The sequence below is a fragment of the Neofelis nebulosa genome, chromosome 4, assembly GCF_028018385.1.
Source record: "Neofelis nebulosa isolate mNeoNeb1 chromosome 4, mNeoNeb1.pri, whole genome shotgun sequence".
NCBI lineage: Eukaryota > Metazoa > Chordata > Mammalia > Carnivora > Felidae > Neofelis > Neofelis nebulosa.
In genome coordinates, this window is record NC_080785.1 from 107,474,739 (window position 1) to 107,618,917 (window position 144,179).

The following is a 144,179-nucleotide window of genomic DNA, read 5'->3' on the forward strand; positions in this document are numbered from 1 at the left end:
TCAAACACCTGGAGACGAAAATGCCCATGTCCAGGATGAAGAATGTGCCCGTGGGGTCACAGACGACACACTCTGAAGAGAAAGACAGACGAGGCTGAGCCTCCCGGAAAGGAACCCCAAGTCCAAACACAAAGAGAAGACAGAAACAGTCAAGCTTCTAAACCATCCTTTTTACCCAATTGCACAGCTATGTTCTAAAAATATCAGTGTGACACATACAAGTCCCTCTTATATGGCTTTCCCACCATTTCTGTCCCAGGGAGAAAACGAGCCACAGATTCCACGATCCAGGATTTCCAGGTCAAATTTATGTTTCTGTGATGGGTTATCGGAACCTAGGATGTCGCGTGTTTCCTTTGTTTTGGGAGATTTCTACACAGACGGCCTGGTGATGACAGAGCTAGGATGAATGCATTAACTCTCATCAAATAACTTGATTTCTTAAATAAACAGCTTGAGCCAGAGGAAGAGAGCCGGGGAGGGATTCTCACCCCCTGGGGCTCCAGCTCCATGCAACTTCCCGTGTCTGCCAGGAGGAGGGCGCACGAGGGAATGCCTCTTCTCTCGACACCTCCCCTCCGGGGCACAGACCTGTGGACAAACACTTCTGGGCAGGGGCTGCGGGTATGAGGTGCCAGGGGCGCCCCTTGTCAGCAGGCGGGGCTCACCCAGCAGAGCCTTAACGGCTAGGGAGGTAAAGCACCCTCCCGTTAGGACCGGGGACCCACGGTGCACTGGCCACTGTAGCCGAGGGCTGGTGGGACCAACAGGCAAGAGACAGGTGGCCTCGAAGAGAAGCGAGTCGGTGGGGCCTGCGGTCCAAGACTGTGCCGGCTCCTGTTTCCACGGCAGGCCCACCGGTTGGCGCAGGGGACGAGGCAGGAACGAGCACTCGCTGGGCTTGGATGCCAGGTGCTCTGGGCGGGCCTTCTCATGTGGCCTCGCTCCACACACGAGACATGCCCGTGGCCTTCGCTTCCGGGATTCGCTTAGAGGTGATGGCCGCCCACGGACGCAGGGAGCATACGGTAGTTCCTGGATCCCACCCCACTCTGTCCAAGCATCGGGATGACTAGATGTTCCTAGAGAATGTCACAGGCAAGCCCCTGGCCTCAGATGAAAGTAGACAAGAGATCAAGAGACACAGGGGCTACGGTTTGGGGCAGGTGGAGACCAGATATCTCTCCCCCAGCATGTTCCTAATGGATCTGCCGGGGGCCTTGGGGTCTGTGGAGCTCACCTTGCCCGTGACGGGGTCCTGCCCTGTGCCGGGTGGACTCCAGCAGGTGGGGGCCTGCGCGGGGCTGTGTCTCCCTCTGGCCGCTGATTGGGTCCTGCCCTTTTCTCCAGGACAAACTCAAACTAACTGAATCCCTGCCAACCTGTTAATCTGGGGGGCTCCCTCTAGAGCACACTGCCGCATGGCCACTCTCTGTCCCCAACACTGCTCCCACAGACAGCTCTGTCCCTACGTCCCCGTCAGTCTGTCCTCCGCTGAAGTCTCTCAGCCACCAGGCAGGACGGCGTCAGCACACGTGTTTCCAGGTCTCACCCCTGGGACAGGCGCTGGTTACACGGTTCCTGCTGGCTCTCGTGTCCCTCGGGGAGGACGGACGTGCGGCAGAGGAGGAAACGGACCCCGCCCTGTAAGTTCACGTTTGGCGTCCTTGCTGCTCGGGGTGCGTGGAGAGGCGAGGGAGGTGCACACAGAGTCTGAATAAACCGGCCCCGTGGGAGCGACAGGACAGGCTGACAGCTGACCCGTCGGCCCCTCGAGGTGTGTTCCCGAGCCCATGTGTGTTCCGGGGGTGATGGCAAGTACCTGGCGAGCTCAGAGGGAGGTGGTGGCTGCCCAGTGCAGGGTGGGGTCAGCGTCACCTGCAGGGAGCAGCAGGGGTCCTCGTAATGAACTCCTGGGACGTGGGTCGGGCTTGCTGGCTCTGGTGGCACCCTCTGCCCTGCCCTGTGACCTGTCCAGGTACACCTGCAGGCTCATGTCCCCAACAAGGACACCGTGTCCCACCCCCCGCTGGTACCCTGCAGCTCCCCCTGTCCTGCGGGACCATTGGCAGCTCCCCACTGCACCCCCGCCCCTGCTTCCCAGAGCGTTGTGGCTCAGCACATCACCTCCAGGAGTCACGGGTTCAGTGGGGAGCTCAGTATCGCCTGAGGAAAATCTAGTCTGTCCCTCAGCAAAGGGACCCTAAAGGACCACACTTCCCAGGAGTCCAGGGCTGGGACCTGAGGGGCATGCTGCACAGGCAAGAACACCTCACAGGCACCCCCAGGCAGGCAAGTGGCGGGAAGGAAGCAGAGTCCTGCTGACCAACTGGCCCGGCCCGTCATGGGTGAGCCGTTCCAGGGGACCCACAGCTCAGCTGAGCCCCTACCTCTCCAACCCGCCGTCCAGCCGGGCCCCGGGGTCTCTCCCCGGGAGGACAGTGGTGGGGTCAGGGCTGTTCCTGCTTCACGATGTGGGAGAACCAGCCCCTCCCTCGAGTACACATGTCCCCGTTTCATGGGGGGACTGTGGACGGCAGCTCGTCCGTGTGACCTTCCACCGTGCTCTGTTGCTGCGGGTTGTGTGTTAGTTTTCACACATTTCCAAGGTTGGAGGACTCCGCCCATTGCCTATTTCCCTTTCCCCCAGAATTCCAGGGGGGATCCTTCTTGGGGACTTGTACCCCGCTTCGTGCAGCGCCCGCGGCCCCTCATCCGCTGTCCCATACTTGGGCTGACAGCGGCCGTCTCCAAGCAGGTGACTGTTCTGGAGAAAGTAAACGCATCGGTGTTTTCAATTCAGTAACGGTCACGTAGCAGGAGGTGTTCCGGGTGCTGGGGATGCACAGACGTGGTATTGTGTCCCGGAGCCCAGGGAAGCAGCCAGTTCTGTAACTGCATCTGACTCCTTCTGGGGAAAGGTCCACGCAGTCATCAAGAAGCAGGGTGTTGTAATCTAGAATCAAGACCGCAGGAGTTCACCAGGAAAATGCAACAGACAGCTTTATCTCTGGCAGTTGCGGGGTATAGAAGTAATGGCAGTTATAGCAGACGGATGTTGACACTCTGATAAGGGCTGCACAGCTGCTCCGTGGGCAGCGTCTTGAGTACCATCCGTTTCTAAGTCTGCGTTGTCCATTCAGGTTTCAGACGCATCCTGGGAGTTAAGGAGACTTTCCTAGACACGTGTTCTGGATGTAAATGCTCCCAGAGCAGCTCTGTTTCCTGAGCTCGCGTCACACGGCAGCAATCGCCAATGACAGGGATGGGGTGACAGTGGGCCAGGTTTCTCAGCCCAGCATGCTGGCCTCTCCCTTGGAATTATGGGCACAGCTGAGAGCGTGTGCACACCCTTCGCTTTCTTAGGAGAGGGTCCGAGGCCTCGTTAGCTACCAGAGGGATGTGTGGTCTCCCTGAAGCCCAGCATTGCTGCCCGTGAACTTGTTACAAATAATAGACGAGGAGCAGAGACACCTGCCGGAAGGGACGGAGCGGAGCCTGCTTGCCACAGCAGGACCCCTCTCCTTTGGGACGCGGATCCATGGATGCGATGCACAGAGAACTGAACGGCGCTGACTCAGTGCACGTGGTGGGACATCGCACTGGGGTTCGGTTCTAAATTTGATGCTAACACCCTGTGGTCACAGGGATGTCCTTCTCCCTGGAATGGGTTCCTTCGTCTACAAAGTGTGCGGCCAAGGCGCGCAGGCTGGAAACTGTCATTTAAAGAACAGCACACACTTTGGGCTTCACGTACTGTGCGCTGACCTTCTGTGTTTGCTTTTCACGCACAGGGAAGGCCACGCGTGCCACGTGCGTGTACCCGGAGGGGTTTTATGCGTCGGGCTCCACCTCTGCGCGTCCCAGGCTCCTGGCCACACAGCGGAGCCCACGCTGCTTCGCGTCCGACGGTGAGGAGAGCCTCGTTCGGGAACATTCAGCTTTCTCCTGCTGCACGAGTTCAGTTGTTAGCGGGCAGTTAACTTCCAGATGGGTGCTCTTCAAATCCTAATAATGGGCTAGATGAAAACGTGTCCCAGGATGGTAAAGTACGCCTACATCTGAGAACACGGGAGGTCACTGACCTCATAAGTCATCGGGGGGGGCGGGGAGGACTTGCCTAGAGAGGGAGATGAGGTGCTCACGGGAGGCGGGCCAGGTCATGTGGGCGGTGACCGCCATCTGTGCTCACGTGCCTGCTGCACCCCGCAAGATGTGTCCTGTCTTGACGAGGCCAATTAGGGCTGAGTATAAATCATTACATGCTGATAAGCAAGTGCTTTGGAACCAGGGAGACATATGCAACTGCCCCGGGGTCATGGTCTGCATTCCTGCCCCATTAGACACCCACAAACACCGGGGCTGGGCCAGCAGATGCTCAAGGGATCTGCACCCTCACTGTGCCAGCGTGATGTGTTCCAACTGCCGCTCCTGCGGCCAAGGCCCCCAGGCAGCCTCCTTGCCTTCCCCCCACTCACGGGACATTCCCCTCTGCGTCCTGGAGCCCCCGTCTGGGTGATGCACTGCACCTAAGACAGAAAAATAGAGTTATTCCTGCTCTCTTTAGATGGCTTCCAGATGGGTCTATCACTTATCTACCAATCTGTCTTCTATCTATCTATCTATCTATCCATCCATCCATCTGTCCATCCATCCATCCATCTGTCCATCCATCCATCCATCCATCCATCCGTCTGTCTGTCTATCCATCCATCTATCATCTGCCATCTACTATCTGTCTATCTATCTATCCATCCATCCATCCATCCATCTGTCTATCAATCCATCATCTGTCAACTATTATCTATCTATCTATCTATCTATCTATCTATCTATCTATCTATCTTTCCATCTATCCATCCATCTTTCCATCCATCCATCCATCCATCTATCTGTCTGTCTATCCATCCATCTATCATCTGTCATCTATTATCTATCTATCTATCTATCTATCTATCTATCTATCTATCTATCCATCTACCATAGATCAAAACCATCAGTTTGAGAGAGGAGCAGAGGCAATAGTGGCTTAGAAGAAAGAAAACATGAGTATAGGTGAGGGGCTAAGGAAGCGTGTTTTAATCATGGTTTCTCTCCAGCGGGATGGGGTTGTGGAGAGAGATGGAAGAAGACAATGACACATTCTGGGACAGTAAATATGCAGCCCTTCCCAAAGGAAGGGAATGATCCATGGGAATAAAAGAGGCAACATAGTTTGGGACAGGGTTATCAGAGCAATGAAGGAATGGGCTTTTTTTTTTTAAAAAAAGAATAAACTTTAATAGAAAAAATCTTTTTAAAAGAATAACCTTTCTTGATAGAATATTCTAGATGCATAGTGTCAGGTTGTGATGGCGAGGACAAGAGAGGAAGACGGCTGGTGAAGACAGACCACTGTCGGAGACCCTGGACATCTCGCAGAGGATGGGGAAGCCGCAGGAGTGCTTGATGGAGGGCCAAGTAACCCTTGCTCTCAGAGCCGTCTGTCTCTGATTCGGTGACACCTAGCAGCTCGCCCACATTTCCTTGCCAACCAGCTGCAGAGTCTGTTCCCAAATAAGGAAAAGAACCAGTAAGACCAGCAGTGATGACGCTGCCCCTTCCGCTCCCCTCCCACACCCCTGCCTTAGACTGGAGGAGGGGTGGCCTCGATGGTACCCCGCCCACCGGGTCTCGTATTTTAGAAAGTGCCATTTCACTGCTCTCCATTTGAGCTCCAGAAAGACAACCACCAACGGTGGCCAGGGGGCTATCGGGATCCTCGAGGGGCCAACAGTTCCCACACCTAATCTGTGAGCGCACAGTGTGCAGGGAGACCTGACCTGAAAATTTGCATGAATTACTCATAAGCCCTAAACAGAACACATGAAACCCTCGTGGCCAGAGTACCGTGGGTCTGCCCCCAAGCCGTGAGTCCTCACTGTGGTGCCTGCGGATTCCTGTGACTTCCGTGGGCTGACCTTTACCTCTCCTGCTCCAAACTCTTGTGGGAACTTTCTGGACTCGGAGCAGGACTGAGGTTCTCTCAGGCAAACCCACACACTGCAAATCCTCCCTGTGAAAGGCCCACCGAGGGCTGGCGTGCTCTAAACTGCTTCCTGACATGGGGCCGAGGAGATGATGGAGCTGGGCTCTCCATCCTGCAGGAACCTGTCCACGTCCATCAGGTGTGGCCCACGTGATGCTGTCCTCCCTCAAACACCATCAAAACCATCTTTCTCCTCAACAGCACATGGAGTCAGCATGTAGCCTGCTTCTGACCACACACACACGGACGTTTAGGGGCTTAGGTGGCCCCTGTCAAATCCGGCCCTCAAAACCTCAACAGGCTTCTCGGAAAGTACAATCCAGGGTGGTACCTGCCGTCACCCGGAGGAAACAGTGTCCGTTTCTCGCAGACACCTGCACACATCACGGGGCTCTCATGATCGCCTCGTGTGGCTTGGGGATGGCCATCGGGAGAGGGTGTGGCCCTGGTCCTCGCCCTGCCAGCCTGCAAAGTGGAGCCCCCCTCCCCCACGTCTCCACACCTCCCTGTCAGCAAAGTGTTGTTGGCGGGGCACCTGGCTTTGGGGACCAAGGTGTCGGGTTGGAATTCTGTGTCTCTCACTTATTTTGAGGGTGATCTTAGGCTTTAATCTCTCCGCATCTCAATTTCCTTTATTTTTTCTTTTGTAAAATGGGTGAATAAAAATCACCTAACTCACAAGGTTTCATGTGAGTCCAGTGAGTTAAAACATATATTCAGAACAAGGAGTCCTACATCATTGTGGGTCCCTGTCATTGCTAGGGCCCGCTGTTGAAGATAACCGGGGACCGGGGACTGGTGTGGAGGACGATGTCCAGTCTCCAGCAGACTCAGAGGATCAACTAGGAATCAGGTCTGAGGGCTCCAGCCTTTGCGTTGGACAAGACTGAGAGGCTCCAGCCTTTGCGTTGGACAAGACTGCAGCTTTTCTCCTCTCCACTGTGGCTTCTGCTCCGCCCTCTAAATCCATGGCTCCCAAGGTCCCTTTTCAAGTTCAGACTACCATCATGGTGTCCAGCCCCATAAGTCTGACTTCTCACTCATCTTTCCCTCTGGGTACCAGATGGAAACACCAGAATCTGGGCCAGAGCTTGGCTGCTCACCTTCTGTGTTTACAAAAGCACCACACAGATTCAGGGAAGTTTGGCCCTCCTGTCTAATGGGATGGCCTGTCCGTCTGCCCCCATCTCACATGCCAGGAACCTGGGTTAGGTCGTAGGACATCTCTGCTCATTTCCCACATGCAACCAGGCCTGTCATTTCCAGGCCCAAATGACCTCATTAACACTCCTCCCTCTTCCGACGCTTCCGTCCCTGGAAGAAACACAACCATGCCCTACATTGACTGCAGCCTCTGCTCACAGATCCATCCTGTACAAGTCAAGAATGTCCTCACTTTCCCGGCCAGCAGAGAGAACCAAGAGCAATCCTGGCTTGGTGGATCAGATGCACCTGCCTGGTCATCCCACCAAGACAACGATGTGAAGAGGCTGGGCCATGCATCAGTGTGCAAGAACACAGGGGAGAATACTGCCCTCACACACAGAAGGTGGCTCACCAGCTCATATGTGACAGTCCTGCAGGCACATTCAGGCGGTGCCCTGTGGTGTGACTGAGGCAGCTTGGGGCAGGGTGTGGTGGTACTACCCACAACGTGGCTGGAAGGGCAGTTGAGGCCACAACCAAGGGCCTGGATGCCACGCTGGGGTGTGTCAATCACCTTCAGGAAACTTACATCACAGGCAGCTGGCATCACCAAGATGTAGCACTTCATCCATAAACACTAGGAGATTTTTATACGTACAATTTTCAACCCCACGGTGTGTCAGGTGAAGCCTCATAAAATTAATAAAAACCAGCTGGAAGTAAAGGCTCAGCACCTCCGTGTTCACGGTTGGCTCAGAGATGCAGGGCAGCATAGGGGATAGAACACTCTGGCACGTTGACACCTGGCTCCAACCAGGACGGCGAAGCAGGGAGAAAAGAACCCAAACCTCCCCGAGTTCAGGCACAGTTCACTTAGAGTTTACAGTGAGGGCTTGGGACATTTATTACCTTATCTGGGCAAGTTTATCTGCTTCCTAAGAGTGATGAGCTCATTTTTATGATCTTGCTTTTGAGTTACAGGCTTCCCATGAGAATGTAATAAAGGGCCCATAAATAAGTGTTTATCTCTGTCTCTAACACAGTCCAACTTTTGTGGAGCTGGAAGTTACATTAGAAATTAATTTCTGTATGTCTGGGTAAATAAAAATATGCTGCCACTCATGTAAGTAAAAAGACATTAAGAGAGACACATCCTGTGCCTGGCTGATAAGTCTGGGATGCACACCCACTTTCAAGTAGACAACCCGCTTGCTGTTCTGTGAGCAGAGCAGTAGACTGTACAACTATAAATTAGACTCTCTTCCCTTAAAATATAAATTACCTTCTGACGGTGTTAGCAGATGTGAAGGACTTCATCTTGTGGTTCCTTGAATCTCTGGGCCCGTGACACTCTCTCTTAGAGATCGTTACACACGTAATTTCATAAACACAATACGGAGTGATAAAAATCATCATGACTTTGCTCTGACCCTGATGCTGACTTCTGAGTTTTAAGCCCCAATATTTATCAGAGACGATATAATAAAGGACTATCATAGGAGACGCTGAGCATTAACTGAAGATTTTCTTTCTTTTGTAACGTAGCCATTAAAGCAACACATTGATGTGTATTCCACGTTTTCTCTTTTTTAAAACTGTTCACTTATTTTGAGAGAGAAAGAGAGAGCACAAGTAGGGAAGGGTCATAGAGAGGGAGAAAGAGAGGATCCCAAGCCGGCTCTGTGCTGTCAACTCAGATTCCGTTGTGGGACTTGAACTCATGATACACGAGATCATGACCTGAGCTGAAATCAAGAGTCAGATGCTCAACCCACTGAGCCACCCAGATGCTTCTCATTTTTATTCACTTAATGAATATGTGCTAATTTCGACTGTGATTTCCTTCTTTGACTAACATTGCTTATTTAATTTCTAATTATTTGAGGATTTTCCAGATCTCTTTCTGTTACTTGTTTCTATTTAACAAATTATTTCTAATTCTACTGTGATCAACAATTATATTCTGTATGATTTAAATCCTTTTAAATTTATTGCAATTTGTTTTAAAGACCAGAATGCTGTCTGTTTTGAGAAATGCTCCACAGGAACTTGAAAGGAATGTGTCTCCTCCTGGTTTTGAGTGAAATGTTCTATAAACATCAGTCAGATCAAGTTCATTGATAGTGTGTTCAAGGCACGTGTATGTGTTCTGATCACTTCTCGGTGGTGAGGGAGGGATAGGTATCTGACCTTAACTAGCACGAGATGTCTGCTCTTGTGATGCCCAAGGTCAGACAGATTAGATGCGCTCTGGTTTATTAGCCACATATACTGATATCTGGGGAGGAGGTCACTGTGGACCACACAAGGCTGCACGGGGTGGAGGGCACTGGGAAGAGAGGAAACCATGAGGGGCTGAGGCTGTAGGCTTTGTAATGAGGAGAGGGTGGGTGGCCTAGCGGGAGAGTGTGATGGACTTGTGGGAATAGGCTTGCAGGCTGGCGGGATGTAGCCAGGACACCGAAGGCCAGGAGATGTGGGGCTGCCCCATCTTGTGCTTATGGGGTACATCTTTTCCCTCATCTTCTGTTTCTACCCTATCCGCATCACTAACGATTTTTACCCAGTCTTTGTATTTTACCTAGAGTGATTATACCATTTACGTTTAATGAATTGTATACTTGGGTTTTGTTTATGTTCTTATTGCTTTTCATTTGTCTTCTCCTCTTTTCTCCTCTTTTCCTGCTTTTTTAAAAATTCAGTGAGTATTTCTTAGTGTTCCATTTTATCTCCTCGGTTGGCTTGCTGGCTAAAATCTTTTATTTTGTTGTGTTGCTCTAGGGTTTCTAGTTTGTCATTTCTGCATATGAGAATCTATCTTCCTCAAAGAACCTGATCTCGGTATACTACCACTTCACTTGTGTGTCAGTTCTGCTGTTTGCCTGTCATACATTTTGCATCGACAGATGGCATAATTCTGCCACAAACCTATAAATCTATTGCTGTTATTTGTGTTTGAAATATTCTATTACATTTTCTCAGCTTCATATTTTTATTATGTTTAGTTAAACTTTTTATTTTGAGAAAATGATCGATTCACTTGCAGCTGTAATAAATAATACAGAGAGATTCCCTATGCACACTGTCAACTTCTCCCCAATGAGAACGTCTTGCTAAATTACAGTAAAACAGTCCAACCAGGATCTTGGCATCCATGGAAGCAAGATCAAGAACATTCCGTCCCCACAAGGGTCCCCTGTGCTGGTCTTTGCATGCCACATCCACCTGCCCTCCTCTGATGCCCACCTGGATTCCTGGAAAACCTACTCCATTTCTATATTTGTGTTATTTCAGTAATGTGATGTACATGGATTTACACAGTATGTGACCCTTGGGGCTTTCTTTTTTCACTCAGCTCATTCCCTCACAGTCTTCTGTATTATCTGCTGACGTATGAGAATGTCAGCCCTTTCTATTACAACATAATATCCCCAGTATGGATGTACCATGGCTTGTTGAAATACCTGCTTGTTGAAGGACCACTCAGTTGTCTCCATTGTGGGGCCTTACCAACACAACTGCAACAAGCATTCATGTAGAGGCTGTGTGTGAACACAGGTTTTCATTTCTCTGTGCTAAATGCCAAGAGTGCTGGTTTATCGCAATCATATGGTAGCTGCACGTACAGTTCTTTTTCAAAAGATACTTCCAGGTTGTTTTCCAGAGTTACTGTACTATTTCCTATTCTTACCAGCATTTGATGTGGTTGATTTTTTTTTAAGCTAGTCTGATCAGAATGCAATTGTATCTTACCGAGCTTTTAATTTACATTTCCCTAATGGTTAACGATGCTGAACATCTTTGAGTGAACTTATTTGCCATCTGTGTCTCTTCTTCGATGACATGTCTCTTCCTATTTTTCTCCCCATTTTCTAGTTGGATTATCTGCTGGTCTTCACTGTTGAGTTCTGAGTGCTCTTTATATATTCTGGATACAAGTCTCTTCTCAGATACGTGCTCTACAATACGTTTCCTTACGCTGTATTTGTTTTTTCATCCCCAACACAGGATCCTTCATGGAACAAATGATTTCAGTTTTGATGGGGTTCAATGTAATGAACTGTCCTTTCAATATATTATATTTTGTGTGTCAAACCTAAGAATTCTTCACACAGCCCCAGATCCTGAACACTTACTTCCTCCTCCATTTTTTTCCCAACAGACGTATAGTTTTACATTTTACCTTTATGATCAAGCTTGAATTAGTTTTGTCAGAAGTTATGAGGTTGATATTGAAATGCGGAAATATATTTGGCCCATGAATGAACTGTTGTTCCAGACCCATGTTTCTGCACCTCACTATTGTTTATGCATCATTGTCAAAAATCGACTGGGCACACGTGTGGCAGTCGTGGGAGCCCTGGGTCCTGCATTCAGTTCTGACAGTCTGTACACCTACCCTTCTGCCAATAGCATGGTCCAGTCGCCACCGACCTCTGTAATCAGCATGACTATAGAGCAAGACTTGGAATCTGGTCAAGCAACCCCTCTCATTTCATTCTTCTTTGTCAAGATCATGTTAGCTGTTCTAGTTTGTCTGCCTAAATAATTGTGTTGACAAAAAAGATTTTTTTGAGGATTTTGTTAGGAATGATGATAAACCTGTATACCAATTTAGGGATAGTTCACATGCTTCCTATTTTGAGTCTTCTACTTCATGAACACAGTTGTATTTATTATACCCAGGATAATTTTTTATTTTCTTTTGTGATTTAAATTTTTTTAATTTTATATGTATATAGAGAGATCTAGTGGGACAGAGGGACAGAGGGAGAGAGAGAATCTTAAGCAGGCTCCACACTGTTAGTGGAGCTCAGTGTGGGGCTCGACCTCAGGATCACGTGATCATGACCTGAGCCAAAGTCGGACGCTTAATCAAAGTTGGACGCTTAACTGACTGAGCCACCCGATGTCCCTAGATACATCCACTTTAAATGAGCACTTTATCATATTAAGGCTGTTTCCCTCTATTTCTAATTTTATAAGAGTCTTATAATGAATGAGCGTTGTGTTTTGTCAAAGGCATTTTCTGCATTAATTGATTTGATTTTTCTTATTTAGAATGTTAATCCGGCCTTGAAGATCTGTAATAAATCTGACTTGGTTGTGGCAGGTCTGGGGTATAATTGTTCCTATAAATTGCTACAATTAAGGTGCTAGTTTTTGAGGATTTTTGCATCTAACCTTATGGTAGATATTGGTGTTTTCGACTGTCTCTTGTTTTAGGATCAAGGTAACACCAGCCTCATGAAATGAGTTTTCTACTCTTTCATATACTGCAAAGAGATTGTATAAACTTGGGGTTAATTTTTCTTTAAATGTTTTGTAGAATTTTAAAGTGAAGTGATCTGCACCTGGAGATTTCTTCTTTTGTGTTTGTTTGAGGACTTTATGACCAAAATATTAATATCACATATGGTTCAGGGATTTCTCAGGCCGTCTATTTAATCTTGGTTGAGTTTTGGCACTTTACGTTTTGTGAATAATTGGTCCATTCTTTCTAAATGTTGAGTTTATGAGTATAAAATTATTTCTAGCAATTTTTATCCTCTTCATGGCGTCAGGAACTGCAGCACTAAATCTTTCTTCATTTCCCTGGTGTTGGTGATTTGTGCCTCTCTCTTTTATCTTTGTCTGTTTTGTTAGTTTTATCAAGTTTATGATATGTTTTGAAGAACTAAGTTTTTCTTTTATGGTTTTCTGCTGTTTCCTTGTTTTCAATTTCACTAATTTCTGTTTTTATCTCCATCGGTTTTATCTCCATTGTTTCCTTCCTTCCACTTGCTTTGAATTTATTTTGCCTTCAGTTTTGTGGTGTCTGGAAATAAGAACTGAGATTATGGATTTATGACCATTTCTTTGCTCTAATGTAAGGATTTATGGGCATACATTTCCTTCTCACCACACCACGCTTTAGCTGTGTTCCACAGATTGTGATTTTTTTTTAAATAAAAATTTTCCCTAATTCTACATGTTTTCTTCACTTCTTTTGAAATGTCATGTTTGATTCATGGGTTGTGCAGCAGCTTGTTATTTAATTTTTAATTGTTTGCCGTTTTTCTTATTGTCTTTCTGTCATTGATACTCAGTTTGGTTTCATTAGCATCAGGAAATATACTCTTCATGGTTTCGGTTCTTCTAAATTTTACAGAGGTTTGTTTTATGGGCCACGGAATGGTCTTAGTCAATGTCCCATCAGTGCTTGCAAAAATACACTAGTATTTTTCTGTCAATGGGTGGCGCATTCCGTAAACATCAGCTTCATGCCATTGAGCGATTGTGTTGGTCAGACGTCTGATATCCTTGCTGTTTTGTCTCGTCCAATACTTCTGTCCACTGCTGATTGTAGCGTCATCATTTTTGCATCAAGCGTTCGCTACGATTGAGGAAGCTCATGAGAAGTAGGATGGTCTGCGACATTTCCCCTCGTGTTGCACACGCTGATGTCCTTCTTCCCTTTCTAGGACCCTAAGCCTTCCGTGGTCCCTTTCTTTCTGCTCAGAGAACTTCCTGTGGGTCATCCCACGAGGATAGCGTGTTAGCAGGAAAGAGCCTCTGTTTTCCTGTCGGGAAGGTTTTCCTCCTCATTTCTGAGGAACAGTTGAAAGGGATTAGAATTCGCAGGGGAAGTTCATTTCTTTCAGTGTTTGAAAAATGTTGCGCCACATCCTTCTGGCTCCTACGGTTTCAGGTGGGAACCGCCCACCATTCTCTCCTCTCTGGCTGCCTTCTAGACCTTGTCTTCAGTCGTCAGATGTTTGGTGATCGATCCCAGTATAGAGTTCTCCGGTTTATTCTGTTAGTTTCACTCGGCTTCTTAGTGTATAACTTTTCATCTTTCATCAAACTTGGGAAGTTTTCAGCCATTCCATACTTGAATAGTTTTCCACTTTTCTCTGTCTGGAGCTCCAGTTTGAACGTTAGCTTTCTTCCTCTATTTTCTCTCTACAGTTAATACTGAGCACATTTATTCATCTGGCCACGGTTTCACTGACGCCGCTGTCTCAAACCCCCACTGAGCTCATTCAGAGTTTCTCTTATTTCAGTAAAACCTATTTCAAGAAGCTGATTTTACTTTTTTTCAGTTCCACCAGTGAAATTGGTTCTATTTGAGAATTTCCACGTCTTTTTGTTGAAGCTGTCTTTTTTTTTTCACTTGTTGTAAAGGAATTCGAAATTACTTGTTAGAGTGCTTTCGTTTTGACTGTTTTAAGGTTGCTGTCAGATAATTCCAACATTTGACTCATCTTTGTGTGGATGTCCCTTCTCATTTATATTGTGATTTTCCTGGTCCTTTACAGGACAAGTAACTTTCAATTACATCCAGGAAATTGGCTCTTTTTTTTTTTTCTTTAATTTCTGAAATGCTGAATCCTATTTAAACTTCCTGGCTTAGCAGGTAATGTCCCTGTTGACATGTAGCTTGAGGAGTGGGTAGGTGTGGATGTTCAGTTTCTGAGGGGACCCTGCCAATGCCCCAGCATGTGGGGCATGGAAAGCATTGCCTCACTGCAGATGCGGGCGCAAGTCCGGCTCTACCTGGCTCTGCCGACACCTGCCTGGTGAAGGTAAGCATGAGGTCACAGCATCTCGCTTCCTTTGGGTAGTGGTGTGAGCCCACCTCCTGCCGGACCCTGCCTGCACCAGGGAACAGGAGACGAGACATCAGACGTGGAGTGCCGTCTGGGTCCGCCTCCCATCCCCCTGTCTGCCTTGTTGACTCTGAGTGGAGGGTCAGGACTCATCTGGTTTCCGGGCCCTGCTCTTGCCAAGGAAAAGGGGAAGCAGAGTGTGGTCCACTCCTCCTTAAAACATCTTGTCTGGGGCCGCCTGGGGGACTCAGTTGGTTAAGCATCTGACTTCGGCTCAGGTCATGATCTTGCAGTCTGTGAGTTCGAGCCCCATGTCTGGCTCTGTGCTGACAGCTCGGAGCCTGGGGCCTGCTTCCGATTCCATGTCTCCCTCTCTCTCTCTGCCCCTCCCCTGCTCACACTCTATCTCTCTCTCTCACTCAAAAAATGAATAAACACTGAGAAACTTAACAGAAACCCATGGGGGAGGGGAAGGGAAAAAAAAAAAGAGGTTAGAGTGGGAGAGAGCCAAAGCATAAGAGACTCTTTAAAAACTGAGAACAGGGGCGCCTGGGTGGCGCAGTCGGTTAAGCGTCCGACTTCAGCCAGGTCACGATCTCGCGGTCCGTGAGTTCGAGCCCCGCGTCAGGCTCTGGGCTGATGGCTCGGAGCCTGGAGCCTGTTTCCGATTCTGTGTCTCCCTCTCTCTCTGCCCCTCCCCCGTTCATGCTCTGTCTCTCTCTGTCCCAAAAATAAATTAAAAATGTTGAAAAAAAAAAAAACTGAGAACAAACTGAGGGTTGATGGGGGGTGGGAGGGAAGGCAGGGTGGGTGATGGGTATTGAGGAGGGCACTTTTTGGGATGAGCTCTGGGTGTTGTATGGAAACCAATTTGAAATAAATTTCATATATTGAAGAAAAATGAATAAACAATTAAAAAAAACTGATTAAAAAAAATCTTGTCTGACTCATGGGTGAGGGGTGGGGGTCGAATCATTATAGCCAGATGACACAGGTCAAGAAAAATATGGTGGAGCCTCCTGGAGTTTTCATGAGTAACGCTTTCTGGGACTAAATTTGTCAATGCCCATCAGACGTCTCCTAAATACTTACATATTTTGCCCACTGTGTTTCTCAGAATAGGTCCTGATACACAATCCAAAATAGCAGCAATGCTGTATTCCCAAAGATGGCCAGTATAAAATAAACTCTAATTTAAATAAATAAATAAATAAATAAATAAATAAATAAAAAATGAAAAATAAAAAAAATAAAAAAAAATAAAAAAAATAAAAAAAAAATGGGACAAACACAGTATTACAAATAACACCATGTGATTAATTACATCTATAAGAAGAGATATGAAATCACTAAAATGTATGAAAATGCTCATAGCAACATGAGAAATATTCATGTCAGAATATTAATCAGAAGAAATTGTTGCAGGGGCACCTGGGGGGGCTCAATCGGTTGGGCGTCCGACTTGGGCTCAGGTCATGATCCCACAGACCATGAGCTCGAGCCCTGCGTCCGGCTCTATGCTGACAGCTCAGAGCCTGGAGCCTGTTCTAGATTCTGTGTCCCCCTCTGTCTCTGCCCCTCCCCCGCTCATGCTCTGTCATTAAGAAAAAAGAAGAAATTGATGCAAAGTGGTTGATAAATTTTGATCTGGGACACATAAAGATGTGTATGCTCCTCTTGGACTGTTTCTGACCTAAATGCTGCAGTTTTATAGGACTCAACCTATAAATTAAGGATAAATTAAGGAACTGAGAGTAAGAACCTTCAAGGCCCTGGCACACGTAAGTAGAAATGTCAGCCAGGTAGATGATGCTATGTACCAGAGTCTCTCCGTGGGCTACCAGAGAGGTGTGTTTCTTGCTCTTGCTAAATGGCCACGCGGTCAAGGTGAGGATTTGGGCTTTCCACTGGACACACGGGACTCGGGCCCAGAGAAGCTCTGCCTCTCCCTCCTACAACTTGCAGGGGAAAGGAAGGACACCAAATGAGGCAACAATTCTTAAAGCCTCAGCCTGCAGGTAGCAACAAGCATGGACCCAATTCTCCATCAGACCATAAAGAAGGTATTTTGAAAAAAAACCCCAAAAAACGCAAATGCTTTATCACTCTGGTTTCTATAAATATTTTCAGTTTGCAATGTCTAAACAGGCTAAGAAGCCCAGCTTTTAACTACAGATAATCCCTCTTTTCTGTATCGTAGATCCTGAAAGATCATGAGAAATGCGGTTCGAGTTTTACAAAGCATTTGTAAAAATCAGCAACTTGTCCGGACCCGTGGTCTGATCGCTAACGTGATAAGCAGGTAGGGTCTTACAAGTAGTAGCGACAATTCCACTGAAATTCTCCCGGGTTTTACAAGCTTTTAACACTCTTAAGAAAGAGTATGATGTATAAATAATGTCACTGCTCCCAGCAATCTGAATTTATTACACAAAGGTGAAAACGAGGTTGGTCCACTAAGGCGCTTTGTACCCCGTTTAAACTTGCACTGATTTTGTCTGATTATGATAATGAGAAAGCTGAGTGCATGCTGGTATTTTAGATCAGTGGGAAGGTTTGTTCTGAGCAAGAAAATACCAAGTCAGCTGCTGAGAAATGGCGTGTTCAAACACTGCCCGACGTGAGGAGTCCCAACTCGTCCAAACTCCCCTTTTATTACGTGTTTGGATGCCTTCTGGAACCCAAAGGAGGTGAATAATGAATGCTTTTGGCAGGGACACGGGCAGGAGGTGGGTGCAGTCCTGACCTCTGCTCCACGGAATGCAGTGTCCACAGCCTCAGCACGCGGCACGTTTTCTTGCATCAGCAGCACACTTTCAAGGGAAAGGGAACGCCAGCCAGCTTCCTGGGTCCTCTGCAGAATGCAGGAGATGTGCTCTCGTGCTCTCCGTGATCTGCAGTCCCAAAGGCTTGGGGGCACAGAAAGGACCTAGAAAGCGAGGAATCGGGAAGTATCCAGAGACTCACGGAACATGAGGTTGCCAAGTGGGGGGGCGGTCACCATGACATCAAAGGCAAGGAGACGCAACGTGTAGGGTTGTTGTGAGCCAGGGTCCTCGCTTCGCCTGACAAGTGAGAAAGGGACAGATGTGACGGGTGACTCATGGGTGGGCTATGCAATCCTGGGGAGTGAACACTGTGGGATGATTTTATTTTTAAGCTTATTTATTTTGAGGGAGGGGAGGGACAGAGAGAGGGGGAGAGAGAAAATCCCAAGCAGGCTCCACATGGTCAGCACAGAGCCCAATGTGGGGCTCAAACTCACGAACCGTGAGATCATGACCTGAGCCGAAACCAAGAGTGGGAGGCTGAACCGACCGAGCCCCCCAGGCGCGCAGAAATTATTTTTGTTGATTGCAGACCATGTGCCATACTGTGACGCAGATCATGCAGGTGTCATTTCACCTTCCAGAACACCACGTGAAGGAAACATTCCTCTATACAGTTCAGAAAACTAGGCTGGGAGCCTTAGATAACCAGTCCCAGCCATACATGTGAGATAACAGATTTGGAATCTGAGTCTGGGACTCTCTGACATCTCAAACCATGTATTTGTGGTTCTTGTTTTTAGATGTGTAATTCCCTGGTGACATATGGTTTACGGATAGTAAAGGGAGAGGATAAACTAAGAATGCATCTAACATGCTAGCTGTGTATATGGTGTGAGGTACGAAATGCAATGAAGGGGGCGCCCAGGGGGCTCAGTGGGTTAAGTGTCCAACTCTTGATTTCCACTCAGGTCATGATCTTGCAGTTGTGGGATGCAGCCTGCTTGGGTTTCTCTCTCCCTCTCTCTCTCTCTCTCTCTCACTCTCTGCCCCTTCCCTGTGCTCTCTCTCTCTCTCTCTCTTTAAATAAATAAATAACTATTAAAAAGATTTAGAGGAGCGTCTGGGTGACTCAGTCAGTTAAGCATTTAACTCTTGATTTCAGCTCAGGTCATGATCTCACAGTTCATGAGTTCGAACCCCATGTTGGGCTCTGCATTGGCAGGGCAGAGCCTGCTTGGGATTCTCTCCCCTTCTCTCTGCTCGTTCCCCCACCCTGTGTTCTCTCTCTCTCTCTTTCTCTCAAAAATAAATAAATATTGGGGTGCCTAGGTGGTTCAGTCGGTTAAGCATCTGAATTTGGCTCATGATCTCGCAATGTGGGTTCGAGCCCCGTGTCAGGCTCTGTGCTGACAGCTCGGAGCCTGGAGCCTGCTTGGGATTCTGTGTCTCCCTCTCTCTCTGCCCCTCTCCCACTCATGCTCTGTCTTTCTCCCTCAAAAATAAACATTAAAAAATGTTTTAAATAATAAAAAATAAATATTTTTTAAAAATTTAGAAATACAGCTTCGTTTTGATCTTGATTACTATACAGCTGAGTCCTACAATATTTTCAAAATTAAAATAACACTTTGCCATATACTTTCTTCTCATATGTATCTCACACTTATTTCTAGACATTCTGCACCTTTCTACTCTGTATGTCCATAAGCATGCCAACATCATACTTTCTGATCTCTGGGGATTTACAATAATTTGTAATAACTGGAAAGGGGAGGCCTTCCATGACTTTCATGCTGATGGATATTATTAAACATTTGTTCCTCCTTCTCTAGGTTAGAACCATTTTATTCACTTTTTAAAGATGGCAGTATGAGTACATTTGTGAATCTATTTTAATTCATATAGAATTATTTTAAATGTCACTTTTGAAATAACACTTAGTAAATCTTATTTTATGAGAAAATACTATGCCTCATGTAGGTTTCTCCTTTTCTTTATTCAGATAGATCATTCCCAATAAAATTTTTCCTAAGGATTGTATGGCTTGTTAAAGTTTTATTGGCTATCGAGGCAAGAAAAAGCAAGATCTATTTTTATCCCTGGATGTTGGACCAGATAATTCTAACAAAAAAGGTGAAATAATTAAAGCCATAGGACATTCAAATTCATAAAAGTATATGCTTATCCCATACAGTTTATCATATACCCATTATACTTTAACAAGCTATATAAATAGTTCAGTTAAATCACAATCATTCTACTCTGTCTACGAAAATACTTTAAATCACAATAAGAAACTCAAAACCATTATTTTAAAAATGTACACAGAATTTACTATACAGTGTTTTATTTTGTTTTATTTTTTCATGAAAAACATATTTTATTCTTTATTTATTTTTGAGAGAGACAGAGAGACAGAGTGCAAGCGGGGAGGAACAGAGAGAGGGAGACACAGATGGGAAGCAGGCTCCAGGCTCTTAGCTGTCAGCACAGAGCCCGACGCGGGGCTCGAACTTGTGAACCACGAGATCATGACCTGAGCCAAAGTTGGGGACTTAACTGACTGAGCCACCCAGGCGCCCCTACAGAGTTTTAAATATTATGGGAAGTTAGGCCACAGCAAAGTAAATAAAAAATATAAAGTTTGGAAAAATAGAGATTTGTATTATATAGATTCATAAAAGTTTAATATACAACATGCACTAAGAACACACACAAACTGAGTCTTAAAAGTAGACAAATACTTAATAGAATATGGACACTAACATAATAACAGATTCCTATGCTCGATACATACAAAAGTATGTTCCTCTTAATGATTTTCAACTAAATGCAAATTAAGGTTTTAAAGGGATATTGCTTTACACCCTTCAAGATGGCAAAAATTTTTCTGAAAGTGGTCTCTTGTGGGTGGAGATCAAAAGCACACTCCCTCAGATTCCTACCGGAGGGTGGTAGGCAATGGCTTTTTGGAAACATAATCCAGCATATCGCTGACACTTTAAAAATAAAACACATATGCTGTATTTTTCTTGACAATCTAGTCTTCAGAATGAAAAGCCAGGTTGTGTAAATAGTGTGTTACACATATTGTATAAATGTGTACCATCTGTATGGCTATTTTCCATACATATGTGGCTGTATGTGTGCATATGTAACTATTATTCGCATATATACATAAATACATGTGTGTATGCATATGTAATACATATATATAAAATCATTGGTTGTGGTAGCAAGAGTCTCGGGCGGGCGTATGAATACACATTGGTAAGGAAGTGTTTACCTAAACTATGAAATATATGTGCACTTGAAGTTTGCATCACAGTTAGCAGAAGGAGTTACATCTATATCGAGTGGACTCTGCTGTGCTACTTTACTTCCAAAATGCTTTAAAATAGTCTGCTCACAGGATGCCTGGGTGGCTCAGTTGGTTACGTGTCCGACTTCGGCTCAGGTCATGATCTTGTGGTTTGTGGGTTCGAGCCCCGCGTCAGGCTCTGTGCTGACAGCTCAGAGCCTGGAGCCTGCTTCGGATTCTGTGCCTTCCTCTTTCTCTGCCCCTCTCCTGCTTGTGTTCTGTCTCTCTTTTTCTCTTTCTCTCAAAAATAAACGTTAAAGAATTGAAAATTAAAATAAAATAAGCTGCACATGATTAAGGGTACAACTGGATAACCTCTGAGATCTGCATACACCCACGAAGCAAGAGCAAAGTACATCCTTCACCCCTCCACCTGTCTTCTGCATCCTGTCAGTCTTCTGTGATGCATTCCCCACCCCTTTCCGGCCGCGGGCAACCCTGAGCCCATGTTCCCCTTCCTACACGTGACTTGAGAATGTCTGGAACTCCGTGTGAATGGACTATGGACACATACAACATTTACTCTTTTTGTGTTGCTTCTTTCTCTCACGTAATTATTTTGAGACTTGTGCATGCGGCTTGCATTAGCATTCCCTTCTTTTATTGCCAAGAAATATTCCATTGCACAGCCACAACCCAGTCTGCTTATCCGTTCCCTTGATGGGCGGTACCTTCCGATGTTTGTTATTACGCACAGGGCAGCTGAGGGCATTTGCAGACACATCTCTGTACGGATGTGAGCTTCCATTTCCTCGGTAGGTACCCACACGTGGGAAGCCTCAGTCACACAACAGGTGTATATTTGACTTTATAGGAAACTTCCAGACTGTTTTCCAAAGCGACTGCACCGGCTTATATTCCCGCCAGCAGGGCATTAGAGCTCCCGTCTTTTCTCGTGATCACCGACAGTTGCTGGAATCCCTCTTCAAATGTAACAATCCCGGTGGGTATATAATTGTGATTTTTCTTTGTATTTCCATAAAGACTCAAGATGTTAAGCGTCTTTTGTATGTGCTCATCTACCATCTGAATATCTTCGTTGGTGAGTGTTTGATGTAATCTGTTGCCCATTTCTTAATGGAGCATTTTCTCACCTTACCGAGTTTTTAGAAGTGTTTTTTTATTATGAAAAAAGCTGTGAATAGTTTGAATTCATCTGGTGAAGAATCTTATGGAAAGATACCCACTTTGCTCTTCACGTAACTCACCCCGGGATTTGGAGGTATTGATGGAGGAGACGAGAAGAGGGAGAGGGTCAAAGGGCCAGTGCCAAAAAAACATGTAAAATATGTCCAAGACTGAAAAGAAAAACCAAACAGTGAGGCCTTATGGGAAGACAGTCACGTAAACTTACAAAGCAGTGTGCGAATAAATGATCGCCAACATGTTTAAAGTAATTATCTCAAGGTGGTGTGATTTCAGGGGGTTTTTACACTTTTATTTACATTTTCACATGTTGTTTGATATTCTTAAATGTGTATGATTGCACCCAGATTCCATTGTCAACAACACAGAATATCAGTTCAGGTGAAGTTCTGGGTCCCGGGGAGGATGGTGGGGGCTAGTGGGAGACTGACGCGCGGGCTCGGAGGAGACTGGACCCTACCTGGCAGCCCAGCCCAGCACCACTGTTCAAGGATGACTCCGTCCACAGGCCTCTCCTCTGTCAGGGAGACCTGGGCCCCCTGGGGAAGCTGGGAGACAGCCTCGCTGTAGAATCACTTGGCTTTCCTGCTCATGTGTGTGGACCTCCACTTATAACTAAACTTCCAGAAAATTAGTGACTGTTTACCCGGCAGATTCAAAAAAGTGTTGCCTCGTCGAACGTTGGGCCTCGACTCCTGGATCAGATCTTTTCTTTCCATAACTAGTATAAGTGCTTGTGTCCAGGTGATTCACTCACCAAGATTTTTAGTGACTCATTTGTTTGATTAATAATTAATCAGGAGAGCTTTTACTTAGATGCCATGGTGATAGCTGGATTTACGAAGTTAAATAAACACCAGAATGTAACCCAGGTAGTTGGGTGTCTCCCTGTGTTCAACTGTGTAATAGGAAACTTTTGACACGAGACATCTAAAAACCCCAGAGGTCATAACTGAAGGTGACCTCAGAGGTCAGCGTTCCTGGCTCTAAGACTGAACATTCTATGAGCACTTATCACAGACCTACTGTGTGCCTGGCAGTATTACAGGAACTTGGCCAGAATACATGTGGCTATTTTATTTTATTTTATTTTACTTATTTCTTATTTTAAGAGACAAAGAGATAGACCGAGCACAGGGTAGGGACAGAGAGAGGCAGAGGGAGAGAATCCCCAGCAGGCCCCGCACTGTCAGCACAGAGCCCGATGTGGGGCTCAATCACACGACCCTGAGACCATGATTTGAGCCAAAATCAAGAGTGGACGCTCTACCGACTGAGCCACCCAGGCTCCCCTGTCTTTAATTTTCTTGATTGAGGATACTATGGGTACAAAGTTGGAAGAGAAAAGTGGAAAATAATGTCGTAAATGTAATAAACAGGTGCATCCTTATCATGGTAGAGACAAGCAGGTGCTCTGGGGAAAGACAGCCCAGGACAAGGGGATGGGGCACAAGCCTGTGTGCTGAGGGTCAGGAAGGGAGCGCTGTGACCGGGGTCACGACGCAGCAGGAGAAGGCGGGCAGGGCAGGAAGGGGACAGTGTCTCAGGAGCATAAGTGACCGAAGACCATTGAGTTTTGCTACAAGAGACTTAGTAGGACTTTGAACAAAAAGATGACATGTTTGGATTTCTGTTTAGAGAGGCTCATTCTGGCTCCCGCGCTGTGAATCCACGATGGGGGACAAGGGTGTAGAAGGTTCTTTGTGATGATGGCAGTTGAGACCAAAGATACAGCCGAGGAGATGCTAAGACAGGTTCAGAACCCAGACACATTTTATTTTATTTTATTTATGTATTTATTCACTAAAGTTTTATTAATTTATTTTGAGAGAGAAAGAGGCAGACAGAGAAGCCCAAGCAGGCTCCGTGCTGTCAGCACAGAGCCTGATGTGGGGCTCGATCCCACAGACCTTGAGATCGTGACTCAAACCAAAATCAAGAGTCAGACGCTTAACTGACCGAGCCCCGCCCCCGGCAGCCCCCAGACACATTTTAAGTGAAAGCTGGGCTTCTTTGCTGGGATTTGGAGGTGAGATGAGCAAGAAGACAGAATGGATGTCTTTGCCTGAACCTCTGCAAGCATGAAAGACTTGGGTCCTCGCAGAGAGAGGGAGGAAGCGTCCCCTGGGGAGCGCCCTCCCTGAGAAGTGCCACGTGTCCCCTCCACACACATTTCCTGGTCTATGGGCCATGCAGCAGGGCCGGTGCCTCGCGGTGTGGCAATGAGGCGCCTGCATTTTGCAGGGAAGAGAGGGGACCGGACAGGAACGGAGCCTGGAAGTCCTGCTGCGGGAACTTCACTCCGAACAACAAGTACCGCGAAGGGAAGCATGTGTCAGGAGAACAATAAAACCGACGAGATAGAAAGAAGCACCACTGCTGTGCTGAAGTGAACTAGAACATCATCGTGAGGCCAAGGTCCAGCGGAAAAGAGAAATCACCACGCTGATCCCCAAAGTGGTGTCTTAGGAGTGGGTGAGGATCCCCAGGTGTGGGAGAGGGAGGGCAGTGACTACCCCCAGCTCTGTCGTCAACCCTCAACTAGTGGAGGTGTGAACGCAAAGGGGGGGCTCGTGGACGGACCAGCCTCGAACGTGTTAGACAATCTCCAGGCCTGTCACTGACCTCGGATGACCTTGGACACACTGCAAGCACCTGAAAAAAGCAAATACTTCTAGGAGAATATTACAGATTTTTAAGCCTCACATTAAACATATATTTTGGGGGGCACCTGGGAGGCTCAGTCAGGTAAGTGTCTGACTTTGGCTCAGGTCACGATCTCACGGTCCATGGACTTGAGCCCCACATCGGGCTCTGTGCTGACAGCTCAAAGCCTGGAGCCTGCTTGGGATTCTGTGTCTCCGTCTCTCTCTGCCCCTCCCCTGCTTGTGCTCTGTCTTTCTCTCTGTCAAAAATAAATAAACATAAAAAAAAAAAAAGCAGGGGCACCTGGGATGCTGAGTCGGTTAAGTGTCTGACTTCGGCTCAGGTCACAATCTCACGGTCCATGGGCTCGAGTCCCATGTCCGGCTCTGTGCTGACAGCTCGCAGCCTGGAGCCTGCTTGGGATTCTGTGTCTCCCTCTCTCTCTGCCCCTCCCCTGCTCACACTCTGTCTCTCAAAAATAAACATTAAAAAAAATAAAAACATATACTTTTCAAATGAAACTTTCAAAGCAGAATAACAAAACTATCCAGCCCATACCTCTTTTCAAATTAGTGTTTCCATTTTCCTTGGATAAATACCCAGAAGTGAACTTACTGGGTCACATGCTATTTTTTTAAGGACCCTCCATTCTGTTTTTCCAAAGCGACTGCACCAGTGTGCCTTCCCACCCACAGTGCTTGTCAGCTGTGCTCTAATAAAAAGTCAAAAAAAAAAATTGCCCAACCTATAATGGGACTAGAATCTGAATGGCAATGAAGAGAAATAATACTGATAGGTACAGATGGACGAAACTCACAGAAACCAGAGAACCGGATATAATGTTACAGTATCTGTTTACTAGGTTCAAGGAAGGATGGGCAACATTCAGAGTTTCATAAGGTGGGGCCGGCGGAAATGGATGTGGCACATTCCGAAAAGAAACAAATCCAAAAGTAAAACTCCGCTGACCACACGTGGGAAACACTGGGAGATCAGAGAGCAGAACAGGCAGAGCCGACCAGAGAATTAGAGAGGTGACAGTGAGCCAAGACAGAACGCGGAGGAAATACTCCCAGGAACTTCACATCACCCACCAAGACATCCGCCGAGAACTGAAGCCCCCCTGTGATGGAGGAACAAACGCAAATTCACAGCTAGATGAAGCCAGAGCCAAGTGCAAATATCAAGGGCAAAGGGGTACAAATGACAAGATACTGGCATATGCGACGAAGAAGAATGAACTCTTCCACACCCTCCCAAATGAGGAAGCTGGTGTCTTTTTTTTTAATTTTTTAATGTTTATTTATTTTTGAGAAAGAGACACAGAGCGTGAGCGGGGGAGGGGCAGAGAGAGGGAGACACAGAAAGTGAAGCAGGCTCCAGGCCCTGAGCTGTCAGCACATGCCCCGATGCGAGGCTCGAACCCACAAACTGCGAGATCATGACCCGAGCTGAAGTTGGACGCTCAACCGACTGAGTCCCCCAGGTGCCCCAAGACCCTTATTCTTCAAATACCTGCAAAAGAGCTGCTGGTCAGAGGACATCATCCCCCTCCCCCCCATCACTCCACTCCCTTCTTGTGGAAAGTACTTCAGGAGTTACTTTCTTAATAGGTACAACTGAGGTCGTTTTATCCTAGGGACACACTTACCAAAGCTGCAGAAGGTTCAAAAGCCATGAACCATGAGCGTCTATGCAGCAGGACAATCTGCTGTGGGGAGAAGCCTTGCCCCCTCCCAAGACGCATCTTGACCAACCCCTCCCCCAGAGAGGTCAGTAACCTCCTTCCTTCTCAGGGAACGTGCTCACCCCAAGGAGCAGAAGCCGGTGCTGTTACAAAGTGAGCGGCTGTCCTCCTCGGCCGTGTCACTGCAAACATGGCTCAAAGCCAGAAAGCACGTAAAATAAACATCCGGGTGGAGTCAGGCCCTGGAGAAAGCTGGAGGGCTTCGCCGCAGGTAGGGGTGAAGGAGGAGAACCCACACCGGAGGGGTGAGGCCGGGAGGAACAGGGCAAGAGCAGCCACCGTGGCCACCAGGAATCGGGACCCCTAAACAGAAAGAAAGGTCTCCCCTCATGGACAAGGAGGACGAGGAGGCCCCACCTTCCAGCCTGGGGGCAGGGGGTCTGGCTGGAAGAGAGGAGAGGACAACGTCGGCCTGAGAAGCGTGGACCCCGGACATAACCCACACAGGCAGGGTCCTGACCTCCAAACCCTTGGTCCAGTATGTGGCGTGTCTGCACTCCGATAGGTGGAAATCGTGGCTGTCGGAGTAACAAGCGTACATTTGCCCGTGGACACGTCACAGGTGGGGGGTTCAAAATTCTCAGCAAAACACAACTATTTGGAACGACATCCCGAAACAATGCCCAACAGGGGAGAATAGTAGCGAATGGGGTACCTCGTGGTAAAGTAGCAGCTTATAATAACACGGCCATGCCCCCTGTGAGGCTCCTCCACTAGGCTTGCAGACCCCACACCCCTGCCCCCCGTCTCCCCGCCCCTCTGCTCCCCGGGCACCTCCACCCGGCTCAGCCTGGGGCTCCTGCCTCCCTGGATGGGCTCCCTTGGAGAGTCCGCGGAGCTGCAGGCGTTAAGGACCAGCCGTCCGAGGACTGCTTCCAATGTACATCTCTGCCCCCGAACCATCCCGCCTCCCCACACGCCACCAGGCCCGGGTTCAAGCACAACTTCGCAGAGGAGCCCAGGTCTTCTGCACCAGCTGCTCTAATTTGTGCCTCTTCCTCCATCCCAGGGAGTCATCTGGCCCATGGCTCCTCTCCCACCGCCAGCAAGCAGATCACCTGGCCGTCCTGCGAGCTGGGGCAGGTGCCTAGTCAGCCCTGGGATTCACCGGGAGCCTCCGATGGGCCCTTGCACTCTGCCCAGCCCTGCCGCCTCCATAATCCCCGAGGTGGTTCTTAGACATCAGTCACATCAGCCAGCTCCCTGTGCTCTCGCTGGCTCCTCCTCTCATAGTAAGAGCCGATGGGTCCTCCTGCCCAGGAGCATCCTGCTTCCTGCGGCAGGCCGCTCTCCACCTCGGAGTATCCCCTGCTGCATGTTCCGAGCCCAGAGTCCTGGCGGTGTCCTGTGCCGGGGTGCTCCCTCATGTCCCTGGTACCTGCTCCCTGTCCCTTAGGTTTGTGCCTAAATGTCCCTCTGCTGTGAGGATTCACCTTCCAAGACTGAGTTAAGCAGAGCATAAGCAAATTAGGAGATGAAGCAACACTGACCTTAACCTCCGTGATTTCCACATCGCTGATGCAGCAGACCCAGCAATCCTGGTGCCAGCAGAATTCCCACGGAAGCAGACGTCTTTCCCCGTGTCCCAACCTGATCCCCAGCACCTAGAACAGCGCTTCCTACAGAGTGTATGTTGGGGGAACATTTGCTGAATGCATGAACTAATTGGAAGTCACGCCCGATGTGTGCCCTAGAGCAGGTGCACAGAGGAAAGTAAAGGGATGCGCGCCTCCGGACCCTGGTGCATCTGCAGATCGAGGCACAGGGGGCAGCATTCTCCAAGGACAGCAGGTGGGAAATGCTCAGAAGGGCAGGATCCGAGGGAGCCGTGGGCTCGGCCGGGAGACCATGGGCACGTGTCGTCGGAGTGTTGAAGGAAAAGAAATCCATTCAGAACGTAGCACTAGCCAACCCGTAGTCCAACACTAGTGGAGATATAATAATTTCCATAAAATTAGAGACTGAGAGATTTTCTTCGAAAGAACTGTGAGAGGGTGTCCTTCAATAAGAATGTTGGAAACCACACAAATACTTCAGAGGAAATAAAAATGATATTCTAACAATTTGGGTGACATATTGGCTAGTCAGATAAGTAAAAATGCATTGTCATTTAAACGTACTATAGCAATAATGAATGTTTTTCTTTCACCCATATTCTTTTCTTTTTAATTTTTCTAATGTTTATTATTTTGGAAGAGAGACAGAACACGAGCAGGGGAGGGGCAGAGAGAGAGGGAGACACAGAATCAGAAGCAGGCTCCTGGTTCCAGGCTCCAAGCTGTCAGCACAGAGCCTGATGAGGGCTCGAACCCACAGGCTGTGAGATCGTGACCCGAGCTGAAGTCGGAAGCTTAACGGACTGAGCCACCCAGGTGCTCCATGAATGTTTTTCTTTCAAATAAGGTGGAATATTTTTGTCAGGCACCCAAATTACCATACTATCACATAGGTACATCCAATCATTGGTTAAACTATGCTAAACATTATATATGATTCAGTAGAGGCTGGAGCTACTGATTAAAATTTAACTATTAACTCATGTATATATTCCAAAATATTAGAGTAACCACTCATAGAATAGATAAGGACAAACCAGTTCAAGAATATGAATAATGAAAATTAGATCTACAAAAGTCAGGAAAGGATTAAAAAAACTAACATAAGAAAGTATGGCAAAAAAAACCAAAAATTAAAAAAGAAGGTAGATATAGGTCTAAACGTAACAAAATTTACACTAAATGTTAACAGATTAAGTTTGACCTCTAAATCTCAAGGGATTTTAAAGTCCTGTCACAAAAAGTACCGTGTAGTGAGAGAGAAAACTATTAATAATATGGACTTGAGGATAAGCAATCAGTAGGATCAAAGGGGTGAATAACCAAGAAAACATAATAATCTTGAAGTCATCTGTAACTAAGCAAAGAGACTTGAGGTACTAACAGCAAAACCTAACACAAAAAGATGCTAAACTGTGATATACCACAGAGTATGTCATTAATTTCAAAAAGGCAGCAAAAACAAAAACAAAACCTTTGACTTAATCAATAACCAATAATCAGGAAATGTAGGAAAAATGCATGATATATTTAGGAAAGCTAACAGCATGTATATTCACAGAACAAGTTGCACCAAACTTCATACAGATAGTAATAAAATAAAGTAAGATGCTAATAATCATCACAAAAATCTACTTTAAAAAAACCCATGTTTGGGAGAGTCTGGGACACTTAGATTGGATGGACAATAAAATATCAAATGTTAATTAACATTTTGAGCAAATTGCCAAAGCAAAACTAAGAAACTATAAATTTAGGTGTTTGTGTATGTATTAAATACACACAGAGTAAAAGCTTAAACCGCAATGAACTAGCCATTCTAATCAAGTATTCAAAACTTGCCATAGAATTAGCACAAATATATTATTTAAAATGACATACAACAAAATTGACAAGGTAATGAGCAATGAAGTAAGAGTGGATGTCACCCGGATGCCTGGAAACATTTTAGAGCTAGAACAATCTAGAAAGGTGAGATTGGAAAGGTGCTTTGAGTGTGGATAAGCCCAAGGTTTGCTTAAGTCCAAAAAACAAAAAATACTATGAACAACTTATACCAATGAACATTTAAAAAATGGACAATTCAGAGGCACCTGGGTGGCTCAGTCAGTTAAGCATCCACCTTTGGCTCAGGTCATGATCTCATGGTTGGTGGGTTCAAGCCCGTGTTGGGCTCTGTGCTGACAGCTCAGAGCCTGGAGCCTGTTTCAGATTCTGTGTCTCCCTCTCTCTCTGCTCCTCCTCCATTAACACTCTCTGTCTCTTTCTCAAAAAATAAATAAATAAATAAATAAATAAATAAATAAATATTTTTTAAAAAATTTTAATGGACAATTTATTATAAAAAGTGACTGAATTTGACTCACCTAGAAACAATAGAAAGCTGTTAAGTTCTTATAATCAGTAAAATATCGAGGCTTTCATCAAAATAGATACACACACACTGTATATGCTCATCGAGAAATCAAGATCTCTCCCGAGCCAGATACTTACCCAGAGAATTTTCTCAAATTCCTGGAACTAGAAATTTTGGGGTTTTTTTTGTTTTGTTTTGCTTCTATTTTTTTTTCCTGTGAGCTCCAGACACAATAGAAACTAAACTCTCCTGTGGGCTGAGTATTCTAGGGCATAGAAAATTAAGGAAAACCTTTTCCTCTATTGTGTAACATTGATATTGCCAGTAAGGAAACAATATTAAAAAGTTCTAAAGAAATGTTAATTTGCTCAATCCCTCAGCTTATGTAAAATCAATAAATGATGACCGATTAGGCTTGAGAATTCATACATAATTAAACATTTATAAAATCATCAGTGTAATTCCTCTAAAATGGATAGAAGGGGAACGACCACATGACTGTTCCCACCGATCGTTCCCAAAGAACGGAGAAAGGAGGGGATTCCCACGTTACTTGGAGGGGCTTCCTCAGGCGTCACACGTAAGGGTGACCTCCCAGATGTCTCCTTGTTAGAGTCAGGAAGGAGACGTGGGTCCAGCTGCCACACGTCACATGCTGTACATTTACAGGCAGAGGTCATGCAGGGCAGACGAAGACAAGAAAAAATAAATAGAAATGCAATGACTTGGCTATTGTGAAGGGTGCTGCGGAGAACGTGGGAACGCAAATACTCAGACATTTCCTGAAAATCCTGATTTTGAGTCTTTTGGATGTGTACCCAGAAGTGGGGTTCCTGTGTCGTATGGTAGTGTTAATTGTAATTTTTTGAAGCATTCCTATACTGTCTTTTACAGAGGCTGTGCTATTTTACAGACCCATCGTCAGCATGGGAGGGTTCCATTTTTTCTGGATCCTCTGCTATACTGCTGTCTCCTCCCCCTCCTCCAATCCCTCCTCTGTCTCCTCTTCCTCCCCCCTCCTCCTCTTCCCCCACCCCTTCTTCCTCCCCCTCCTCCTCTCCTTCCTCCTCTCCCTCCATCTCCCCCTCCCCCCTCCCTGTTCTCTCTGTCTCCTTCCTCCTCCCCTCCTCCTCCCCCTCCTCCTTCTTCTCCCCCTCCTCCTCTCCCTTCCCCCCCTCCATCTCCCCATCCCCCCGCCCTGTCCTCCCTGTCTCCCTCCTCCTGCCCCTCTTCCTCCGCCTCCTCTCCTTCCTCTTCTTCCCCCCTCCTCCCCCACTCCCCCCCCTCCTCCCCTTCCATCTCCCCCTCCCCCGGCCCTGTCCTCCCTGTCTCCCTCCTCCTGCCCCTCCTCTTCCCCCTCCTCCTCCTCCTTCCTCTCCCCCTCCTCCTCTACCTCCTCCTCCTCCCCCTCCTCCCCCTCCTCCTCTCCCTCCTTCCCCTCCATCTCCCCCTCCCCTGGCCCTGTCCTCCCTGTCTCCCTCCTCCTGCCCCTCCTCCTCCTCTTTAGAACAGGTGCAAGGTGGCTTTCATTGTGGTTTTGATTCCCCATTTCCCTGAGGACGAGGGACATTAAACATCTTTTCACGTGCCTGTTGGTGTTAGTCTTGTGGCCAGCCAGCTTGCTAATGGTCCTTTCCTGTTCTGCCAGCACGCCCCAGCGTAAGCACGGGCTCTCACTAAAACATCTTCGCAAACCAACCCACATAATATTCATCTTGATGCAATTCCCATCATTTTCTCTCCTAGATATAAAATGCCGTGTACAATCACAGGAACGTATACGAGAGAGGTAGCTGCAGCTTGGAGCTGCACGGATCGCTTGGAGCGGCAGCTGGCAAACTTCTTCCCATAAGACGCCACACAGTAAGCATCTGACGACTCGGAAACCAGGCAGCCTCCGTCACACGTACCGGATGCGCCACTGCAGCGGAAAAGCAGCTGGAGACAAACAGGTGTGGCTGTGTGACAGTGGAGCTTTATGTACAAACGCAGGCAGCGTTCGGCCCATGGGCCACGGTTTGCTGGCCGCTGATGCAGAGTGGAAGATCGACGGCGGCTTGGGGCCTGGCTCCACGCGGTGAATACTGTCCTCTGTAAAACCGAGTCCTACTGGGGGGGTGAGCGCCCGGCACTGTGTTATTTTACCATCAGAGTCCACGCAGGCGTGACCATCGACCTTCGCGTGCGTTTGAACCGTGTCTGCTGAGCACATCAGTGCGGCCGCCACACACTTGGAGCCCCTGGGGCTGTGAGTGCCCGGGTCGACGCTAAGGAGCAACAGAATGTTATGACCGGCAAATCACCAGCCCCTCGGTGATTCTCCTTAGCCTTGTCTCTCTTCTCAAGGCCCAGATCTCGCCTGTGCACCACCCCAAAGCTGTTTCCCTTGCCGTTAATTTTACAGGTCGCTGCAGACGCCTCCCTCCCTCGCTCCTTCGACTCACCGCCGAGCAGGTCCGGGTCTGCGCCCTCTCTTCTGTTTGTCTTTGCTGCCCGTGGTCTTCCGCATGCGCTCCTGGGTCTCCACCTGCGTCTTAAATGGTTCAACCCTCAGACTCTCCTTCTGCCATCTTCCCATTTCATTGTGCATGTTTCCTGAAAATCTTCAAGCCTGCCCGCTACTCCCGAGTGACAGCATTAACATCTATGCTCTGGTTCAGACGGCTCCTCTGGTTTCTGGCTGAGGTTCCCAACAGCCAACACGTTCTAACAACCCACCGGTGCCGGGCACTGCTTGCATTCGGTGCGCGTAACTGAGTGAATCATCAAAACCCTACAGGATGAGGTCTGCTACCATCTGTATTTCACAAATGGAGAAACAAGGTCTAAGACGGAAGACATTTGCCAAAGCCGTTAGGTGAGCGATAGGCAGATGCACGATTCTGGCCGCCCGCCTCGTTCTGTTGGGATGTGTGCCGAGCAGAATGACCTGTCATTCCCACAGCCAGGCGCATCGCATCGGCCTGTCCCCTACAGCGCCCGGCACCCTTGCCCTCCCGGCTTCCCAAGGCAGAGATGCGGGTGAGATCCTGGAGGCCCGTTTGTCCCTCCGTCCCTGTGCAGCAGTCCCAAAGTTCCTTCGGAAGAGACACAGACATCTCCCTTGACGTCTAGGACTTCTACCACCAAGAAGGTGTTTCTCAAACTCATGTTAGTGAAGGTCCAGTCGGTTTTGGTTTTGTTCTTTTACAGTTCATTCTCAGCCCGGGATGAGGTCCGAGTCTGCCCGCCGGGTCCATGGCTCCTGCCACTGGAGACCACCCAATGGAGCTCCACACCACCCACACTTCTCCACAGCCTGGTGGGTCCAGCTCACTGATTGTGCATTTGAGTGTCACAGCAAGGTTCCCAACACCTGCTGTCGAGGACTCTCAAATCTGGACTTATTTCACGGCGGCCTGGACCCGTGGAGGCCACCTTCTGAGCGGTACCCGTTTAGCGATTACAGTACACGCTTGCATGAGGCTGGGTTTGAACCCTTCATGGACCATGGAGCAGTGGCGTGAATTGGGGCAAACCAATTAGTTTCTTCAGGTTATGTCCTTACAAAATGGGACATCCCTGGAGTTGCTATTTCAACATCATCGAACACAGTGTCCCGCACACAGACTGATGGCGGCAGGTGATGGGTTTATTTCTGACTTCGACCCAGGCCTTTGCCGGAATATTTAGCTTGGTTTCTTGGATTCCCCTTTGAAAGGCCCCAGGCTTGACTTTTGCCACATCATCGTTGTTCTCTGGATGGAATGTTCTTCCTCATTCTGAGTCATCTGCCTCCAATATCCCTCCCTTGGGAATGAAGAAATGATCTCTAGCAACATTTATTTTTTGGTCCAAAGAAGCTCCACGTTCTCTCTGTTGGATGCTCTTAAATGCGGAACTTGTGGGGCGCCTGGGTGGCTCAGTTGGTTGAGCGGCCGACTTCAGCTCAGGTCACGATCTCGCGGTCCGTGAGTTCGAGCCCCGCGTCGGGCTCTGTGCTGACAGCTCAGAGCCTGGAGCCTGCTTCCGATTCTGTGTCTCCCTCTCTCTCTGCCCCTCCCCCGTTCATGCTCTGTCTCTCTCTGTCTCAAAAATAAATAAAATGTTTAAAAAAAAAGAATGCAAAAAAATAAATGCGGAACTTGCTGTTGTGTGAGGTCGTGTTCATTTGTCCACTTGCGATGAAGCCACAGTTGACAATGTGTAGCTGACACACATGAACGAATGATGGACAAACAAATGTGTGAGTGCATGCACGGGCCAACGGATCAGCAGCATACAGAACGCAGTTAAGTTCAAAACATCGATGGACGACTTCTACAGCTATGAGGTGCCCACTTACGAAGATCGCTGAGACTAAGGAAGCCACTGTTGTTAATTTCTGATGTTTTGTGCGCCTTACACTAGAGAGACACGCGTGTGATTTAATCAAGACGGCTTCCAATGTGACTCTAATACACAAAGTGCTCTCCAGAGCTGGACAAATAAGAAGATCAGAAGCCACACAAGAGAGGGCATTGATGTGAGCAAAGGCTTTGCTGTTGCTTTCTAGTTCTCACTACGCAGAAATATAAATGACAACATTGCTCAGGCTACGCATCTAACTGCACACACATCACTGTGCCCCGAGGCTTCATTATTCTCATTAAACTACTTTAATAGCCTTTTTAAAAATGTTTTTAATTTTTTATTTTTGAGAGAGAGAGAGAGAGTGAGAAAGAGAGCAAGCAGGGGAGGGGCAGAGAGAGAGGGAGACACAGAATCCGAAGCAGGTTCCAGGTTCTGAGCTGCCAGCACAGAGCCCGATGCGGGGCTCGAACTCATGAACTATGAGATCGTGACCTGAGCCGAAGCTGGATGCTCAACTGACTGAGCCACCCAGGTGCCTCCATTGCTCTCTCTCTTTCTCTCTTTTTTTAAAAAATTTATTTATTTTGAGAGAGAGAGAGAGAGAGAGAGAGAGAGAGCAAGCGGGGGAGGGGCAGAGAGAGAGGATCCCAAGCAGACTCCAAGGTGTCAGCACAGAGCCTGACTTGGGGATCGAACCCATGAACCACAAGATCATGACCTGAGCCCAAACTGGATACTTAACTGACTGACACCCCCAGGCACCCCTCTAACAGCCTTTTAACTATTTTCCCTACTGACGTGTTTACATTGTTCAAATACGAGCATCCTGAACCCAACACCTAAATGCTGCCCTGGCCCCCCGGCTGCTCTTTTGCTCCTTCTGGCACTGCTCCTGGCACATGCAACGTGTCCCCCCGTTTCTGCGTGGCTCCATCCCTCGCCCCTCTGGGGCCTGCAGCCACACGTTCACCCCGTTCACACATCTGTTTGCAGTCATCACACCCCCACAACTCCTCACGCCCTCCTTTATCTGTTCGGCCTCACTCCTCGGCATCGTGACTGTGTTAGCTTTCCAAGGTCGCCATAACAAACTAACACGAAGTCGGCAGCTTGGAACAACAGAATTGTTCTTCCCAAGTCTGAAGCCGGAAACCCCAAATCAAGCCCCCACCGGGGGCTCTGAGGGAGAATGTGTCCCACGTGTGTCTTTGGATGGCTGTCAGCAGGCTTTGAGGTCCCCCCACCTGGGGCCGCCTTCTGCCCCCCTCTTTCCACGGCCTGCTCTCCACACCTCTGCGTCTCCTTCTTACAAAGACACCTGTCATCGGATTTGGGCCTCTCTCCAACGCACAATTACCACATCTCGAGATCTTCAATTCAGTATAGACACACAGACTCTTTTCCTAAATACGGTCATATCCACAGGCACTGGGCTTAGGACTGGGACATTATCTTCTGGGGGGCCACATATCATCATGTATTTAGTTGTTCGTTAATTCCCAGTCTCCCCGACGAGAATGAGGAGTCCACGACGATAAGGATTAAAGGTGGTTTGTTTCTATCTCTGTCCTGCCTAACTTCTGGCACATCAGTGGGAACTTGATAAATAAGTGTTGAATAAATAAAAGGAGAACATGTCAACAAGGCAAAGCAGTTGCCAATATAATGGGAGCCGGAAGGTAGAAACACCAGGGGAGGCAGAACTTGAAAAGGAGTCAGCCTTCCTGTGTGGAAAGATACAGACAAGAGTGGGGTCCCTGCGGTCGGGAGTGGCCACGGCCGTCAAACGCGTCACGATGCGGACCTCCTGACGACTTGAATGTGGAACTCGGTTGGCACTGTGGAGACTTTGTGTCCCTTGGGTTGTGTCCGACTCTGAGGCAGGTACACCTGTCCTCCGGGCTCTCGGTGGCTCTGGCCCCACCTTGCTCTGAACAACAAGATAAAACAGGTCAAGAGGGTAACAGTCTGTATCACGGGGTCAGGACTCATTGCCTTGCTTGTTAGATTCCTGGGGGATCTCTTTCTCGTTAGACCCACTGAATTGCCTGCGTCCCCTCACTGTGCAGGTCTGACGTCTGACAGTCACTGGGGCCTATCGGTCTGTGTATTATCTCCAGACTCCACCTTTCAAACTGGATAAAAGTTTTCACCTTTATTAGTTCAATACGGGCATTCCAACCCACACACTCTGTTCTGATCATTTGTAACATTGTTTTTCCCTCTGGTGGTATCTAAGCAACAGAATTTAAAATGATTCCAAAAGCTAAATTCAGCCCAGTTTTCATGGAAGCAGGCAAGTTCTTATGGCAAATAAACAACACTTAGATGTGAAAAAGTTATTAGCAGAGCTGTGTGTTTTACTCAGTAATCATGATTAAAATTTCTTTTTTTTTAAATTTTATTTATTTTGAGAGAGACAGAGTGCGAGCAGGGGAGGGGCAGAGAAAGAGGGAGACACAGAATCCAAAGCAGGCTCCAGGCTCCGAGCTGTCAGCACAGAGCCCGACGCAACGAACCGTGAGATCATGACCTGAGCCGAAGTTGGACTCTTAGCCGACTGAGCCTCCCAAGTGCCCCTCATGATTAGAATGTCTTAAGCCCTGAGCAGTGGCAGAACAGGACCATAGGGTGACGTTTGCAGTAATGTGGTCACTTTTCTAGTAAAAAGAAACATCTACAAAATAACGTAAGCCCTTCGACCTTGCCCACAGGAGAGATGGGTTTATAACCTGCAAATATTTCGAGTGTATTCCCTTAAAACATTTTCTCGTGATTACAGTTTAACTCTTGGATATACACAAAGGGTATAATTCATATAACCCACATTTCAGCTGGTACAACTTACCAAATGTAAAATTGTCCAATTTTTTAAAACACTTTCAGCCCGTGGTACATCTACTTCATATCTGTAGGAAAGTAAAATGCTTCCTTAAAACTCAAAACATGCCTAAAGAAACGCACGTATGTTAAATAAATCAGTTTAGCAGGAGAAATGGGCCAAGAGGCTATGTCGCCCATAGTCTGTTGGGCTATTGGCAGGCAGTTCATGAGCCAAGAACCTCCAGGGCCTCAGTGTCCCCACCCCCAGGCTCCATAGGAACTGTGCTGGGGACATTGCGGAAAACAGGTTTCTTCCTCTTACCACTAAGGCGTCCCCCACGAGGTAGGGGTCAGAGACTTTCCAGAAAGGTGTTCGGGAACACAGAGACTCTGGATGGTTGAGTCAGGTGTAGGCGAGGGGCTAACCCTTACAGAAGTGCGTGTGGGCTAACCTCGGAACCCCATTCCTTCTTGGCATTGGAGGCATCTTGGCCGGCAGGAGGCGGGAAGGAGGGACACAACAAAACAAAGCAAAGACACAACAACAACAAAGACAAACAACAACAAAGAACAAAACAAAAACTTTTCTTGGTCACATGTCACATAGCAATGTGAAAATTGAGTTCTGTATTTTAAATAGTAACATAAGCTATTTATTTTCAAGTATTTTACCGTGCATCGAAATCTCAGTGTCTCCTTTCCCACAGGGCACACTGGGCGTACTTTCAAACGAATCTTTGGAATCTATGAAGTGAGTTTTATTTTACCAGGTCTCTGCCTTTGTTACGATAACGATCTTTATCTGCACGGAACTGGGGGCTAAACTTCTGTGCTTTCTGGAGCTTGTTGTGAAGGGACAAGGCAGACATTGCTCCAGAAATCACACAGAAGGTGAAAGAAACCAAGAATGCGAGTGCAGATTGGATCTGAGGGGAGCCTGTGGGCTCACAGGGGAACTTCCTGTGTCCCCGAGAGGTTTCTCTGAGCTCATCCGGGGATGACCTAACAAGTACGGCCCCAGGAATGCCATGGGAAGACTGGGGTGTTTTCTCGTTGGAGGACATGTAGAGCTTGGGCTGATACCCTTGGCTGGGGCGTTTGCCCATCACACAGATCGGAGCCGTGTTCTCAAGCAGAGCCCAAGAGCCGAAAGAGCCAAGGGAGAGCCATCACTTAATGCTAAAAAAATAGGAGCAACAAACAGCCAAAGGACTTTCTGTTTCTTCTCAGAAATCTACACAACGGGAGACACGATGGGCACTTTCACAGGAGAGGAATCCTGAAATTGTACTTTATAGGAACGCATACGTAAACCCGGTTCACACAAAGAGCTTTACAAGGCAGCTGATTTGTGTACACGGTTCATCTTGGATTGGAACGTGTTCAGACTGAAAGCCATTTGGGCCGTTGTGTTTCTCCCCACCGATCCGTGATCCGAGGCCAAGAGAAGGAGAGTCGGGGCTGAACAGTTGCAAGCTCCTTCTGGATGCAGCATGGTTTGGATCAGAATTTAAAAAAAAAATAGATGTTTATCTGAAATAAACTCCAAACCTTCCAAACTCATTTTTATTTTTATTCATAGTTAACTAGCCTGGATGTTAGTGTCGTTTTTAAAGTAATAAAAAGACTAGTATTTTCTTCAGTGATTTATGATTCTGGCAAGTGGTCCAATCTTAAGTATTCCAAATCCATTATTTATATAAAATGATATTAGTTGCTTTTTGTGTTTTTTTTAAAGCCAGGAAATATATCTTGGATTTAAAGAAAACTTGGCTTGGTCTGGAAAACGATGAATAATAAGCATCTGTGAGGAAAAACAAAAACAAAAACAACAAAAATAAAAAACGAGCTAATTCGTGTTCCAGCCCCCAAAGTTCAAGTTCATTTCACTCACTGTTACTCAGAGTGGACATGACCATGAATAAAAAAAAAAAAAGAAAGAAAGAAAGAAAGAAAAAAAGAAAGAAAGAAAGAAAGAAAGAAAAGACTCATTTGACCCCGTTTCACCTACTCCATTAAGCACATACGGAATGTGGGGTGGAAAGACCTGGTTCGTGCCTTGGCTGTTCCCCTCCTGGGTGTGGGGAGCACATCTCTCCTGGAGAAAGCCAGAAAGGACGGGAAAGTCGCTGTGGAGAAGGGTACCCTGGGCATATCTGTGGGTGTCTTGGGAAACAGAGAGCACGTGTCCGAGAGTGTCTTTGTTTTTGCTGGGACCCACTCCATCCTGGCAACCAGCTCATCTCCTGCCAATCACATGGAATCTTCCAGAAAGAACATCGGATTACTGGGAGACTCTGAAAGCTGGGAGGCTTTGTCTTGGTCCCTGATGAAATGTAGGAAGCTGAGATGACATCACCATACAGCTTGGTGTAGCACACGAAAAGTCAGGTGACGCTGATCACCGGCCACTCGCACGAAGTTGCCGTCTGTGACACAAGGAAATCCGTGTGTCGGCTCCACGGGCAGAATTGGGAGCCACATGGAGCCAGAATCGTGCATTTTGCCCCATGTTTAAACACCGTTTTGGAACACCTCAGAGGTCAAGCGGGGAAGATATTGTTCAGCTAGTTGCCTTGGCGTGCGTTGAGACATGGCACCACACGTCGAGGACAATGGTGACAGGGTGAAGTATGGGGGCTCCAGAGTGTGGAGGAGGCCGTGCCGCTCAGCTGACAGTCAATGAATGGCAACCAAGAGCTCTGGTTAAGACAGTTCGCTTTCAAGGATCAACATTTTTATTTTGGGGGCACCTGGGTGGCTCAGCCATTAAGCACCCGACTCTTGATCTCCGCTCAGGTCGTGATCTCACAGTTTGTGGGAGGGAGCTCTGCGTCAGGCTCCGCGCTGACGGCACAGAGCCTGCCTGGGATTCTCTGTGTCCCTCTCTCTGCCCCTCCCCTGCTCGATCTCTCTCTGTCTCTCTCTCTCTGTCTCTCTCAAAGTAAATAAACAAACATTTTTTTAATGTTTATTGTTGACAGAGAGAGCCTGACGCAGGGCTCGAACTCACAAAGCCGTGAGATCGTGACCTGAGCCAAAATCGGACGCTCAACTGACTGAGCCACCCGGGCGCCCCCAGAAGAAAAATTAAAAAAAAAAAAAAAAAAAAAAAAAAACAAGATCAACACCGTTAAAATCAAGACGTGAGGCTAAGGATATGTTACAATATAATTACTCCCAATAGGGACAAATATGAAGATTTTACAAAAAGTCCAGCAGTGTTGTGAATGAGCAGATAAGCAGCCTGTGTTTCTTAAGTAAATGGATACACGAACACGGGCAGGAGTGGATGGAAGGGTGGGCGAGTTTCACGCGTGAAAGGAGAACTCACCTAACGGTAATTGTATTTCCAAATAGAACTTCCGAGAACTTTTTTCTGCACAAACCCCGTGAACGTACTGCAGGAGCTGGGGGTCCAAGCCGGCCTCCCCACCAGCTCACAGAGATGCGCCAAGGTCTCCGAGGTTTAGAGAGGCTGGGCTGAGCCGCCATGGCCGAGCTCGGAGACGAGCGCAACGGAAGGAGCTGGGCGCTTGCCCCCGACTCCAGGCCTCCGTGAGGATGGGTGCCTGGGAGGGAAGGAAGCAAGGAATGAAGGCGCATTCCCTGAAAACGTAAAACCCTGGACACGCTCTGCTGAAAGTCACATTCTCTTGCAGGTGTATCACTCTTAACAGTTTAAAAACTCTCCGTGTGAATGGCCTTGCTGGTGACAGCGAGGTAGCCTGGACGGGCCCTCTGGAAAGCAGTGCGGAGGCAAGAAGACGGGGCCCAAACGTCCTTCAAGCTCCCCCGTCCTGCTCCCTGGAGGAAATGGCCAACCCCCAGCGGTTCCCTAGACGCAGCCTCCGGGCCAGCCGGCCGGACGCCGCCAGGTGCTGCTTAGGAGTGTGGCCGTCAGCTCCCGCGGTGGCGGACCCGGCCCTCTGGGAGCCCTGAAGTCTGTCCCACCAAGGCTCCCGGGTCAGCCCGCTAAAGCATCAGATGCACCTGCTGCAGCGTTCGTGGTGCAAACACAGAGCAGAGATGGCGAGATGCCAAACCCAGAAGATGAGAAGAAGTAACCGGTGTGGGGAGGCCTGGGAGGGAAGCGGGCTCCCACTCGGGCGGCGAGCCCCGCGGACACCCCAGGTCTGAGGACGAGTCACGGGTGCGGGCACACGGCCCTGTAGGGGCTCTGAGGACCGGGAGCCTCCAGACACACCCAGGCCGCCGGGGAGGAACACGTATCCACGAGTATTAAACAGGAAGCGCTCAAAATGCCAGGACGCGTTGAAGGCATCCCGGCAGGATTTCCGTGGAGGCTGAGCCCCCTTCTTCCCTCCACCCGATTCGTACAACTAGGTCAGACCAGGTGTCTGCAACACGGCTCCAGGCAGAGCCCAGCTGCGGATGCTTCCATCAGGCGGGAGGTCGCTGTGGTAATCAGGGGAGGGAAAATATAACCGAGGAAATACTTGTGCTGCAGCTCTGTCTTCTAGGGTCTGGCTCCGGATGGACGCACACCCCCCATGCGGGCGACAGCACCTGCATCCCTGCCCACGCCGGCAAAAGTCCTGCCCTCCATGCTCCAAGGATGCCATCCGTGCCGACAGAAGACACGGGCCATCTGGGCACAGAGTATGAGCCTCCAGCAGCGGAGTCAGTGACGAGTGAACCCTGTGAGGAACGTGTCACACTTCCAAAACTTTACAGGGGCACCCAGGGGGCTCAGTCGGTGAAGCGTCAGGCTCTTGATTTCGGCTCAGGGCATGATCCCACGGTTGGTGAGTTCAAGCCCCACATGGGGCTCCGTGCTGACAGCACGGAACCTGCTTGGGATTCTCTCTGCCTCTCTCTGGCCCTCCCCTCTCTCTCTCTTTCTCAAATGCCCCTCCCCCCCTTCTCAAAATAAATAAACTTAAAAAAATCACATCTGTTTGCTACTCATAAAATAGGATTGCACGCATTTAAACATTTAAAAAAATAATTAAACATTGTGAGAACACGTGAATGCGTGATGAGCTCGTGAGGATGTTACTTCTCATATCATTCATCCACCCACGTCTCTTTTTAGGGGGAGCCCCCAGGGGGTCTCGGCCGTGAGCGGCTGGTAGGGGCCCAGGATGGTGTCAGCATGGCTGTGATTATAACTTAATAACGATTGGTGACCCGGAAGGTGGACACAGCCCAGGACAGCACCTGCTGGGGCCAGGAGGGGGCCCCGGACACCAGCTGCCCTTCAGACAGAGGACCCCAGAGCAGACGCTGAAATGACAAGGAGAAAACAAATGCAGTAATAGATTCGGTTTAACACAATACATGCCCAACATTATGATGTCTACACACAATCCACAAAAGATTAATCCATGTCTCATCTCCCATACTCTTCGGGAGCCAGTGTGAACTTCCAGGGACAGCAGGTCCCACGTTGGACCCCAGGTTCTCAGCAGAAACCCCCATCTGTGTTCAGAGGTTGTAAAATTCACAGCTGAAAAGTGGATCCACATACCCAGGTTTTTCAAAGATTCTTAAACAGTTTTCTAATAACTAAATTGAGCATCAGCTTTTTATTTTTTATTTTTTTATTTTTTTTTTAGCTTCTTATTTTTTTAATGTTTGTTTATTTATTGGTGGGGAGGGGCAGAGAGAGAGCGAGAGAGAACCTCACACAGGCTCCACACTGTCAACACAGAGCCTGACATGGGGCTCAAACTCATGAACCATGAGATCATGACCTGGGCCCAAACCAAGAGTCGGACGGATGCTCAACCAGCTGAGCCGCCCAGGCGCCCAGAGCATCATCTTTTTAAAGTTAGACCAACGGACTTGAACGGCGTCCAATGCTTAAAGACTCGTTCACGCCAACTGTCTCGAGTGTGTGGCCGTCACCTGTGGCCGCGGCCTGTGCCAGGGGGATGGTGCAGGGCTGGAGTCAGAGCATCGAGAGGGAGGGACCCATCAGGATTGAATTGTCACTGCGGAAACCGTGACAAGGGCTAAAGCCAGGTAAATCCGAGGAGACGATCTTGAGAGGGATGTTGCTATCTGAGGATGGCCAGAGGGACAGCTTGTGGGAACCTGGCGGCAGAGAAAGGGGGCAGCAGGGAGGACGGCCGGGTCCTGGCAGGAATGAGTGGGTCTCCCCCAGAGAGAGAGAGGCAGGCTTGTGTTTGGGGCACCCGCACTGGGCTGTCCCCACACGCCCACCTACAAGGCTTGTTCTCGGACGAGACAAGGAGGGAACTGTGTGCTTTCCGCAGGAGGCCCCTGAAGCAAGCCGGACTCGGTGAAGTCTTTGCTGAAGGGACTCAGCCCTCGAGGGTCAGACCTGTGCTCACACACAGAGGAACATAGGGTTTCAAACCTGCAAAATTAGGAGCAGACCCTGACCGGGGTCACCTGTCCCAAGACCACCGGCTGCTACGGCACTCTGGGAGACCGCCAGCCAGGGTGTAGGGCGACTCCCCAACGCCAGCCTTGTTCGTCATTTGCAAGCGTCACCTGCTCACAGCTGAAGTCACATAAACAAAAACGTGTGACAAACCTGTTGCTTTCTCCTGACAGCAGTCACGGGCCTCCCACACGATACAAACAGAGTAAACACACACTTGACCGCCAATCTCAAATACACCGAGGAGAGCTCTAGAAAGGAGATGTGCAATTATTTTTGTAAATGTAACTGTCGTCACCTAGTATAGAAATTTAGTGACACATTTTGGGGGAGAGGGCACAGCACTAGAGAAATTCAATTTTAGGGTCGGATTTTCAAATATCACACGCACTGACTGCGAACTACTATTCTGTTGAAGAATTTTGATGTCAATTAAGGCCTCCATGAAATGGTTAAAAACGGAAAAAAGAATTTTGAACGTCCCAAATGAAAAGATTCCTCTCTGGTTTTATATATGGAAGTAAACTCCCTTCAGGTCTACAGTCTCAAAGCAAACATAAGGAGACAAGACAGGTGGAGAGAAAGCAGACCAGCCAGGGGACTCGGGCACAAGGTGCGGTCCCCAGGGGTCTCTTTGCCTCTTAGACTCCAGGCGTGAGGCCGGAAACGCCACCAGGTGCAGACAAAACAGTCTAACAAGAGCCCCGAGACAAGCCGGCTCTCGTTCTGGCCAGAGGACTGGGAAACAGGCGACCTCACGGGACAGACGGACTTCAGTCACCACCCCCCTGCCTGGCTGACACCCCAGGAAACACCACAGCACACCCAGCCAGCCGCCCCATTGGTTTAGGGAAATTAAATCTGCAACTTAAAAATTCCCGAAGAGAAATCCCAGGCCCAGATTGTTTCACTAGAGAATTGTACGAAACGTGAAAGAAGAATTCGTATCAGTTGTGCGTCATGTCTCCCCTTTACAGGGGGCGGAGGGGACACGTTCTCTTTGTGGGCCAGCATTTCCCTGACAGCAACACCAGGTGAAAACAGCTCAAAAACAGAAAACCTCAGACCGACGTGGCCCACGCATTAGATGCAAACATTCATAACCAACTGTTAGCTGTCCAGTTCGTCCACACGTACAAGTGCGCAGCGGCACTAACTGGGGTCCTCTGCAGCGCACGTCGAATGCAGCGGTGACAGGCTTTCCTCCTAAGATCACGACCGGGAGGTCTGTTCTCAACATTTTAGTCAATACAGTCCTGGAGTCCCGGCAAGTAAAATAAGGCAAGAAAAAGAAATCAAAGACATAGATTGGGCGGGGCGGCGGTAGGTAGGTAGGCGGTAGGGTAACCGGGAAGAAATACAACTTTCTCTATTTGCAGATGTCATGATTATCTATGCAGAAAGCCCCCCAAAAATCTATACAAAAATGAAAAAAAAATTTTTTTTAATCTCCTACAGCTAATACATGAGTTCATAAAGTGGACTGGCTACAAATGAATGCAAAAAAAGTCAATCGTATTTCTGTAAACTAGCAATGAACATGTGAACACCAAAATTTAAGATATAATACCATTAAAATTGCTGGAGGAAATGAAGTCTGTAGGAGTCTGTGTAGGATTTGTACGCTGAAAAGTACAATGTGCTTCTGAAAGAAATGCAACAGAGCTAAGTAAATGGAGAGCAAAATACCCCATCTCCAGATCAGAAAACTCTGCGGTAAAGACGCGGATTCTCCCCACATTGACAGACAGGTTAAATTCAGTCCAACCAGAACCCGGCAAGCGTTTTTGTAGATGTACAAACACAGGATCATTTTCAGTAAGGAAGGAGAGGCAAAGCCTCCAGAATAAAACAGTCTTGAAACAGAAGAATTAAGGTGGGGGTGGGGGGTGCCTGGGGGGCTCAGTCAGTTGAGGGTCCGACTTCAGCTCAGGTCATAATCTCACAGTTGGTGGGTTTGAGCCCCACGTCGGGCTCTGTGCTGACAGCTCAGAGCCTGGAGCCTGCTTCGGATTCTGTGTCTCCCTCTCTCTCTGACCCTCCCCCGTTCATGCTCTGTCTCTCTCTGTCTCAAAAATAAATAAACGTTAAAAAAATAAAAAAAATAACTGAACCTTGACCCAAGTCTCATACTTTAGATAAAAATTAATGCAGATATAAAACCATAAAAATTTTTAGGATAAAATGTCCAAGACCTGGACCTAGGCAGTTGTTAGCCTGGACACCAAAAGTTCAATCCATAAAAGGGAAAAATGACAAATCGGGATTTATCAAAACACTGTGCCTAAGACTGCGTGACTCCAGGATGGTAGCTGTTAAGCCAAATGTTTCAGTAAAGTGCCAGACAGTGATGCCGAGGAAGCCTGGGGGCCCTTCCGCCCACCCAGCCCACCCACCTCTGCTGGGAAAGCCCCCCCCCGTGACAGGTGCATTAAGAACTGTCCACGGAAGTGGGGCACGTGATATGCTCACGCGTGGGAGCTGGGATTGGACCCGGAATCTCCAGTTTGGAGATTACAAGCGTCTGGACAGGATTCCGTGTGCAAGCAGGTCTGGGACAGCCATGGCTCATCACGTGGACGGAGAGGATACTGAGCCTCAGCTCGGAGCAGGGGGCGGCAGTCACGGGCTCGGAGACCACAAGGGAAGACAACGGGCTCCTCCTGGGCCCAGGACTGCCTGATCACGTTTTGTGCAACACCCAAAGTGATCCCTGAAGGAAGGGAGCAGTCACATGGTGTATTTGTAAGGTGATTAAAGCCGTGACTCATGTCCCGCTGGCCCCTGATATCCAGGCTGCCTGCTCTGAAAAGCTGACCACTTCTACGCCCTCGGGTGGGGGGGAAAGATGGCAGGAAGCTCTTGTCACCAGCAAAGCTCTTTTCTCAGTATCTTCTTGCCTAAGAGTTCCCGGGAACCCAGGGGTTTCCAAATCTAGGAGACGTTATTCACAAAGCACAGGCTTCCCCGAAAGAGACACTCTTAGAATATGTACCTCACTGGTTGAAAACTCAAGAGATCCGCTGCCAGGGAGTCCCTGCCTGTTAGCAGAGAGCCTCCAGATAAGGGAGCTGGGGGGGGGGGTGGAGGTCTCTGACATATGAGAGAATCCACACCCCAAACAACATGGCACTGATAACGGTCTTAAAACGCTGAGCCTGCTGTGCTAACACGTCCCTGTACCAAGCACGGTCTTGTGCCCCCAGAGTTCGAGACGGGCAGGGAATTGTCACTGTCACATGGGCAGTTAGTGGAAGAGACCACACTTAACCCCAGAGCCACCAGGGACACTCACGCTTAGACGCGAACGTGCACCCACGGTGTTGGCGGCCTCTGTGGCCTTCCTGGGGGATCAGACGATATGCAGGTTGCCACCTCGCCTCCAGAGGTTTCTAGATGACCGCACATGACCTTCGGTATCATCACCACTATTTCAAGAGAATGTGCAGGAGCCTGTTTATTTCAGTGAATAAAAGACTGTGCGCACAGGCTTACAAATTCTAACCTCAAAATGTTCCCGAATTCTTTTTCCTTGCAAAACGTAATGACCCTTCTCCTTACGTGTAAGCTGTACAGAGAGTGGCTTCTTTCCAAAGCCCAGAGCGTTGACAGGGAGGAATGAAAAGTCACTTGACAGAAGAGAGAAAGGACCTGAGCCAGGTGATGGAGGCACACCAACAGGGATGAATCACATCTACAAGTCATGTCGAGAATATCATTTCTGGGGCACCGGGGGGCTCAGTCGGATGAGCGGCCGACTTCAGCTCAGGTCGTGATCTCGTGGTTCGTGGGTTCAAGCCCCGTGTCGGGCTCTGTCCTGAACTTGGAGCCTGCTTAAGATTCTCTCTCGCTCTGAGGTGCCTGTGTGGCTCAGTCGGTTGAGCGTCCAACTTTGGCTCAGGCCATGATCTCGTGGTTCACGAGTTTGAGCCCCAAGTAGGGCTCTGTGCTGACCGCTGGGAGCCTGGAGCCTGCTTTGGATGCTGTGTCTCCCTCTTTCTCTGTCCCTTCCCTGCTCACGCTGTCTCTGTCTCTTTCTCTCTCTCTCTCTCAAAAATAAATATTTAAAAAAATTTTTTAAAGAGATTAATATTTAAAAAAGAAGAAAGTGACATTTGTCCTCTGTGGTCTCCCTCCTCCGACTTCGCAAACTCAGCTTCATCAGCAGGAAGACGTTACACAAATCGCAGTTGACAGACGGTCTACGAAATGCCTGAGAGCCACTCAAAACTGTCACAACAGACAAGGACCATCGGAGAAGGGGTTCCAGCCTAGAGGAGCCTGAGGAGATGTGAGGAGGGTCATGCGGCGTCCTGGATCGGATCCCGGAACGGGAGGATGAGGAATTAGGGCAAAATCGGGCAGATCTGAACAAGCATCAGGCCCTAGTTCATCCTCATACATCAGTATCGGTCTGTTAATTGCTTCGAATGTGCCATTAAGGCAAGACGTTAGCAGAGGGGGCAGTGGGGTGCTGGGGATAAGAGACCTCTCTGTATTATCTTTGCAGCTACCCACACGTCTAAAAGGAGGCTGAAAAAGAAGGTTCGTTTAAGAATGTAATGTGAGCCTGTGGACCAAGCAAATCCAATGGTCTCACAGGACAGGGGTGGGGGGTAACACCCCCACTGATCCTTGCACGTTTCCTCGGTTAGCTGAAGTCTGTCAGAGATAGTCCTTACTGGGCTCCCGGGCGGCTCAGTTGGATGGGCGTCCGACCCTTGATCTCAGCTCAGGTCATGGTCTCGCGGTTCGTGGGTCGGAGCCCCACGTCGGGCTCTGTGCTGACAGTGCAGAGCCTGCCTGGGATTCTCTCTGTCCCTCTCTCTGCCCCTCCCCTGCTCAAAATAAATAAGTAAACTTAAAAACATAAATAATCTTTATAGAGTGCGTTGCACACAGAGCGTGCAACTCAATACCACACCACAATCCTCGCAGGCCTCTGACCTGAGTGTCGTCAGGCCACCCGCACGCTTTACCGTGTGTGCCCCCATCCCCAGGAGTGCTGCCTGGAGTGTAGAGCAGGGCTTACAAGGTGTGAGCGTGGTTCTAGACATGCACCGTGTACTCACTGGCCGGCCGACCCCTGGGTGCTGAGCTGCGGCCGGTCCTCTGCCCTGGGTCTTCGGCAGGTGCTTGCATCTCCAGGAGGCTCCCAGAGGGCAGCTTGGTGGGTTTGGGGGACGGTGACAGGAGACTCCACGCCTTCCGAACCCCTGTGCAGACACTCCTCTCTCGCCGAGCAGCGCCTCTGTTCTCCAGGGGCCCCAGGCCCCCGCCTCCCCTTCTCCCACAGCCACAGCCACCCTCAGGGGAATCAGTGTCAGCTGCTGTCTCCGTAGGTAAGTGTGACCACTTCTCGGGGATCCCCTGCAGCCCTGTCTTTCCCAAGCCACTGACCCCGGTTATCCCCGCGGCTCCTGCCCTCATTTTTCCAGTGTGGGCCCCCATGGCAGCCTGACAGCCCCGGGAAAGCATCATCCAGAGCCCCACCTCCTCTGCTTGGAGCCCCCTCTCCCACGTTGCCCCGTCCCCAAGGTGCAAGTGGTCCAAAGGCCCTGCAGGACTTTCTTCTTGATCCCTGACTGCAGGTGTGAGGTCAGCTCCCCACCCGTGCCAGCACACAGGCGCCCTCCGGCCACCCAGGGAGGCTGTGCACAGGGAAGTGCCCTGTTTATGCACGGCTGTGCTCGACGGCAGACCCCTCTGCCTGAAGGTGTCCGCACCCCTCCTCCTGCCTGGCCCCCGGAGCCTCCCCCCACCTGTGGCACTCAATGTCCTCTCCTCATACTCCCACCTGGGCCGCGCACTCCAGGAGGGAAGCCTCTTTGCCTGCTTGTTTCACGGACACGTCCGAAGGCCGCTATGGCACACGTGAAGAAAACACATTCGGGGAGAGTAGCTCTTGGTCCCTGGAGGAGAAGCGTCAGGGGTCCAGGCTCGGGTTCCTGGAAGTCGGGTCACTGCGCACAGAGAACACCTCTGACTGCAATCAGGTGTGGGTGTGATTCCTGGACAGCGTGCACAATGACAGAACGTGGAACAGAGCCGACCGGAGAGAGAAATAACCCACCGATGGATGGAGTGAAATGGGTTTAGAAGCCCCACGGATTCAGAGTCGTAGAAAATGTGCATCGGAGAATTTAGCGCACCCAGTGCACGTGAGCTGATGGCATCTCGTGGCGATTTTCATTCCTGGTCTGTGATTCTCTCCATGGCCAACTATCCTGTTTTCTGTTCCCAAGGTGGCCTAAGGATTCAGACCTCAGTACGGCTTTCTGCCTCCTAAGCGCGTCTCAAATTACACGCAGTGAATCCATTCATTAATTCAAAACTTCTGAGTAAGCTCCGTCCACCTATGAAAATAAGAGGCCCCTCGGGCAGGGAATTTGTGAGAATCTAAGCTAAAAGGTAAAAGCTAGATTTAGGAAAATCATCATTCTGAGGAAGGACCACCGAAAAGACATTTGCTTTGAGCCTAATAAGAATATTCCTTTAAATATATAGCTGCTCAAACTATTTTATCCATCTTTTATTAGGCATTTTTGGGTTTTTGAGATGCATGTCTTAAAGATTCCTTTTTCGTGCCTAAAATATCATTATCTTATGCATAAAATTATCATTTGCAGACCCCCAAATCATTCCTGCTCAGGAAACCCTTTCTATTCTAATTTGTGTGAGAAAACCCGGAGGTGCATGGAGGAGGATTTTGCGTGCACCCATGTTCTAGCAAAGTGAAGTAAACCTGAAATTCAGGAAGAATGCCTTCGAGGAAGTGCAGGAAATGGAAAGGTGGGAGTGGGGGATTTAAACAGAACCTACTTCCTGCCCTGATCAGGGGCCAGACAGGGCATCCTTCCCTTCCTCGGGAAACCGCAGGAAAGCCTTCTACCCACATTTTCTACTTGCTCCCTCTGCATCCTGACTGCCCCCTCCCCACCCCTCCGGGCTTCCCGGAGTGGCCCTGCTTGGTGGCCGTGCCTCCTGTGTCTAAGGAAGGTGAGGATATGCTTCGTCCCTGGCGACTGTCACATGCATAGCGGACAGACTTCGCACCGATTAGCACAGTCCCAGCACAGTGCAAGAGCTCACACGCCTCTCCCAGGATGGACCTTCCAGGCTGCGTCCCGCCCTGTGCTCGATCTGTTTGCTGCTCAGGGTGTGTCCCTGTGTCCACACTTGGGGCATCAATCGAGTATTTGTCGGGCACCTAGAGTCTCTGTATTAAATTCCCTTTCCACTCAAGGAAGAAAAGTATGTGTGGCCCCCAGGTGGTGTCCCGCCCAGGCCCCATCCCTCCGGGCAGCAGCAAAGCCCATCCCTTCTGGCGGGGCCATTGCCCCGACCTCGGGAACAGTCCGCAGCGACGCTCTGCAGGAATACGGCTGTGAGCGCGGGACCCCGGGTGTCCGTTCAGTCACGCGTGACATCTGCAAAGGTTTTTTCTTCTGTGCACATGATGTCCAGTGGCCGAGGGAAGTATGAGGGCAGCAGGAGGGAGGCACGCGCCGGCACGATCCTTCTCACAAGAGAAGCGACGACAGATAATTGAAGGAAAACAGAATGTTCTTTTTGGACGGCCCAGCGGGCAAGTGCTTTGACAGCAAGCTCTATCCTTACTGTTACTCATCGCCCCACCCCCACTGGCCAAGCTTGGGGCGGCACGTGCCTCCTTCTGGGGCCCCCAGCTGGAAAGACGCCCTGTCCCGAAAGCCACGCAGCCAGCCCTCCTCGGGAGCGTGTGCCACGCTGAGCGTGTGTGCAGATTCACATGCTGTGTGTTTCCTCTCCTTTAAAGTATCTGCTTAGGGGCGCCTTTAGGGCGGGGCAGGGGGCTCAGTCAGTTACACGGCCGGCTTTGGCTCAGGTCATGTTCTCGCAGTTCGTGGGATCAAGCCCCGCGTCGGGCTCTGTGCTGGACAGCTCAGTGCCTGGAGCCTGCTTCCGATTCTGTGTCCCCCTCTCTCTCTCTGTCCCTCCCCTGCTCATGCTCTGTCTCACTCTCTTTCTCAACAATAAATAAACGTTAAAAAAAAGTTAAAACAAGTCGACGGTTCCAGCTGATGCCTGCTGCTCATTTTGTGCAGCCCTCACCCCTACACAGACCGCAACGGTTCTGGTTTTCAGGACGCTTGAGCCCCCGACGGAACAGCGGGCTGTCCGACTGCAGACAGGAGGGCCTGGGCGACCCAGGCGTTCTGCTGTCCAACCTCGTGTCCCTGTCCCTCTTACAGCGTCGCAACCTGCCTGCTTCATCCCGCAAGCCTGGAGCTCCCGAATTGAGAAAAGCAACGAGCAGGAAGTACACACTTCTGGCCCCTGCTGACCTCCCTCGAGCCCTCTGACGCCTCCCCCGCTTTATTTAAATATACTCAACCCCCACTTGCTTATTTGTTTTCATGCCTTAATTTTTACCTTCACGTAAGTATCCGGGCATCACAGACACACGTATCCATTTCGTTTGACAAACCGTAATCGGCATCTCCCCCGTTGCCGGGCCATGGGTCACACGTAGAGGGCGGACACACGTCTCCCCTGAAGGAACTTCGTGTCCAGCACAGAGAGTGACGGACGCGGCCATCCGCCTGTCACCACATGGGCGCCACGCGGCCACCCTGTCCCGAACCGGCTCTGTTTCCACTCGGTCCCCAGGAAACTATATCTCAGCTGAAGATTCTTAACCCTGGAGAAGATTCTTCCGTGGTTACCTTCCGGTTACCTTCCAACCAGGAAGCTGCTAACCGTTTATGGATCTTCTAACCACGAAACACACAAGGGACACACACCTGGTGCTTTTCAGACACCACTCAGGGGTTTCATGTTTCCACAGAGGTCCACCGAGCCCTCAGCAAACCGGCCCCGCTACAGCAGGAGGCCCGAATGCCTATGGCCAGCTCGGCTCTCCATCATGATCTGCGAAGCCCGTCCCGTTCCTCAGAAGGGCTCGCCTCTCTGGCCCCAGGCCTCGGCAGAGTCTGTCCACTGCCTTTGATCTCCCTAACCGTCTGCCGATCTCACTGGTTGCGTTATCTTGCCTGGGTCACGTCCTCATCCGCAAAGCCAGAGTACAGACACGCTCCGGAGGGGTGTGGTGATACTGCATCCGTAGGAGTCCCCGACCCAGAGTAAGTGCTTCCGGAGACGCTCTCCTTGTTCAGCCGCAGGGTCTCAGTGGGGCCACCACCCGCTCCACCCGGGGTTCTTTGACTTGTCTCCTGGAGACGTGGTCGGCGAGCCCCTGTGCCCACCTGCACAGCTGTCCTGAGTGAGCGTAACTCCCACCCGAGATTGTGAGCTCCCAAACTCAGAAGCACCATCTTCCTCCTCTCAGTGCCAGTCTGGCCATGGGTAACTATCCCCTCACCGTTCATTCTAGTTTAACCACATTCTGGCAATCAAGGGACAGTGAGTATGAGAGGCTCTGACAATGTCCTCAAGTCGATCTTGTTTCCATGACTATTTAATTACAAATGTTAGACGTAGGGATGCCTGGGGGGCTCAGTCGGTGAAGTATTCAACTTCGGCTCAGATCATGATCTCACGGTTCGTGGGTTGGAGCCCCGCGTCGGGCTCTGTGCTGACAGCTCAGAGCCTGGAGCCTGCTTCAGGTTCTGCGTCTCCCTCTCTGCCCCTCTCCTGCTCAAGCTCTGTCTCTCTCTCTCTCTCAAAAAATAAATAAACATTAAAGAAAACATTTTTAATGTTGGATGTAAGCATAATCAGCCACAGTGAGCCATGGACAAGGCCTGCAGTACAAGCAGAACCCTGTTGTAGGATGTGCGTCGCAACACGGGGACAGCGAATCCAGATCAGGTCCCCTGACTCGAGTCCTCCAAGCTTCCCGGCATGTGTGTGGTCTGTGCCCTGAAACTGTATTTGAACTGTCACTGCTCTGTCTTGTTGAGGGAGCAAAGACAGGCATGAGCTACTCCACGCCTCTATGTACACATCTACAAAATGGGGACAATCACACCGAAATCAAACACCATGCTATCCTAATTCAGAGAATGGGTATGGTGCAAAAGTCTGCCACTGGATCCTTACCTCACACCGTGAATAAAAATTAACTCAAAATGGATAAGAGGCCTAAACTTAAGAACTAAGACTACAAAGCTCTTAGAAAAAAATACAGGAGAAAAGTTTCACGACATTGCCCTCAAAAGTGATCCCTTAAGTATGACACCAAAAACACAGGCAGAAAATTAAAATACAGGTAACCTGGACCTCATCAAAATTTAAAACATCTGTGCATCAGAGGACATTGTCATTGGACTGAAACGGCAACCCGCAGAATGGGAGAGAAGATTGTAGAATTATGTTTCTGATAAGGAACTATAAACTATATAAACTGTAAACTATTACAAACTATATAAAGAATTCCTACAACCCCGCAATAAAAACACTAATAAACCAACTCAAATAGACATTCCTAAAGAAGACTCACAGACGACCAATGAGCACTAATTAGGGAAATGCAAATCAAACCAAAATGAGGTACCACTTGGCACCCATCAGGATGGCAGCTATAAAATGTAATAGGAAAACACGGAAAGTGCTGACGAACGGGTGGAGAAGTTGAAACCCTCGTGCTCTGTCAATGGGAATGAAAGATGGTGCCGTCTCCGTGGGAGACAGGGTGGCAGTCCCTCCGACACTAAAAATAGAACTCCCTATGATCCCACAGCTACACTTCTGGGCACACATACAGAGGAGCTGAAAGCGGGGACTCGAACAGATGCTCACACACGCACCCTCACTGCGACATTGTCCGCGGTAGGCAAGAGAGGGAAACAAGCCACATGCCCGCTGGCGGATGAACGCATAAACAGAATGAGATACGAGCCTACAGTAGAAGGTGATCAGTCCTAACCAGGAAGGAAGTGCTGTCACAGGCCACAACACGGATGAGCCTTGAGGCCTTTGTGCTGAGTGAGATTAGCCAGTCACAAAAAGACAAATGCTGACTCCATTATGTGGTACCTAACATAGTCCAAATCATGAAGACAGAAGGCAGAGGGGTGGATTCCCAGGGCTGGGGTGGAGAGAGGAATGGGAAGTCGTTGTCTAATGGGGACAGAGTTTCAGTTCAGGAAGATGAAAAATTCTGGAGGTGGATAGATGGATGATGGGTGGATGGATGGAAGGAAGGGAGGGAGGGAGGGAGGGAGAGAGGGAGGAAGGAAGGATAGATAATAAGTGGATGAAAGGAAGGTTGGATGGATGAATGAATGGTGGGTGGATGGATAGATAGATGGAAGGAAAGAAGGATGGATGATGGATGGACGATGGATGGATAATTGTGCAGCTGTGTGAATATGCTTAATGCCATTGAAGTGCACACTTAAAAACAGTTAAAATTGTAAGTTTTATACATTTTTTACCACAACAGTTCTCTTTAAAAAAAAATGAATCTGTGATTTGTAAATGTAAGAAAGAGAACAAATAATTTCTCTGCCTCTCGCATGAGTGTAATTACAGTGCATCAAAGTAAAAATGTAACATAAAAAAACACAATTAATTCAGACCAGAGAATTTTGTCCTATATCTGGACAGCTAGCTTATTCCAAGCTGAAGGGGAACTTTGGATTTGCTCTACATTTCAATACCCTGAAAATATGCAGTTTTCCTCATCACCAAAGGTCACAAAAAGAGGCATTTATTTCTGTGATCACTTGTATTCTGAAAGTTTAACAAAAGGCATTAATCCTGATGTAAACAATGGAACCAGAGCACCAAGGGCACATCCAACCTGAACGGCTGCCTTCCAATCACATCAGTAAGGTTTGTTTTTTTTGTGTTTTTGTGGGGTTTTTTTACTTTTTCCAAAGAGTTTTGTTAAGTCCTGGATGCCAGGGATCTTGTAGATTTCACATTGTGAGGGCTCACAGGGCTGATCAATTTCCAGGTTTTCACATTCACCTTCTTGAGGACTCTTTCTCTGTGCTTCATCCATGCCCTTTGGTGGGTGTTTCTAGAAAGAGTGGCCTTAAGGGGGAGGGTCTGACATTTGTAAACAGGAACAGATCTACCCCCAGGAGACTGCAGGGGAAGGTGGTGTCCTGAGGGCTTCATGGGTGAAGGATGTGGTAAGGGCCAGAAGCATCCTGGGAGCAAGCTAGTGATGTCAACAGGAGAATGTCCCTCTGGGACTTGTCTTCCCCAGTAATGAGGTTGGCCAGTGCACTGGAAAGGGCGAAATGCTTTGGGGTGGGCACTGGGAGACTGACCTGGCTGGAGGTAGAGCATAACCAATGACAGGAAATTCAATCCAGACATGCAGGTCCGGTTGGATCTCACCAGGGAAGGTTCCGGAAGGATACGTGACATGACAGTCAACAGTGGGTGAGAACTCATGGGATGTGAAAGAATGTCCCAGGAATAAATACAGACAAGAGTGCCAGGTGGTTATGGGGTGACTACTTACAAGGAATGTGGTTATCCGCAACTTTAGGCCCTCCTAAGATCGCCATATTGACTTTAAAAACTTTTCACCCCATATGTAATCTGGGGGCCGCTTCACTTTGTGGGTGCTCCGCCTCACCCCAGTGGGCTGGTGTGCTGGCTCAGGACTAGGTCCTCTTTGTGGACTCTGATGGCTTTACTGTGGAGTCTGCTAGCAGGGAATTTGAGGGGTGGCAAGGCTAACAGGTCGGGAGATGGCTACCATTGAGACACGGTTCATTACTCTCAGTGCCCAAGGGGACGGAGCCCACCACGGCCATGGGGCCCAAACGGGGAGGCACCAGGGCTGGTCAGGAGGCCAGGGGTAGGGGACAGGTGGGCAGGAGGCTTTATTGTGGCTTCTGTGGGAGGGAACAGGTGCAGCAAAGCAAAGTGGTCTAGGTTTCGTTGGTTGGAATGATTCCAGGGGGCTCTGGGATAGAGGGCTGTCCCTAGTTGTCTGGTACCTGGCTCTGGGGTGATCAGGGGTCCAAGTGTGAGGGCCCCCTAGTGGCAGGAGTGGGGTGTGGGCCCTTCAAGGGATGGTTTGCACACGGATCCTGTGCTATCCCTAGGGACTGGCTAGTCCTGGGAGGGGCCAGCAGTGCTGATGTGAAGGCACCAGATGTGCAGAGAATAAAAGTCATGGTTAGTGCACCATGCGGGCTGACAGAGCACAGTGCTGTCTGCAGAGAGCCTTGCGGGCAGGAAGCACCTTGAAGTCACAGGGGTTCCTCCCTCCAGCTCCCTGTAGATGGGGACGTGTTTGCAAATCCTGCACTTAGTTAACTCTCTTGGGCAGGCGTGTTGCCTGAGAACACCCACGTTTGCGACCCCAGTAGTTTCTGCATCCATCTAACCACTTGTTGGCCACGGATTTTGTAAATTTCGTCGAACCAATAACTTTGCAATTTGATATCTACATGTTTCAGCCAAATGGTCCATTTCACATCTTGTTACAATCATTTGGACAATAATTTTCTGCACCCTCGTAAAGCATCAAGAGTGGTATCTGGCCCCGAGTTTTATATCCGTAAGGGTCAAGCAGGCGGCTCTGTCCTTCAATGACCCCATGGTTTAGGGGTGTTAGTATTAGGATCATTGGTCCGGGATTTTGTGGTGACCCTGGCGCACATGGATGGTATGTCACAGCTCCTAGGAAAGTGCCAACGAGCACAGTCTTACAACAAAACAGCCCAATATGTGAAATTTAACCATAAAGATTTTACTTGTGCTTTCTATGGTCTCCTCAGGTAACATTTTCCTCTGAGATAACCGGCCCACTGCAATGCTTGTGTGGCCTTGAGTTTTCTCTTTTCCTACTTTTTTTTAAAGTCTATTTATTTATTTTGAGAGAGAGAGAGAGAGAGCATGAGCAAGAGAGGGGCAGAGAGAGAGGGAGGGAGAGAATCCCAAGCAGGCTCTGAGCCATTAGCACAGAGCCCAGTGCAGGGCTCAAACCCACAAACCGTGAGATCATGACCTGAGCTGAAATCAAGAGTCAGAGTTTCAACCGAGTGATCCACCCAGGTGCTTCTCTATTTTTCTACTTTTTACTATACTTTTCTTGACTTGTACAGTGTCACAAAAAGAAACCTGGACGTGACGCACCTAACAGCGGGGAAGTTCCTAGTAGTTTCATTTTCCAAATCAATAATATTAATGCAGGGGTGCCTGGGTGGCGCAGTCGGTTAAGCGTCCGACTTCAGCCAGGTCACGATCTCGCGGTCCGTGAGTTCGAGCCCCGCGTCAGGCTCTGGGCTGATGGCTCGGAGCCTGGAGCCTGTTTCCGATTCTGTGTCTCCCTCTGTCTCTGCCCCTCCCCCGTTCATGCTCTGTCTCTCTCTGTCCCAAAAATAGATAAAAAACGTTGAAAAAAAAATTAAAAAAAAAAAAAAAATAATATTAATGCAAATTCTTCACATTTTTCCTTTACATCCTACTCTCATTAAAGGTTAGGTTTGCTATTCATTCACTTGTTTGTATTAAATGGTAGAACCACCGAAAGTCCAGAAACAGGCAAATATTCTCTCTAGGACCATGCTGAGCACAGGCCAGCTTTGGAAGCAGGGCACGTGCTCCGAATAGGTCGTGGCTAGTGTGCAACCTAACCGCCCAGTTGGGGTGGCACAGGTCATGCCTCACAACATAGTGAGCACCTCCCACACACTTTGTCCAGATGTCACTGAGCCTTTTTCTTGGGTGTTTTTGTGACCTGTGGACACGCCTGTGCCCTGCCTGTCCGAGGGGCAGCTCCCGCCTGGAACAGCAGGTTCCTGATACTCTTGGGAAGCCAGGAAGCCCAGCAGAAGTGCTACTGGATTGTGTGGAGAAGCCAAAGATCGATTGGTGCTCCCGCCGGACCCAGAAGGGGGTGAGCCGAGCGTGCCAGGGGCCGGATTCGCCAGTGTTGCTCGCCACACCTCACACTGGTGCTCCTTTGTTTGTACAGAAGCCTGCGGGCATCATGGACACCGTCTCCTGGGGCACAGGGACAGCTAGAATGCGTTTGGAGAAGTAGGCCCCGTGGGGAGCATTTTTGCTATGTTGACGCCATGGGCGGGCGTTAGCGGGGTTCGGGGAGAAAGGATGTAGAATCGACTCTCGATCTGAGTGAGTTCACAGGGTAGATTTACACGACGTGAGAGCAGGTGCACAACTGAGTTCTCCACCCACTGCGTCAAGCAGGAGCTCCTGCCGTCTGCAGCCTCAGCAGGTTGGAGGACAGCCTGTGAGGGAAACAGTACAGAAGGCCTCCGCCATCTCGGGAGGGGAAGCAGGAGGGACAGGCCATGTGGGCTCAGAAAGCATGGCGTGTTCTATGTGCCCCAAATTCAGGATCTTACTTTGCAGTGGGCTTTCTCGTTATAAAGTATAAAAGGATAAATAATATTAAATAAAATCATGGATTAAAGCGCCACCCCAGACCCCATCTCCAAGTGAAAATTCTCCTCACTGTCCGCCATCTTTCTTACTCATTCCCGGACACTATGCTGCCTTTGCTGCCACAGGTGCGCCCCACCCCTGCCCTGCCTACAGCAGGCAGCACCGCAGAACAAGGAAGGGGGGTGGGGGTGATGGAGCTGATCCTGCTCCCTCCAGCCGAGGCCCTGCCCCCCCTCCTGGGAGTGCTCCCTCCGGCCAATGCCCTGTCTCCGCTCCCAGGGAGTGCTTCCTCCGGCCGATGTCCTGCACCCCTTCCCCAGGGGTGCTCCCTCCAGCTGAGGTCCTGGTGCCGCCCAGCCCCCACTGCCTGCAGGACCCACCCACTATTAGCTTCCTGTCCCCTTGTCTCCCTTTCCATACTCCTTCCTGTGTTCCTCTCCCTCACCTGCTGCCTGTACCGCCCCGTGCCAGGGTCTACTTTTAGGTGGCCCCCAAACCGTGACATCTATTGGTGCCAAGTATGGGGTGAGCCATGGTCCCCGTGAGGAACGTGGTCTGTCACCATGTGCAGGGGCTGCGGCAGATCTGATGAGGTAATGAGGACACCAGAAGCACGTGGCGATCGGGTCCACTGCTACTGTCCTAGGGGGACTCACAGAGGAGGCTCCTGGGGCAGCGGTTCCTGCACGGCAGGTATCACATGCAAAGGCAAGGGGACGAAGCCACCAGGGTGCACCGGGAGTAAGCACAGACACGCGCCCCCCAGCGTAGATCTGCAGATTGTCGAGAGCCGGGCTCGCACCATGAAATCTGGATGTTAAAGCACAAGCAGTGGGAGGCTTTCAAACATTAAACACAATTAAAAAAAAGAGAGAGTGACATGATCAGAACTCCATCTGAGAGAAAGATAACTTCATCTGCACCGTGAAAAGCATGGCTGTCAGCAGGCGATCGGCATGCCTGTGCGTTGTGGGGGTGGTGCATCCATAGAAAACGTTAGGGCTGACTCCTCGTTTCTGCTATCAGGTGATTGGATCGGTTGGAATGTGTGAGGGAGAGAAGATGTACCAGGTGAGGTAACTCTTCTGTCTGGTGGCTCAGGGACAGAAAATCAGGAAGACAGCCAGCGACGTCTCTGCAGCCCAAGGGAGAGGTCAGACTTGGACACGTAGATTTTCCCTCACTCTCTGTACGTAGGAGAACGCCACAAGAATGGTGAGAGAAAAGCATGCCGGTCACTGTAAAGAACATTCATTAAGACAGATCTGAGACATTATTTTGAGTGCAACATTCCCAGTTTTTATTGAGGTGGGAATGACATAGGACGTTATGTGGTTTCAGACATACAACCTAATGACTCAATATTTCTATGTATTTCAAAGTGATCACACGGAAAGGCTAGCCAACATCCATGACTACAGATTGCTACAGGATTGTGTGTGTAATGAGAACCTTTGAGGTCGGCTCTCTTAGCAACAGCCAAGTAGGCAACACGGTATTGTCCGCTCCAGTCACCAGGCTGTGGGCTGCATCCCCAGCACGTTGTGACTTTGTAACTGCAAGTTTGTATCTTCTGACTCTCTTCACCCTTTTTGTCCCCCCCAAACCCCGCCCCTGGCCATTACCAATCTTCCCTCTGTATTTATAAACTTGTTGGTGTGCTTTTAGGTTCTACATGTAACTGAGATCATATGGTGTTTGTTTCACCCCGTCTGACTTCCTCGAGGTCCACCCGTGTCGTTCTGAGTGGCGACATTTCCTTCTTTCTGATGGCTGAGCGACACTGTATGGTATACACACACCCAGTCATCAGTGGACAGACGTTTGGGTTGTTTCCAAATCTCGGCTGTTGTAAATGATGCTGCAATAAACACGAGAATGCATACTCCTTTTTGAGTTGGTTTTTTTTTCATTTTCTGGATAAACACCCAGAAGTGAAATTGTTGCATCAGATGGTAATTCTATTTTTAATCTTTTCAGGAATCTCTGTGCTGTTTTCCACAGGGGCCGCACCAGCTTACGTTCCCACCAACAGTGCACGAGGGGTCCCCTTGCTGAGTGACGTTGAGCATCTCAAGGACCTGTTGGCATGTACATTCTTGGGAAAAATATTTATTCAGATCTTCTGCCCATTTCTTAATTGTATTTTTTTTGCTATTGCACTGTATGAATTTTTAATATATTTTGGATACTCACCCCTTTTTGGATACCAGATTTGCAAATACTTTTTCCCCTTCAGTAGGCTGCATTTTGATTCTGTTGATGGTTTCCTTCACTGCACAGAAGGTTTTAAGTTTGATGTAGTCCCACTTTCTTATTTTTGCTTTTGTTGCCTTTTGCCTTCAGTGTTATATCCAGAAAATCATTCCCATCACCGAATCAAGGACTTGACCACTTTTATTTTTTTCCCTCTGGGAATTTCATGGTTTTGGGTGTTACATTCAAATTCTTTAATCCACTGGAGTTAATTTTTGTGTGTGGTATAAGATAATGGTCCAGTTTCATTCTTTTGCGGGTGTGGTTCTGTTTAAATGATTATTAACAAGCTCTTAAGAAACACACAGGGTTTCAATGTATAAAGAACACAGAAATGAATATTTTTGTTACATGTGACTTTTCCAATTTGTAGAAGTAACCACTTGAGATGCATCTGTAGATTAGAACCATACGTGTTCAGTTCCTATATCAAGTGTTGTTATCAGTTGGAACTTTCCAGAGAAGCAATGTGTGTGTGTGTGTGTGTGTGTGTGTGTGTCCAGAGAGTGAGAGAGAGAGAGAGAGAAATTTTAAGGAACTGGCCCAAGAAATTGTGGTGACCTGAAATCTGGCAAGTCTGAAATCTGTGGGACCTGCTGGGTAAGCTGGAAACTTCCATGCTGTAGGCTTGAGGCAGAATTTCATTTTCTCTGGGGAACTCAGTTTTTGCTCTTAAGCCCTTAAATTGATTGGATGAAAGTCTGCTTTACCTGAAGTTGAGGGATGTCGACGTTAACCATACCTACACAACACCTTCCCCATGACACTCGTTGCTGTCTCATTGAGTGACTGGGTCCTGTAGACCAGCCCCACTGACCCACACAAAAAACCCGCACACACACTGGGTGCCCCCAGTAAGCTTCCCCTGGTTGTATCACAGCTGTTGGCTGATGGTGTCTGCTTGGCTTTAAAAACCAGGCTATTCTAGGGGCGCCTGGGTGGCTCAATCAGTTAAGCATCTGATCGTGGCTCAGGCCACGATCTCACAGTTTGTGAGTTCAAGCCCCACGTCGGGCTCTGTGCTGACAGCTCAGAGCCTGGAGCCTGCTTTGGATTCTGTGTCTCCCTCTCTCTCTGCCCCTTCCCTGCTCATGCTCTGTCTCTCTTTCTCTCTCAAAAATAAATAAACGTTAAAAAAATAAAACCAAGGCTGTTCTTCTGAAGGTTTAGTTTTGTCAACCTGATAGGTCTTCGTGTTTCTGTGTTATCTGGTTGCATTTCACATTAATTGCTGAGCTGTATCTCTCCCTTTGTACAATTTCCTATGCCGTGTTTTCTTACAGTGTTTTGGTTTGGGGGTGTTTCTCTTAGTTATGCACATCTTCAAGCCATACTGAACGGATCAGTGTAATGAGAGGGGCACGAGGTTTTTTTGTTTTTTTTACGTAGGCTCCACACCCAAGGTGGGCTTTGACCTCATGACCCTGGGACCGAGAGTCGAATGCTTTACTGACTGAACCAGGCGAGCCCTGGAAAGTAAACATCTAGCCAGGTGTACCAACAACCATCTAATGATCCATCCTTTCCCTGGAAAAAGGGTGAAATATATACAAAAATATCATAAACCAGCTCCCTAATACATTCCATGGCTCTTCCTTTAACGCCATTGGTTTGGATACAGTAATAGTTTCATCCCCAGTGTGTGTTTATCCATGAAATGAACGCCGTCATCGACCTCGTGTTTTCCAGGCTTTGGAAACGCCAGCATTCTCCAGAATTGCACTGGGTGACTGAGGTCAGCGGTGAGTGCATACGTCCGGACTTCTGCAGAGATGCGGAAGGAAAGCCCTTCGGGTCCTGGCAGTCTCTCGGGCCCCCATTTTAATTCAGGGGAGACGGCGCGTATTTGGGGGGTTCTGGCCCCTGCCGCTTGTCACAATGCCCCCTGGCCGCCCGCCCTGCTGAGAGCTGATCCCATGTCAGACTCAGACAGAGGTCTCTGACACAGTGCTGCCAGGTGACGTGGTGGGAAGCCTGCACGCCTCACACTCAGTGCTCCTTGAGGACACAATGCCTTCCTGCACACTCCCACCTGCCACGTTTGTCCCCCGGAGAAGCGTCTCTCAGCTCTGAGCTGGGCTTTCACCGCTCTGGAGTCTCCCATGACTCCCTATTGCCCCCTACTTAGAGAACCCTTCAGACTCTCCTTCCACCTTCCACTGGGTGTTCCTGGGGGGCGGGGAGGGGCACCTTTTAGTCTTATTGAACCGCCTCCCTCGTTGTCAGAGTAGACTCCTTCCCCCTCCTCTGCTCACTGCTGCACTGCCCCCCTGCACACCATGCACCGTCCCGTGCCCACCTCGGCTGCAGAGTCACCACCAGCCCCTCGTCACCAGGTCCCATTCTGCTCTTCCGCCAGCCGCCCAGCCCGGTGTCCCACACACCTCCTCCCTACGTACCTCCTGTTGCCATCGTCAGGGTCAAAGGGATTCGAGCATTTCCCTGACTTACCTTCCCGTATCCTGGATGCTTCTCTAACACAGCAATTAGAGCATAGTCGACATTTTCCTCCTTTTCCGACAGACGCCTAAAATAATTGTTGAACTGAGTTGTAAATTCAGTGACCCCCGGATGTATTTATCCACATGAAGACAGTTGACTTTTGATAAATGAAGCTATAGTAAGCGTAAAGTAACACGAGACATGGAATCAAGGGCAGAAAACAGAAGAGGAATGAAAACAAACCTGTCTGGAGTCCTCCGTCGGCCACTGTGCACAACTAGGCCATGAAGCCCTGTTCCCCATGCCTGGCAAGGGCGCTTTGTTGGATGAGGTGACGCAGGACAAAGGTGGCACTGGGGTGCACAAGACAGATCTGGGGCCTTGGGGAAGCACATCTTTCCACACTGTGTGGTTGTGGACAAAGTCACAGTGCCCGCCGGACGCTGGCTTCCAGGTCACGACAGGCCACGCTCCCTTCCTCTAGTTCCGAGAGAGAAAACAAACGTGACGTCACCAATGATTCCATGAAGCAGGAAACTCTACAGCCTCATGGCTGTAACTGAGTCCTAAAATGGTCACTGGTAGAAAAATCACCCTAATTGCTTCAATCTGTTTGAATAAAGACCAATTTAACTTCAGGATCATTTGAAAGAAAAAACAAAAAACAAAAAAAACCTCTACTAGTGAAAGAAGCCTAGCCCTTCTCTTAATATCTATTTTCCTTAAAGCCTTCAAATGGTTTATGATTTTCGGAAAGTTAAAAAATATGATTTGTTTCTGAACCTTTCCCTTTGGTCTCAGATCGGAGAAGATCACACAATTTGTTGTCCTCCTAAATCACGTGGACCTAAGATTAAAAACACATTTTCTAAACGGGTTTCTTCTTTGGCCAAAGATTTTGCTTGGATGAAGATAAGTACCTTGACCTTCTTGGAGCCACAAGAAGGAGGAAAACACAGTCCTTCATTCCTCCCCTCTCGCCGGGAGTGTGGCCTGCCCTCCATGGTCGGGGCCAGCCTCTAACCCGCGTACTTTCTTCTCTGTGGGCGCCGTGGAGTCTCATCTTGAATCCGGGGGGGTTGACACCTCCTCCCTTTTTTCAGTTTATCTATTTTGAGAGAGAGAGACAGAGAGAGAACCCCAAGCAGGCTCTGCACTGTCAGCACAGAGCCTGATGTGGGACTTGAACTCACGAACCATGAGTCAAAACCAGGAGTAGGACGATGAACCGACTGAGCCCCCCTGGTGCCCCGACACCCCCTCTTAACGAAACCAGCCCCTGCCCAGCATGGAAGTCACAACCCCGGGAGCTCTCTCAGCTTCACGAGAGCCTGGCAGGCGGTGCTGTCACTGAGCCCCACTCGTGGGCGGGGACAGCGAGGCACAGCGTCCGGCTAACACCCCAGGTTCCCCAAAGGCTGCAGCCGGGCTGCACACACCTGTGCCACTGCCCTTGGTGCCCACACGAGCCTTAGACCAGTGTCGGGCCAGAGGGGGCTGGGGTCTGGTGCCGGAGGACACACGAGTGGCTGATATACGTAAACCCGTTTGTCTCGCTGAAAGTTGACAGTGGTTCAGCCCTTCACAGAGTGAGGTGGCTTGGTTTCCCACCACCAAAAAAGAGCCCGGAGTTGGGCCTGGGGTGCTAGTTCCATGGCTCCTCCTGGGGTCCCCTGGGGGCTGGCAAGGTGGAGACCCTGGACACGGGGAACATGAGGACCCACCCAGGGTGACTCCCCGTGTGTGTGCGTGCATGTATATGCATGTGCAAATGTGCATGCATGTGTATTTATTTCCTCCGCAAATACTTATCAAGAACGCCACTGTGCTGGGCCCTGGGGTAACCACGGTCAAGATGTGGGAGACACAGACTCGCTCAGGGCCTCACGGCCTAGTGGGTGGGCTGTCCCTAAACAGATGAGGGACAGGCCCTGGGACGAGGCAATCATCCAGTGCATGGACCCCGCCTAGTCACTCTCCTGTGCTGAAGCGCCAACCGGGTCACATGCACCTGTCTGTCTGTCTGTAATCTGCATCTATGCATCCACTGTCTGCATCTCCAGAGTATCTCTGCCTCTCTCGCTAAGCCACTGGACAACACAACGCTTAGGCCTCGGATCGTTTCTTTGGTCTATGGTCCTCACGCCCTCACCGGAGGGTGGGCGGCCCTGGGCGATTTCCTCAGACTTTCAGACTCCATCCTTGGTGAAGATGAACAGTGAATCTTCACAGGGGGTTGTTGGGTACATGAGAGAAAAGGTCGAGCGCCTGGTTAAGAAGTGCATACATATTATATCACTATATTATGTTATTACATTTCATTAGAGAAACAGAGAAGGAGGAGAAGGTCGGGTCTCCGGGGACCATGCTGCTCTCTGTCCGCCATCTGTGCGCAGGTGTCTGGGGAAGGTTCCCAGCGGGAGAGAACGGCTCCTCCCCAGCCTGCTCGATGATCCAAGGAACTAGTTGGACGGGCCCGATCCGGACCGGCCCTGAGTGTGGCCTCCTCGTGGAGAAGCTCACCTTTTCCCTCAGTGACCAAGCCTCGTTGGTGCTTTTAACAACTCAATTAGGCATCTAGGGAGTGCACATTTTGGGGAAAAGAGTCCTCTGACCCACAGCCCACACGGCCAGAGAGCCCGACCACCATGTCAACGAAGGGACACAAAGTAGCTCAGGAGGGAGGAGCGCCCCAGGTGGGGTTCGAGACCTGGGTGCCCAGATTTTGCTCCCGGGAGGAGGAGGCCACCATCATAAATTTGTTACTGCTGTCCGCGTTACTCAGATTCACATCTGAAAAATCTATATTGAGTCAACTGCCAGTTTGCAGAAGGAGAAAAACTTGGACTCTGTGGGAGTTGGTTTCGTGGGAACACAGATTCTGGAGGTTCAGGTCTGGCATGTGCTGACCCATCCAAAGGCTGTGATTTATAGTCCCGGAGCGAAGGTCTGCCCAAGTTAGGCAAGCCTCACCTCCCGGGGCAGCGGGTAAGACCTTCCATGGTTGGACCTATTGAAATAAAAGCGCATTTGCCTTCCTATTAAGGGAGGCCTCGTCCAAGCTCAAGCATCTGTATTGTTTATTTACCAAAGAGTCAGCTCAAATCCATCCAGAGCAAGACGTCAGTGATTTGGAACTGAGGACAGGGCAGGGGATGCATGTAATTTGGGATTTTAGAGTGGAAGCTGACCTCTACAATACATGCTGCTCTCACAAGGTTTTAGAGCTGAGTGCATTCGTACACGCCATGCTCCTGATTTTTAAACTCTAGCTTGAAAGACAAAGTCAACTGTCTCGTCGTTGATGGATGAAATCAGGTGCCGATGCAGGCAGGGAGCCTCTCAGACCAGCAGATGCCCTCTGCTCTCAACAGAGCCCAGGTCTTGGGGACCCGACGCATGGGAGGATGACAGTGAGGGTGTCAGAAACCACGCTGGTCTGTGTGGTCTGTACAATGTCGTTTGCCGTGACATTTTCCTTCTCCTTAAGGCACTCAGCTCAGAGGAATTCTGGAAGTGCCTTAAAAATAAACGACGAAAGCCTGAACAGCCAGCGTGTGCCCTTGCCACGGGTCCTTTCCCACCCACTATTTTAAAGAACTGCAAACCAGTGGATTTTTCCAAAGAGCCATTTAATTATATGATGGCACCAATATCTTTCTTCCTTTGTTTTGAGTTTGATTAAAATGCATCTGCATTTCGCTGTTTCCATTTAAAAGACTGATTATCCATTAATTGTTGCACATTTGTTTCTGCATTTTCTCCCAGGACCTTTCCACGGTGCCAAAAACATAAGGTGCGAAGAAGGTCTGGACCAAGATAAAGACCTAGGGACCTCGTGGGTCCTAGGGGACATAGGGACCTAGGAGGGCAAGGGTCTGGCCCTCGGTCAAGGCTCCTGCTCGACCGTGAGGACTTATTTGCAATATCTTAGCGTTGGTAAAATATTTTCTGCCAAAAAGATTTCAGAAGCCAGAGCCATGAAGAAGGGCAGGACTGTGAGGCCAGCAGGATGAGAATGACAGGAAGGGAAATGAGGGACGGAAGGTAGGACATTGCTTGTGTTCTGCCCCAGGGTGTGTGAGTCTGCAGGAAGGACAGCCAGTGTCCGCCCACCGTCTCCCTCTCCATGCACCTAATTGTGGAACTACTTCTCGAGGGGCCGGCTGACGGTGTTACGAGACTCCTTATTTTTTTTTAAAGACTTATTTATTTTTGGGAGAGACAGTGCGCACACACAAATGGGGGAGGGGCAGAGAGAGGGAGACATAGAATCCAAAGCAGGCTCCAGGCTCAGAGCTGTCAGCACAGAGCCCGACATGGGGCTCGAACCCACAAACCATGAGATCATGACCTGAACTAAAGTCGGTCGCTCAACTGACTGAGCCACCCGGGCACCCCAAGTGTCTGACTCTTGATTTTGGCTCAGGTCATGGTCCTAGGGTCATGGGATTGAGCCTTATGTGCGCTCTTTCTCCAAAAAATAAAAAGAATTAAAAAAAAAAAAGAACTGAGATCTGGGTGTTGGGGGTGTTACTTTCTCCTGAGATGTCACTACTTCCAGGACCACCCTAAGCAGGTAGAACTAAGAAGTGTGTGTGTGTGTGTGTGTGTGTGTGTGTGTGTGTGAACTAACCCACGGAGATATGTAGCTCCCTGTTTATTACACTGACATCTGTGACTCTACTCCACCATCAATTTGGATACACAAAAATCCCATCATCCGCCAAGGAAACTTACTTTCCACGTGGCACCAACTCTTTTATCAACACTGTGGCATCTTCCTGCCCAGAAGAGTGCAGGTCAAGTTAAGAAAGGTTTGAAGTAACCTTGGCTCCCTCCTTACTAGTTTTTTCTGTTTTATAACATCGTACCAGCCAAGAAACAGGGGGTAGGCTGTGCGACCTTGATAGACAACCCCCAAATCACCATTAGATTAAAGCAACAACATTTTATTTCTTGTTTGTACTTGATGCTCCTTAGACTTTGGGGAGCTTCCGTTCCTGAGACCCTCGGCTCTGCACCCCCCAGTCTCCTGCTTAAACCGTGACCGTCCAGGGAGAGAGGGGTGGGCTGCCAGCACCAGCAAAGACACGCTCTCCTGTGGAACACACGTGGTTCCGTGCAGTCCCACTGTGTGTGGAGCACGTCGTGTGGCGTGGTTAACACCACACAAGCCTGAGGAGATGCAGTCTGCCAAGCGCCCAGAGAGGGACAATTAGCAAATATTGACACCCAAGAGGGAAAAGAAGGCAAAGAAAGGAGACCCATGCATGACTTCAATATTGGAGCTTGCAACAGACTTTAAAAAAAAACAACAACATGATTATCGGGGCACCTGGGTGGCTCAGGCCGTTAAGCGTCTGAAACTTGGTTTCAGCTCAGGTCATGATCTCACTGTTTGTGGGTTCAAGCCCCACGGATTTGGGATTCTCTCTCCCCCTCTGTCCCTCTCTGCTCATGCACACTCTCTCCCTCTGTCTCAAAATAAATTTAAAAAAATTTTAAAAACGTGATTATTATTTTCAAGAAAATAGGGTGAAAACAGTACAAGACAGATAAAAAAAGATATAGAAATTTAATAGGAGGAAAATCGATTCTATGGAAGAAGATAAAAGGCAGACTCTACAACTGACAAATACAGAATCTGAGATTAAGGACTTAGTTTACGAGTCGAGTAGAAGATTCGTTGCAGAAAAACACAGGATGGCAAGGTAGAAATCAGATCAATAGAAAATATGCAGACCGAAATACAGACAGCAGAAAGGATTATGAGAAAAACCACACCGCAGAGTAAGAGACACACAGGACAGTCAACACTCCCGTAACTGACGTTCCCGAAGGAGGGTACGACTAGAATGAGGTGACAGCGATAAAAGGAACACTTTTTAATGGCTAAGAATTTCCCCAAACTGATGAAGAACAACACATTTGGGAAGCTCCATGAGCCCAAACAAGAGAAAGGAAAATAATAATAGAAAAAAAAAAACCTAAGTACCTCAAACTCTTGAAAAGCAAAAGCAAAGAAAAGCACGCCCAAACGGCCAGAGACCAAAGGACACATTGTGCTCAAGCTGCGAGCACTGGATGTGTGCTGACGTCTTGGATGGGAACAGACACAGGTGCCACCGTGAGGACAAGCATCCGAAGGAGTGGTGGGAGCTTCATTTGTTTTTTTTGAGTGTATTTATTTATTTTGAGAGAGAGAGAGAGAGAGAGAGAGCGTGTGTGTGTGAGCAGGGGAGGGGCAGAGAGAGAGGGAGACACAGAATCCGAAGCAGGCTCCAGGCTCTGAGCTGTCAACAGAGCCCGACACAGGGCTAGAACTCAGGAACTGTAAGATCATGACCTGAGCCAAAGTCGGATGCTTAACCACCTGAGCCACCCAGGCACCCCTGACTTTTATTTCAATGTTTATTAATTTTTGAGAGAGAGAGACGGCATGAGTGGGGAAGGAGCAGAGAGAGAGAGGGAGGCACAGAATCCGAAACAGGCTCCAGGCTCTGAGCTGTCAGCACAGAGCCCGATGTGGGGCTCAGACTCACGAACCATGAGATTCTGACCTGAGCCGATGTCGGGTGTTTAACCACCTGAGCCACCCATGGGCCCCGCACCAAGAGCTTTAAAGCCACAGTGGCGAACCGGGGTCCGTGACACCAGCAGAGAACGGCAGGGCTACAAGAGCACCAGAGGATGAGAGAGCACCACGTACATCACCCTGGGGTCTGTGACCTCCGGCGGGGCCACCAGGAGGCCCGCAAGACGCTAGGGAAACACGCCCATAGCACGTCATGAAACCCAAAAGGTCCCCGTGCCATCCCAGATGGGAGTCCCCACAGGAACCTGGCACGTTGATCCTCAAAGTCCATGCAGAAATGCAAAGGCAGAGTTTTCACGGGAATCTTGAAGCAGAACAAACGCGTGTGTGTCGGTAGCCGGATACCTTGCTCCCGAAGAAGGCCGGGAGGCCTGGACCTGGGCAGACGGCGGTGAGAGCCGCCAGGTCCCGGCCCTGAGCTCTGCCAAAGCTGGCCCAGCCACCTGGAGAGGACGACGCCACCTCCCTCGGCAGGGTCACGGACGCAGCCGGAGCCCTGTTCCCAGCACAAATCCCCTGAAGCATTTTGATGGATAAGGCGCATACTACGGCTTAAGCCACCTCGAGACTGGATTGTCGCCATGCAACGAGAAAAACAACTTAAATGGTTGAGATAAAGTCCTTTCTTTGTTCCTAAGTAGGCTTCTCACCCAGCGTGGAGCCCAGCGCAAGACTTGACCTCAAGACCATGAGACCAAGACCTGGGCTGAGATCAAGAGTCAGATGCTTAAGCGACTGAGCCACCCGGGCGCCCCCATAAAGCCCTTTCTTTAAAACACAGACACACACACATCTAAACAAAATTTCTACAGAGTAATCTTCAAAGTAAAAGTGTACCCTAACACGATAGGCAAATGTTGAAATTCGGGTGTGGATAATGTCATGCTGAAAGGTCCTTCCCAAACATGAGGTCACTTGATGAGAGCAGAGTCATGCAAAAGCTCGTGCAAAAAGAGAGTGTGGCATTGTAATTTTATGCTTTACTGTCCCCTGTCGACTCCAGACCCCCCCTCCCTCAGGGACACTCGCCCTTCAGACCCTCTGAACCTTCACAAGACCTTTAGTTATTTTATTCAAGGAGCCTCATGACCTCTTTGTCGCCACAGCCTCCGAAAGCCCCTATCACGTCTTGCCTCCAGTGTCACATGAGTCCTGCAAACAGCTGGCGAGCTCTTCTGAGAGGCCCACTAATCCCGAGTTTTCATACCGGTTCAGAACGAGGCAAGGACGTCCACCCTCACTGCTCTCACGCATCATGGTGGGAAGGGTGGCCAGGATGGTAAGCTCAGAAACAAGGGTCCCCATTGCACATGACATCAACATCCACCTGGAACGTCCCAAGGGATCTATGAAAACAAACACTCAGACCCCCAAACAAGTAACCAGCACTATTAGGTCAGGTCGACAAAGCCAAGTGTACAAGCCACAACTCCACAAGACCTCACTGGAGGGTGTTAACACACCGTCTTAAAGACTCCTAGATAGAACACCAAAAAGGCGATCATGATAAGGTGTATTTGAACAACTAACATATTTTACCTATTGCACACACACAGGATGTCTCATGTAAGAACTACAAAATGCACATTCCATCGAACACAGGTGGAACATTTCAGGAAGGGACCAAAAACTGGGCTAGACGGCAATTTTCAACAAACTTCAAAGGATTACATCAAATGGACTGTTTTCTGAGCTCAACACAATGAAGCTATAGAATCACAATTTGAAGAAATTAGGAAAAAGCCTGTATGTTTGGAAATTGGGAAACATAGTTTCAAATATCATAGAGGCCGATGAAGAAAGCAAAAGAAATTAGAAATACTCTGACTCAACTGACGAACAAGATGCCACGTAAAATGTACGAGAAGCGGCTCCAGGAAATGCATAAATTTAGAAAGGATGAAAGTCTAAAGTGTGAATGATAGGAATAGCAGAATTCAGGCGTGGAAAGAATAAGCCTAAAAAGAGAAATTTTTGAAAGAAAAAACTGACAATGGAAATGGCCAATGAACTAAATTGTCATGTTTTTAAAGAATGCATTAATAATCCTTGGTGAGTTTTATCAAGAAAAAAGAAAACTAAAAATCACCATGTCAGGCTAACTATCTCAAATGCTGCAGCCCTGAAAGCAGCCACAAACAGATATAAGTCGGTGACTTTAAACATCTCAATGAAGTGGGCAAGCATCAAGAAAAATAGGATTATTAAAACATGACACAACAAGAAACAGAATATCTAAACATTCTGATTGCCAGTATAAATATAATGTATATATACATTGATTATATATGTGTTTATATCAGTAATTGGAATATTTTCTAAAAATCAAAGCAACTGGTGTCACCAGCAAAATTCACCACATATTTAAAAGAGAAATAACACTAATCCTTATATAAACTCTCCCATAGAATAGGAAAATATGGGACAATTTTCAAACATCTTATGAGATAAACATAACTTTGATCATAACTTTGATACCAAAACTGAAGCAATCTTAGGGTAAAGGTCATCTGCCGCTCCCCTGTTCACACTCTATCTCTCTCTGTCTCAAACATAAACAAACATTTAAAAAAATTCTTTTAAACAATGTTTAATTTAAAACAGCAACAAGTACTCCTAGCTAATGGAAAGTCCTTTATATGATAAATGATCCATCAAAACCTATAGTTAACATCACACATATGCTGAAATATGTTTATAGTTTTCCTTTGGTGGCTACAAGCTGACACCAATACATTCAGCTGTGCAGTAAGACATTTTGTAAGCACAGTAAGCTGTGCATACATTTCCTATGCAATAAGACAGGAAAAAAAATAAGGAAAGACCTAACAATTGTCAGGAATGGACTAGAAAACTCATCCTTTTTGGGCATTAAAATCGTACGTTTGGAAAATCCAAAAAACCTGGAGTTCAATTATTAGAATTAACAAGCAGGTGTAGCCAGTTTTGGAGAAAAAGTTTAACATTAAAGTTGTATTTTTTTTCCTGAAAACTAAATTAATGAAGAAGCACACTTTGTAATAGCATAAAAACATCAAATGTCTAGGAATAAAGTCCACAAAGAAGAGAACCAGGAAGGGGGCGCCTGGGGGGCTGAGTGTTGAGCGTCTGATTCTTGATTTCGGCTCAAGTCATGACCTCACGGTTTCATGAGTTCGAGCCCCGCATCGGGCTCTGCACATTGCTTGCAGAACCTGTTTGGGGCTCTTCCTCTCTCTCTGCCCCTCCACCTCTTGCACTCTCTCCATCTCTCTCTAAATAAATAAATAAACTTTAAAAAAGAAAAGAGAGAGAGATGACTAAGAAGGTCAAGGCAGGCAGGTGTGTGTGTTGTCCTCCTGAAGAATGGCTTACTTCCTATTCCCTTAGGATGAAGAAAGCTGTAGCCACCCCCCCACCCTTGCCAGCGTGCATATCTGTGCTGGAGTCTTCTCAGAAAACCCCTCAAATGTAGGTGTGCTGCAAACCCCATTTCTTTTTCATCAAAGCCTCTCAAGGCAAAAGATGAAGGTCCCTGTGATTCTCCAGAAACTGTCAGATGGCAGCCAGGGCCTCGCTCGCTCACTCTCCCTCCAGCCCTTCTGAGGTGGGGCTTCCTGGACTATAGGGGCTGAACAGAAATTACATATCACAATGCCCTTCATCACTAAATTTTGGAAACTCTGGGGGAAAAAATCCCTAGTATTTTTGTACCTTTGAATTCCCACTCTTTGTGTAGAAAGAAAGAAGAAAGAAAAGAAGAAAGAGAGAGAGAGAGAGAGAGAGAGAGAGAGAAAGAAAGAAATCTAATGAAACAAAATTGGGTTGGATGTACTAATTGCTTTCTAATGCTGGGTTAATAGTCTCCACATTTTTGTACACAAAACTTCATTAGGAACACTAATTAACTTCGAAGCAAAACTTCTAATTTAATATCCATGTTTGGGTTTAAACTTCTTTGATTTAGCCCTTCTATGTTATTTTAAAAGCAGTGAGAGACACTGAAGTCAAGACAGCCCTTTTCACTCAAAAGAGATCACTGATTTCTTTACAAAGAGTTTTTCGTGCAGTCAGCAACCCGGAGGCCGTTCCCTTCATATCCACGCTAACAATGTTTCGATCTTAGTTCAGATGCTCTCCTTCCGCATACTCTCCCATGAAGCACTGGTTGGGACGGCTTGCAGAGCGTAAGAGGTCGTGCAGCGGTGTGATCTGAGCTCCCTGGCACACCCAGAAAAATGTGTATGTAAGGAGGATCTGGGGACTTCTCTCAGTTCACAGTCACTCTGTAGGCTCCAGGAGTGGAATCAGTTACTCACATCCCTACCCCTACTGAGGACAAGTACACAACCTCACAGAGGTGGGGGGGGGAGAGGTGCGTGAGTGCGTAATCTTCTCCAAAGACCCCAAATGCTAGCATGATAGCCATAAGTTACTGACCTAAAACCTCGTTGCACATCCCAGAGGAGTGCGCTCGGCACTCAAGGCCCCAGTGGCCGTCAGGGCTTCGTCTGAGCAGCAGGGCGGCCGGCAAGGTGAAGACGGGGTCTGCCCGATGAACATGCCTGCCCTTCCAGGGTATGCTCAAGGGCCTGGATCTTGCCCAAGGGAAAACAGAAGGAAATAACCCACCACACGGCCCTGTGGCGTGCTGTCATAAAACCGGGAGATCTCTAACTTGAAAACCTGGTATGTTTGCCCTGGATCCCTCGGAGAAGCAAAGAACAAAATCTCTACAAGAGGAAGAAAACATGACCCTGAGATCCAATCATCCCCCAAACACTGACATGATCAATGTTTATAAACGAACGAAAAGCAAACTGTCACACAGGAAACACAAAGGAGAGTCCACAGGGCGGGGAACCAAAACAGACCGAACAGATTTAAGATATTAACATCGAAAGAATCTGATTATAAAAGAGCTCGACTTATCATGCACAAAGGAATGGAAGCCAAGCCTTTAATATGGGAACCAGAAACCAGAACAAAATGACATTGCAAATTTGGGAGAGAACCAAACAGGAATTCTGGAAGGGAAACACTGACACTGGAGCCCAGAGCACAAAAAAAGAAAGCCGATAAACACAGCTGAAGAGATAAACAGCCACAGAGAGACGCGCTAGGGAAGAGAGAAGGAAAAGGGGGCAGAATCCAGGGATGGGCAGAGCAGGATGGCCCGAGCTGTATGTAACTGGGGTCCTGGCAGGGGCGGAGGGGGAAGAGGGAATTTCGGAAGTGATAATGGCAGCAGATACCCCAGAACCGATGCCAGATCCCATTTCAGCTGTCCAAGAATCCCGGGAAACCGTTGCAGAGTCCCAGAAATCCACACCTACACCCATTACATGGGGAGCGCTGAAAACAAAGGCAGAGACAGCAATGTGTGACTCAGTGGGCCTGGAATAAAAGACAATACCTTGGAGGCAGAGAGAGTTCCCGGAGAGCCGAGGCAGCAGGGATGAAGCCGGGAGGCGCAAAGAGGAGCTGAAGGAAACTCGGGGGTTTGTTCTCAGCAGGGAAACTTCAGTGTAAGCATTTTTAGACAAATGAACACGGAGACTTTGCCACACAAAAGCTCGTGGAAGGAATCCTTAAATATCTCTTTCAGAGCCCAGGGAAATGACCTCAGAGAAAGGTCAAAGACGGAAGAAGAAATGAAAAACAAAGAACCGGACACGAAAAAAAACCTGGCCCTTCAAACATCAAGTAGACGGAAAATACACCCCAATGACATGTGTGGGGAGTGGTAAAATGTATACATGTCCCAAAGGGTTTTATCATTTAATCAGTGAGAGAATAAAGGCATTGATTATCATTAGACTTTCATAAATGGTGAATAGACATTGTACTTACTGGAATAATGGAAAACACTCATATGTGTCCCAAATTATATATGTATGGAGACAAAGCAGGAGACAGACTCTTAACTACAGAGGACACTCTGACGGTCACCAGAGCAGAGGAGGGTGGGGGAGGGGGAACAGGTGACGGGGATGAAGGACGCACCTGTCGTGATGAGCACCTGGTGACAGATGCACGTGCTGAGTCACCGTACTGTGCACCCGGAGCTGACGTCACACTGTGTGTTAGCTAGATTGGACTAAGATCTTTTTTTTTAAATGTTTATTTATTTCTGTGACAGAGAGAGACAGAGCATGAGTGGGAGAGGGTCAGAGAGAGAGAGGGAGACACAGAATCTGAAGCAGGCTCCAGGCTCCGAGCTGTCGGCACAGAGCCCGATGTGGGGCTCAAACCCACGAACTGCAAGATCATGACCTGAGGTGAAGTTGGTCACTTAACCGACTGAGCCACCCAGGTCCCCTTGCTAGATTAGATTTTTGAAAGCCATATACTACTTACAAGAGAAATTTCTAAACCAGAGCAATACAGGAAAGTGAAGGGACAAGGTACATTGTAAGGCAATGAACATTTATACAGACACAAATAAACATGAATTACAAAAACTAAATTAACCAGAAAATTCTCATAACTTAATTTTTGTTCACTTAGTAGCAACAGTGAATCATAATGGTTGCAAAATACTGTGTTCCAAAATTAATAGAGCTACCAAAAGAAATTGATAAATCTATATCTATATTAAGAGAATGTTTCACACCACCCAATGAAAGGATGTACAAGATTTACAAAATGCATAATAGCATGATTTCAGGAGTGTTTACAAAGGTTACACAAGACTCCTTATTTTCAGCTGTGTAGAGAATATTTAAAACTACAGAAACCATCAAAAAAGGCCATACATCAAGTCTGCATGTTTTAAAGGCTTGGAGCCCCCCCAGAACCCACCTCTGACCACAGCTCAGTCTGGTTGGAGCAAATAACAAGGCAGAGACTAGAAAATCGTTACCTGTTTGGAGATTAGGAAAGGTACGCTAAAAATCTGTGAACAAAAGAGGACACTGTAAGGGGAACCAGAAAGCATTTTGAACTGGGTGATTAGAAAACAAAATTGTACATCTACCTGTGTGAGATACAGCTAACGTTGAAGGCATCAGATTGTTTTAAGTTCAAATGCTGGCAAAGAAGCCTAAAAGTAAGGAGTTTGGTGTTCGTGTGATGTAATCAGAAAAATAATGAAGAACTTGCTGCCCCCTGAAATTAGAAGGAAAGACATAGCAAAGATAACATTAGCAAGCATTTGATAAAGAAAGCAATAATTCAACAAACAGCCCAATATTGCTGGGTTTTGTTAAAAAACTAAAACCCGAAACCCACAAACAACCGTTGTCAGAAACAAAAGAGAAGGCGGTGTTACAAATCCTACGGACAGCAAAAAGATCCTAGGAAATGGATACTGGGGACACTTGTGTCCTTTATTTGGAAATATAGATGGGGCAAAAGCATCGTATACGACGTGAGATAAAGGCAAGTATTCCATGGAGAAATGTTCAAATGAAGAAATGTTCATTCAGTGAAATAGTCAAGGAAAAATATTCAGCAAAGAGAGACTTCTACTATTCCACAAAATATTCCAGAGAAGAGTGAAAAAATGCATAATGTTGATAAGAACTCACAGTGCTCCAAACAGTTATACACACTCATTACAGACCTAATAACCACGGTCAGTTGCACAACCAGTGACAAGTTGGGTTTTTTAATGATTAAATGAAAGGATAGAACTCATAAAAAATAATTTATGGATACAAATAATATGGCACCTGGGTGTCTCAGCTTGTTAAGCATCTGACTTCGGCTCAGGTCATGATGTCATGGTTTGTGAGTTCGAGCCACGCACCGGGCTCTGTGCTGACAGCTTGGAGCCTGGAGCCTGCTTCGGATTCTGTGTCTCCCTCTCTCTCTGCCCCTCTGCAGCTCGTGCTCTGTCTCTCAAATATAAACAAATGTTTAAAAAATGTAAATAACAAGAAAATCTAAACACATGCTGGTGTATTATATTGATGCACTGGAGATCATAGAAACGTATTGGTTCTCCAAAAATGGACTTACAAACCCAGGATATTCTCAGCTAAGATCTCAAGTTGTTTGAATGTATAGTTCTGAAACCTCAACGAGCCAAAACCAGGTGACAGAATATTGGCAAAGAAGAAGTCGGTGGAGATCAGGTTTACCACATGGGGACATTGTGCTCACGCGGACCTGGGGACAAGGACAGACAGCAGCCAACTGCAGGGCGAGATCGTGGGAGCTGACCGTGTGGACGAAGGTCAGTCTGACAGCTTACAATCCTGGGTCAGGACACAGAGTCCATCGGTCAGGGGACTGCAAACCTACAAGATGGTGGAGAACAGGGGGCAGTCTCTTTGTGACGCACAAAACACCTCAGAATTTCAGGTTAGTGGTTCCTTCATACACTCGAGGCAGGAAGGTGGATTTCTGAATCCAGGCACATGAAACCAAACACTAGCCATCAATGACAAGTATGATACCCTGGACACATTAAAATTAGTATTTTCTTTTGCTGTTCACGAGACACCCCCAGAGAGAGGGAGGAGACAGACCGCAGAACGGCAGGAGATATTTACAGAGAGCACATTGCCATCACGGCGTTCTCGTGGTCACACTGCTCTGTGGGTGCACAGATCCGGGTGCCACTGCGGGAGGGGAGGTGGGCGCTCTGGGCCGGGAGCAAGGGGAGCATCTGGCAGCTCCGGGGGGTCCCCCACCCCGGGGAGGGTTCGTGTGGGGGCAGGTTCCGCCACAGGACACTTCCTGTCCTGCCTTTCAGCGGCCGTCCCAGAAGTGAGCGCCCCCATCAAAGCCCAGCCTGTGAGGATCCGGAGTGGCCTCCAGCTCACCAGGATTATAGCACACAGCAAAGTCCCTTTGGATCTCAGGGTGACTGCGCAGAGCAGAAGAGAGACCCGTCCTCAGTCCCCAGCCAGCCTGGAACCAACATAGACCCAGGCGTGCTAGAGATCACCTAGGCACTTCTAGGTGGGTCGACTGTTACACTCCCTTATTTACCCCAAAGCACGCATGTTCTCGCAACTTGAGTACACGGTTGGGAACTACCTAGTGGACTTAGAGAATCGCACACCTTAGAGAGGTTTGCTCACGTTCACCAGGAAGCGTCAGCAAGGACGTACAGAGCAGGCACCGCTTGTAAAGGCCACCATGGTGACACCTCAGGTACCCGAGGACAGGAGGACGGGTGAGTGTGGTGGGCACAAATACAGCACATGCCGGTGAACATCAACACAGCGGGGCTATTCACAAATAAGACTTAACTCTGCGTGAGTCTCGTCCTCCAGCCACAATTTCCATCCGTGTCATGCACATCTGCCTGGCATCAGACGTTTGTCAGAAACAACTCAGGGAACCCCACATCCCCTTCACCCAAACCCCCCAGTGCTAACATCCTCCATAAGTAGCTCACACAGTCACAACCTATATCACATTCCTTCTACCTAAACAGTATCCTTTCTATTTCTTGTCGAGTAATTCTGCTGGTGATAAATTCCTCCAGCTTTTGTCTGTCTGAGAACTCTTTGTCCCCACTCTGATGGATACTTTTGTAGGGCATAGGGTTCTGGGCTAACCGCCCCCACCCTGACACACACACACACACACACACACACACACACACACCTCAAAACTGACACTCACTGCCTTCTTGCTTGCAAGAATTCTTTTGTAAAAGTTATCTCTCTTCCTTGTAAAAATGTATTCCCCACCCCCAGATGACTTTAACATTTTTACATTGTCTCCAGTACTCAGCAGTTCGAAATGCCTGCTTGTGCGGCTTGGTGTGGATACCGCTCACATTAAAGCTGTTGTTCGATGCAGGAGTGGGGAAAGAGTGGTCTGGGTGAGAAATTAGGACAGCACTGAGGGTGAGCGTTCTCTGGGGTTCTCCAACCTGTGAGCGCAGGCTGAGGCTCCTGGGGACCCTGCAAGGAAGTGCCGGGCCCCCTACCTCTTGCTGCCACCGGAGACATCACACTCTGTGGACACAGCACTTCATGAAACATTTCCAGCTGACGCCTCTCCTGGAGTTACCTGTCTGGATTTCAAGTGAGTCTGCCCTCGGACATCAGTTTCCGGATCGTTCGTGGAAAGTCACTAAGTTGTCCCGTTTTCTGCTCATCGGAAGGGCGTGACTCAGTCCTTCAGCTGAAAGTCACAACTCATTCTCCAGGGGAAGCCCAACCTTAATACTAGCCACAGCCTGATAGTGATGTTATAAGACTTAATAATTATAGATCAGTTACTTTCATGAATACAGATGCCAAAAACATAAGCAAATTGGGGTATTTAAAAATGATAATATGTCATGGTTAAATTGGTCTTATTCCAGGAAGGGCAATTATTTTAACAGTCAACCATCAATCAATATAAATTGATATATTCAATAAATTGTGGTGTTCTAAAAGGTCTAATAACATACAGTTATCTAAGTAGGTATTGCAAGACTATTTGACATAATTCCACACCATTTATGATCAAAACTCTCAGCAAAAATATAGACTAGAATGTAGCTTTCTGTTTTGTTTTGTTTTTTTTTTTTTGAGAGAGAGAGAGAGCATGAGTGGGGGAGAAAAGCAGAGAAAGAGAGAGAATCTCAAGCAGGCTCCACCCTCAGCACAGAGCCCAATGTGAGGCTCAATCCCACGACTCCGGGATCGTGACCTGAGCCCAATTCAAGAGTCAGACACTCAACCGACTGAGCCACCCTAGAATGGCCCATAGACTGAGTGGCCCTAGAATGTTACTTCCTATATCTTATAAAGTATATTTATAAAAATCTTGAGTAATCATCATACAAAATGACAAAATGCTATAAACTTACTACTGAAATTTCTGTTCATCAAAATACACCACTTAGCATAAAAACACAAGGCACAGAGAAGGGGATGGGATGCCTGACAGTAGATTTGTGTTAAGAATATCTGAAGGGGCACCTGGTAGCTCAGTCATGAACTCAGGTCATGATCTTACAGTTTGTGGGTTCGAGCCCTGTGTTGGGCTCTGTGCTGACAGCTCAGAGCCTGGAGCCTGCTTCAGATTCTGTGTCTCCCTTTCTCTCTGTTCCTCCCCCGCTCACACTCTGTCTCTGTCTCTCTCTCTCTCTCAAAAATAAACATTAAAAAGATATTTTTAAAAAGAAATATCTGAAGACACCCTAGAAACGAATAAGAAAATGCCAATCACCTCTGAAATGAGCGTAGGGCTTGAACAGGCACTTCACAAGATATGACATCCATGTGGCCGATAAACATTCTAAAATACATTCAACGACATTAGTCATTATGAAAACGCAAAATCAAACCACCAGGGGATGTAGGACACGCCCCGTAGAGAGTGTAGGATGAGCAAGCTGGATGATGCCTGCCTTGGCAGCCATGTCAGGACCGGGACAAGATGAGAGACGAATGGGTAAAACTAATTTGGAAAACTATTCACGTTATATACTAAATGAACATCAGTGTGCACATACCCTATGGCCCAGAAGAATTGCCCCATGGGAACTTAAGAACGTGAACGTGTCTACATCTAAAATAGCGTTTGCTAGCATGCCCTCGGCAGCACGATGCTAACCAGAAACAGGCCAAATGTTCATCCCTGGTTCAGTTAGTTGCAGTATGTCCCCAGCATAAGCATGATGCATATAACAGCCTCACAGAAGTCATGTTGAATCAGAATAAGCCACCGAGAAAGTACATCTTGCATTATTCCTTTTATAGACAGTTCAGCGCTAGGTCAAACTAGTTTATAGGATTGGAAACCAGGAAAATGCCTCTTTGCCAAGAGTCAGTGAGGAGGAACTCTGGTTGTGGTCTATGTTATTTCCTGATCTGGATATGGCTTCCAAGGATGCATTTGCTTTGTGAAAATTCACAGAGCAGTGGCATGAACATGAGTGCAATTGCAGTGCGTGTAAGTTACGCCTACAGACACCTTTTTTGAAAAAGTAACAGAAAATTATTCCTCATTTATTTTGTTTCCTTATTGAAGGAACAACACTGAGAATCGAAGACAGCATTCACACTTACATCCGTGATCTCCCTGAGAGTGGATGGTTGACAGAAGCAGGTGTTCACATGTATACCTGAAGGTGAACCTTTGTACACGTTCATATACAGGGAAGGACAGTCACACTGCATGGGTAGGGCTGACACTTGTTGCTTCCGCTGTATCGTTTTTACCACCATTATTATTTTCTTAAGTTTATTTATTTGTTTTGAGAGAGCGAACACGAGTGGGGGAGGGGCAGAGAGGGAGGGAAAGAGAGAGAATCGCAAGCAGGCTCTGCACTGGCAGCATGGAGCCTGACTCGGGGCTCAAACCCACAAACCGTGAGATCATGATGACCTGAGCCGAGACCCAGAGTCAGAGGCTTCTCTGACTGAGCCCTGCCAGGTGCCCCCGGGGCTAGTGTAGGAGCTCACAAGGTCAAACCTAGAGCATGTACAAACCCCGAGGCTCATTCCTGTGGTTCCACAACTGGTAACCTCTGATCTTACTCAAACTCACTTTCCTCCGGGACCTGCTGAGGTCATGGAACAGAGGCTGGGCAGGGGTGGGGCTGGGTGGAAGAGGGGCAGAGGTGGGGCAAAGGGGAAAAAGAGAGAGAGGCAAACCCAGAAGCAGAGTCTTAACTACAGAGAACACACTGATGGTCAGCAGAGGGGAGGAGGGTGGGGGAAACAGGTTTTGGGGATGAAGGAGGGCACTTGTCATGATGAAAAAAATAAAAACCAATCGATCAATAAACAAATAAATAAACCTTCAAAGCGGTGCACCGTGGATGTTTCAGGGAAAACTCAAAAATGAGGTAAATTCCTGTCCGAGATCTTCCAGAATAAAGAGGGGGCTCCCATCGTTCACAGTGATGGAATGTCGCTGATTGCCACGTGGACCAGACACGGTGGGGAGGTCAAACGTTAAGTGGGGCAAGGGCCCAACCCTGAGATTTCACCCCCTCAGATCCGCCTGCAGACCCGCTTAAGAGAAGACTGGGCCATGCTCTGTGATGACCGGAGCCCCAGAACCCTGTTGTCCGGGGTCGGCTCCCAGTCGCAGCCTTGGGGACATCTCTGAGCCTGTCCCGGCTTCTTCACAGCGCCCGTGAGAACACAGCGCGTCTGTATAGGTGTGAGTGGTCTTTGGGGCCCGGCCAGCACATTGCCAGTGACGCAGCTGACCCCCTACTTATGCGCACCAATGTCTGCATGTGGCAGATGAAAATGCAAGCAAATCGGGAGGACGATGAGAGTCTGTTGTCCCACACGCTGTCCCATCAGCTGACCCTTTATGATGGCGTATTTAGCAACTCCTGCTGCTACGAACGCAGCTAAGTTTCCAAAGCCATTGCTCTGAACTTGGACTCACTTGGGGGAAAGGCTTTTCCAAATGTGCAGAGTCTAGAATGCAGAACGGTGCAATCTTATGACTTGATGATAAATTATGTGACAGTGAGGAAAGCCCCTGGACCAGTATGTGTCACCGAGCGCTGTGAGATCCTGCCCTTCCTTTGGAACAAACGCCCAGAAGGGGAAGAAAACAGACACCCTGAATTCCGTGTTGTAGTCTCTCCCTCGCAGAGCAAACTTGTGGTTCATGCACAGCAAGGAAGTAGAAGTGTTTGCAGGGAGAGCAAAGGGGAGCTTGAAATATAACAAAAGGTCTTAGAAATCTGCCTGGAGTTTGGTGAAAAGTGCATGTGGGGAAGGGGCTGGACGGAAAGGCCACCCTCTGGTCCCCTGGCCCGAGCCTCCTGAGGGAGGGCGGGACCCACGAGTCCTTAACCAACCACTCAAGAAAAGAGGGTGGGAGTGCGTTTTCCCAGCTTCGTCTCCAGGTAGAAAGTACGTCCAGATTTTATTAAATCGGAAAGTTTCCTGATGAGTGCCATGCGATACTCTGAAAAGGAGTTGAGTGTGGGATATTTTGTGACAATAATAAGTAAAATCTTTAAGTTTCTTAATTCACTGTTCTCAGCAATTTGTAATTTTAAATAAAAAAAACCACAGGGTAATATGCCGAGTAAAAGATTCCCGGTGGTGATTGTCAGCAGCTGTGGTATGGAACAACACAAAGGAAAGAAGACATAAAAAAAAAAACTAGGTTAGTACTAACACGGCCAAACAATTATTTCAGAAACATGCTGGTCGTTGTCAAATAGGCAATAATCATTAGCATTAAGGAAAGGCACCGGTATTCAAATGTTTCTCTCACACACAGAGCCACCACAGTTTGGGGACATGTGAGTCACGGGCAGAAGAAATGACTGTCTAGTAATCATCACGTTTTACTGACACCATTTAGTTGCCTGAAACCAGCTGAACTTCTGGAATGCAAAGACGTTGTTGTCCTGGTGCCCAGATCAGAGATGCCCCACACCATCCCGGAGTCGAGTCTCTCCAACAGACCCAGAGAATGAGCCAGAAGCCACAGAAGCATCAGCTTGGGTCATGTCAAAAGGACTCACAAGCCAGCTTGAAGAGGCCCCCACTGTCCAGAGATGGGACATGAGGGGCACCGATGACAGTCACAACTGTCATGCGTGGAAAAGCATCATCGTGCTCAGAATGGTCCCTCTGTCTCTCCTCCTCCATCTCTGTCACACACACACACACACACACACACACACCAGTCTGACCTACAAGTCCCCTTGGGAGGGTCCCCGGGACCCAGATACTTTGTGTATGAGGAAGAAGAGGAAGAAGCATCGCGTCTTCCTCATGCAATCTGCGGCTCAGGTTACCAAACGGGGGGCCGAGGTGAGGTTTCTCTCTGTAGAACTATATCAGCTAATAAATGAGAAAGAGCCTCAGACTACCGGCAGCTCAGCCTCTGAGGAGGTAACAGACCCACACGGTGATCGGCATCGCTGCTCGATTCCCCAAAAATAAGGGCAACAGCCGGGCCTTCTCTGTCCCCTGACACAACGATGCAGGGACACCTGTGCTGGGTTCTTACTCTCCGTTTCATCTTGAATCTAATCAGTGTGCAGGTGTCACACCAATATGGGGGGAATCAGGGCCCAGAGGGGACCAGGGGACTGCCCACTGCCACGTGGTGCTCCCTGCTCCGGGCTCAGTTGGACTTGGCCGCAGAATTCCAGCTGACTTCAGGGACGGCCCCCACTTATCCACTTATAGGGACATCTTGGCATTTACCGCTGATAACTCTGGTCTCTCACGTCCACGCGTTATGCTCCTAATCCATGCGCAAAACCTCTGGGAACCGCCCAGCTCGGGCCCATCTTCAGCCCTCAGGGCCGCGTGCGCAAACTCTCATAAAGCAGACACCTGCTTCCTGCTGATGGACGAGGCCGAGGGAACGCGTTTCATGGATCCGTGTCTGGGTGGGCAGTGGCTCTGCCAGGGAAGCAGAGCCCAGAAGCCTCGTAGGGAGATTCGCATCACGCTCTCTCGTTCGCAGTTAAATAATGGAAAAGGTCTCTCTGTAGTTTTCAGCGTTCAGTAACTGAACTGTTTCAATAACTTTGAATAAATAACCCTGATTTCTGTACATTGTCGCTGTTCCTTTGGACCAGGACATCGGCTCTGTCCTTGCTCTTCCTCGGGGCATCGCAACACACACTCACACACACACACATGCACTCACACACACATGCATTCACACACATGCACAGGCACACTCAAGGTCGGCATCATTTTACTAGAGACCTTCTGCCTTCAGCAGACCAGTGCCCAGCATGTGGTACAGCACGTCCTCCACTCCCCACCCCTGCGTGCACCACACTGGTCCACACTCACTGTGTGCACTGCCCCAGCGTCACCTATAGACTGAACCTGCTCCCAGGGTTTCCCTAACATTTTGTCCTTTAAACATTTTTTAAATGTTTATGTATTTTGAGAGAGAGAGAGAGAATAAGCAGGGGAGGGGCAGAGAGAGGGGGAGAGACAGAGAATCCCAAGCAGGCTCTGCACTGTCAGCACAGATCCCAGCGCGGAACTCAATCCCAGGAACCGTGAGATCACGACCCGACCCCAAGCTGGACACTTAACCGGCTAAGCCACTCAGGCGCCCCCAACATTTTGTCCTTTAAACCCTATCATCCCCGTGCACGATTTCCAGAATGTCTGGACCAAGATGCACGAGAATGTTGTACCTGCACCCCACTCCCCTGAAATGCACCCCAAGAATGTTCTGCCTGCACTCCACACCCCTGCTACATGCCCCCCAACCCTCTGTCCCCCCCCAACCCTGCTCATGCTCTGTCTCTGTCTCTCAAAAATGAATAAACATTAAAAACATTTTTTTTAAAGACAGTGTCTGGGACCCCCATCCACCCACCGAAGCTGCCCCCCCCCGCGGCCCCACGGGCGTCTGTAGGTCATGCTGAGCCCCAGCCGACGTCAGCAGGACGTCTTGGTGCAGGGGCTCCGTCGGGGAAGGTTGTTCATCCGGCCTCCACCAGCTTGTCTGCAGCCAAGTTTCCAAGCCGGTCCCTGCACATGAGCCACCTGCCCATTGCTTTCACCAGTGTCATATCAACAGCTCACAAATGTGTCCTCAGAGAAGCGGATTCTGTAGAGGATGCTGGTCAGGTAGTTTCCCCTTAGCTCCTAGACGACTCAGTTTCTACCAAGACATTTCTATAGACATGCTGCTTGGAAAAAATATCCAAATATGTCTTAGAGCATGTTTTTGATGAGTAGTGTGACTTCCAACCTAGCTGCTTGGCTGGGGACACCCCTGTGCCCTCACTGGGGAGTGCTACACTTCTTTTTTTTTTTTTTTTTAATTTTTTTTTTTCAACATTTTTTATTTATTTTTGGGACAGAGAGAGACAGAGCATGAACGGGGGAGGGGCAGAAAGAGAGGGAGACACAGAATCGGAAACAGGCTCCAGGCTCCGAGCCATCGGCCCAGAGCCTGACGCGGGGCTCAAACTCACGGACCGCGAGATCGTGACCTGGCTGAAGTCGGACGCTTAACCGACTGCGCCACCCAGGCGCCCCGGAGTGCTACACTTCTCACCTGTTCCCCACCACGTTTCTGTCTTCAGGGACCGCGTTGGCCTGAGGCCGGACCTTCCACCTGGGACCCAACGGCGCGGACCCGGGAACGTCCGACAGTCTCGAGTCCCTTCACAGGATGGATTGTTCAAGCCAGAATCCCACGCAGGGTCGACACCTGCGTGGCTGATCAGATCATGGTGCACGTGTGGCTCCTCAAGTCTGCCTTACTGGCAGCAGGGTGGGCGGAAGGCTGTAGGGACAGCGGGACACGGCCCCCGTCTGCACCTCTACAAGTGCCGGCTCCCAGAGCGTCCAGGTGGGCCCCCGCGAGTGCTGCCTGAGCAGCAGGTGTTCTGAGCTGATGCAACATGAGGAGTAAAGGGCAGAAATTGTTTTAGCATCTCAGTCCTGGAGGCTGACCCAGCTCCCTGCCCCGGACCTGTGATCAAGCCCCCTGCCCCGGGACTCTGGGCTCATCTCCATCCAAGGACTGTCCCCGAGGGCCGGGGGAGGGCCGCACGGGCAGATCGCTGCCTTATGTCCAGGAGCCAAGGGCACGCTTCCCGCTCCAGGGGAAGCAACACTGGTCCCCTCGGTGGGCTGGAAACGGGTGACACTGTCTTGCTGTCCTTCTCCACTGGTGGTAAGGTTTCATTCAGCCAGAGCTGTCTAAAAAGGAGGGTTGTTGTTTTTTTCCAAATTACTGGGAAGGAGTGTTACCGGCGTGAGGACGATGTAAACACACCGAGAGCCGCTGATGTCCTTCTGCAGGCTCCCCACACTGTGTCCTCCACCACAGTTGTGACTGCTGTCACTGCGCAGGGTGACAGCCTCCAGTGACCTTTCACCCCAGGGAAGGGACTGGGGGCTCAGACAGAGGTCAGTCTTTACAACCCCAGCTGCTTGTTCGACAGCCATGTCAGGATCATAGTGCTTTCCGGGATCACCTCCACCCGGGATCACCTCCACCATGGTCACCACCACCAGGGATCACCTCCATCAAGAATCACCTCCACCATGGATCACCACCATCAGGGATCACCACCACCGGGGATCACTTCCACCGGGGATTACCGCCACCGGGATCATTCTACCATGGATCACCACCACCGGGGATCTCCTCCATCAGGAATCACCTCCACCATGCATCACCGCCACCGGGGATCACTGCCACCACACATCACCTCCACCAGGGGTCACCTCCACTGGGATCACTTCCACCAGGGATCACCTCCACCCGGGATCACCACCAGGAATCACCTCCACCATGATCACCACCACCACCAGGGATCACCACCACTGGGGATCACTTCCACCGGGGATCATTCCACCATGGATCACCTCCACCAGGGATCACGTCCATCAGGAATCACCTCCACCGGGGATCATTCCACTACAGATCACCTCCGTTGGGGATCACCTCCATCGAGGGTCACTTCCACCAGGGATCACCTCCACCACACATCACTTCCACCAGGGATCACCTCCACCAGGGATCACCTCCACCCAGGATCACCTCCATCAGGAATCACCTCCACCATGGATCACCACCACCAGGGATCACCACCACTGGGGATCACCGCCACCGGGGATCACTGCCACCGGGGATCACCGCCATCACACATCACCTCCACCAGGGATCACCTCCACTGAGATCACCTCCACCAGGGATCACTGCAGCTCTCTTCTTACCCACTATGAGGAGCTGACCGGGCCTCTCCACCAGAAAGTGGGAGTCACAGATGGAGATGAAACAAATGGCCCAAACGTGCAGCCGCCCCCAGGAGATGTGCCATCAGCGGTCTTCCGCGGTAAATCTGAAGCTGTCTGAACCTCACCGGAGGGAGGGTGTTGGGAACCTCCAACTGTCCCCTGCACAAGGTCAGAGCAGGTGCACCATGAGGAAAGATGCGGAGGACCTGAGGGGTCAGGTCAAGTGGGTGGCATGTCTCTGGACGTATGATTCCCCTCCTGGGGGCTTGCTTGTGCACATTTTCCCCAGCTCTGCCCACCGCCAGGCCGAGAGGCTGCAAGGCACTGGCAGCCAGGTCACACGAAGTGTCCAGGCTCAGGGGACGGACATGGAGCACTCTGCATCTGGGGCCCGGAAACTTCAAGTCGCAGCTAGCACATCCTGAATAGAGCGTGACAGGGGCACTGAAGGGGCGCCCACGCGGGTCCCTGCTCACCAGTTCAGCGGCTCGATGGCAGCAGGAGGCAGGGGATGCAACGAGCCGCCGAATTTAAAATAGCGCTGGAGGCCCCGCCAACCCCACGGCTTCACTCTTCTCCCCATGGAGCCAGCTGCCAAGTACAGAAGCAAGAGACAATTTGACAATCAACTGCCAGCCACCGATTAGCTTTCGAAAGAAGAAGGGACCTTCAGCTTACGCTAAAAAACATTGCAGGGAAAGTCCTGGAGAAATGCGTTAGTTACATTTCCTCCCAGAATTGCTTCCCAGCTGGCCTCTCCAGTACTGCAGAAGAAAAGGGGAGCCCTCCCCAGAGGCCGATGTGCAGCCAGCACCTTCGTCCAGTGACCAAGCTGATGTCCTGAGAGTCAACTGCCTGTTGGGACTGGGCTGGCAGCCACCTGGTGACGTTATGCAGTAGAGCCGGCCTGGACCTGCCCAGAATCAGAGGGCTGCTGTGCTCCAGAGCAAAAGACCCTCCACGAGCCCCTGGAATGAAGTGTTTCCATTGCAGTCAGACCACCGGGAGCAGTGAATTTTTTTTAAGTTTATTTATTTATTTATTTATTTATAAGAGAGAAACAGAGAGAATGAGTGGGAGAGGAGCAGAGAGAGAGAAAGAGATAAAGAGAGAGAGAGGGAGACACAGAGTCCCAAGCAGGCTCCACACAGTCAGCACAGAGTCCAGAGTGGGGCTCGAACCCACAAATTGTGAGACCACGACCTGAGCTGAAACCAAGAGTCAGACGCTTAACCGACTGAGCCCCCCAGGCGCCCCGGGAATGGCGAATTTTGATGGGAATTATACAAATGTTTATTGTATTGACCTTTAGACTTTTCTGAAAAATTTAAATTCCTCAAAATAAAAATTAGGCAAGAAGACAGAAGTCCGAGGTAGGGAGCCCGGTTTTCGGTCATGTGCCTCCTTTGATAGATTTAATCACCCACCATCCTTACCCAAAGGAAGTCAACTGAAAGTATAAAACAGAATATCCGGCTGGTTCCTCTGCCCACAGGAGGTGCAGGGTAATGGGAGGGGACAGGCAGGCGCTGGCTTTGTCCTTTTGACTCCCGTCTGTCTGGAACTGGCCACAGGGCCCTGAGCGCATCCCTTCATGCCCACCTCTGCCCGCCACCTGCCAGTGACAAAGGCCATCGTGAGTGAGGACGCAGAGCTGGGGTCTGCAGGTTCTTGGGGCCCAGCAGCGGCTCACGGCCGGGGTGGGACGTCTGACGAGGTGTGCAAACTTATCTTCATCCCTCCCAGGTCTCTGCTTGTTCATGTATATTTCTCTTCAGTTGCCTTACACTTTGGCTAACTTTCACGTAAACCAAAGCCGTATGACGTCCGGGTAGAGGGAGGCGGGATGGGTTTGCCCGTAAGTTCCCGAAGACGGTTCTTGCCCCGGGACCGACTATGGGCTCAGGAGGCCCCTGTCTGTTCTTTGGGATTTCCTTTTCTTTCTTTTTTACCTTATTGGATAGTGAGTGTGTCTGTGAGTTGAGAGTCACAGATGGACGTTTCCACCACAGACATAAAGACCCGCTTCTTCTTGCCTGCGGCAACAGCGTTCCTGGCCAGGATATCGTCATTGGCAAACCTGTTCCTGCTCCCCACACAGGTTCCCCTGCAGGAAGCGGCTGTCGGTTCACCAAAGATTCTGGGCTCGTGACCATTCGAGGGCCCAGGACACAGTGAGCCGTGACACTTCAGACTGGGATCCCCGAATGGCCAACAAACGTATGAAAAGGGGCTGACCGTCTTTAGTCAGCAGGGACATGTACTTAAAACCACAAATGTAAGGCTACACTCCCACCCAGACTCAGGTGGAGGCTCAGTCCACGGCAGCCCCAGGGCCGGAAGGTCCAATAGTTACACTCCCGCAAGAAACGCACACTTCTCTGAACCAAACATACAAGTAAGACAGTTCGTGGGAGCCTCCAAATCAAAACAACCCACAGGTGGACAGACACGCCGTGCTGCATTGGACGGAGAGACCACGGCTCTGAACGTTGGTGAATCTCACGGCCATCACCCTCATGCAAGAAGCCAGGCACAGCAGAACACATGCCAGAAAATCTCCTCACGGAAAGTTCCAGAACAGGGACACCGGGTCTTGGTGAGCACCATCCTCGCATCTAGCCCTTCTAGCCCCTGGATGGGATCCATCTTCCTGGAAACAACCCAATCATTTCAAAGGCACCGTCTACACCAGAGTTCTCTCCAGTGAGGATGACTTTTTCCTTCTCAAGTGGAAATTCCTTCACAGGATGTGGGAACAGGATGTGACATTTCTGTGATTGGGGGAAACTGAATGAGGGCTACCCTGCCCTCACCAGAGAGAAGAAAGTCCCAGAAGGTGGAGGGGGGGGGGAGTCAGAGGGCGCTGAAGTTTCTGGAAAAGGGTAGAAGCCAGTGTCCAACCCGTCAGGGAGGGAGGTCAGAAGACTCACAGCTCCAAGCACCCAGGGGCTCTCTGTCCACACGACCCCGGCGGTGCACCCACCAGGCGCCCAGCATGAGGACTCTGCATGCGACCTTCCCACAAACCTTGTCTATCATGAACTGTTACACCTGGTTTCCGGCCGCCTGCACCGGGGTCGGGAAGCCTCCATCATCCACATACTCTTCCCCCTCTGTCTCGGGTCTACACTGCCTGACCCTTCTCATTCGGGACCCACCAGGACACCACCCGGTCCTAAAACCTTCCGTCTCCCTCAGCCGAAGTCCTCTCCCCTCCGACCACTGGACATTTGCTGCTGTAATGCTCACCCGGGTTTCTCTCTTTATGCCTTACAGAGTAGAGAATTCCCAGCCGGTGTTGCTTGCAGAGACTGAGGGGGCTGAGCCTCCAGTCTGTCTCCCTTCTTCTCCACCAGCCCCAGCGCCTCACAGAGCAGAGAAGTCACCTGCCAGCAGGATGGATGAATAAATGTCCCACGGATATGCGCGGATAAATGGATAAATGGATGGACGTTTGTCCCACCACATGGATAAATGCCCCATCACCCTGTTGGGTCCTAACTGCTTCTCTAGGACGTGAAAAGGGGTTCGGTTTTTGAGGAAGAAGTTCTCTTACGGTATCTACTCAAATACATTAGGATGGTGTAGACCGTGGATAAAGCCAGCAGCCGCTTTCCTAGGACGCTGCGAACGATAAATTCATAAACTGGTCCCTGCGTTCTTAGAAGTCAATGTAATATTTCGTCTTTCCTGACGTATCTTGAGGATGTGTGCAACTAAAATGTGTAACGCACAGCAGGAGGAAGTCAGAGCCCGGAGGACCACTGGAGGAGTGAGGGGTCTGCTCTCCGTGTGGGGCTTCCTCTGGGAGGCACTTCCTTCCATAACACGTGCCACTAGGTGCCAGTGTTGTTCTATCAAAGTGACCCTGGACCGGACAGGTGGTCCCTATTTAGATATGCTTCTCATTCTTGAGAAAGAGGTCTTTAAAAAGAAGGCAAAGTGACAAAATCTGGCCGGCGAATAAACCGTTATAACTTATGTTTTTCTATGTCGACATCATCACATTCAACAATGTGATGAACAAAAGAGGGACTGAAGGGAGTACAGGTGCTTAATAGGCAGTAACAAATTGGCTGAGAGGCCAATAGCGAACAACGGTTTCTGTTGGAATGCTCTCAACCTTCCAAACCGCGGGTTTTTGCTTGCTCGTGAGCAAATGCAAAGGAACTGAAAGTTAGCATCCAATTTCTAACCGCTGCGCAGCTAATGTGTTGGAGATACCTTGTCTCCAGCTAATGTGTGTCGATTTCCCTTTGATCTCTCCAATAAAACTTTCCATGGCCCTTGTCTCCACAGGTCTGGTACCAGAATAACTCTGTTAGAAGCACGGTGTCTAAAAACAATCCATTGAAGGCAGGCTGATGCCAAGTTCACTTGTGTTTCTAGTACATTCTTTCGTCTGTCTCTGTCCATGGAGGACCACGCAACTCTTACTTCCTGATCCATTTGCCGTGGGACTTATTAGTCACAGCAGTGCGTAACTGCTCATCGGCGAGGCCACGCCCTCTGGGAAAGGTGGAGAAAGGAAGGCGCCAAGGCTTGGGCGTGAGAGAGAGAGAAGTCATCCCAGCAATCGGGTGGTTCTTGAACGCAGCCGCATAAAAATGCACGTCTCCTGCAGGATGAGGGGGTCACACTTGAACCACCGAGTGGAAACGTGGGCTGTTGGAGAACAGCTTCAGGTCCAGCTGCGGGGCTCGGTCAGCTCCTATAGTTCAAGCCCCTCTGCAGAAAACTACAGCAAACCAGAACTTTCCTGGCCAACAGGGCAAGGACACTCGGTCCTGTTTGCACATCACACCTTTGTCTAGTCTTTACATTTTTTAATGCCTATTCTTTTTGAGAGAGAGAGACAGAGCACCAGCAGGGGAGGGGCAGAGAGAGAGGGAGACACAGAATCTGAAGCAGGCTCCAGGCTCTGAGCTGTCAGCACAAAGCCTAATGTGGGGTTCGAACCCACGAACCGTGAGATCATGACCTGAGCCAAAGTCCGACGCTTAATGGACTGAGCCACCCAGGCACCTCTATCATACTTTTTTCCTATTCCTTTTACCATAAACATATTGTGAAGAAGGTAGAAAACTTCTGGGGAAACTTCCAGCAGGAGAGACTGTCCCTCAGCTCGAGAATTTTCCTGGCTTGGGAATGTTCTTATCTCCCGAATGCTGCCTCTGTTCTCTCCGCACTCTGATAAGATTGATATGGCATTTGCTGGTTTTTCTCCTTCATCTGTCTTCCCTTAATATACACCAGTAAGTACTTGAGTATATTTTCAATATATTTGTCTATATCCCAAAGGTAATTATGAACCAAAAAGAAAATGTGTAAAATGTCAGTAATTTATCCGAGTGTGTGCTGTAAATAAAACCAGCAGGAATAACACGTTGGGTGGAAGGAAGTGAGATGTCCTGCCGCCATCCAGCTCCTCCGGTCCAGGGGCCCCATGGGGTCTCCTCGGACTGTCTCAGGATTTTTAGGGTTGGTGATGGTGCGTGCCAGGGACAGCAGGAAAGGGTCCTTGTCATCGTGTGGTCCTCAGGCAGCCTCCCAATATGTCCATAAGTGAACAGACTGGACAATTTCCTCCAGAAATACAACTTCGAAAACTCACTGCAGGTGACACAGGAATCTCATGGACCCACAACCATGCAACTAACTGAAACGACACAGGAGATGATCACAGAAAACAGCAATGACAGCAGCTAATACCGACATGTAAGGAGCATAACATTCTAGATGTGGCATCAGGCTCTGTGCTGGCAGCATGGAACCTGCTTGGGATTCGCTCTCTCTCCCTCTCTCTCTGCCCCTCCTCCACTTATGCCGTCTCTGTCTCTCTCAAAAATAAACTTAAAAGAATTGAGAATTTTATAATGTCAAAGAGGTTCTAATTGCCTCTTCACTACCGGTTTACACTATCGGTATCCTGGGGGCACACGGATCGTGGTGAGTAGCCAGCGCCCTAACGCATATCATCAGGGCATCACTAGTATTTTGCTATTCCCAGCAGAACTTCCCAAGCTTGTATACTCATGCGTGGAATTTATAAGATGAATTCAAAAAATTGAAATTGTGGTATCAAATAAGTTTTACATTTTCATTGAAAATAACACAAAATGTTATAAAACTTCTCAAAGGTTGTTGATGTGAGATGAAATGTGTCCTTATGTTATTTGAATTCCATTCCCTCCCCTTTATTTAAATTTTTTTAACATTTATTCATTTTTGAGAGAGAGACAGTGAGAGCCAGGGAGGAGCAGAGAGAGAGAGGGAGACACAGAATCTGAAGCAGGCTGCAGGCTTTGAGCCATCAGCACAGAGCCCAATGCAGGGCTTGAACTCATGAACCGTGAGATTATGACCTGAGCCAAAGTCAGACACTTAACCGATTAACCAACTGAGCCCCCCAGGTGCCCCTCTGCTTTTTTAATGTAAGTCTACCTGTGTTCACATAAATTGTATTCTGTTATAAAACTCACCCATGAGAATGTTGGCCTCGTTCGTGTTGGGTGTAGATCTGAAAGTTTCCATCACGAGGGCTCCAGTCCCATCTCACGTCTGTCTGCAGGGGTCATTTTGAGCATTTACGGTTCTCTAAAGTCAGCAGGGTTTTCCCGCCTGTGTGCACAATTGCTGGGTGTCCTGGGAGCTGGGTTTGGGTCTCAGTCCCTCTTCCAATTTTGTGTGCATGGTCATTCTCATTTTTCTTAATTTACCTGCAGACTGGCTGTGTCCACACTGCTGGTGTCCTTGTGGGCCAGGCCTGTGTCACTGGGGAAGATTTCACGTCCCAGCCACCTCCACAGCGCCCACAGGGAGCACTGCTTAGCGAGCCTCTGAGGGAGCCACTCAGGCACTCAGTTTTACATTCAACTTGGCCACAGATCCCTCCCTGTTTTGTTTCCTCAATGAAGAAATAAATCCTGTAGGTTAATAATGGAGAAAAGACAAACATCAGTGTCCACAGTAAAGACATTTATGCTACTCGGGGCGCCTGGGGGTTCAGTCGGTTCAGCGTCCGACTTCTGCTCAGGTCATGATCTCGCGGTTCATGGGTTCGAGTCCCACGTCGGGTGCTGTGCTGACAGCTCGGAGCCTGGAGCCTGTTTCAGATTCTGTGTCTCCCTCTCTCTCTCTGCCCCTCCCCTGCCCACACTCTGTGTGTCTCTGTCTCAAAAAGAAATAAACACCAAAAAAAATTAAAAAGACATTTAGGCTACTTGAACATGTGACTCATCGTTCAGCACCTGAAAACCTCATCCATCCTAACATCTGACTGCACTGCCTTCACTGTTGATAGACCGACATCCAAACCCTGAGCCCCCAACTACCGGGGTGACCACAGGCACAGTCCTCCACATTTCTGAGCCTTACGTCCCCACTCCTGAAATGCAAAGTTGTGTGCGCCTTTGAGGAAGTTGATTATTTGAAAGACGGATTGCAGAGTATGGTGCACACCAAGTCAGTCCTCGGTGTATGTGTCTGATGACGAGGATGGACTGACACCCACACACTCTCCACGCTCCGTGCTATCTGAGAACCGGAGACTGTCTGCCGGCGTTATCATCCCACGAGTGCCGGGGCTCAGGACCCCAAGCACCACTGAGCTGGGTCCTCGGCACCAGTGGACCACTGGACCATCCACGGAATCGGTCTGTGGTTTTCCCTGGTTTGACACTGAAACCCCCTGGGATGGCTTTCCCCGGACACTTCAGTCATAGAATAGAAAGTCCTGCACCGCAGAAAACCCCCGGGTCCTGGGATAAACTGGTCACCTGAGGTCCCCGCTCTGTTACAGGTGCTGGTATGGTTGCCTCCGTCCTCAGTCTCCACGCAGGAGGGACCTGCCCCCGAGCTCACGGGGACCCACATCCAAGCTGGCCCCTGACCGCACGCTGGCCTCCGTGCTTGGTGCAGGGGATGCTCCAGCACAGCAGCGTGCCCATCAGAGCCGGAGAACCAAGAAGGGGACAGGAGACCCCGGTGGCAGGGTGACAGCCGGAGTCCTCTAGAACCTGGTCCTGACGTGGCATCCTGCCGCCGTCCAGCGCACACATCGGGGAGGCCGCCACACAGATCCCCGCGGATGATGGTTGGGAGTCCTCTTGGAAGTGTGCCCCAACAGCCACCCCCAGGAACAGTGAGATGCCAACATTTCCAGACAGTTTAATGTTGTTGTTTTTCATTTGATTCTTCACTGATACCTGGAAGGTCCCTTCTCTCCCACACGTGACTGAAATCATGTATTTCAAAATAATCACATCCACGGTCATCTCCCACTTACAAAAATCCCTGATCGTCATACCCCCATAATCTCCAGGCGCAACTCACAACGCTGAGGGCGTTATTGTGTCCTGTGTGGCAATTAGTTCTGCTCAAGTGTTCTTCCTCTCCTCCAGACCTCAAGCCCTGAAGGAAAGGTTTTCTTGAACAAACACAACTACACAGTGGCTTCTTTCACATCACGTCGATTCCATAAACAGCCCCCCCACACACACCAATATCAAAAGTTCTGGCCATCGTTACCACCAATCCCACGAAGCAGTCCCAAAAGTAGGGCAGGCATGGCTCCCCAGGACGGAGTCTCACGCGCCAGGACATGAGCCATCTCAGGGAACTCCTCATAATGGGGGGTGACGTCAGTGGTGATTTCTGGCCGACTCACCCCCTGGGCCTTACCGCCCTATTTCACCTGCTTTCCCCAGAACCGGTAAACTTTGCAGTGTGGCTCTGAGTAATCCGTCCGCATACTCAGCCACAGCTCACAGGGTGGGGAGGCTTTGCTGGTCCCGATTCAATACTTATCAGTCCGTGCAAACATTAGGTGTGGCTCTGTTGAGGCCTGCAGCGGGCTCGCGGAAACCGGAGAAGGTTGTGCGCATTTGGTTCCCACTCAAGACATACATTTGCAACCATTTAACACAAGGAAGTTATTGTTCAGAAACAGCCCCTTGTGCACACAATTCGTAGACTCCTCGAGTGACAGAGAGCTCAAAATCAACTGGCCCCGGGGCACCGGGGGGGCTCAGTCTGTTAAGCATCCAACTCTCGATTTCGGCTCAGGTCACCATCTCGCAGTCATGAGATCTAGCCCAGCATCGGGCTCTGTGCTGACAGTGTGGAGGCTGCATGGGATTCTCTCTCTCTCTCTCTCTCTCTCTGCCCCTCCCCTCTTGCTCTTTCTCTCAAATAATAATAATAATAAAACTGTGAAGTCTCCCGGGCCAGTAACTTTGAAGGAGTTCTTGCGCATCTCTGATTTCTCCTCTGCTTCAGAGATGTTCCCATGGAAGTCATCCAGGGAAATTCACTATAAACTCATAAACACAACCATGTATCTTTCTGCACCTGTCAGGTGAGTCAAAGCTCAGGGTTGCTGGCTGAAACAGAAGTGGCATTTCTTGTGACCGTAGCATCCGTGCTCATGACAGGAGCAAGAATGGTCTGAGCCAGAGCTGGCGACCAAGGAGACAGTCCACACGGCCTGCTGCGGGGGCGGCATGCTGACTCGAGCCTGAGTGTGCAAACACATGGAATTTGCACCATACTTCATCTCGCGCACATGCGTAAGATTGTGTATAAGGGCAATTAGCTCTTATGCTAATGCCCATGGTTGATTTAGCATCGTGTTATACAAACACCTTATGTAAAACAGCAGCGGCTGAGAAAGAGTGAGAATAATGTACATAAACTGAAATTTCTCCCGCGAAATATGTTGCTAAATAAGTCTGTCTAGTATCTCTACATAGTGGTATACATAATGCATGATGCATAATATATACATTATATATATATATACATTATATATACATAATATATATAAATATTATATATACATATATATGTTATGTATATATAATATATATTATATATAATATGTATATGTAATATGTACATAGATGTCACATGTCAGTGAAATATCTACACACAGTGGTAGTATTCACAAAATGGTCTAGAGACAGAGAGTAAATTCTACACTTCTGTCTACACCACACATCTATAGCGACCAACTTGTAAGATTAGCAGTGGCCGAGGGATAATTTTCAATATTCGACAGTATTTTACATATCCTTCTGTTACGTGTGCATGTGTGCCAAGATCACCAAACAGACAGTTTATACATAAAATTAAGTATTTCTCAGCCACAGTGATAGTCATGAACTGGAAACAGGAACAGGACAGTAAAATGCCAACTATAGGAACATCCTGATGCGCCGAGAAGTCCGTTTCCGAACGATTCTGAAAGGCACGCGGTGTTTTTGTTTAGAATATAAGAAGGCATCATTATGGGCATCCAACACCCAGAAAAGGAGACGCACTCCCCACGGACCAAGCAAACAATGTGAGATACATCAGCGCCGTGCATGGGCGTAAACGTGGGGAAACCGACTTGGAAATGTAGGTACAAAAGTAAGAGGTTGATGGAAGTAAGGTCAGCCCCCTGGCGAGCCCCCAGCCGTCCCTCCCGTAGGCTCTCAGGGCACAGAGCAAGGAAACCAAGATGCCAACCAGCCAGCACATAGGCTATTTGTGTATTTCTGCATGTGTGTATAGTGCACATATATCCTAGGTATTTTGAAAATAATGGGACATGTATAAATATACTAAAATAAGTAGTACTGGGCACCTGTGGGGCTCAGTCTGTTAAGTGTCCGACTTCAGCTCAGGTCATGATCTCACAGTTCGTGAGTTCGAGCCCCACGTCGGGCTCTGTGCAGACAGCTCAGAGCCTGGAGCCCACTTCGGATTCTGTGTCTCCCTCTCTCCCTGCCCCTCCCCTGCTCATGCAATGTCTCTGTCTCTCTCTCTCAAAAAATGATACTATAAAATAAAATAAAATAAGTAGTATTAATAGCAATAGTAATAATAGACATTAAAATAAGCATGGATGGTCTCATTTATATGCAGAATCTAAATAAAACAAAACCAAACTCATAGAAAAGGACATCAGATCCGTGGCTTCCAGAGGCGGGGTGTGTCAGGGGCGGGGGACTCGAGGAAAGGGGGCAAGGCAAAGTCAGGCTACCTGGCCACAGTTGGGTAGGTGAGCCCCTGGAATGGAACAGCCATAGGATACAGAGGGAAGTTAAGAGGGTAGACCCTAAGAGATCTCACCACAAAAATCGTTTTTCATTTTCTTGTACCTTTAGGAGAAGGTGGGTGTCAGCTGAGTCTGTTATGGTGACCCCTGACATGATGTGTGAGTCAGACCTCCATACTTCAACGCACCTTCAACCTACACAGCGATGTTGGCTGATTTCTTCTCAATAAAATGGGAGAAAAACAGAAGCACATATTTATGCTGCTGTCTCTGACGAATCCAATGCCACTGTTGCTTCTAATGTTTCCTTCGTTGCTAAATTTGTCAGTTCTTTATTGGATCATGAGAATCCTGAATCCTCTACATGTTGGTTACTTACTTGTTTAATCCTGGCATTCAAGAATGCTAACCCACACACCTGTGAGACATTGTGATTATAATAAAAAATATATGTTTGGCCTTCCTCCCCATTCCTGGCACAGAGTTCCTAACACCTTTGGAATTTCCTAAGAGATTAGCATGAAGGTGTCTCCAGTCGTGCTAAGGAGGGGAGTTTGGAAAGCACCTGAGGGTGGCTGGTTGCCAGGAATACTGCCCATGTGGTCACAGGGGGGGAGCTGTCAGCCCCACCCCCTGACTTCAGAAGCCCCACCCCCTGGCCTCGGGAGGAGGGGCTGCAGATTGATCAATCACCAATGGCCGATGATTTCATCAATCACGCTCCTGTAATGACACCCCCATAAAACCCAACAGACCTGGTCCTGAGAGCTTCTGCGTTGGTGAGCACGTGGAGACGGGGGTGGGGGTGGGGGGTGGGGGGTGGCAGGGGTTGCCGGATGATACAGCAGGCTCCGGGGTGGCAGGGAGCTCGGCGCCCCCTCCCCACTCATCGTGCCCTGGGCAGTTCTCCCTTCCCTCTGCTCCTGACTTAATCCTTTTACAACAGACCAGGGATCTACTGAGTGATCTGTCCCCCGAGTCCTGTGAGTGGCTCTGGCCAGTTCGCCAAACCCAGGGAGGGGTCGTGGGAGCCTCTAGTCTGTAGCTGGTCGGTCAGAACCCAGGTGACACGTAGACTGGTGTCTGGAGGGGGGAGGGGCCGTGCTGGAGGATGAGCCCTCAGCCTGGGGACTCTGACGCTGTCTCTTTGGGTAGATGGTGTCAGAGTCAAGGTGAACTGTAGAAGCCCCAGCTGCATGAGAGAATTGCTTGTTGGGGTGCAGCCGCCCTCCCTGGATGTACTCTGTGGTTTCCACAAAGGCACAGAACCCTGCACTCACCCACAGCACCCTACGTGACAGTCCATCCCTGTCCAATGTGTCTTTGGAGCTTCCTCCTCTCCCCAGAGCTCTGGCAACCATTCACCTGTGCTTTGTCCTTCTACCTTTTTTTTTTTTTTTTCCAGAATGTGTCACAGGGATCATAGCCTCTAGGCTTCAAGGTCTGGATTCTTTGGCTTAGAATTTAGAACCACACGTGTTGATGTGAATTTATAGCCATTCCTTCTCACCGAGTGTGGTTGTACCAAACTGTGTGCCTTCAGTCTTTACTGGAGAATATCTAGGTTGTTCCCAGGTTTGGGTGATTATGAATAAATATGCTGTAAACGATCATGTGCTGACTTTTTGTGTGTTTCTGTCTTTTGGCAAAGCTCCGAGGTGCTTGGTCATCCGGCGTGTGCACACCATCAACACAATGGCCGCACCAAACTTCACCTCCTCACCAGCATGTGGCTTTGTCGTGTTTTACAAATCCTTGCAGCTCTTCAAACACGTATGCAGTGTGATCGCGATGTGGCTTCATTTGCTTTGTCCTGATGATTAACAATGTTGAGATTCTTTTCGTGTGCTTTTCTGTCTCCCGACAGCCTCTTTGGTGAGCGTGTGTTCAAGTATTTGCCCGTCTTTATTGGTTTTGTTTGTTTTTCTTACGGTTGAGCATCGCCTGTTGTTATGTTTCCCAGAAACGAGCCCTTTATCAGCTGTGTGACCCACAGGTGTTTTCTGCCCATCTGGGGCATCTCCTCACACTCCCTTCACAGCATCTTTAAAGAGCCAAAGTTTTACTTTTGATGAAATCCAAATTAACTTTTTTCCACGGGTCGTGCCGTATCCAGTGTTGCACTGATCGCCAAAATCCACAGTCATACGGATTTTCTCCTGTTTCTCGTAGGTGTCCTGTGACTTCGTGCCTCACACATAGGTCAGTGGTGAACCCCAGACTGCTTCTGTGTAGGAAGCGAGGCTAGGTTTTCCTGGCCTCTGGACGCCTGGCTTTCCCAGCAGCGTTGCTTGAAATGGCTAACATCCTCCCTAGAGCAGACCTGCTGCTTTGTGTAGAAACAAGGGGACTGTCCTCCTGGGGATTGTTTGTGGGCACTGTGCTCTGCCCCAGGACTGTGTCCCTCCCTCCGCCAGGTGCAGCCCCATGGGCATCTTGGATGGGCCTGTGGTGCCCACAACCTGGGCACCCTTCCAGCAACTGCTTTGCCAGATGAGCCTTCTACCTTCCCACCTAAATTTTAGAATCCACTTGTCAACATGCGCAGAACACCTTACCCCATCCTCGCCTGGAGTACCGTAAATCTAGAGGTCCAACTGGGAGAAGATAACGTGCTCATACTTTTGAGTCTTCCTGAAAAAATTACAGTGTGTGTTTCCACATATGTAGGTTTCCATTTATTTTTTTTTAATTTTTTTTTCAACGTTTTTTATTTATTTTTGGGACAGAGAGAGACAGAGCATGAACAGGGGAGGGGCAGAAAGAGAGGGAGACACAGAATCGGAAACAGGCTCCAGGCTCCGAGCCATCAGCCCAGAGCCTGACGCGGGGCTCGAACTCACGGACCGCGAGATCGTGACCTGGCTGAAGTCGGACGCTTAACCGACTGCGCCACCCAGGCGCCCCTGTAGGTTTCCATTTAAATTTCCTTTGTCAGTGTTTTGCTCTCTTATAAATTTTCATTTTCATTTATACGGTTTCTTCAATTTCTCTTGGGCCTTCCTCTTCAACCCACGGGTCATCCGAAAAAGCATCATCCGTTTTCAAAACAGTCTGCAGACCCTGCTTTTGTTCATTCTGTTCCGTTCTGCACGCCTGTCACATCTTGTTGAAAACAACCCATTTCGTCTAGGACACCAGATGATGCAATCCATGGTGTTGATGCTTGGATGTGAGCACACTCTTTCCTTTGGGCGTCTGGTGGGGGTCCACGTCCGCAAGAGATCCCCCCACATGCTCTAGAGAGATGTCTGTGGCGGGGCTCCCCACTTCAGCCCACTCCTGGATGTGTGCCGGGCGCATGTCTGCAGTCCCAGTGTGGGCAGGCGTCCAGAAGCTGAGTCTCCTGGCCTCACCTGCGCATGTTCCCGAGGCTCCTGCAGATGTGACGTGGGGCCAGTGCCAGGTCCTAGGGCTTCCCAGGGTGGGACTGGTTTTCTCGTCTTCCCGCACATGAATGAATTTCCAAAGTGCCCCGGGCTCAGGCGTGCTGCTGTTCCGTGGTCCACAGAGGACATAGGAGCCACAGGTCTCTGTTGTCCCTTCTGTCACGGAGCACCCCACAGAAGTTTCTCGGGATTCCCTGGTGTCCCGTCTTTTGGGGTCCCTGAAGTAAAAGCATACAAACAGGGTGCAGGAAGGAACCCCCAGGTCTGAAATCCTCGGGGTCTCAACCACCATGGTCTCCCACAATGCGCCTTGAGGCTCATTTAAAATTTGTAGCTCCATCGCCCTCCTGTCTTATGTGGCACCAGGCCCCCTTGCCTCGTCTTACGTGGCACCAGGCTCTCTGCACAGGGAGCTGATGCTCCAGGACCAGGTCTCCCTACAGGCACCTGTCTGTGTCCACGTTTCATGTTGGCTGTTTGTGCTATGACCTGAGTTCTCTCCTGGGTCCAAGGAAAGTCTATACTCTGCAGATTGTCCAGGTTGTTTTTTTTTAATGTTTATTTATTATCTTATTTTGAGAGAGAGAGAATGAGCACAAATGCAGGAGGGGAAGAGAGAGAGAGAGAGAGAGAGAGAGAGAGAGAGAGAGAATCCCAAGCAGGCTCAGCACTGTCAGCACAGAGCCCAACCTGGGACTTGAACTCCTAAACCTTGAGATCATGACCTGAGCCGAAATCAAGTCAGACGCCTAACCTGCAGAGACACCAAGGCGCCCCTGGTTTGTTCTTGTAGTAAGAGTGGGAGTGGCTCTCTCTGGCCCCCTGTCCTGGAAGCCTGCCCACTCTGTCACCGTGAATGCCCTGTGAAGAGGTGACGTCATCTGCCCTCCCAGAGGGTCACTTTTCTAAGAACCAATGATTCACGGTCACGGTAAACGCGATGTGATAGAAACAGCACTGAACTTATGATCAATAGACAATTTTTCACGTCCACATCCATCATTTCCCAGATTTGTGGCATCAGACATTCTGCTGTGGTTCTGAGGGCCTGTACCGGCTCCTTACTGAGGGCACACAGTCCCTCACTCGTGCAGAGACAGTTGGCAGGGCCCAGACACTCCTCATTCATCCGGTTCCCTGCTGCCCTGCTGTGTAGACAAACAGGGTAAGGACGGCTCCGGCCGCCACACTGTTCCCACACGCACATGGCTTTTCCGGAGTCCATCGCCAATGGCACGTTTCCTCATTGTGGTTACAATTAGGGACAAGTTCGTCTCTCACTCGATTTGTATTCCATGGGAAAGACAGGCTAGGGATGGTTTTCACATATAAAAATAGGAAACAAAATTCCATGACGGTTTGGAGTCAAATTAAGGTAAAATTAAGGCGATTAAATGAAATTAAGCAAAGCTGTGCTGTTGAAATTTCAAAACTCCTCCTGCTTCTCCAGAGACCAGGACTCAGACAGCCTACTGTTAGTCTCCACGTCCCCCAGGCAGAGCCCCTCGCCTCTGCCCCCATCCTGGGCCATGTCGGGGCCACGTGGCTTTCTGCCACAGGTCCAGTCCACCAGCTCAGCTCTCAGAGAAGCTTCAAAGGGAAGTAATGAGCTTTATGTGGCTTAGGGAAACTCGGGGGCCTTGTCCCGGCTGTGACCTCTGGGGCAGCCCAGTGGGCTGGCCGAGTGGACATACCAGACAGCTTTCTTTCTAAGGATGCGTCACCTGACTTTGAGTCTCTGTAGATCAAAAGCCAACTGAGCACAGATGCCCTTCTAGAACCCACAGCACGTGTGGGTCATCTCAGCAGTGTCAACAGCAGCAGCAACAAACTCGTGATCGGATGCTTTGTGAAAAATGCGAACGTAGCCTATCCTTGCTTTGGAAATGTTCACGAATGCAGGTAAACCAGAAGAGGAAATAGAATTGGTTCCCACTCCAGGGGCCGGATGCATATCATAATCGATTGTTCTAACAATTTGGTGTGAATCTGTCATTGGGCCTAATCGTATTCTGTGATCTGGTGTGTTTTTTATTTTTTATTTTTTTTTTAATGTTTGTTTATTTTTGAGAGAGAGACAGAGCGTGAGCAGGGGAGGGGCAGAGAGAGAGGGAGACACAGAACCCAAAGCAGGCTCCAGGCTCCAAGCTGTTGGCGCAGAGCCCGATGTGGGGCTCAAACCCACAAACCGCAAGATCATGACCTGAGCCGAAGTCGGATGCTCAACCGACCCAGCCCCCCAGGTGCCCCGCTCTGGTGTTTTATGTTCACTTTCCTAATAAACCAGACGAGGTCCATTTATGTATTTATGTCAGTCCTCTGAATGTGTGGAGCCATTACTGGACGTATTTTAAGGGGCTACCTACAACAGGACAGTCACGGTGACAGCCAGTGGGGGAAAGGAAGGCAGGAGGGAGGGGAACAGAGGGAAGCAGACAGGGAACAGAAGAGGAGAGGAAAGAGAGGAGCCTGGGAGCTGCTGTGAGCTCACACCACCCCCCAGGGAGCAGATGTGAGTCCTGACCCAGTGAGCCCCTTGCTGAGAAGAGCCTGGTGTGGGCAGGACCGAGGTCAGGACCCTCTAAGAGGCAGGACGTAGCACCTGCAAGGGTCCTGAACAGTGGCCGGCTTTGGCTGCTGGGACAGGTGATACTGCAGACTCAGGAACAGGAAGGTACTTGTGGGTGATTGGTTTGAAGTTTTCTTTGTTTTGGTCTTCTGTTATTTCCACAAAATCTATTTCACTGAAATAAAAAATGAGGAGTTTGTGAACTCCTCGTACACACAGCTCTTCAATGTAGCTCTCAGTTCAGAGTCCTGCTGAGGTTTACGTAGCATGCGAGTTGAGTGTGCGTGTGCCTGTGGGTTGATGTTTGGAGGGGAAAGTGCGATGCAAAACAACGTATTTGATGTTACGACACAACCCATGATTAGCAAATGTGCAAGTATCGATTTTAAAGAGACCTTAAAGAGGAAAGCTTCATAAAAGTTCGATACGCCATGAGACTACCCCCATCATGCTGGGCCTTGGCAGGTGTCTGTCAGAATTCAAGCAAGTAGAGAAGTAAGGTGGGGTTTTTTTTTCCTTAACTTTTACTTTTTATCCTTATCAAAAAAGCTTTTAAAAAAATGCCCAGGCTTCCTAACAGGTACAACCTTCCCCATGACATTGTGGTGGTTTTGTTGTTTGGGCTCCTACTAAAGCATAAAGCAATGCTTTGATATAATTCATAAGAATTAGGTGTTAGGCAACTAATTTATTTGCTATTCGCATAAATAAATTTCGCAAGATTAATCACCCCGTAGCGTTTGTCAGCCTGGTTCTTGGAGTTTTAATGGCCTCACTCAGCTTTGCAACTATTCTTAAGATGCCCTTTTTAGTCGGAAAACCCTTTACGCCATAGCATTTTCCTATATATTTCAATTTGACACTCCTTATGTTCTAGGAGGTTTTACACATATACACACGGTCAAATTTATTTAAACTCTATGTACGATGTTTTTTATTCTTTCAGTGTTGAAGATATTTCGCAGGAACTCTGTTTTCTGGGGGGTTTTAGTATAAATGTTATTTATTATTTTCTTGACACTCATGCTTCCCAAATTATCTGGGATTCAGGACTAGGTTTGGTTTGTGTACTTGTTTCCAAATGTGATGTAGCCTGATTTGTCTAATAATGTGCAACATTAAGTTGCCCTGTGAGTCCCTGTTTTGTATTTTTCTTGTCACTAGAGCACAGAGCCTCACACAAGACCCCTGATTTGTGAGCTCCTTCTGCAAACTCCTCTCTCTGGGACCCCCATGTCCTACTGTCTGGTGATGCTCATGTAAACCCTTAGCGTTGAAGACATTCATATGCAGTTTGGGGGAAGGAAGTTCTCCTCACCCCCACCTCCCTGAGTAACTTTGCCCAAAGTCTCCAAAATTCCATCCCTAGAAAAGCCCCGATTTTCCTAGAATGCACAAAACCCTGGAAAAAATCCTATAGACCACAGCTCTTCTTGTGCTCATTAGCTCATTTCATTGCAACAAAAACCCATTGGGGTTGGCAGGGAGCCCTTCGTTATCCCACCGACAGTCCATAAAACTCACTTACAGGTAGTTTGCCCTATGCCATCATGATAATCCACACCCAAGCCGGGCTTGGGCATGGACGCTCTCTTCCAGACTCTGGAGGCTTTCCTTCTCTGGTACAGTTCCGACCAAAGATGGTAGATTTGGGCTCCCTCTTGTGAAACACGGAACGTGTATGGCGAGCCTCTGCTTCCTTAGCAACATAAGAATGCAATTATTCATTTACTTCTTGTATCTGCCCCTCTGTGCTGGAATTTGGGGCTCAGATGGTTTCAATCATACAATACATATCTGGTGCTGGGACTTGGGAAGATGGACCAGTTGCCACATTTGCCCCAAATTCCCAACGCTTAGGAGACGGGTGTCCCGTTGTGTCCCGAGATGCTCATGCTTGTTGTGCCCTTGGACCTGTGGGCCCCACAGCCACACGCACATCACCACCCAAGACGAGGGGCTCCCAGCGGCACTGGCCACACCACCTCCGCTCCTGAAGACCACTGGCCAGAGCCCCCCCGCAGCCCACGTCTCCACCCTCCCTCCTCTCTGCCTCCGCGCCCTCCCACAACCTACACATCTGATTCCTGTGTCTTTGCCGCCCTCCCCAGCCCGCTCCTGGATGGACGCATCCATCATTTCTGCTCGTCCTCTCTCTCTCCAGGTATATGGATTCTCTCCGTTGGTGCACCTCCTATCTGACCCACAAGTCTGGCCTTGACTTTCGTCCAGAGCTCAAGAACCGTAACCCCAGGGGCACCCGGGTGGCTCAGTCGGTTAAGCCTCGGGCTCTTGATTTCAGCTCTGGTCGTGATCTCACGGTTCATGAGTTTGAGTCTCGCATCGGGCTCTCTGCTGACAGCATGGAGCCTGCTTGGGATTCTCTCTCTCTCTCTCTCTCTCCCTCTCTCCACCCCTCCCACACTCTCTCTGTCTCTCCCTGTCTCTCAAAATAAAGAAATAAACTTTAAAAAAGGTTTTAAAACTTTCTAAAAAGAACTGTAACTGGGGCGCCTGGGTGGCTCACTCGGTTAAGCGTCTGACTTCGGCTCGGGTCATGATCTTGCAGTCCGTGGGTTCGAGCCCCACGTCGGGCTCTGTGCTTACAGCTCGGAGCCCGGAGCCTGCTTCGGATTCTGTGTCTCACTCTCTCTCTCTGCCCCACCCCCACTCATGCTCTGTCTCTGTCTCTCTCTGTCAAAAATAAATAAACATTAAAAAAATTAAAAATAAATAAATAAAATAAATAAAAATAAAAATAAATAAATAAAAATAAAAGTAAAAAATAAAAAAATAAAGAAAAATAAAGAAATAATAAAGAAATAATAAATAATAAATAATAAAATAAATAATAAAAAGAACTGTAACTCCTGAGGGCTGTGTGAACACATCACCCCAAAACTCCATTCTGACCTCGACTCCCCTACTTTGCCAACCCGCTTGTCTTTCTGCTGCTGGCCTGGGGGTAACCCCCACTGTCTCCTGCCTCCGAGAAGTCTCCAAGTCCAAATATTTCCAGACGAGGTGATCTTTATTACACAGAGCTGGGACAGGGAAGGCATTCCGGGAGCAGAAACCCACAGGTCCGGGGCTATCATCCTTGAACCGCAGGGAGGGTTCATCAGAGTTCAAGGAGAGCAGGTGACCAGAGAGTTCAACGGACAATTGAGCCAGAAAGACAGACAGGGACAGTTTCAGCGGTGGGCTAAGGACAAAAGTCGAGTCACACTGGGCTGAAGCGTGAATGCAGATAGAAGCAATTAATACAGGAAAGCAAGTCCGGAGATCTTGGCCGCGAGGGGATGTGAGAGACAGAGCCCAGCGCTGAGAGGACGCAGAGTAAGGAAGAGGAGAGGCAGGCCGTTAATGGTGTCTTAGCCGAGAGTGCAGGACGGGAGGCTTCTGTGTTTGATCTTTGTCTCCTACCTTCACGATGTGTTGTAAAAACCCACCATTTCACCGACTGCCCGTATACAACACGAGTGATAACAGCAGCCCCCTTGGCTGGAGGCAGGAACGTCGAACGCAGAATGGATGCCCTGGATGTTCTGTCATTTCTAAACCCCTGCTGGTCCTCGTTCCTCAAATGCCACTGCCCTGGGTGCGTTCACTAGTCCCATCCCTCCAGGGAGGGAGGAACCTGCTGAGTCAAATAAGAAGCGGTTTCAGGGAGGGTTTGCGATGGGGAGCTGTCCTCCTGAGAGTTTGCAACGGGATCCTTGCCCCTTAACTTCCCTGCAGCCTTCCTGACCTTAAAATCACCACTTACACACGTATTACACACTTGGTTAAGGAAAAGGCTTTGCCTGAAACTGAAGTTTTTAGTCATGAGTGGTATTTATGTCCTATGATAATTCTCTGAATTTTTGTCATGATTCTTGCTTGCTTTTCCATAGAGATGTCCTTTGGGGCTGTTGGTTTGTAACATCCCCTCAGATTCCAAAGCCACAGTTGGTCATCCCATCTTTGTTCTCTGGGAAGTGAGGGAACCTCGGGCAGAGGCAGCAGACAGCTCGCATGGCCCCCCCAGGGGTCCGGCACCCACCACCTACCTTCCTGCACCACTGCCTTCCGCTTGTGGCTTCTGCATTCAGGAGCGCCTCGTGGGCCTGCTCAGATGCCGGAGCTCTAGCCATCACATCCACCTTCCAGGGCACCAGCACACGCAAGTGGGGGAGCGGGGAAGGGCAGTGAGCTTGCTCCTTCTCTTGTAAGAACGTTTGCTGGGGGTTCTCCCCGCATGCCCGCTCCCGGACGGAGCTCAGTTGCTGGGCATTCACAGCCACCGCGGGGCTCGGGAACCAGGTTTTGCCCTGTGGGTTGTGTGTTCAGGTAGAAACTAGAGCTCCTCCATGCTGGGTCTTTATACACATGTTGTGAGGGGTTTTGTTCCCATATTTATAATATTTGCTATATATGTATCCTATTTAGTTATGCATCACTACTATTTTTTTAATGTAATTTATTGTCAAGTTGGCTAAACATACAGTGAATGCAGTGTGCTCTTGCTTTTGGGGGTCGATTCCTGTTGATTCATCACTTACGTACAACACCCAGGGCCCATCCCAACAAGTGACCTTCTCAATGCCCATCCACCATAGTCACGCATCATTGTAAAATGTATTCATATAGTTCATCTCATATTTTCTTTTTTTTTAATTTTAATCTTTTTATTCTAATTTATTATCAAATTGCCTTCCATACAACACCCAGTGCTCATCCCAAATCATCTCATATTTTCTGATGTAGAGCAACACTTAGATATTTCCCACCATGTCAAGATTCTGTCAACACGCATTTGTCTTTCACTGCTTTCCAGGTATTTTCTGGCCTTCAAATTGGAAACTTCGACCCACTTAGAGTATATTTTTGTACATGACAGAACATTAAATAAGTTCATTTGCAAAGGTTGACCGTTGTCCCCAGTGTTGGTGACATAATCCATCTGTTCACATGAAGAGCTTCTCGCCAGCTCACCGTCCCCTGAGTCATACTGCCACCCGGCCCTCCTCCCTCCCCTGGACTCAGGATCATCCTTCCGAAAGTTCTCCCCACCCATGCCCTGCACCTGCCGGGAGCCACACCGGGACACCCTCCACGAGGGAATAGGATGCCACTTCCCCATCGGAGCCACGCTGTCTGTTCCTCACAGTGAGGGGACCATCCCTCCCAAGTCAGCAGGACCCTGCAGCGAGGACAGAATCTCTCCTGCAGTCACACTGGTCCCCGGCACCAGCCTGGGCCTGCCGCCCACGTCCCCGATGTCAGAGCACTTCCCATCCATCCTCAGACGCGACCAAGAAGCCTTGGCTTTTTATGGGGCTCAGCAAATCTGCGGGTTTTTCCATATAGGTCCTATTTGTTTCCCAAGAAACATGGATTTTCAGGGGCACCCGGGTGGCTCAGTCGGCTGAGTCTCTGACTCTTGATTTTGGCTTAGGTCATGACCTCACAGTTCTTGGGTTCAAGCCCCGCATAGGGCTCTGCGCCTGCTTGGGATTCTCTCTCTGTCTCTCTCTCAAAATAAACAAACAGAGCGAAAGAAAGAAAGAAAGAAAGAAAGAAAGAAAGAAAGAAAGATGTACTCACATATTTTACACTCCTCCACTGATCATGTATCATTTCACGGGTGAAAAGAATCATTTTATTGCCTCGTCCAGTGGATCCTGACAAGGACATAGGAAGTTATTTATGTTTGTCTACTTATGTTTACAGAACTTTTTCACGGAGCTCAATTGTTGTAGCTGCTCTGAACTTCCTCTCCGGTTTCCCAGGAGGATCAGGCATCATCCACGAGCAAGAACTCTTTCCTCCCCTTTCGGAGTTAAACTGACTCAGTGATGGCTTCGTGTTTACTTTCCGTCCCTGGACTTTCCAGAGCAGTGGCAGCAGGAGGCCTGTCCTGGGACGTGACCGCTCCAGGTGGAGGACACTGGAGGGCAGAGGTGCCCTGACCCCTGATCCTGGGTTTTCTTCTAGAATGGCCCTGTCTCCACTGCCTCCCTGGCCTGTGTTTTCCTGAGATCCCTTGGGCCCCAGAGACAGTGACCTTGCGCTGGTTGTAGGTAGAAACAGGTTTGAGCGCTGACCGTCCCTGCCGACCATGTGGACGATCCCTGTCTCAGGTTTGAACTGTCCGCACTACATCTAGAGTTACTGTCATCCCTTGGTAGAACATTCTAGAAACTGCCTAAGCATCCAGAAGATCTTTGTGCTTTCAATCTGGCTTGAAAAACTGGAAAAACTGCACCTCACAGAAGTAGGAACAGAAAGAGGGTACGGCAGTGAACCGAGTTCCGGCTCGCTTTCTAAGCTGCAGGCACCCCGAGGGCCTCCAGCTGATGACCTTCACTGCCAGCCCATAAAAGAAAACAGTGGGGCAGCCTGAAGAGGACAGCCACCCACCTCCCACTGGGCCGGCCTCCTGAGGCTGAAGGGTGGTGGCCGTCCCTGCCTCCCAGCCTTCTCCCCCTTCCCCCGCCTCCACCTGAGCCTCCCCCAGCCTCCCCCTTGCCTCCCCCCAAGCTTCCCCCCAAACCTCCTGGCCAGCCTACCCCCAGCCTCCCCCCAGCCTCCCCCTGAGCCCCTCCCCCCAGCCTCTCTCCCCAGCCACCTGCTACATCCGTCTGTGGACTCGGTGTGCTGTGGTCAGCAGTCTGTCTGACTTTGCCTATGGATTTGGATTAACCGTGGTGTTTTCCATTGAGGTGGTGCCACTTTGGTTTCTCCCACGTAAGCCCTGTGGCCGTGCTGTCTATGGCGCAGGGGTGGAGACAGACCCCTGACAACATAATGCCAGGGTGACCCAGACATCAGGTCACGCGTGGACAAGTGGCCACGTCTGGGTCCAGATGGGGGCACACGGGGGGCACACGGGGGGTTAGGGAGGCCACAGAGCTCACGCCACAGTGTGCGGGAAGGAGTTAGAAAGCTGCCCGGGCATCCCCCAACGGTCGAGTGGATGGAGAAGGTGTGGCTTATACACACGATGGAGCGGTACTCAGCCATCCAGAATGAAGTCCTGCCCCTTACAGCAATGTGGATGGAACTGGAGGGTGTTACGCTGAGTGAAATCAGTCAGAGAAAGACACATATCATATGACTTCACTCATATGTGGAATTTAAGACACAAACGAGCAAAGGAAAGCAAGAGAGACAGAGAGGACAAACCAAGAAACAGAGTCTTAACTACAGAGGTCACTCTGACGGTCACCAGCGGGGAGGAGGGCAGGGGAGGGGAGACAGGTGACAGGGACGAAGGATGCACCTGTTGTGATGAGCACCTGGTGACGGATGCACATGCTGAGTCACTGGACTGTGCACCCAGAGCTGACGTCACACTGTGTGCTGACTGTGCTTCAAAAACTAAGTAATTTGGACCCGCGAATATATAGGAATATGGAACCTTGCAAATCCAGGATAAAATGGACAGGTCCTTCCAAGTCACTCAAAGGGTTGTTCTCTGTCTCCAGCAAAAATACGGATGCTTAGTTACAAATAGCAGCTGTGGGGGCGCCTGGGGGGCCCAGTCAATTGAGCGTCTGTCTTTGGCTCAGGTCATGATCTCACGGTTCGTGAGTTCGAGCCCCTCGTCGGGCTCCGTGCTGACAGTGAGGAGCCTGCTTGGGATTCTCTCTCTCTCCTTCTTTCTCTGCCCCTCCCTCCCTCCCTCCCTCTCTCTCAAAACAAATAAATAGACTTAAAAAAAAAAAAAGAAAGAGCAGCTGTGGAAATAGTTTGGGCATGCCATGTGAGCAGAGCTGGGTTTCCTGACTCAGACTGCACTTAAAACGGCCCGTGTGCCTACAGAAGGTGAGGGCGCCCTGAAACGTGTTGGCACTTTGCAAGTTGAACTGATTCTGCCAGACCCTAGGGACAGTCATGCTGTCCACACAACCTGAAGAGATGCCTGGGTCCCTGGCCACAGACACCAGCCGCCCCTGCTTCACAAGCACTCGGATGTGAAAAACTCGTCCCCTTCGTTTCTAGGATCATTGGCGAGAAGCTGCAGGAAACATAAAACAGAAGACTGTTAGTATCTTGTCCAAATACAAACTCCACTTTGCTCACGTGTCCAGGCATTTGGCCCACATGTGAGGTCATCTTGGCAAATTGCATTTATCCTTCTGACTTCTTGCCAAAGAAAAGGAGAAGACCTCACCTGCCAGACGCTGGAGGTGCACACCTCAAACTCAGGGCCACGGAACGGGAGTGACAGTTGACATCTTAAAGGCACAGCTTTGCAGGGAGGTGGTGGCAGAGTGTTTTCCCCAGAGGGGGCAGAGCTGAGGAACTACATTGTCTGTGCTCCATGCCTGGCGCTGAGCTCAGAACTCTGTGTATTTAATCTTAATCTAACCTATTCTTTCTTCCAGGCAAAATCTCTGGGTACCAGACGCGGCACAAAGGTACCAGGGTCACGCTCAGAGAAATTAGAGCATTGCACCCGGAACGTAAACGGTGGCTGTCCCCGGTCCATTTGACGCTCTTACAAAAGATGGACTCCTTAAGGTCAGTCTGGGGCGTACGTAAGCCAGCGTCTTAGGAATGACGAAGGTTAAACAGCAATGAAGGGAAAACCTCTTGCCTTCACTTTTATCCAGCGCAAAGCCGTGAGCGTCCCCTCGACCGTGGTGATCTGGTTTCCTCATCGACAGCACTGACTGCACAGGCCCGTGTGAGAACAGATGTGCTCAAAGTAATAGAGTGTGGCAGATACCCCACTGCGCCTGGCACTGGTGTGGCCGACAGAGTAAGATCCAGGAGGTGTACTCCCTGGGCAGACGCCTTCTCACCACGGATGCTTCTCTGTCTAGAATGCCCATGGCCCCCCCTCGCCCGGCGCTTCTCTGATGATGATGTTTGGCGTTGACGGGCATGTAGCCTGGAGGTCGGGACGTGTCCCGCACGATCTCAGAGGACGGCATGCATGGCCCCAGACGCTGCCCACCAGCGGCCGCATGAAGGAGCCGGAGAGGCAGAGGGCAGGGTGCAGACCTTACAACATAAGCACCACCCTCTAGATTTTAAGTCTAGCTATGGCGGCTCATGACACAGGAATGTCCAACTAGGCGTGAAGGCCAACGCTGTGATCAAGCGTAAAATGTAAACTGTCGGTTCCTTTCGGAGCCAAACGTGGAAACTCAGCAGGAAGACGAGCATCCCTGGTGTTGGTTAGTGTCCCCTGTGCAGCTGCTCTATGACCTTGAATGGTCCAGTTACAGGGCTCAGCCTCACCTTGCTCATCCACAACTAGGTTACCGGGATTCTAGGGAGTGAGTGAAATAAGGTCTCCAGAGTCATCTGGAGTCAGAGGGAGCCCAGATCTGCCTCTCCTGGTGAGACACAAATCTTCTCACTGAGCGATGGCCGTGGCCCATCTCCCCATGTTGTGTTCATGACCCAGACTCCCAGTGGGCTCTGGAGGGAGCGAACCCGGGCCCTCCTGAAGGCGCGAGTTACATGCCTTCCGTGCCAGACCGTGCCTCCCAGCCCCACAGATGGACCAAGCACCATCATGGAAACAATGACAGGGGCTCGAAGGTGCCAAGAGAAATATAGCGAGCGATATATAAGCCAGATGTGTGTTGTCTAGACAATTTAACATCACGACCAGATCCAGTTCCACAAATCAGATTATCTGCAGCGCCCCATCCTGTGTCTCCAGCCTTTTAGAGAATCACTTAGAAGGAGATGCAGTGCCAACATCTGCCCCCAGCTCCTCCCCGTTCATGAGGCTGGAAGGTCTGCCTTTGCCACAGACGGAATCGCTAAGACAAAATTTAACCTCAGCACCCCACGCTGTCGTGAAAGGGCCGAGCGGGGTCGGACAGGGCGGAGGGGAGAGGGTGCCCGTCTGGGACTCTCCAGGAATGAGGGGGAGTAAGTGTCCTACACGCGGACTTGGGAACATTCCTCAAGGCTGAATCAAATGGTGTGATAGCTGTGGGTGTTTCTGACATTTCTGTGGGCCTGCGGGATTATTCACCCCGTGCCAGGCCATCACAGAGGCGTCTGGGGAACATCCGTACAACGTGGAGCCCAGGATTCCACACCAGAAGCTGGGTTTGTTGGGGATTAAGAGAGACAGCTGGTCCGGAGCTGACTAGATGCTAGCCTTGATGTCTCCTGGTGATGTAACTCCAACAAGCCCACTGTGGCTTTGAGCCTGCTCTCCCAAGGGTCAAAGGAGATGGAATGGTCATAACACAGATATGAGAAGAGTGATATGGTGTCACACACGTATTTCATGTGTGTAGACAGGTGTTTCAGCTGGGACTCTGAACCGCCTTGCTAGGAATGACTCTGCATCTCCCAGGAAAGCAAACAGTGCTCAGAGATAATAAAAGCACAATGTGACATGAAGTCACCCAATGACAGTGACATGCCCCGAGCTTCTGAGCGTTTCCTCTACTGCAGACTACACTGAGAAAACTTTTTCTGCACCTTAGGATGAGCTAAACGAGAAGAGAGATAAAATACAGCATTTCTTGTTGACTCTTAACCTGGGCATTTTTCTTGGCTATAGGATTCAGTAACAATTAGGTGTGACTTTCAAGAAACATTCAACTAAGTCGTTTCCAACACATAGAGGTTAGTCTCTCACAGAAAAGAAGTCTGAAGGTAGAAATCCAGGGCTGGCGGGCAACGCAATGATTTTGTCTGTGGGCCAGAACCTTCTGTCCTTAGAAGGTTGTTTCTTCTCATTTGCCTCATCTTCCAGAGTGGCTGCTGGACTTAACACTTACTTCACACCAGTGACACGCAGTGGGAAGGAGGCGAGGAGAGGTGGGCCTTCCACTGGGACATTGCCGCCTGAATTAAAAGCGTGTTGTGTTCCAGGAGAAGAAGAGGAAAGGTGGAAATCAGGTGGCAGCCAACAGTCTCCACTATGGTTAAACACACAGAATCCAAAGTTGGCCTGTCTGGAATAACAATGCATCTCATAAGCTCAGGAAGCGTCCCCACATGCGCCCCCCAGGTGCCCTTCCTGGCTGTTGTCACATCAGTCATCGCCCGCAGGAAGCAGAGTAGCTGTGAAGCACAGAGGGTCCCATGAAGATGGGGCACCACTCCACCCCTACTCTGGACCACATGGCGTGCCACCTGAGTGTCGGTCACTTCCCTGCTGGACCCCCTCTCCTTCATCTATCCATCCATCCATCCATCCGTTCGTCCATCCATCCATCTGTTCGTCCATCCGTCCATCTGTTCGTCCATCCGTCCATCTGTTTGTCCATCCGTCCATCTGTCCATCCATCCATCAGTCCATCCATTTGTCCATCAGTCCATCTGTCCATCCATCTGTCCATCTGTCCATCCATCCACTTGTCCATTTGTCCATACATCCATCTGTCCATCAATCCACTCATCCATCTGTCTGTCCATCCGTCTGTTCGTCCATCCATCCATCCATCCATCCGTCAGTCCATCCATCCATCCATCCATCCATCTGTCCATCCATCCGCCCATCTGTTTGTCCATCTGTCCATCCCTCCATCAATCCGTCCATTTGTCCATCCATCCATCGTTCATATATGCGTCCATCCATCCATCTGTCCATCCATCCATCTATCCATCTGTTTGTCCATCCATCCATCCATTCGTCCATCCATCCATCCGTCTGTCCGCCCATATGTCCGTCCATATGTCCTTCCATCTGTCTGTCCATCCATCTGTCCGTCCATCCGTCCGTCTGTCCATCCGTCCATCCGTCCATCGTCTGTCCGTCTGTCCATCCAGCCCATGCAGCCAGCACCCATCTCATGTGTGCAAGAACCACAGAGCTCCCAGCGTCTGTGTGCTGAGCTCATGCTCAGAATCCCTCTCGACACAGGGATCCGGCATCAGCTGATGCATAAGCCTCTGTGCCTGCGGTCCTCTGTTCCCTGCCAGGCGGCATTGTCTGTGCTCTGCACACAGGGACATCCTTAATTTTGAAAGAGAAGTCCTGTGGCATAACCACTGTCACCCGACTGACTGATGAGGGAATGGAGCAGTGTAAACACCCCCCCAAGACCATGCAGAGAGCAGAACTCAGAGCTGGGGACCCCGGAGGTTCTGAGCCCGGAGCCCGCCCAAATGCGCAGGGGGTACGTCTACCACTCGTGCTGTGCTGTGTGACTCTCTGTGGCCTGTAAGCTGGCCCGGAGGCTCCCCCTGATCTCAGGTTCACAGAGGCTGCAGCCGACGCCCTCATGTGTAAGGGAGCACCTGGGGGTCCGCGAGCCCACCAGGAACAGTGAGGTGGCCTCCAGATGTGACCTTGCTCCCCACGCAGGCAGAACGTGCAGCTATAAGCTTGTGACCTTCCCAGTAAGCTTGTGACCCTCCGAGCTTTGCTTCCTGATTGGTGAGATGGGTGCCTGTGACACCCAGTCCCCACGGAGGCCACAAGGATGGCAGGGCGCTGTGTGTGAAAGCGCCACGAACCAGGAGAGGCTCAACAGAGGAGCACGCTGTAGGGACTTTGCTGAGGACGCGGTGAGACTGAGCCAGCTGTGAGGCCGGGGTCTGACCCGGGCAGAGGCGCCGGCTTGAAAACGCTGGAGTGTTCCATCTCTACGCACAGAGAAGGCACCCAAGCACGTCCTGCCAGCGCCTAGAATAATAAAGCTTGGTCCATTCTTTCCTGGATCTTTCCCGAGCTGGTTTCTAAAAATCTTGTCTTACAACTGGTCTCTTAACTAAACGTACCCTTGGCCAAGGTACACCCTCCTCTGTGACACCTCTAACCTCACACAGTGCGCGAATATTGAGCTGGCGCTCAATAAATGCTTGCTCAACTACTGCACGCAGCCGTCCTGGAGAGCGTTCGCTGGACCCGAAGCCTGGCAGTTCCAAAGGGATCAGAAATCAAATCCAGGCAAGTGTGCTGCTGAGACAGAACCAAACGTGACCCACTGGCATTTTGAGCGCCAGTAAGTGTGATGAAAAGAGCGTTCAGAGTAAAGGCAGGGGCGCCTGGGGGGCTCAGTGGGCTGAGCGTCTGACTCCTGGTTTCGGCTCAGGTCATGATCTCACAGTCATGGGATCGAGCTGACAGGTTCTGCGCTGACAGTGCAGAGGCTGCTTGGGATTCTCTGTCTCTCCTCTCTCTCTGCCCCTCCCCTGCTTGTGTTCTCTCTCTCGCTATCTCAGAATAAATGCATAAATACATAAGAACAAAGTAAAGGCATAACGCATCCATTTCCAGAACGCTAGTGGATTGGATTATTGAGCCCAGTTGTCCCACTGAGAACAGCTAAAAATGCTGGATTAAACGCAATGACACTGTAAACACAAGGAATCTACAAGACGTAAGGAGCTACAGGTCTGGGTCCGAAGAAGGGGGGACGCAGACAGACCTGAGGGGCGGGGAAGCGACCCAGGACACATAGGCTCCTGTTTATTCTGGAAGACTGAACTCCGAGTCTGGCACCTCAGGGCGCCGGCTGTAGCTGGTGTCACCGCCGTGAAGGGAGCCCATGTGGGGAGTCCGTGAGGGCCTTCTCCTCTGGTCGGGGAGAGTCAGAGGCCCCGTCCCGCCCACAAGGGCCTGGGGCCCCCATGTCAATGCCCCAGGTCTGGGCACAGCCTTGTGTGTGCCCGGGAACACACGTGTGTGGGGAGTGGGGATTGTTGCACACGCGTGTGCACGTGTGTGCATATGTTCCCTTGTGTGTGCCTGTCTGCGTGTCTATGTGTGGTGTGTGCACATGTTTACACTGTGTGGGGGTACGTGTGCATGTGAATGCACGTGTGTGTGCACACTGGGAGAGCACACACTGAGGGACTGCAGTGAAAAGTTGGCTTTCACAGATGTGAAACCCCAGATCCCAGCACTTAAGTTGGGTGGGAAAATCAAAAGGAAAGGTTCTCAGCCCATGAGAACGCCCCCCACCCCCAGGAGCGCTGCTCTGAGAGAAGGAGATGTGGGTCCTGTGAGTGTCTCCAGGGACAAATCTATGGGGACCAAGAAGGAACGGGGAGAGAGGCTGCAGGAAGGGAGGGTGGACAGGGGACCCGGAAGACGAGGGTAAGACAGATGGGAAGTGACCACGGGGATCGAATGGATAAGGACGACTGCGGAGAATTCTCCAGAACTAACTCAAGAATCCTTTCAAATCCCCAAGAGGACACACACAGATATTCCTGTCAAGATACAGCCTAGTGAAAATACAGACAAAAAAATAAAGATCAAAGAGAAATCTTCAAAAGGGGCCGCGTGGGAGCCAGAGGCAGGGTGTGCGCACTGAGCTCACAGAAGGTGCCGGCCAGACCAGAGTCCTCACAAGAACATCTCCCAGGAACCAGTGCAGATAAGGAGTCGTTTAGGCAAACAAATATTGAAAGAGTGTTTCTACCAGACTAATGCTTTGGGAAATTCTCAAGGATACACTTGAGGCCAAGCAGAGCAATCCTGGGCGGGAGATCAGTGGTACCAGAAGGAATAGCAAACAAAGAAAGTGGCAGGTGTGGGAAACAATGTGAATGACCACTGACCATCTGCGACAATAACAGGGTCAGTAATGTGTGCGAGGTTGACCAGAAGGCGGAATCCAAATTCACATGACCGGTAATAGGCATGAGAGAGGGAGCACAATAGAGACGTTGGGGTGTGCAAAGGCCCTAAGGCACCCAGTGTGAGAGGACGAGGCTGTCGACCACCCAGAGGCTTCGTCAGGGCAACTCCACATTTTGTAATATCAGCAACACCTCCTTAAATAAAAGAACCAGAGTGTCGCTTCCAACAGATAGAACAAGAAAACAATTAAACTGTTTCATTTAAAACATGTAATCAGGGCCCCTGGGTGGTTCAATCGGGAAGAGTCCGACTCTTGGTTTCAGCTCAGGTCATGATCTCATGGTTTGTGGGGTCGAGCCCCACGTAGGGCTCTGCACTGACAGCTTGGAGCCTGCTTGGGATTCTCTCTTTCCCTCTCTCTCTCTCGGCCCCTGTCTCTCTCTCTCTCAAAATAAATAAATTAGTAAACTTTAAAATAAAATAAAATGTGTAATCAATTCAAAAACACCTTGAGACCCAAGTTCAGCAACAGTGCTTGGAAGGAATATTAACAAGCTGAACGCAGCAACATTTGCAACGAACACGTCAGCAGTAAGAGTCACATGAGAGACTAAATTGAGTTTGCCGGGTCCATGGACCAGGCAGCAGATTGCCAAATGAGCAGATCAGAAATCAGTGAGTCCGGGAGCTTCACCCATGGACACTGAAATGGTATCTGGTAAACTTCGACCTTCATTTACGATGAAAAATAAGTCCCCAGAAAGGAAACTCCTGAACCTATAAAAGTCACTCTGCAAACATAGGTCATCAGGCTGAACCCTGAGAGTGTCCCCTTGGGACTGGGGTGCAGACGGGAACAGCGGCCTCAACAGCGTGCTGGGGGGCCGTCACTGCAGCAGAGCGACACGGGAGGACGCAGGAGGCAAGGACGGATGGCCTGGAAAGTCCCGGAGTTCAGACACAATTCAACTGTCGACGCAGAAACTCCACTCAGTGACGCACACAGAAACCCCAACTGTTCTAAAGCCTAGATTTTTGCTCTTAATGTTAAAGCTTAAAAAAAAAAAAAACCTGGTGTAGTAGAGCTTTATGACCTAGAAGATTTTTCAAATACAAACAAAATACAGAAATAAGAAAGGAAACATCGCTAGATAGGGGCTTATCAAAATCAAAGAAATGGGTCCAACAGAGACGTTTCTGAAGTATCAGAGGCCAAACCACGTACTGGTGGGTGAAGTTTCCAGTAACATCCACTGCCTGAAACAGCGAGAATTTGCCGGAAATCTGAACAAGGCAAATGGCACTGGCCTCTTCCAAGTGGCCTCTGGCCGGGACTAAGCCGTGTGAAGGTCCTTGTGGTCACAGCCAACAAGACACAGCAGCCACGGCCGCCCCTGGGAGCTCGTCAGAAACGTGGGCTCTTGACTCCCACCCAGACCTTCTGAAAGAGCATCTGCCTTTCACAAGGTCGCCTGGTCTGAGCAGAACTCGAAGCCGGGTGAGCTTGGCCCGGGGACTGCAGGAGGCAGAGAAGGCCCAGCCCCGCCCACCCCTGTCCCCTGGGACCCGGAGCAGCAGACCCCAGGCAGCCGCAGCGCCAGCCAGGTGAGCACATCCCAAACTCTGGACCTCTGACTTGCAGGTGGGGAAATGCGACCTTCCTGACCCACTGGTACAGGGCAACCCGGGAATGCGTGCACCCGTGGTAAAAACAGCCAGGGTCTGCCCGAGCTGCCAGTGAGTCTCCCGCTGTGTGTATAGACACGATGCCCTCCTCGTGCACCGTCTTCTCCTTGGGTCATGATCCTTGTGTCTGCAATCCACCTTTAATTGAAATTTTTATTGAGCTATTTGTAGACGCACAGAAATAATTCAGAGACATCCTGTGTAGACTTTGGCCAATTTCCCCAAGTGGGAATATTTTGTAAGATATGCCATAGAATTATAATATAGATTCACAACCAGGACATTCTTGCTGAATCACTGCGTCAGTCTTATCAGAGTCCTCCAGTTTTAGGGCCGTGTGTACGTGTGTCTGTGTGTGGGTCTGTGAGTCTTTGTGTGTGTGTGTATGTCTGTGTATCTACATCTGTGTACCACTGTGTGTGTCTGTGTGTGTCTGTGTGTCTATGTCTGTGTGTGTCTATGTCTGTGTGTCCCAGTGTGTGTCTGTGTGTCTGTGTGTTCCGTTCTACATGATTTTACCAGCAGGGTAGTTCTGTGTGTTCACCACCATCAAGGAACCAAACAGCCAACACTGAGCATCCCGTGTGCTGGCCCTACTGTCCCCGTGGCCGTGCATCCTTGCAAACAATCTCATCCCATGCGAATTCTGTCGTTTGAAAAGTGCTACATAAGTAGAATCATGAGGTCTGTGACCTGTGGAGTTTTTTCCACCCAGCTGTTTGCATCATTCGCGGGCTCCTTCTTGCCGAATAGTATTCCACGGTTGCAGTGATTTCCACCTATCACCACCGCTGGCGCCTGCAAGTGAAGCTGCTGCGGACATTCCCGTGCACGTATCTGGGCGAGCACATTGGCATTTCTCAGGGACAAACGCCCAGAAGCTCCACGTTGGGTCACATGCTCACTGTGTATTTAGTCCTGAGAGAGGCTGGCACATGGTTTCCATCTGCACCAGCCCAGTGACGCGGCTGCTTTCTCACGTCTGCGCCAGCAGACATGAGAAACATGTCTGCAACAGAGACTGTCTCCATTTCCACCTGCACCATTCCGGGACCTGCGGAGTGACAGCTCACTGTGGGTGCCGTGTGCACTTCCCCAGTGATTCACGATGCCGTGCCTCTGTCCGTGTGCTTGTCGGCTACCGTGAAACCTCTGTAGTGAGATGTCTCCGCATAACTCTTTGTAATTGGCTTGCTTTTTTTTGCTGTTGAAGTTTGCACCTTCTTTATGTATTCTACATACTAATCCTTTGCAAGTATGCACCCTAGTCTGTCGACTGCCTTTCTGTCCCCTTCACACGGTCCTTCACAAAGCAAATGGTTTGCATTTTGATGAGATCAACTTCATCCAGTTTTTAACAGCTGGTGCTTTCGAGGCCATGTCTGAGAGCCCTTTGTAAGCCCTAAGTCCAAAGATATCCTTCCACCGTATTGTTCCAAACAGTCATATGACTTTGAGTCATCATAGAACCGCTGTGTTAAGGCAGAGACCTGGGGGCAGAAGCACTATGCTCTACACCCTTATCAAGAACGACATGATCCGATTTGAGTTCACCTTAATGAAAGGTGTGGGTCCCGCCAAAAGCCAAGGTCTACACTGAGTTTGCTGTTTGCTTGTTTTTTTTCCCATATGGACGTCACATTGCTGCAACACTGTGTGTTGACAAGACTGTCCTTTCTCCACTGGATGGGGACTGCTGGCTCTCTTTGCTTGGGTCCATTGCTGGGCCGTCTGTCCTCTTCCCTGGGTCTATTTGTCTGCTCTCTGCCAAGGTGACACTGTCCTGACTATTGCGGCCACATCCTAAGACGCTGTCAGATACGCCGCTTCCTCTTACTTATTCCTCTTGCTCAAGGTCTTTTACCTACTTGGAGGCCTGCGCTCATCCACATGGATTGTAGGAAAAGTGGATGTCTTCAGAATAACCTGGCTGGGATCCGAGGGCACTTGCGTTAAACCCGTCCGTCAGGTTGGGGAGGGCTGACATCTCTGGGTTGAATCTTCTAATCCATAAACACAAAATGTCCCTCCCTTTACTGCGGTCTTACTTCTTCAGGATGGTGTCATTTGTGTCCCACAGATCCCATACCTGTTGTGTGAGGTGCACATATGATGTTGGCTTCTTTGGGGCAATTGTAAGTGGTATTGCGTCTTTATGGAAGTGTTAGTTTCAATGTGTATTTCTACAACTGGTTTTTGTGTGTGGATCTTACATTCTGCAACCGTGCTGAGGTCACTTATTAGTTCCAGGAGTGCTGTGGGTTTGTTTTGGTTTTTTTGTAGATCCCTTACAGTTTTCAGTGTAGACAGACATGTCTCCTGCAACAGGGACACTTTTCTGGGTACCTTTATTTCTATTTTTTAACCTAATTGCCCTGACTAGAGCTTCCAGTACTGTGTCGAACCAGAGTGGTGACGAGGACACACTTCCCTCGTTCTGAATCCTCAGGGAAGGTCAGGACATGTCTCACCACCAAGTGCAACGTGAGCTGCACATGGCTAGTGGACGTGCCCGTCAAGATGGCGACGTTCCCCTCTATCCCTAATTTGCTGAGAGTTCTGTTGTGAATTTCGAATGTCGTCAAACGCTTTCTGTGCAGCAATGAACATGGCCACGTGATTTTCCTTCTTTAGCTTGAAGAAATGGGTGGATTGCGTTGCTGGATTCCCAGCTGTTGGACCAGCCTTGCATACTTGGAATAAACACCAATGGTCGCGGCATGTAGTACTTTTTACGCATTGTTAGATTCGGCGTGTTAACATGCTGTTGAAGAGTTCTGTGTTCATGACAGACATGAGTCTGGTGTTCTCTCTCACTCTCTCTCTCTTCCTCTCTCTTCACTGTCTTTTCTGGATCTACAGTCAGGGAAATACTGCCTCATACACTGACTCGAGAAGTATTACATCTTCTTGTACTTCCTCAAAAAGGTTTTCTGAAATTTATGTTAATTTTCTTTAAATGTTTGGTAGAATTCTGCAATAATACTATCGGGCCCCAGGGATGACTTTTCTGGGAGGTTTTAATTACAAATTCAATTTCTGCAATACATATCAAAGACTTGTTCAGATTTTTTATTTCATCTTGGTTGTGATTGGGCAGTTTGTGGGTCTCAAGGAATTGGCTCACTTACCTAAGCTGTGAATTTATGAGCATAAAGTTGTTAGCATTTTTCCTTTATTATTGTATGAAAGGCTGCAGAACCCCTTGTGCTCTGCCCCCACTTTATTCTGGATGGTGGTGATGGATGTGTTGTCTCTTTTTATTTGTTATTTTTGCTAGAAGCATCAATTTTACTGATTTGGGGGGAGAACTTTTTGTTCTATTGATTTTTCTCTAATGTGTCCCCATTTTCAACGTCCTTGATTTGTTGCTTTTATTTTTCTAGTTTTTTGAGTGGGAAGTCGAGTTAGTCTTAGGGCCTTTCCTTGCTTCTGAGGTGATTCTGCAATGTCATAAATTTCCCTCCCAGCCCTCCTTCCTCTGTCCCCCACACACTTGGACGTGCTATGCTTCCATTTTTATTCAGTCTATGAGTATTTTTGCGTAAGACTTTTGCTTCACTCAGGAATGTTTTAGAAATACGTTACTTCAATTTCCAAGAGCTTCCTGACGTCCATCGTCATTGACCTAAAATTCTATTCCGTTACACTCAGAGGACACACTGCATCATTTCTTTTTTTTTTAATATTTTATTTAACTTTTATTTCTTCTCGAGACAGAGAGAGACAGAGCATGAATGGGGCAGGGGCAGAGAGAGAGGGAGACACAGAATCGGAAGCAGGCTCCAGGCTCTGAGCCATCAGCCCAGAGCCTGACGCGGGGCTCGAACTCCCGGACTGCGAGATCGTGACCTGAGCCGAAGTCGGATGCTCAGTCGACTGAGCCACCCAGGTGCCCCTCACACTGCATCATTTCAATTCTTGAAAATTGCTGGAGTTGGTTTAAGGGCCAGGACGTCATCCCTCCTGGTGATGGTCCACAGGCACCTGGAGAAATTACTTACTCCCTGCAGTTGGGGGCAGTGTCCTTACACGCCGGGCGCATCCTTTTGGCCGGTACATGTGCTATTGGGATGCTGTCTGCCTGGAAGCTTGCCGCCGGGTCCCCATTTGTCTGCAATTCATTTCCTCCATTTCTATCAGCTTGTGTCTCCTGTGTTGTTTGATGCGCGCACATTTAGGGTTGTTCTGTCTCTGGGTTCTTCTCTTTATCATGAGGCAACATCCCTCTGCTGCTAACGATCATCTTTGCGCTAAAGTCAACTTAACCCAGAGCCTGGGGGGCTCAGCCAGTTGAACATCCAACTCGATTTCAGCTCAGTTCATGATCTCGTGGTTTGTGGGTTCAAGCCCCGCTTTAGGCTCTGTGCTGAGAGCTCGGAGCCTGCTTGGGATTCTACATCTCCCTCTCTTTCTGCCCCTCTCCAGCTCACACTCTCTCTCTTTATCTCAAAATAAATAAATTAAACATTATAAAAAATGAAGTCAACTTACCCAGATATGAATATCACTCCTGTTTCTTTTTTTTTTAATGTTTATTTATTTTTGACAGAGACAGAGCATGAGTGGGGGAGGGGCAGAGAGAGGGGGAGACACAGAATCCAAAGCAGGCTCCAGGCTGTCAGCACAGAGCCCAACACGGGGCTTGAACCCGTGAACCACAAGATCATGACCTGAGCCGAGTCGGATGCTCAAAGGACTGAGCCACCCACGCGTCCCTAACACCCCTGTTTCTTAAACAATTAATGTTTGCATGACACACGGTTTCCATCCCTTTGTTTTCAGTCCACCTATGTTGTTGAATTGGAAGAGAGTTTCTTGTGAATATACACATATTATTTTCACTTTTTTATCCACTCTGCTAATCTCTATCTTAGATTGATGTCTTTTTAAATCATTTATATTTAAGGTAATTTCTGATGCGTTCGCCCTGAAGTCTGCCATTCAATTATTAGTTTTTTTGTTTCCTTGTTCTGGTCTCCTTCCTCTGTTTCTCAATTCTTGCCTTCCTTTGGGTTTCTTGGATATCTCACAGGGACGCATCTCATTCACAGCGTTTCTGAGCATGGGTCTTTGGTTAGTTTCTGTAGTGGTTATTCTGACCCATAGCCTGGACCATCGGCATTGTATCGTTTCCAGGGAAGTGTGGAAACCCACTTCCACGTAGCTCCCCTCGCCCAGCCTGCTTCTACACAGCAGCGTGAGCACTACCTCTGGCAACGATAATTGAGATTATTGCCCAAATCATCCAGCATCGTTATAAAACCCATGAGGAAAGTGTGATCTATTTTCCGTCCCCATCTTTCTGGTCTTCTCCTTCTTCTTTGTTCCTTCCTCGCACCCCAAAATCCTGACATCTTCTGCCTTCGGACCGAAGAACTTCCCCTAGACGATCTTGGGGGTCAGGTCTGCTGGCCATTCCGTCACCGTCCCTTCCTCTGAGAATGGCTTCTCCGGCCCCTGTGATCCCGAGGAAAGGACCCACTGGACGTGGAGCCTGCGGCTGACACTGCTTTCCCTCGGGCACCTGCACACTCTTCCGCCCTCTCGGGGCCCTGGTAGTTTCCAATGAGCAAGCCGAGGTCCCCCGAGCGCCCCCTACGGTCACATGTCATTTCCCTCCCGCTTCTCCAAGACTTCTTTAACTTTCATTTTCAGAAGTTTGTTTATGACAGATCCATGCGTGTTTGGGGTTTTCCTGCTTGGGTCTGAATGTGTGCGATGTGCCCCCTGGGGAAGCCTCCTCCCGACATTTGTCCAAACCTGTCGTCTGCCCCACCTCCTCCCTCTCCCGGAGACCCCTCCCGGGAAGCTCAGCCCTCACTGTGTTCCCCCTCTGCCGCCCCCTGTCCCCAAGTCTCCGCTCAGGCCTTTCAGCCGATCACTCCATTGCCCAGATCGACTGAACTCTATTGATCACCCCCAAGTCTCGCCGTCCCATCCTCTGCCACTTTCACTGCTCACCCCTCACTACATTTCTCTTTTCATTTATGTTATTTGCCGATTCTATATGTTTTCCTTTGGCTTCGGCTGCCGTGTGTTTTGTTTTTGGTTGTTTTAATTTTTCTTTCTTGTTTTGTTGTTTTCGTCAAGAACTGCCCTTTTTTTTTTGCTGAGATTTTCTATTTTTTGTATTAGTTTCAAAAGAATTTCCAATAGATTACTGTAGCTTTTTTTCCCCTTTTTTGAAGACTGCTTTAAAACCCTTGTCAGATAATTCCTGCGGCTGATTCACCCTGGTGTGGGCGTCGGTTGACTGTCTTTTCCCATCCAGGCTGTGATGTTCTTGGTTCTTGGAGACATTTACTGCGTCCTGCATACTTTGGCGGTTGTCCAAGCAGACGCTGGGTCCTACTTACCGTTTTGTTTCTGCAGACAGTTGCCCTGCTTTCGCTTAGCCCCTCGTGACCTGCTAGGGGCAGTTGAATTTTCAGAGCCCTCCATGTTTGCTGCCCTGGGTTCATCTGACGGTGAATGCCGCTGGGTCCCCGCTGGCCCCCGTGTGCCATCTGAGGGTGGAAGGGTGACCCTGAGTCTGGCCGCCGGGAGGAAAGCATAGTGGGATTTCACTACCTGGATTTTACCCCTGTCTCGTCTGAGCAGCCTGGAGGGCTGGCGCTGTGAGGACGGTGCCCTGGACCAGGCTGCCGGCTGTGAGCAGAATATTCTCTTCCTTGCCCGCCTCAGGGGTGTCTCCAGGTGGGAAGTGGGGCTCCCGCCTGTAGGGAAGGAGCACAGCTCCCCTCACTTGCCTCCTTCCAGAGTGTCCTTTGGTTGAGAGCTGTGCTCAGTGAACAGAAGTCCGGCCATTACTGGGAATCTCCTTTACAGAGTCAGGGCGCTTTGACTCGGTGGTGATGAGCAGGAGGAGCACGTGGGCCAGGAAGGTTTGTAAACACACAATTCCAGAAAGAAGGTGCACGCGTCATTTTGTCCTGTCAGGTGTGGCAGAAAAGGTGGAGAGAGAGCCAGTGTCCGCGTGGAGTGTGTTGTTATAGGTGTTCGAAACACCAGCAGCGAGAACATGGTGGAAAAGGAGCAAAGAACCCGCAACAGGCAACTCGCAGAAACAGAAACCCAAAGGCCACTTCGCGGTTCGCAAGAAGACCTAAATTTGCTCATAATTACGGAACCAAAGCAAGGACAAGCACCACACTTCGCCCGCGGTGCAGATACCAGCACACTCGGTGATGCTGTTTGCTTTGGAAGTTACTGGAAAGCAGGAACCCTGGTGTGAACACTCAGAGGCAGGAGCGGGCACCACGTACCTACTGGTCAGCCGGCAACATGACCAGCTGTCCATGGGAAGTCCTAGCCGTATGGAGACACACGTGCATCCCCTCAGTCTCAGAGACTCCCCGTTAACGACTGAGTACCTGCACACGCACAAACCTCGAGAGCAGGGACACACACACATCCACAGCAGAACCCTGTGGGGCAGGAAATATCTGGAAAACATCCCAAACATTCAGCAGTAGTATGTCGTGGTTAAATAACTGGATTTCACTGAAACGAGACACAATATAGTCGTGAATGCATTCTCCAAATCCCCAGAGAAACTCCCTGAAAGGCGCCAGGTGGGAAAGTGTGTAAATCTCCACTCCCCCGACGAGGGAACGGCAGGCAAAGCTGGACCTCAGGTCTTGGGACTGTGGAGTCGTGTGGGGGCAACACAGAGACAGCAGGGGCCGAAAAGGAACGTGACTGCTGCTGTATTCTTTCTTCCTTTATTTTTTAAAATTTTTTTAGTGTTTATTTATTTTTGAGAAAGAGACAGAGAGAAAGGGCAAGTGGGGGAGGGGCAGGGAGAGAGGGAGACACAGAATCCAAAGGATGCTCCAGCCTCTGAGCTGTCAGCACAGAGTCCAATGCGGGGCTCAAACCCACGAACCATGAGATCATGACCTGAGCCGAAGTCAGATGTTCAACCGACCGAGCAACCCAGGTGCCCCTAAAAAATTTAAAAAAAATTTTTTTTTAATGTTTATTTATTATTGACAGACAGACACAGAGCGTGAGTGAGCTGGGAAGGGGTAGAGCGAGGGAGAGACACAGAATCCGAAGCAGGCTCCAGGCTCTGAGCTGCAGCACAGAGCCCGATGTGGGGCTCAAGCCCACAAACCAGGAGATCGTGACCTAAGCTGAGTCAGGTGCTGAACCGACTGAGCCCCCCAGGCACCCCGTTCCCATATTATTTCTAATACACTTGAATCATGGACTTTAAACATTTTCATTAAAAACAATACCTTTAAAATGCAGCTAGAACATGAAATTGCATCAGGTAACGTGAGAGAAAAGATAAATACAGTGAGAAACAGACACCCCCCCTCCTTCCCGGAGAACAAATCCTTTTCCCAAACTTACTTATTTTAAACAAAACTCAGTGGTTTGCTGTTGAGGACGCCAGGGGCCCCCCGCACATGATTTCATAACTGTAGGTAAAGTCCCCTGGATCTAACATCTGCTTATGTGATCTGTCCTCTGAAGACAATGAGCAGAACCAAGGTGTTTTCATTCTTTTTAAAAAGCCTTCTCCTGTCGACAACAACTCAGTTGCCATAATTAATTTAAAATGGGTCTCTTGTATCTGTTCATTTATGAAGCTTTTTACAATGTTTCAGTTCCAGCCCAGATTTGAAAGTCAATGTCTCAGGAACACGGTAGGTAAAGGGACACGGCAGTAACAGAAATAATGGACACACGGGAGGTAAGGGACACCCTACCGGTGTCCTGTCCCTGCCCCCTGAGCCACAGTCCCCGGTGGATCCAGCCTCGAGGTGCACGCACACCCGCCCGTGGGCCCCGGGGCATGAACCTTGCTGACAGAGGCGGGGGAGTCCCTGTTAATTAGGGACAGGAGCTCCCTTGCCACATCAAATGGGTAATCCCAGCTGCTGGAGCCAGACTGGGCTTGTTCTCCGGGCCAGGAATTCTCTTTGAGGCACGCTCGTTATTTTTAGATTTACGCCCTTGGGGCACGACCAGCTGATTCTGTGTTCCCCAAAGGATCAGTGCACCTCTAATGCCCGCATTTTTAGTGTAAATGGTTACAAATTGCCCGGAAAATAAACTGCAGTGTGTGCTCAGGAGAGGGACAAGCCAGGCGGTGACTCTATCCTGGGGACGGACCGAAATGGGTTCAGAATGACACAGTTAACGGCAAGGTGATCCATCATTTAATGCAACTGGGCGATCTTTTCTGCCAGAGAAAACAGACTGCGCCAGATACAATCAGGGCACGCGGCTGCATGACGTCAGTACCCGTGGAACCGTGGATGCGCTGGTGGTGAAAACAGCCCTGATCACTGATGCCCTGTGTAATCCACCCAACCTCCACAGAATCCCTCCCGGGGCCTCCCTGAGACATGTGACACGGGGACCGCGTGCGCTAGCCCGGGCGTGTCGCGGGATCCCGGAGTGACGCTCCTGGGGGGCAGAGGCCTGAGTAATGGTGGCCTGGCGCTCGTCCCGCCGGGTGGGGTGGCCCTCCCGGCCCCGAGCGGGAGCACGGCTTTGTAGATTACATCAGCATCCCGCACCCCGCCCTGAAGCAAGCGGGAGAGCTTTGGGGTGCGATGTGCTGGCTGTGCTGTTCCCCCTGAGCCCAGCCGTCCCGTGAACGTAGGCCTCACGGCAGCTGGGAATCTGGAGCCTTCTGTGCCCACCCAGAGTCCTCCGCTTAGCGCCGGAGAAAGAGCATTTGATCAGCATCCATGCCCTCCTTCTGCAGAGGTTAGAAACCCCTGCCTGATGGAGGCTACATCAGAGTCAAATTGTGACCCCCCTTCTGAGCCCGAACCCTGAGGGAGGAAGGGTGAAGTGAGGGGCCCAGAGCGTCCTCATCTCGGAGCTCATGGGCACCTGGCTGGGAGGACAGAAGACAGGCGGGTTTGCAGGGCAGCTGAGGTCCCAGACGTGGGGATCACCACCCACCCAGAGCCAGAGGTCTGCAAGTTCAAAACCATCATGCGCCCTGCAGTCCCGAGGGCAGGGCGTGTGGGAATGTGCCCCACCCCCCACCCCTGGTGCATTGTCTGTGGGAAACTTAAAAATCTCGATAGAATGGAGTAAAAGTCAGGGTGGCTTGACTACTGCTATTTGTGGGAAACCGGAAAAGTGATAGAATACTCCTCCCCACCACAATCTGTGGTTGGTTCCATGGTGGGCAGACTCTGCCCCAAGCACGTGTTGCTAGAGACAATGTGTAATACAGGCTTAGAAACACGGTGTGTGTGCCCCACCCCGGCTCGACTCAGTCCTGAGGTGCCAGTGACGATCCCGGATCGGGGGCAGCGGGTCGTGACTGGAAAGTCAGAGGAACACCTGCTCCCCCCCATGGCTCCAGAGCCCCAACTGCAGGCCGATGAGAAGGGAGTGGGCAGGGCACACGGGAGGTGGACCACGTGCGTCCAGAGCGCTGTGTACTTGATGTGTTCCTTACTCTACTGAATCTGATGAGCAGATGTTAAAACAAAACATCCTGTTTCACGTTGTTGGTTGTTTTATCCTTGGAGAATGAGCCCAGAAGACAATAACTACGGCAATTATTATTAAATATGGCTGCTAATGTTACTAAATATTAATAATTATGAACATTACACGCTTGCACTGAAAATAATCTGGCCACACACGGTGGACCTTGTCGAAAACGGTTGGCTATCTGGTGCGTAAGACAGCCACTGGTTACTCGGTCAGGTGTAGAGTTAGATTTTATTTTATAACAAAATGAAGGCCCAGGGGAAGTCAGGTTCCCTGATCACACACCAAAATAGCGGAACATCAGGGCTCCGACCCTGATGCGTTGAGCCCAGAAAAGGTGTTCTTTCTGCCACTGGGAAATAAGTCCTTAACAAGAAAACGCCACCCAAAGGTAAAGCCAACAGCGTGGACGTGTCCTCCGTGTTCTGGTGCTAGATTTGAGGCCATGTGTCTGAGTGTAGACCCAGCTCGGCCACTTTTGGGGTCATGTGTCTGAGTGTAGACCCAGCTCGGGCCACTTCTCTGCACGACTTGGGGCAAGGTGCCCAACTGTCAGGACTGACTTCTGACATCGACAGCAGGTCCATCTGAGGGGACTGTCCCATGGGGGCCACTGGGTTGACTGTCGCTCTGGAGACTGGGGGCGAATGTCCCCTCCCCTGGTCCCCTGCTCAGCACAGGTCCAGCCTATATATGGTGACAACCATGGCCAAAGACATCTTCCAGAAAGACAAGGACAGAGAAATTCCTTCTTCACGTTGTTATCCTGTTGCAATGTTGACCTGAAATAAAGCAAGCAGGGTGAAAGTCGTCGTCTTCTTCTTCTTTCCCCCTCCCCCTCCCCCTCCCCATCCTCTCCCTCCCCCTCCTCCCTTTCCCCTTTCCAAATAGAAACAGTAGAATATAAGTGATTCCAGTGTCCCAGTTGAGATGCACAGAAGAGATGGCTTTTTGCTATCGTGTCCGTACAAGCCAAAATGTCACTACAGAAGTAATTAGAGTTTTATTTAGCTGCTCTAGCAACATCCAAACATTTAATCTCATGGTGCCTCGCACGCACAGGAGGAGGCTGCAGGGAGGAAGGAGGCTTAGGAGTGGCTTCTGCTGAATCATGGCTCCAGTCTGCTGGAGACCACGGAGGGACCCTCCGGAGCGAGGCATTTGCACGCAGCTGGATGGACGGTGCAGAGAGGCTGTCTGGAGCCTCCTCAGATGCAGGTTTTGCAGAAGCAGGCGCCAGGCAGGCTGTTGCAAATGGGGGTGGGAGGCGCCACACGCTTACTCGGAAGCAGACACACCCCCGGGGGCTCCTACACGAAAAATGCACAGTACGACTTTTCAAAAAGGTTGTGTTTTTTTTTCTGAAGTTACACCACTCTGAAAGTATTTTTGATGTTTTTACTGTGGTTCTTAACAGTAATTTATGTTTCCCTAAAAATCTTAACAGACCTGGGAGAGCGGACACCATAGGTAGGATCCCAGAACTTCCTCTGGGATCCCACCAACCACAAGATCCCAACGTACTTGCCATACTTTGAGGAAAGTAGGGTGAATCCAATGCCATGGCTGGTCCACAGTCACTCGGGGAGAGGAGGGTCCAAGCCTCTAGCCAGAGGATTAAATGTTAAACCTAGAATGGCAAAAAAAAGTGTAGAAGAAACACAGGAGAAAATATTTTTGACCTTGGGTGAGGCAAAGCATTTTTAGATATAACACCAAAAGGATAATTCACACAACCAATGAGAAATTGGACTTCAGTATTTTGGGTGAACTGAAAGATGAGAGAAAAATGAGCTAAAATGATGAGTTTACAGGTCAAGAAGGCAAGCTGCAGGCTGAAGACAATATCACTAACAAGTCTGATAAAGACTTGAATCCAGGATATACAAAGAAATCTCAATATGCGGCAGTAAGACAGCAAAGAACTCAAATTTTTTTTTAAATACTTTTAATTTTATTTATTTATTTTGAGAGAGAGAGAGAGAGAATGTGAGGGGCAGAGAGAGGGAGGGAGAGACAGAATCCCAAGCAGGCTCTGTGGCAACAGCACAGAGCCCGACATGGGGCTCGACCCCATGAACCGTGAGATCATGACCTGGGCTGAAATCAAGAGTCGGACGCTTAACTGGCTGAGCCACCCAGGCGCCCCCAAACTGTTTATATTCTTAGATGACATGACTGTCAATGAAGAAAATCCGGAAGACCATACCCAAAAACTTTCCAGAAAGATTAAATGAGTTTAGAAATACAGAAGTGATATAATCAACTACAGCAACACCACAGTAACCACGGAAACACTGGCAGTAATTGAACGATAGCAACACTATGGTAACCAAACACTTCAACAGCACTGTCGTAAACTACAGCAATACCAGAGCAATGCGAGAGTAACTCCACAGCAACGCCACAGTAACAGTATAGTAATCAAACGACAGCGACAACCCACCGCGGCATCTTGGTACAAGGCTAGACATACAGACGGCGGAAGAGAACGGAGCTTCGGGAAGGAGAGTTTTGACAAAGCTATGAAGACAACGTCATGAAGAAAGAATCATCTTTGCAACAAATGGCGTGAGCAGGATTGGACCTCCCTGTACAAAAGAAAATGAGCCTCAACCGAAACCTTGACATCTTTCATAAAAACTAACTCAACATGCATCGTAGGCTTAAGTGTGACACGTAGAGCCAAAAAACGTGGGACGCAGACATGGAACAGTCTGCGTAAGAAAGCAAACTTGCCGAGTTTTAAAACAGACAGACTATCTGAACAAAGAGTTCACCAAAGAAAATGAAGAAAGGCAAATAAGCACCAATGTCAGCCCTGGTGTTTATTACATCAGGAGGAACAGAAATACGGGAGGAAAATAAAATCCACATGCAATGTCCAAATGAGCTGACATTGAGAATTGAAAATCATTCTTAGCCCATGGCTGATGCACGGTTTACACTTTGTGTCACAATGTTTCCTTGGGGTCCTACAGGCGCAGTGGTGCCTGCCGTGTGCAGACTGACGGATGAACACGCATTCGTAAAGCACACCCGCATGGGGGGCCCTGGCCAACTCTACCTGCAGACCAGAGATCTTGCCCTGGAGGCTGTCCGTCCAGGATGAGGGGCTTCACGGCATGCTTGCTGGAGTTCGTGGCTGGACTGAGCATCTGAATTCAAGGCAAGCCTGTGCACCCCCAAGCATGGGATGTTGGGTCACCCATGACCCTCTCAGAGCCTTGGTGTTCAAATCTGTGAAACAGAGGCACCTGGGTGGCTCAGTCAGTCAAATGTCTGACTTCAGCTCAGGTCATCATCTCACGGTTCGTGGGTTCGAGCCCTGCATCAGGCTCTGTGCTGACAGCTCAGAGCCTGGAGCCTGCTTTAGATTCTGTGTCTCCCTCTCTCTCTGTCTCTCCCTCCCTCTATCTCTTTCTCTCAAAAATAAATAAACATTTTTTAAAAAAGACAAATCTGTGAAATGGTTCTGTGCACTGAATTGTGTGGCCCCAAACCCATGCTGTGGCCCTAAGCCCAGTGTGCTGGTGTGTGTGGTGGGGCCTTTGGGAGCGGTGGGCACAGCCCCCAGGGTGGGATCAGAATCCTTCTAAGAAAAGAAAGCCCCAGAGTGGTTGTGCTCGCTCTCTTTCTGTCTCTCTCTCTCTGCTGTGAGGACACAGGAGCCAATGTGGGGGAGCCCAGACCCCAGACCCCAGCCCCCAGAACTGAGAACCTGCACCCCTCCTGCAGCCCCCTCAGTGTCTGAGTCACAGCGGCCCCAGCTGATCAGGATGGTTACACACCCACCACATGTCGCTGTGGCTGGCCACAGCGGGAAGGACGGCAAGTGTCGGGTAAACCTCCGAGGCTGACATATGCCGCTGCTCCTGAAAACCAGTCTCGCTTCCAAATGGCAGCTACTTTACATCTGTGTTGGCCTCGTCTAAGGGCATTTAGGGCCCTGGCCCTGCCCTGCGGGCTGCAGGGGTGGGGCAGGACTCGGGCTGAGGCAGGGGTGGGGGACACGGGCTGAAGCAGCAGCTCCGGGGAGGGTGGGGCTGGCGGGGGCTGGCAGGTGGGGAGGCTCACCCCGCCAAGTCAGGCTGTCCGTCTGGGGCCTGGGAAAGAGGCTTCTCCAGGGCGATGCCCGGTGGGGCTGGATGTTGGACATTTGTCCCTTGGCAGGGAGGGCCCCAGCAAGGGCAGACTCACCGAGCACCATGGACCTTGTCAGCCCCAGAGCCCTGCCCCCGCCCAGCCGCTTCCAGGGCCCGACAGGCCCTCACGGTGCCCTCCCCGAAGTTCTCGTGTGTGCGTTTGGCAAAATTCGCAGAGGAAGCTATTTTAGCTGCATTTGTCGGTCGGCCTGTCTCCTTCCACCCCGAGGTCACTTCTGCACACTTCCATAACGTCAGCAGCACTGGGCATCTGGGGTTCAAGCACAGGGAGGCAGGAGATGGTGTGAGCCGGCTCACGAGCTGGGTTGAGTGGGGTTTAGTGGGATACATCCGGGCTTGCAATTGGGCCACTGCTAGCCGTCCCACAGCGGGAATGGCTTTTTAGAGCCAAACTGGGGTGTCCCCCGTGCCTCTGATGAGGCATCCGGACCCGCAGCTGAAGGACAGAAGTCGTCAGAGACGTGAGCGCTTCCTGGGGGGGATGGTGCCCACCTCTGCAGGAAAGAGAGGGGAGATTAGGTCCACAACACCCCAAGCAGAGCAGGTGAGCAGACTGTGGTTCCAGGACATCGGGCAAGGGAAGTCCTCTCTTCCGAGGAACAGACTCGATGATGAGGTAAATTACAGACAGACACACACACGTCTGATCTTGGCTGGCATCCCACTTTCCGGACGGTAGCTCCAAACGGCACCCGGCACGTGTGTGTGTGACATCGGCACCTTACACTCCCGAGGAAGGAGAATGGGCCAGAATCCGCGACGAGGCTCCTCCAGATTAGGTCCCTGGGCTCCCGACTGGCCTCTGACGCACTGCCTCCAACACCACGCAGAGAAACGCTGAGAAGCCAGAACCCAGGAAGACATTCCCCGCCCACCCCCCCCAGGAAGGTGGCATGTTCGGGGCCCTGTGGCAGCAACGGGCAGCACAGTCCTGGAGCTCAAACCACAGAGCCAATGTGTGTGGGCAGTGTTTTGTGTTCTCAAAACTACTGATCGTGACAAAAACTCAGAAGCGATAGGAAGTGAGTACATGTGTTAAAAGAAAATGAACGGACACAGAAAGGTAAATACCGTATGATCTCACTCATATGTGGAATTTAAGACTCAAAACAAAGAAAAAAGGGACAAACACAAACCTAGACTCTTGACTAGAGACAAGAAACCGACAGTCGCCAGCGGGGAGGTGGGCAGGGGAGGGGAGAACAAGTGACGGGGATGACGAACGCACCTGTCGTGATGAGCACGGGGTGACAGACGCACGTGCTGAGTCACCATGTTGTGCAGTCAGCATACTGCACACCTGGAATGAATATCACTCTGTGCGTTAATGACACTGGAAGTTAAAAAAAAAAAAAAACTGAATGGAGAGAAAGATAAGTGGCATTTGTCAGGTTTTAAAAACTGTACCGTGATTTCCTTCCTCATCCCAAATAACTTCTCTGGCTGGCACCTGATTTTGAGTTTGCAGTTCTGTATTTGTCCAACTTTGTGTCCATGTGACCTTTTTTTAAGAAGAGGATCCCTCTGGGGCGCCTGGGTGGCTCAGTCGGTTAAGTGTCAGACTTCGGCTCAGATCATGATCTCACAGTCCGTGAGTTCCAGCCCCGCGTCAGGCTCTGTGCTGACAGCTCAGAGCCTGGAGCCTGTTTCAGATTCTGTGTCTCCCCCTCTCTCTGCCCCTCCCCTGTTCATGCTCTGTCTCTCTCTGTCTCAAAAATAAATAAACGTTAAAAAAAAATTTTTTTTTTTTAAAAAAAGAAGAGGATCCCTCTGTCCTGCACGGGCTTCAGGCTTCACGAAGCCTGGTCAGCCCGGGGCCCTGAAAGGCCGGGCATCTAAGCTAGGCTGGACGCGTTAAAAAGGCCAAAGCAGAGGCCAAAACTTTGGGCTCAGGAACCAGGAGTTAGAGCACAACCTTGCGGGTGCAGCCGCGGGGGAGCCTGAGGACAGGTCAGCAAGGGGTGCCCCAGTCCAGGCTGGCCGAGCAGGGGTGCCCAGCCCTGACCTCCTGGAGCACTACTGTCTGTAGGCCTGCAAGTGGGGGAAGCTGATGGTGGCCCAGGGAAGGGACCTGTGTCGGGCGGCCTGGGCGGTGGGGACACGCGGGAGACTTAGAAAGCACACATTTCTCTCTCAGTCCTGGAGGCCGCACATCCCAGACCCAGGGGGGGCGGGCTGGTCCCTCCCGAGGCCTCTCCAGGGGGTGCAGACGGCCGCGGCATCCCATGTCCTCACGTGGTCATCCCTCCGAGCGTGTCTGTGTCCCAGCTGCCTCAACGCCAGTCACGTTGGAGTAGAGCCCACGTTTGTGGCCTCAATTTACCTCCATCACCTCCTTGAAGACCCGTCTGCACATACACACCGGTTCTGGGGGGCCAGGGGCAGCTGGGCTTCCCCATGAGGCTTGGGGGGCCCCAGTCCAGCCCATCACAGTGCCTCAGCTAAGCAGGGCAGGGCATAAGATAGCAGATGCCTTCTGCTAAAATGAAGGAAAGGAAAGAAGAAACAGAGTTGGGATGATACACGCTGTGTCAATGTTTGACCAAAGATCTTTTTTTTGCTTAAAAAAAAAAAAATGCCACTTTGGGTCCAGATAGAATAACAGGGGCCAGATTTATCCTCATGACTGAATAATTAAAATGTGGGGAGCACGGGGGGCACTGGCTCAGGGCAGGATGGGCCCCCGGAGGCCACAGGGCTGTGCGCAGAGTTCCCTGGAGGGAAGGGGGTCTGCGGAGGGAGCCCCGCACCCCCAGGTGAGCACCGGTGTGCACCTTCGTGCGGCAAAGCACGGAGGCCGGGCTGGGAACGATCCCAGGGCTCACACGCGGTGGGGGAGCGTGTGGGCCGCGACGGTTCAGCTCCCCGCCAGCCAGGGAGGAAGGCAGTAGGTATGCCGTGGTCACAGCAGCAAGCCCATCAGCAAGAAGCCAAAGTCAGCCACAGATCCAGGTCTGGCCCCACACAGCAGAGCCATAAAGATCGGAAAGAAGGAAACCAGGTTCAATGCTCGCTGCACCCCGAGACCAACCTGAAACAGCAGAGCAGCAGCGGCACACCAGCACCCCAAGATGTAAAACTCACCTGTGTGGCGTCGGATAAAGTAATGGGCTGGGATGGACGGAAGCGCCAGGAGCCACGATGACGAAGCCAGCCCGGAGGGCCTGATGACACAACAGAAGATGAGTCACAGTTCCAGCGTGGCCCACGTATTCAAAGGGCCAGAGGGAAGATAGCCCACGGGAAGCACGCTCGCACAGAATATTTTAAGAGGCACAAGCAGGGCTTCCCCACGTGACCACCATCACGCTGGAGAGGAAAGTGCAGGGCACAGGATTAACGCCGCAAAACAGAAGGTGGGCGAGTCTGAAACCCTGCACGGCAGCCCACGTGGGCTCTGGGACCCGTGTCCCAACGGCCACACTGTCCAGGCTGTAACGGCGCATGTGGAAGGACCCAGGGCACCAAGTCCTGCTGGCCGGCCGCTCCCTGTGAGTCAGGTACGGAGTGCCTCGACTCTCCTACCTCTGTGCTTTGTTGAAAAATAACCTACACACCCCCTCATGAAGACTTTTGCACCGCAGGAAAGCAGAGAAGGGAGGGAGGGAGGGCGGTACAGCACCGAGTCCTGGTCCAAACTAGACTGAACAAAAGTAAACTTGCCTTCTTTAGCTTCCAGCCCCGGCCCACCACACATAAATAAATACGAGAAATCAAGAAAAAGACAAAGTCAGAAGCGCAGGCGGGGAGCCCCCGCACCCCCCCAGGCGTCAATGGGGTCCATTTCTCTGCGCAAAAGCAAACCCGTGTCCCAAAACAAACCTTGTTTGCTAAATGGTCTAGATAAATCGCAAGGCTGTTTCTTTCGGGCTTTCGATTTTTTTATCATACGATCACTGAAAAAGTCGTTTCTTGACATTTGTGGAAGCTGGTGTCGGCCGCACCAATGGGCGGACCACACACCAGCTGGCGGTTTCAGCGCACTGTCTGCAGCTGTCCAGCGTCCCTGGCGGGCAGGGCCAACACCTGGCCGGCATCCAAATTTTATCCACATGAGGCAGATCTGGGACCAGGACCATCAACCCCCAAAGCCACAGGGTCTCAGTCGGGCTCACCGGGATGTGATGGGGGCCAAATCACTCCGTGGGGTCAACCTCTAACCCAGGGGCAGTTGGGGGGCGCCTGGGGGGCTCAGTCAGTTGAGCATCTGACTCTTGATCTCAGCTCAGATCAGGATCTCACGGTTTGCAGGTCTAAGCCCCGAGTGGGGCTCACTGCTGACAGTGCGGAGTCTGCTTGAGATTGTCTCTCTCCCTTCTCTCTGCCACCTCCCCTCCCCACTCATGCTCTCTGCCTCTCAGAATAAATAAGTAAACTTAAAAAAAAAACTAAAACCTCCCGGTGCCGTGTGCAGGCAGGCCCACCTTCCGGGCTCCAGGGCACGGCTGCAGACCGAGCTCCCAGCCACGGCCCCTGCCTCCCGCTGCGGGTCCCCAGTGACTCCAGGGGCTGTGTGTCCAAGGCCGGCCTCCCCACATGCCCTCCGTCAACCAACTTCAGATCCAGTGGGACCCACACTCGACCCAAACAGGCTGGACCAGGAGGCAGGAGACTCTGGGGCCCCTGATCACAGAATGCGGTCTATGCTGCAGGGGGGCTCAGGCAGGTACATCCTGGGGGCCCGTGAAGCACACGGAGGGCACGACCCTGCCTGGACACTGGGCCTTCCTGCAGGTGTTGGCAGTGGGGAACAGGTCTCCTGTGCGTTTTCACCTGGTCTCTGAGGAGGGGCAGTGTCTGGGGCCCCAAATACTGGACACGCCGAGCTTCTCAATCTTCCAACTGCTGTCGGGACCTGTGCCCGACCTTTCTGGAACAGCACTGCCACGACATTGGCATTTGGGCTTTGCTAAAGTGAGGCCCAGACTGCCTTGGAGAACGGGGACTTAAGCGAAGGTGGTTTTGAGGACATCAGCTGTTCTGCAGGACGACGGGATGTCGGTCTTCGTTAAGAACCCTTTGGAAATGGTGCCTTTCTCAACACAGCTTCACCCTGAGAAATACTTTTCCCGAGATGCATGCAGCTCAGATTTTTTAGGGTGGCCCTGGCCACATTTGCACACGTCATACTTGTGGAGGCCGGACATCCCAGATCAGGGCGCTGGCAGGCGCGGCTCCTGAGGGCCACCTTCTCGCTGTGTCCTCACCTGCTGGGGACGGGGGTGCTCGTTCTTCTTACCAGGCAATGATGCCGTCACAGGAACCCCACCCTTGTGACCTCACCCAACACTATGGCCTCCTAGAGGCCTTCACACTGGGGGCTGTGGATTTGGAGCAGGGTCATAGTACTCTGTGCACATGGCAGGCACGAGTCTGAACACATGCAAATGTGCCCTCGGCCATGGAGGACGGATGGTGATGCCCTCTCTGTAACTCGTGCCAGGACACCTGAGGGCCCAGCCAGGGACGTGCTTGAAGGCCATGGTGGCTGGTTCTTTCTGTGCACAGGGCCCGGGCCTGGGGAAGGGTCCCACCTGGGGTCCCAATTTGAAGGCTGAAGCAGGACAGGCCACATGTGCCTGGGAGCTGGTACCAGGGAAAATGAGATAAGCTAAGAGGGGTGTGTGCAACCTGTCTGCAACCACAAGTCCTCAGGGCCTGTCCTCCCTGGGGGAGGCAGGGACTCTGTCCTCCTCTGATACGCATTCCTGAGGGGAGCCCCATGGGTCTGATGCGGCCTCTCTGTAGATTTCCATCCCGTGTCTGTCCTGGGCATTGTTGGAACCTGCTTCTGTGTGAGGGGTGCAGGTGCATCCCCGGAGGGAGTGACGGGCAGGGGAGGCGGGTCGTGCAGGGTCACGGGCGCGGGCACACAGCCCACCATGGACAGATAGTTTAGTGCACGTCCCCAGACCCTACAGGTGCCACTCACCAAATGGCACATTCTCACCCTTACCCATCACCTCTGTTTGCAGGAGGCCTGGGGAAGCCATGCACATGTCTGTTAACACAGAGGCTCCCAGTCAACGCCCAGGGGGAGAAAGTGAACAGGGGCGGTCTCTGCTCAAATATCTGCCCTTCAAAGCCGCCACGTGCAAAGGGTGTGGACAGAAACAGGAAGGAAGGAGGGGTGCCTGGTGGCTCAGTCGGTTGAGCGTCTGACTTCGGCTCAGGTCATGATCTCGCGGTTCAAGCCCTGTGTTGGATTCTGTGTCTCCATCTCTCTCTGCCCTTCCCCTGCCTGTGCTCTGTCTCTCTCTGTCTCTCTCTCTCTATCTCTCTCTCTCTCTCAAAGAGAGAAGAAAGAAAGAAAGAAAGAAAGAAAGAAAGAAAGAAAGAAAGAAAGAAAGAGAGAGAGAAAGAGAGAGAAAGAAAGAAAGAAAGAAAGAAAGAAAGAAAGAAAGAAAGAAAGAAAGAAAGAAAGAAAGAAAGAAAAGAATCAGGGAAGAAGGTAACAGAGACGGTCCGGTTTGGGAACTGCCAGAGTCCTTCCGTGTTCACACGTGCTTAAGAGTATGTGTGGTGTGACTCCGGAGTGAGTTACCAGGGGGCCTTGGACATGGGGGGCAGGTCTGTGGTTTATCACATGAGAAGCAGTGCAGCCCTGAATACTAATGTTCACAAGGCTGTGCAAGACGCTGGTTTAGGAAAAGCACAAAGCGGGATGAGGAGAAAAAAAAAAAGAAGAAGAAGGCAGGGGGACCTGGGGAATTCAGTGTGAATGGTGTAGACCCGGCCGCGTTCACTGAGACAGAGAGGCGGTGCCCTGTGGACGCGGGCCAGAAGAACTGGCAGCCTTCGGTGAATGGGTGCATTTTGAAACAGAAAGAGATCGGGAATTGCTCTGGTGCTATGTCGCCAGCATCAGGAAACACGTACCTACTGAATGAAACAGTGAAAATCAGCACCTTTCCGGAAGTAACGTCTTGGAGGCAGGAAGGCCAGTATGGATCTGAGGACAGAGGACCTGCGCCTATACAAACGACCCGCAGGATCTCAGACCACCAGCCAGATTTAGTCAGGGGACTTGGCTTGAGTCTCGCCGGGCTCTGGGGGACGCTCTGGTTGGGGTCCCGGTGCCAGTTTGTGAGGATTCTGTGACCCACGTGTGGCGGGGGTTGGCATGTGGCTCAGAGATGGCACCGTCATCGCCGAGAGCCATCACACCGCTGTAATAACACGCCACTTGACCACGCGGCCCTGCCCAGCTTGTCGGGCACTGGGGACAC